A 144,179-nucleotide genomic window follows, 5' to 3' on the forward strand; every position below is an offset into this window, starting at 1 on the left:
ATCAAACTCCATTGTTGCACTTAGATTATTTCTGTATGTTCATAAACTCATAAAAAGTGTTCCTTTATAGGTTAGCTCATTCTTTCAATTAATATTTGATCCTGACTATCAATGTATTAATTTTCAAGTCAATTTACTGTACAGTTTCAGAGAAAATTAAAGGTTCCTTTATAGGTTAGCTCATTCTTTCAATTGATATATATTCAGAGTGACCCTGACTATCACTGTATTAATTTTCTAGGCATTTTACTGTATAGTTTTGGAGAAAACTAAAAGCAAACTCACCACACACAACAAAATGCGTCATAGCACTTGCACTGTGTCCCATTTTCCAACACTCATAAAAAGTGTTCCTTAATAGGTTAGCTCATTCTTTCAATTGATATATATTCAAGTCATTTTACTGTATAGTTTCACAGAAAATTAAAGGCAAATTCACCCCATACATTCTTGCACTTGGATCATTTCCTTATATTCAAACACTCATCAAAATATTTTCTTCATAGCTTAGCTCATTCTTCCTATTGATATTCATTTAGAGGGACCCTGACTATCACTATCTTAATTTTCAAGGCATTTTACTGTATAGTTTTGGAAAATAATAAAAGGAAAATCACACCAAACATCAAAATCCATTGTTACATGCATTATCTCCGCATATTCCAACACTTATAAAATAGTATTTGAGTCATGGCAAATTCACCCCTAACATCAAAGTCCATTCTTGCACTTACACCATTCCTCATTTTCAAGCACTCAGAAAAATCTTTCCTTTTAGAGGTTTGTTCTTTCTGTCAATTGATATTTATTCAGAATGACCCTGACTGTCTTCATTTTCAAGCCATTTTACTGTATAGCTTTGATGAAAATGTAAGACAAACTCACCCCAAAAAACAAAGTCCATTCAAGCACATACACCATGCCTCATTTTCAAGCACTATACACACAATGACTTCTTACATTTTACGTTTTACTGTCATTTAATGTAGTGAATACCTTTTTTTTAACCATAAGAACTGATTATGTTCATAATCCATTTGAGAAGTAGTTATTTGTGTCCATGGTTACTAATTCCTCACCTTCAGTTGAATTTCTTATATCTACGTTTTTATTGCCCTGTCAGTTTCGTTTTTGGTTTGAAACGCCACATTGGATGGAACACCGAAAGAGTGCAATAAGAAGAAAGCTTTATTTATTTTATTTATTTTTTATTTTTTATGTTAGAATAATTGTAAATTATTTGAATATTCAATTGAAACGACATTGCTGTATTTGAAACTTTCATTTGATTAGTTTTAAATTTTTTTAATATAAAAAGTCAATTGTGTAAATATTAAAGTACAGTGTCAACAGTGAAATGAAATGTCTATTTATTTATGTTCTCTCAAAAAAGAAAGACATTTTTTTTTTGTAACCATGCAACATTATGCAAATTATCTGCTTTTTCATGAAAAAAATACAGTGTAAGAATGCACTTTTTGGGGTGAGTTTGCCTTTAATTTTCTCCAAAACTGAATACAGTGATAGTCAGGGTCACTCTGAATATAGAGTGAATATATAATATATGAAAATGGGACATAGTCCAAGTGCCAGGATGCATTTTGATGTTTTGGGTGAATTTGCTTTTAGTTTTCTCCAAAACTATACAGTAAAATGACTTGACCACAGTGATAGTTAGGCTCACTCTGAATATATATCAATTGCAAGAATGAGCTAACCTATAAAGGAACATTTTTTATGATTTTATGAACATACAGAAATAATCTCAGTGCAACAATGGAGTTTGATGTTTGTGGTGAGTTTGCTTTTAGTTTTCTCCAACACTGTTCAGTAAAATGACTTAAAAATGACCACAGTGATAGTCAGGGTCACTCTGAATATATATCAATTGAAAGAATGAGCTAACCTATAAAGGAACACTTTTTATGAGTGTTTGAAAATGGGACATAGTCCAAGTGCCAGGATGCATTTTGATGTTTTGGGTGAATTTGCTTTTAGTTTTCTCCAAAACTATACAGTAAAATGCCTAGAAAATTAATACAGTAATAGTCAGGGTCACTCTGAATATATATCAACTGAAAGAATGAACTAACCTATAAAGGAACACTTTTTATGAGTGTTTGAAAATGGGACATAGTCCAAGTGCCAGGATGCATTTTGATGTTTTGGGTGAATTTGCTTTTAGTTTTCTCCAAAACTATACAGTAAAATGACTTGAAAATGACCACAGTGATAGTCAGGGTCACTCTGAATATATATCAATTGAAAGAATGAGCTAACCTATAAAGGAACCTTTAATTTTCTCTGAAACTGTACAGTAAATTGACTTGAAAATTAATACATTGATAGTCAGGATCAAATATTAATTGAAAGAATGAGCTAACCTATTAAGAAAAGCTTTTTATGAGTGTTTGAAAATGATATATATATACATATACACATAATACATATATACTGTACATACACACTCACAAACATTAAAATTAAAAAATAATGAATAAACAACATTAATATTAACGTTTATTAACATTAATATGATAATTAATGTACAATACAAACGTTTATGTACAAAAATAATGTATTTGCAAACATTAAAATAAAATATAGCTGCAAGCAGCGATTACCGGGGTTCGAGCCTTAAGGCGGTACAATTGCAGGGTCTAGGTCAACCTGGACGCATAGCCGACAGTTAAACACATTGAAAATGGACAATAGGCTCACAGACACACACACACACACACACACACACATAGAAATGAAACTGTTAAACTATCATATGAATAATCAATAAGCATTCTTACACACACTCACACACACAAGGACATACATGCACACACATTTTGTTGCAGACATAGATATTTGCAATATATGATAGCTGACAAAACTCATTGCAAGTCTTCTCTTTTAAGAGTTTGTCATTTTCAGGTTTCATTATAATCATAATCTGTCATAATTGTAAAACTGATATGTCTGTATGAACAAAATGGTAAACTTTGATTTAATGTGATTTTAAATGTTATAACAGTGATTTTATAATATCTCCATGAGAAAAGCTATGAACAGTTCTGTTTGAGACCATTTGTAGTCTTCCGCTGCCATCTAGTGGTTATAAATAGCCATTTCTCATACAACACTGTTTTGAACCTTTATAACTATTATAGTGGTATTTTTTGCCAAATAACACATACTCACAAACATGAAAAGGTTAAACTGTTACATTAATCCTCAATAAGCATGCTTACAGAAACATACACACACATACAAAGACATACATGCACACACATTTTGTTGCAGATATAGATATTTGCAATAAATGATAGGTCTATGTTTGATGATAGGTATATATTGGTCTATAAATTAAGAATGTATATTTCACACATACAAAGACATGCATGCACACACATTTTGTTGCAAATATAGATATCTGAAATAAATGATAGCTGACAACAGTTTTTGCAAGTCTTCTTTTTTAAGAGTCTATATTTCTCTGATCATAATATGGCAAAATTGTAAAAACTGACATGACAAAATGGTAAACTTGAATTAAATTTGATTTTAAATGTTATAACAGTGATTTTATGATAACTCCATGAGAAAAGCTTTAAACAGTTCTGTTTGAGAGCTTAATAAGCCCATTAGTGGTCTTCCGCTGCCATCTAGTGGTTATAAATAGCAATTTCTCATACAACACTGTGTTTTCGGGTATTCTGGGTATCTTTGGCTACACCCTTTTATTAACGACCCCGTTACAGCTAACCAAATGACAAAATTCAACATTTTTTCGATAATTATTGATCTAGAGTCTCCAGAGAACATTACTATAGTGGTTTGATCAAGATCGAGCAAGAAACCAGGGACTAGTTCACAAAAGTAGGTTTCTAACATAATTGTGAATAATTAATGAACGATTTAATTTACAGCATTAGTCCAAGAGGCAAAGTTGTTCAGAATGAGGAGATCTATCATATTATATGAATATTTAGTGTTTGTGTGAAAATTTGAAATATGTTCTACAGTTTGAGGTAATTTTACATCGAAATCTTGTGTTTTTGAGGCCTTTTTAACTGTTATAGCGCTACCTATGGTCCAATCTCCATGAAACTTTGCATGGTTGTTAAGAGTCATGTGCCACATGTTTTCAACAAGTTTCGTAAAGTTTTGAGTTTTCGTTTAGGTTTTATAGGCTTTGGGGTATACTTGGCCAGGCCCCTTTAATAAATGTCCTCGTTAAAGCTAACCGAAGGACAAAATTCAACATTTTTTCGATAATTATTTATCTAGAGAGTCCAGAGAATATTACTGCAGTGGTTTGGTTCTGATCGGGCGAAAAACCAGGGACTAGTTCGGAAAAGTAGGTTTTTAACATATTTCTGAATAATTAATGAACGATTTGATTGACAGCAATGGTTCTTGAGGCAAAGTTGTTATTTATCAGGAGATCTATCATATGATATGAAGATCTAATGTATATGTGTATATATAAACAATTTCTAAAATTTGAGATCATTTTCTATACAAATAGTGTTTTTGATGTCTTTTAAACTGTTATAGCGCCACCTATGGTCCGAGCTCTATGAAACTTAGCATGATTGTTAAGTGTCACCTGACACATGTTATCACCAAGTTTGGTAAAGTTTTGAGTTTTCGTTTAGGTTTTATAGGATTTGGGGTATATTTGGCTACGCCCCTTTCCTAAATGACCCCGTTATAGGTAACCAAAGGACAAAATTCAAGATTTTTTTGATAATTATTGATCTAGAGTGTCCAGAGAATTGCGCTGCAGTGGTTTGATTGAGATTGAGCGAAAAACCTAGGACTAGTTCGCAAAAGTAGGTATTTAACATAATTGAGATTATTTAATGAACTATTTGATTGACAGCAATAGTACCGGGGGTAAAGTTGCTCATTATGAGGAGATCTATCGAATGATATATATATTGTGTGGATTTTTGAAACACCACGTGATTACAGAGCCAAAAAACCTCGTTAGCGCCAACTAGTGGCCGATTTCTTTCAAAATTCTTACAGACCTTTAGGGCCTTGAGTCGAACATGTCCATCGAGTTTCGTTCCAATCGACTTCAGTTAACCTTGTCAAATAGGTGCTTAAATTTCATTTGCAGGTGGCGGCCATATTTTTTGAGATACGCGAATGTCCTCATAGATATTTGAGCCACTTCGGACAAAGACACTGCGTACCAAATTTCAAGTCGATCGGGCTAACGAAAAAACGGTGCGTCGTAGAGAAAATCCGTTGGAAACCAGTTTTTTTCGGGCAAAGCCAAGGATCGCAACGAAGTTAAAAGTTTGAGACTACGACAAACGGTGTACGAGCTACGGCCAAACATGTCTGAAATTTTAGTTTTTTGCGCTGTAGCGCCCCCGTTTGGCCGATTGGGCTGAAACTTTGATACGTTCTCCCCAAATTGAGCTCTACGATCTGGCCGAATTTCAAGTCTCTAGGCCTTACGGTTTGGGCTGCACGATTCGTTTTACGGCGGAATAATAATAATAATAATATAGCTGCAAGCAGCGATTACCGGGGTTCGAGCCTTAAGGCGGTACAATTGCAGGGTCTAGGTCAACCTGGACGCATAGCCGACAGTTAAACACATTGAAAATGGACAATAGGCTCACAGACACACACACACACACACACACACACACATAGAAATGAAACTGTTAAACTATCATATGAATAATCAATAAGCATTCCTACACACACTCACACACACAAGGACATACATGCACACACATTTTGTTGCAGACATAGATATTTGCAATATATGATAGCTGACAAAACACATTGCAAGTCTTCTCTTTTTAAGAGTTTGTCATTTTCAGGTTTCATTATAATCATAATCTGTCATAATTGTAAAAACTGATATGTCTGTATGAACAAAATGGTAAACTTTGATTTAATGTGATTTTAAATGTTATAACAGTGATTTTATAATATCTCCATGAGAAAAGCTATGAACAGTTCTGTTTGAGACCATTTGTAGTCTGTATAAATAGCAATTTCTCATACAACACTGTGTTTTCTGGGTATTTTTGGCTACACCCTTTTATTAATGACCCCGTTACAGCTAACCAACTGACAAAATTCAACATTTTTTCGATAATTATTGATCTAGAGAGTCCAGAGAACATTACTATAGTGGTTTGATCAAGATCGAGCAAGAAACCAGGGACTAGTTCACAAAAGTAGGTTTCTAACATAATTGTGAATAATTAATGAACGATTTAATTTACAGCATTAGTCCAAGAGGCAAAGTTGTTCAGAATGAGGAGATCTATCATATGATATGAAGATCTACTGTTTGTGTGAATATATGAACAAGTTCTACAGATTGAGGTCATTTTCCATAGAAATGTTGTGTTTTTGAGGCCTCTTTAACTGTTATAGCGCCACCTACGGTCCGATCTCCATGAAACTTTGCATGGTTGTTGAGAGGCATGTGCAACATGTTTTCACCAAGTTTCGTAAAGTTTTGAGTTTTCGTTTAGGTTTTATAGGCTTTTGGGTATATGTGGCCACGTCTCTTTAATAAATGTCCTCGTTAAAGCTAACCGAAGGACAAAATTCAACATTTTTTCGATAATTATTGATCTAGAGAGTCCAGAGAATATTACTGCAGTGGTTTGGTTCCGATCGGGCAAAAAACCAGGGACTAGTTCGCAAAAGTAGGTTTTTAACATATTTCTGAATAATTAATGAATGATTTGATTGACAGCAATGGTTCTTGTGGCAAAGTTGCTCATCATGAGGAGATCTATCAAATGATATGCATATTGTGTGGATATATTAAACGCCACGTGATTACAGAGCCAAAAAACTCGTTAGCGCCAACTAGTGGCCGATTTCTTTCAAAATTCTTACAGACCTTTAGGGCCGTGAGTCGAACATGCCCAATGAGTTTCGTTCCGATCGACCTCCGTTAAGCTTGTCAAATAGGTGCTTAAATTTGTTTGGGCAATGGCGGCCATGTTTTTTGAGATACGCGAATGACCTCATATACACTCGTGCCCCTTCGGACCAAGAGGCTGCATACCAAATTTCAAGTCGATCGTACTAACGGTCGCGTAGTTATAACTGTTTTTATGTTTTTTCAGTCTTACAGCGCCAACAAGTGGCAGAGCTTCGCAATTTTTTTTATTTGACCAAAGATTGAGCTCATAAACACGTGTACCGAGTTTGGTGCAGATATCTCATTCCGTTCCAGAGTTATGCTTCAAATAACATTTGGCTAACGTTAGCATAGAAGCTAATCGACGTACCGTTTCGTGTGAAAAACAAAATTTCAACTTTTTTTTGATAATTATTGATAGTCAGTGTCCAGACAATATTTCTGCCGTGGATTGGTTCCGATTGGATGAAAAACCTAGGACTAGTTCGCAAAAGTAGGTTTTGGATATAGGTCAATTTTGCGGAAAAACGGTGCGTCGTAGAGCGAAAAATTCGCATATACACTTTTGTTTGTGCTGACCCAAGGATTGCAACGATGTAAAGTTTTTGAGTCTACGACAAACAGCGTACGAGCTACGGCCAAAAATGTCTGAAATTTTTGGTTTTTGCGCTGTAGCGCCCCCGTTTGGCCGATTGGGCTGAGACTTTGATACGTTCTCCCCAAATTGAGCTCTACGATCTGGCCAAGTTTCAAGTTTCTACGACTTACGGTTTGGGCTGCACGATTCGTTTTACGGCGGAATAATAATAATAATAATAAATATAGCTGCAAGCAGCGATTACCGGGGTTCGAGCCTTAAGGCGGTACAATTGCAGGGTCTAGGTCAACCTGGACGCATAGCCGACAGTTAAACACATTGAAAATGGACAATAGGCTCACAGACACAGACATACACACACACACACACACACACACACACACACACATAGAAATGAAACTGTTAAACTATCATATGAATAATCAATAAGCATTCTTACACACACTCACACACACAAGGACATACATGCACACACATTTTGTTGCAGACATAGATATTTGCAATATATGATAGCTGACAAAACACATTGCAAGTCTTCTCTTTTTAAGAGTTTGTCATTTTCAGGTTTCATTATAATCATAATCTGTCATAATTGTAAAAACTGATATGTCTGTATGAACAAAATGGTAAACTTTGATTTAATGTGATTTTAAATGTTATAACAGTGATTTTATAATATCTCCATGAGAAAAGCTATGAACAGTTCTGTTTGAGACCATTTGTAGTCTTCCGCTGCCATCTAGTGGTTATAAATAGCTATTTCTCATACAACACTGTTTTGAACCTTTATAACTATTATAGTGGTATTTTTTTGCCAAATAACACATACTCACAAACATGAAAAGGTTAAACTGTTACATTAATCCTCAATAAGCATGCTTACAGAAACAGACACACAAATACAAAGACATACATGCACACACATTTTGTTGCAGATATAGATATCTGAAATAAATGATAGATGACAACAGTTTTTGCAAGTCTTCTTTTTTAAGAGTCTATATTTCTCTGATCATAATATGGCAAAATTGTAAAACTGACATGACAAAATGGTAAACTTGAATTAAATTTGATTTTAAATGTTATAACAGTGATTTTATGATAACTCCATGAGAAAAGCTTTAAACAGTTCTGTTTGAGAGCTTAATAAGCCCATTAGTGGTCTTCCGCTGCCATCTAGTGGTTATAAATAGCAATTTCTCATACAACACTGTGTTTTCGGGTATTCTGGGTATATTTTGCTACACCCTTTTATTAATGACCCCGTTACAGCTAACCAAGTGACAAAATTCAATTTTTTTTCGATAATTATTGATCTAGAGACTCCAGAGAACATTACTATAGTGGTTTGATCAAGATCGAGCAAGAAACCAGGGACTAGTTCACAAAAGTAGGTTTCTAACATAATTGTGAATAATTAATGAACGATTTAATTTACAGCATTAGTCCAAGAGGCAAAGTTGTTCAGAATGAGGAGATCTATCATATTATATGAATATTTAGTGTTTGTCTGAAAATATGAAATATGTTCTACAGTTTGAGTTCATTTTCCATCGAAATCTTGTGTTTTTGAGGCCTTTTTAACTGTTATAGCGCTACCTATGGTCCAATCTCCATGAAACTTTGCATGGTTGTTAAGAGTCATGTGCCACATGTTTTCAACAAGTTTCGTAAAGTTTTGAGTTTTCGTTTAGGTTTTATAGGCTTTGGGGTATAGTTGGCCAGGCCCCTTTACTAAATGTCCTCGTTAAAGCTAACCGAAGGACAAAATTCAACATTTTTTCGATAATTATTGATCTAGAGAGTCCAGAGAATACTACTGCAGTGGTTTGGTTCCGATCGGGCGAAAAACCAGGGACTAGTTCGCAAAAGTAGGTTTTTAACATATTTCTGAATAATTAATGAACAATTTGATTGACAGCAATGGTTCTTGAGGCAAAGTTGCTCATCATGAGGAGATCTATCAAATGATATGCATATTGTGTGGATATATTAAACGCCACGTGATTACAGAGCCAAAAAACTCGTTAGCGCCAACTAGTGGCCGATTTCTTTCAAAATTCTTACAGACCTTTAGGGCCTTGAGTCGAACATGCCCAATGAGTTTCGTTCCGATCGACCTCCGTTAAGCTTGTCAAATAGGTGCTTAAAATTGTTTGGGCAATGGCGGCCATGTTTTTTGAGATACGCGAATGACCTCATATACACTCGTGCCCCTTCGGACCAAGAGGCTGCATACCAAATTTCAAGTCGATCGGACTAACGGTCGCTTAGTTATAACTGTTTTTATGTTTTTCAGTCTTACAGCGCCACCAAGTGGCAGAGCATCGCAATTTTTTTTATTTGTACAAAGATTGAGCTCATAAACATGTGTACCAAGTTTGGTGTAGATATCTCATTCCGTTCCAGAGTTATGCTTCAAATAACATTTGGCTAACGTTAGCATAGACGCTAATCGACGTACCGTTTCGTGTGAAAAACAAAATTTCAACTTTTTTTTGATAATTATTGATATTCAGTGTCCAGACAATATTTCTGCAGTGGATTGGTTCCGATCGGATGAAAAACCTAGGACTAGTTCGCAAAAGTAGGTTTCGGATATAGGTCAATTTTGCGGAAAAACGGTGCGTCGTAGAGCGAAAAACTCGCATATATACACTTTTGTTTGTGCTGACCCAAGGATTGCAACGATGTAAAGTTTTTGAGTCTACGACAAACAGTGTACGAGCTACGGCCAAAAATGTCTAAACTTTTGTTTTTGCGCTGTAGCGCCTGCTTACCGATTGGGCTGAGACTTTGATACGATCTTCACTGACTGAGCTCTACAATCTGACCAAGTTTCAAGTTTCTACGACTTACGGTTTGGGCTGCACGATTCGTTTTAGGGCAGAATAATAATAATAATAATAATAATAATAATAATAATAAAAATCCTAACAATTACAATAGGGTTTCTAGCACTTCGTGCTCGAACCCCTAATAAAAATTCTAACAATTACAATAGGGTTTCTAGCACTTCGTGCTCGAACCCCTAAAAATAAACGTAAAAAGGAAACGCCGGTATGACAGCCTCTTTACATCTATTTAGACCGTGTTCCTGTGGCTCAGTGGTAGAGCATTGCGTTAGCAGCGCAAAAGGTGGTGGGTTCAATTCCCAGGGAACACACATACTGATAAAACAAAATGTATAGCCTGAATGCACTGTAAGTCGCTTTGGATAAAAGCGTCTGCTAAATGCATGAATGTAAATGTAAATGTAGACCGCTTTCAGCACCCGTACCGTAAGTGCACGATTAGACGCGCACGCCAAAAAAAAAGTGTGGCTGGTTTGACCGTCCATTTCAAAGCGTGGCTGGCTTGACCACAGTTAATTTTCGCACTGATCTGAAAGCACCTGACTTGCTGAATAAAAATGCAAATTCAAAATGCGATTTCTGACTATCTGCTAGTAATTTCTGATTTGGGAGTGATTTGTTTGTTAGAAAAAAGTTAGGCTGCCATATTAAAAGTATTGCTTTCTCGGATCAAGCCCTGATCAAGGCGCGCCGCTTCTGGCTCGCGGTTCTATAGTTTATTAAAAGTTTATTAATTCTGAACATGTGGCGTGTCCATATTGCACCAAATGCTACACTGCACTCCCTTGGGTCTGCAGCAACACACCCACCACGCGTGAAGTCGATTGGATGAACGGTTCTCAACATAATAAAAATGCAAACAGGCAGACAGACACACAGAGATTCCTGCCTTTATTAGAGAGAAGAATATGTCCAGCCCCCTCCCTCCGAAGCTTCGAATATTCGGTGCTGATTACTACCGAAGCTTCGAAGCTCAAAAAAAAAAAACAGTATTCGAACCAGCCCTACTATTTCAATACTCATTGGGACTAAATTGGCCTACTTTCTAGTATATAAAATTATACTTTTAAGTATAATGGTAATCAACTTTGAGTACACAACTAGTTTACATCAATGTTTTTAGCTTGTACTGCAACTATAGTACTAAAAGTGAATTTATAGGTATACTGATAGTTTACTAACTAAATACTTGTAGTAGCATTTTTAGTACACTTTGAAGTATAGTCTCAGTAAACTACTAGTTTAGTAGTTTTATACTGAAAGTATACTCGTAAGTTGTTGTTTTTTTTTTTTTTTTAAAAGGTGCCATAGAAAGGAAAACTATTTACCTTGGCATAGTTGAATGATAAGTGTTCTGTACATGAAAATGACATACAGTGAGCCTCAAACACTGTTGTTTCCTCCTTCTTATGTAAATCTTGTGAATAGAAAAGACCACTGAAAAATAGGCGAATCAGAACATAATATCGATGGGACGTTACAGTCGGGATCACTAATAGTTACTCCCCTAGCGTTTGCATAAACCCACCCATGTTCTAGGCCAGCTGCCAGCCGAACCATCAGAAGTTCTGCAGGTATTGTGAAGAAACAAGCGAGGACAACAGCGAAAATGGCAGATCATGGAAACAAATGTTATGTTGCAGGCTGTGCAGGGGATGTGAAGTGCAGGGATGGGTTGGTGTCTGTATTCAGAAAGGCACGGAAAGCAAAATGCGTTCTAATAAAATAACGCGAGCCACTAAAGGGACATGGTTTAGCTGCTTGCTATCGGTAGCCTGTTACATTACAGTACATAAGATTTCACTTACCACATAAACAGAGTAAGGAGAGATGACTGAGGATGATGGCGAATGATTTACAGATCCTGAGCACCACTGACAAGCATGATCTTGTAAAATCTGTGGTAAGTACTGCCGCTCCATAGTATAAACAGAGTTTGTACGATCGTGAATCTCGAAAGTGAAAGTAAAAAGCGATCGTGCATTTGAAAGCAGTTTTAGTACATATTAATAGCGGCTTCCTGATGCCCGCAGAGCTCAACATTGAGCCGCACTGTGAAACAGCCAATCAGAGCTCAACATTATTATTCATGACCCTTCCAAATAAGCCAATAACAGACCATTTCATTCTAGGGAGACATCCTAGGGTTGTAAATGCACATGTAAAACCGTTTCTGGAGAATTTTTGCCCTTACCCAAGCCACATACATTCTATGTAGATATCAGAGAACAATTTAAAATATTGTATCAATGCATTCTATGGCACCTTTAAGAGTCAGAACTATGAAATGAGGAGAATTGGCTATTGAAAATTTAATACACATGTATGGAAAAATATATTAAAAATAAATCAGTAATTCTGATAGTGTTTAGGCCAGCACTGACAGCAGTCCACAAGTCTTTTGTCAGTTTAAGAAAATCATTGATGGTGCTGGGCTTATAACGTCTGAAGATCTTTATTATACTGTATGCTTTTTGAGAAACTCACTACAGCCAATACCCACTGGTGCCATCAGAGTTTTTCCATGCCACAATCCAGGGATGTAGTGGTCACCTCTCAGTGTCATAATTCATCACATCTGTACATTTCCTGAACTCCAATTTGTTCTCCATTTTGGCTGCAGCTTGTGTCTCTCTGTGGTCATTAAAAATCCCATGACACTCATCGTAAAGAGTAGGGGTGTAACCCCGGTGTCCTGGCCAAATTCCCGCCACTGGCCCTTGTCAATCATGGCCTCCTAATAATTCCCATCCACTTGATTGGCTCTATCTCTCTCTCCTCTCCACCTGTAGCTGGTGTGTGGTGAGCGCACTGGCGCCGTTGTCCTGTGGCTGCCGTCGCATCATCCAAGTGGATGCTGCACATTGGTGGTGGTTGAGGAGAGACCCCCTACATGATTGTAAAGCGCTTTGGGTGTATAGCAATACACAATAAAAGCGCTATATAAATGCTTCATTCCTTCCTTCCTTCCTTCATTTCATCCAGTTGTTCCAACACAAATGTATGGTCTATCATGTTTGAATCATGAGCTGAAACATCAGCAATATTCTGGTGTACAAACAAACACACGTGTTTCTAACACCTTCATCCCGAGGAAGGCATGAACAATGTAATCTGTAAAATGTCTTTCATCTCTGTGAGTTCTGAGTTATCCATAGCAATATTGACAACATCAGTCCAACCACAAGAGTTGCCAACTCAATGTCATGTTCATAGCTGTTGTCCAGTTGTGCGAGCTCAGGGGATTTCAGTCCTTCAGTGTCAATTATCACTATATAATCACAACTGAGTTTTGTGCCACACTCTTCTGTTACTTTAATGAGCTGCATAAAGGCTCTGAGTTCTGCTTTACAGCTATCTGTTACTTGAAATTACTATTTTGAATGTGGATGGCTAATAATTGCATAGGAAGCAGAACAAATATATAATAGGGCAGCCTTGATGCATGCCTGTATTTTAAACCTATGGGCATGTTGTAATTTGATTGACGCATTGCCATTATAATACAAAGTTTGATTTGCATCAATAAAATTGAGGCCAAAAAAAAAAAAAATATCGAAAGACTTGAAAATAAAAGGAAACTCAATGGAAAAATTGACAAAAATCAAGAAAAAGCAGGAAACTGTCTGTGATCACTTCTAAACAAATTTGTTCAGCATCAACAGACACCGGAAACAGCTGACGGACCGATCCACTATCATTATAGGGGTGACTCTGAGAACGATTGGTATTAGTTAATTCAGTCATAAAATAAATATCCGTGAAACAACTTTGTGATAGGAAAATGTTTACAGAGAAACTTATCCTTCTGATATTTTTCATTTTCTATTTGACAGCTTGAGCGTGACCAACAGAAGTGTGTGAAGTTCACGCCGATGTGTCATCAGATGGTTCAGTCCGAGGATGGCCGCTGCTGTCGGTGTAAATAAACAGGCGAGCGCAGCGTCGATGGAGCCGTGTGTGAGACACGGTCGCGGTACAGCCGCTAATGCGGTGAAGGTATGACACATATCACATAAATAACCACTACACTACAGGTTTAGCTCATAAAAGTCATGTGGTGGGTGTTATTTTTGTCCTGCCGGAGTTCAATGAGCTGCTGCAGCGCGTTAGCACGCTAATGATAGCAACGTTCAACACTCACTGCGTTCTGTATCTGAAACACTGTTACACACGCATTTATAAATTCATCATCACACTTTAAACATCAGTTTGTTATGAAATATTGTGTTGTATCGATAAATCGATACAGCTTTGACAGCAATGGCACTGAGTTAGCTGGTTAGCTAAATGGTCAACTGGTCAGAGCACTAGAAGGGAGGCTGTGTCTCAAAACCTAAGGTGCCAATTTAGGCTCAAATTAAACTTATTTGAGAAATTGTAAAGCTGTTGTTATGAAATTATGGATGAATAAGTTGTGCTCAAGGCGTATTCATTTATAACAGACATGTATGTTGCTGCCTAATAACATTGGACTGGATATGATTTACTGAAGTATATATATCACTCTTCATATCAAACGATAGCGGGGTGTTTAATTACTGCTAATTTGTAAACATTAATTATTTAAAATATCTATTCAATATTTATTAAATTCATATTTTGTTTAATTCCCAAGGCACATGTAAATATATGTAAATATTATTTCATCAGACAACAAATATCAAAAGACAGCAGGAGCACACACTTTTCAAGCAAAACATTTTATCAAAAGCTTTTATTTGCATATATGTGTGCTGTTCTCAAGGTGCTGGAGTGCGGTGTTTGCGAGGATGTGTTCTCACTGCAAGGCGACAAGGTGCCGCGGCTGCTGCTGTGTGGACACACGGTGTGTCACGACTGCTTGACCCGTCTGCCTCTTCACGGCAGGGCAGTTCGCTGCCCCTTTGACAGACAGGCCACGGAGCTGGGTGAGTTTAACATTGCCTTTTTATTCTTTATTTTAACAGTATAATTCTAAATTTAGGATTTATGTACGTCGTGGAAAGAAATGTCTCACTCTGTCTCATTTTACTCTCCAGGAGACTCGGGTGTGTGGGGCCTGAAGAAGAACTTTGCTCTGCTAGAATTGCTTGAACGGCTGCAGAATGGGGCCAGCAATCAGTCAGGCATGTCGGAGGATGTGCTTCGTGAGATGGGCGAGGTTAGAGATGTGCATTTTCTATTCTAAAATGGGTATTTAAATTAATAATAATAACAATTATGATGATGATAATAATAATAACATTAATAATAATAATATATTATAAATCAGTATAACGCAAAAGGATTATACCAATTTTTACTCTTATAATATCTTATTACTATATTTAATTATACAGTACTTTTATTTTTTTTAAACTGTTATCGTATTGCTGTGGCTCCTTTTATAAACTGTATGTGAACTATATTATATATATATATATATGTAGCACACACTTTTGTGGGTTCTTTTATGACACCAATGATATCATTGGTATGTGTATATCATTGTTGTATCATATTGCTTCATGGTTAAGGATTTTTTTCCATGTCTCCATTAGTGCATAATCCGCTGTGATGAGGACGAGACTCACACTGCTTCCGTGTACTGCACGGTTTGTGCCACACACCTGTGTGCCGAGTGCTCCCAGCTCACCCACTCCACCCGAACGCTGGCCAAACACAGGCGTGTGCCGCTGGCAGACAAGCCCCATGAGAAGATGCTCTGTCCACAGCACCAGGTGCACGCCATTGAGTTTGTCTGCCTGGAAGACGGCTGCCAGCCGGGGCCGCTCATGTGCTGCGTGTGCAAGGAGTACGGGAAGCACCAAGGACATAAGGTGCAGAACTTTAATGCAGCATAATTCAAAAACACTTGTTATTCTTTAGACTTAGATTATTGGCTTGGATTTCTTGATTCAGTTTACTTCTCATTCACAAAGTTTTTTTCAGTTTCAATCCTTTATTGATTCCTATGGTAAAGTTTCTGATTGAATTCAAATTTAAGGAATGTAACAATGCAGTTGGTTTTTAGATGCATTGTTTAAAGTTGCTTTGCAAGTGCATTGAAGTATTTAAGAAAGATCCTGAAATATTGCTTAAGCAATCATTTGCATTGGTGTTTTTATCTGTTGCAATAGCACTGAAGTATTATTATTATTATTATTATTATTATTATTATTATTATAGGATTATTATTGTTAAATAAACTGAAACCATAAAACATTTTACTTAAAATAAACCTTACTTATAATACAGTTTTTTGTTTTACTTGAAATAAAAATAAACATTAACTAAAATATATTAAAAAAATTATTTCAGCTACTTGTCAAGGCAATAGGCTATTTCTTATTTTCATTTAGATAAACCTGAAGTAATAAAATAACCAAAACTGAAATAAAGATTGATAAAAGCTGTGTATATATATATATATATATCAAACACAACAAAATGACTACACTTTAACTAAAATTAAAATGCGGAAACTCTATATAAAAAATTAATTCAAAGCAGTGTTATTTTAGTATCATTGAAATACTATTGTAGTTTTTATTAATATTTTATACATTAGTTTGTATTTTTATATTTTCTGTTTTTATTTTAATTTTAGTTTAAGTTTTGTATACGTGTATGTATGCATATATATATATATATATATATATATGTATGTATGTGTGTGTGTATATATATGACATATGTGTGTGTATATATAAATGACAAAAACACAACAAAAAAACAAATCATATACAATGCCGGTGAATCTAGAAGCAGATCAGTTCATTGTCAATCAAACAATTCAATCAGACATTCACATATTTCTGTTTTATTGCAAATAGGACATTTTGTACCCAGCCCGATTCACATTTTCATTCTTTTTTCATGAAAACATTTCACCAGCATACTGTACTAGAGGCTGAAGCCAACCAGATCCGAGCATCCATCCTGGATATGGCCCACTGCATCCGTACATTCACAGAGGAAGTGTCCGAGTACTCCAGGAAACTAGTGGGCATCGTGCAGCAGATTGAAGGAGGAGAGCAGATCGTGGAGGACAGCATGGGCATGGCTCACACTGAACATGTATGAGTGTGTTTTGGGTTTTCACGATAGCCTATTGCATTTGCATCTGAATAAGTTTCCACTGATCTCCTTTTTTTTCCACTCAGGTACCAGGAACCGCCGAGAGCGCCCGGTCTTGCGTGCGTGCCTATTTTGCGGATCTACACGAGACGCTGTGCCGTCAGGAGGAGATGGCTCTGAGCGTGGTGGACGCACACGTGCGAGAGAGGCTGATCTGGCTTCGACAGCAGCAGGAGGACATGACCATACTGCTGTCACAGGTGTCCACTGCCTGTCTGCACTGCGAGAAAACACTGCAGCAGGTACAGACTCGATCACCTGACACAATCAGTGGGATCATAAGCAGTTCAGGCATTTGAGTTGGTTTGTTGTTGTGTTTTCTGCTAGGATGATTGCAGGGTGGTTTTGGCGAAACAGGAGATCAACCGGTTACTAGAGACGCTGCAGAAACAGCAGCAGCAGTTTACAGAGCTGGCCGACCACATTCAACTGGATGCAGGCATCCCTGTTACTTTCACAAAGGTAATTTGACCTTTTTGTGTCATAGCAAGGTTAGTTCAGCTTGTAAAATGTTATGCGGTGCAGTAATTCATGATATTTAAAAAAAAAAAAAAAAAATTTTTTTCCTTGTATTTCAAACTATATATTGAACCAAGGTGACTATATATCCTGACAGGCATTTCTAAATTGCCTAAATGCCTGTTTTTTTGGCTTGTTTTCCTATTATTTTCATAATAGGAGGTAATGACTGAAAAGTAGTTTGATGAATGCATGCCAGTAGAAAAACTGCCATTTCAGGCAATTTAGGAATCACAGTCTGGAAAAAAAAAAAACAGGACGTGTGGTCATCCTGATTAAATTGATAAGTCGCATCTTTTCCCCAGGACAACCGTGTTCACATTGGTCCAAAAATGGAGATCCGGGTTGTGACTTTGGGCTTAGATGGAGCTGGCAAAACTACTATTCTCTTCAAACTGAAGCAAGATGAGTTTATGCAGCCCATACCAACCATAGGTATCTATATGAAACCGCAATACGTGTGATGTATACAAATCCAAACATGCATCTTTGTTTAGTTAATCAGAGGTTTTCTTTCTGTTTTAGGTTTTAATGTAGAAACTGTTGAGTACAAAAACCTGAAATTCACCATTTGGGATGTGGGTGGAAAACACAAACTCCGTCCACTATGGAAGCACTACTATCTGAACACACAAGGTAACAATTTACTTAAGTGTGACTTTGTTCATGATGAAATACACACAGTCACAGTCAGCATAATGAGTGTGTATGACTGAAACCGGTCATCTGTTGTCTCCCAGCGGTGGTGTTTGTGATTGACAGCTGTCACAGAGACCGGCTGATGGAGTCTCACAGTGAACTGGCCAAACTGCTGACAGAGAAAGAGCTCAGAGATGCTCTGCTGCTCATCTTTGCCAACAAACAGGTGAGAGATTTGACAAATCTTTATTTTAATTAGAAATTCTGAGTGGAGGGACGTTCATGCGAACACATCTCATTAATGTGCCTTATATGCATATGTATAGAAAAACTATTGAAAAAAAAATTATTGTTGTTTTGGTTGTGATCATTGTTTTTGATGCTGATATGGCATTACATTCTTTTTTTTCCTTCCATTTTAAGGTGTCCTTGTTACACGTTACGTGTACTTACTATTATAAAAACAATAAATTAAGCATAATTACATTCTAGTAACCCTAAGACAAACCCTAATCCTTACCATATAGTAAGTACATGTAGTTAATTAATATTACTCAGTACTTAAATGTATAATTACACTGTAACAAAGACACCTTTTTATGTATTATGTATTTGGCAGATTATTGCATTTTGCCAATATGCGTGTTCTTTGTGAATCAAGTCCTTGAACTTGAAGTCGTAAACAAGATTTGTCTTTCTGTAGGATGTTCCCGGCGCGGTGTCTGTGGAGGAGATGACGGAGCTCCTGAGCTTACACAAACTGTGCTGCGGCCGCAGCTGGCACATCCAGGGCTGTGACGCCCGCAGCGGCATGGGTCTACACGAGGGGTTAGACTGGCTCTCACGTCAGCTGGTGGCCGCAGGAGTTCTGGATGTGGCCTGAGGGACGCTTAACCACACCTAATAGACTTACGACTTAAAACTCAAGCCGGTCCATGCCATTTGCACCCTGTCACCCTGCTCATGTTTACCCACAGTACCACGTCATACCATCATACATTAGTAGACTTGCTGCTGTGTGCGCTCGTGGCTCAATGGTGTACATAAGTGGAGCTTAAATAGGAGTGATTTAAGCGAGGACTCCAGGTTAAATACAAGGCAACATGCAGCCGGTTACCACCAAACATCATTTCAACTCGGCTGTGACAGTTGCTTTGGTTGCCCCGTAGACTTCCATTGTACATGCTTTACTGTAAAAATGATTTTTGTTGGTTTTTACATAGTCCCTACTTGGGTCCGTTTCACAGAGAGTGGTAATCAAAAACATTTGCAGATGCTGTTCATTAATGTGTATTTAACCTGGACTATTCCTTTAAAAACAAGTTGATGGACATTACTAACTAAACTTGCTGTCCCTTCTGTTAAAACAGTCAAATTTGCTGAAAATGTACTCACTCTCAGGCCATCAGAGATGTAGACGTGTTTGTTTATTCATGGAAACAGAAATGTAGCATTACATCACTTGCTCACCAAAAGATCCTCTGCAGTGAATGGGTGCGATCTGAATGAGAGTCCAAACAGCTGATAAAAACATCACCGTAATCCACACCACTCCAGTCCATCAATTAATGTGTTTGTAGTCAAAATCCACTGACATATCCGTTTAGAGCTGTTATGGCTTGTAAACGTTTTTTTCATCTGTGCATATTTCTCTCCTGATTCAGACAAGACCTCAATATTATGTATTGTGGACTCGTATTTTAGCTCGTTTTGATAAATTAGTTTCTTGCAAAAAATTTTCACTTCATGTGATGTTAATTGAAGGACTGGAGTGGTGTGGATTACTGTGATGTTTTTATCAGCTGTTTGGCACCCATTCACTCCACTGGTAAGCAAGTGATGTAATGCTACATTTCTCCAATTCTGTTCAGATAAAGAAACAAACTCATCTACATCTTGAGTACATTTTCAGCTATTTGTTTTTTCTTTTCACTTTTGGCTGAACTATTCCTTTAACATGTAGCTTATGATACTCATCTTTTCATGGTCACTTTACTCATTTTGGTCATTTGTGTAATAGTAACTAATGCCTGGAGATATTTTGCGCATATATAGTAGATGTGCTTAAGCAAAATATACTGGTTATTTCTGTACAGACACCCTCATGAAATCCCACTAGTGTTGTGTGCAAACAGCACAAGGTTTAAATAGATCTATTAAATGTTTTAATCGTAGGCAAATCCCCTTAGGTAAGGAGAAAACTAGGCATCAATCACCAGATTCATGGTTTCTGCAATGTGAAGTGCCTGTTAATGTGTCAGATTAGCTACTGAAATAGTAAGAAAGGACATGTGATCAAATCCATTGCCATTGTTTAAAAGTTACATGCAAGTAATGGGGTGAATTTCACAAAACCTGTCAATAACATGAATAGGTCATGCTTTCCTTTAATATCAAAGAAACAAATATATATTTTGCATTCATTACAATCAAGCACATTTTAGCCTCATATTGTCATATACCCTCTAATGTAAAAAAAAAAATCTAAATCTCAATGTGAAATGCTACACATGGTAGTATTGCCTTTGTGGATTTGTATTAAAATAAATCATAGTACAGTAATGAAAATTATAACAGGGAATAAGAATTTCAACACATTTGTATGGAGCATAATGTGCTTAATTGTTATGAAAATTACAAAGCTAAAAAAAAAATTTTTCCGGTTATGCAAAATTAAATTGATTTTTGGAGTAAAATGTGACCCACTTGCATTTTTGTGAGATTCACCCAAAGGCATACCATTATTCTTGTTTTTTTTATGGCTATTGTGAATTTTTGGCTTTAAATGAGCCTATAAAAAATATTTATTGAAATGTACATTGTGGTCTTAAGACTGGTGCATGGGTGTAGGTGTATTTTCACCATGTTTGGAGAGATGGATATGTCTGTGGCAAAAAATAATGTTACTGATATTTATATTTTAAAGGAGGATTGTAGTTGTCATAAAATGTATAAATTCGCTCCCAGTCCATCGGTCCACTGCTTATTAATATCTGGCTATCTCATTTGTTAGAACAAGTATTTCTTAGCATCTTAACTAAAGCAAACACTGTTACATTATATGAATATTGGTTCATCGGTGTACTTCAGCTATAACACAAATGTGGCTGTATGTAAACGCTCCATTATTTGACAGATTATCCGCATTAGTCGGTTTTAGGAACCATCCTTTGGTTTGAAACATTGATCCTCATTGCTATGTAATGTTGACTAACTGTACTTAGGTGAAACGCATGTGTGAAGCCTTTCCTCGTCCCCTATCGCAGGAGGATCTGAAGTTGTGAAAGGCTTTGTCGTTAATGTGAGTTTTGGAAGCCTCTCAAGAAGCACAGTTCACATCCACGTTTGTTGTTGATTTGATGATGGCTTTTTGTATAACCATTCATAATGTTATGCTATTAAAAACAAAGCTGAAAACACACTTTGAATGATGCATCACTAATGAAACTCAGTATTAAAAAAAAAAAAACTTTATTTTACAAAATCAGCAGCGAACAGTTCAGACGGCACATCTATTTGACGGTGATATTTATGATGCTGATGTCTTCGTACGGTTTGTCGGTTTTGGGGTTGACTTTTAAGTTGGAGATCCTCTGGACCACCTCCATACCTTTAGTGGTCCTCCCAAAGACTGTGTGCTTGTTGTCCAGCCAGGGCTAATTGGAGATAAAATGATAAAAAAGTTAATTGAATTGACTCTGCTCAACTGTTGCTGTCAGCCCAAAATGAGTAACTTCAATTAAAAAGTGTTTATAAACATAGAAGTACATGATAAGTTTCTTGAGTTTAATTCTGTAATAATTTTACACAGTTACAACAGTTAACATTATTCTTAGTTGATTCTTGTGTCTGTTAAATACTGTATATAGAAACAGAATGGCATAGTTTCATAATTTTAGTATAGTTTACAGCAATAACAGAATGAATATGAATTTTTCAAAAGCAAAATGGACACTGTAGCTGAAATACACAAATGATTTAAATAAAAACAAACATAAAATCAAATGAATTGAGGAAATGTGCACTGATATCAATCCCTATTAACGAAAGAAAAAGGAATGACCTAAAATATTCACATTCTCTCATACATATACAATTCAAAAGTTTGAGGTCAGAATGATTTTTATTTATTTATTAAAGAAATTTTAAGCAGGGATGCATTAAATTGATCAAAAGTGATGAAAATATTTGTTAATGTTAAAAAAATAAAATAATAATTCGCACAACTATTTTCAACAACGATACAATTTTGAAAAGTTTCTTAAGTGTCAAATCAGCATATTAAAACGATAAAATATTAGAATGATTTCTGAAGGAATCATGTGACACTGAAGACTGGAGTAATGATGCTGAAAATTAAGCTTTGCATCAAAGAAATAAATCACATTTTTTAAATAAATTCAGCCTTGGTGATGAGACCTTTCAAAAACATAAAATAAATTAATTAATTAAACTTACTGATCACAAACAAAAAACCAAAGCAGTTTGGACGACTTACAGTTGGGACGACGGTGATGAAAAACTGTGAGCCGTTGGTTCCTGGGCCTGCGTTGGCCATGCTGAGGGTGTAGGGTCTGTCGTGCCTCAGTGTGGCATGAAACTCGTCCTCAAACTCTCCCCCCCAGATGCTTTCTCCACCCATCCCTGTGCCCGTGGGGTCTCCGGTCTGGATCATGAAGCCCTACACATGAGAAGTCACCTGTTCAACTCACATCCACATTCATCGACAAATCCGGAGGTACCCATCTAAACACTCGACAGGAGCTCATACCTTGATGACACGATGAAATATGTGGCTGTTGTAATAACCGTTCCTACTGTGGACGCAGAAGTTCTCCACAGTTTTGGGGCATCTAAGCAGAAAATTAAATAAATAAACAAACAAACAAACATACTGGCTTCTCAAGCCAAACTGCTATAAAATGATGAAACAACATACTCCACAGGAAAGAGTTTGATATGGATGTCGCCCATTGTGGTGTGAATGATGGCGCTGTCTGACACTCTTTTCGGGCCTTCTGCTTGTGTGGCTGCCATCACTTCCTCTTTAGATGGCTTCTCATTAAAGATGTCACGGTCAGAATCGGCACTCTTAGTGTCCTCTGGCTCTCTTTTTGTGAACTTTTCAAAATAAACATATTATTAAGGTCCGTTCACAGCATGAACAATAACTGTAAAATTTAAGTAGATGTGCTTGTTTCTTCATCTGAACAGATTTGTAGAAATGTAGCATTACATCACTTGCTCACCAATGGATCCTCTGCAGTGAATGGGTGCCATCAGAATCAGAGTCCAAACAGCTGATAAAAACATTATAATCCACACCACTCCAATGAATTAACGCCTTGTGAAGTGAAAAGCTGTGTGTTTGTAAGAAATCCATCAAGACATTTGAACTTAAAACTGTTGCTTTGCACAGATCAAGCACCCTTTATTAGACAAAATATTTCTGAACAAATAGGCCTAAGTTGATTCTGATGTGTGAGGACAGCGGGATGGATTTCCACTTGAGGAAGTGCTATTATGGATTCAAATTTTAGCTAGAAATGATGGTTTAAAACAACTTAAATGATGGATTTGTTTCTTACAAAAACGTGAATTATTGTGCTGTTTGGGCTCTCATTCTGACGGCACCCATTCACTGCAGAGGACCCATTGATGAGCAAGTGATGGAACGCTAAATTTCCTCAAATCTGTTCCCATGAAGAAACAAACTTATCTACATCTTTGATGGCCTAAAGCTGAGTACGTTTTTAGCAAATCATTGTTTTTGAGTGATCTGCAACTTTAAAAATAAAACATTAACAGGAAAAAAAATATATATATATCAAGGTTTCAATTTAAAGGGGTCATATGATGTGATTTCAAGTTTTCCTTTGTCTTTGGAGTGTTACAAGCTGTTCGTGAATATATAAAGATCCATAAAGTTGCCGCAAAGCCGTAAAGAAGATCTGCATAACACCACCCAATGTTTACGCAAAGAAAGGCGGAGTAACTTTTATTCTCGCTGTAGTATTGCTACCGCTGTCGCCATGTCGTGGAGATGCTGCGTGTTTCCAAATATGGTAAGGGTCGTAACATTTCCATCACATGCTTGAGGTAGTTGGCCAATCAGAGCACACCGTGCTTTTCAGAACGATGAGCTTTGTAAAAAAAAGTCACATTTCTGAAAGGTGGGGCAGGAGCAACAATAATGTACAGTATGTGAAAAATAATGTGTTTTTTGAACCTTAAACCACGTAAACACATTGCATTAGATCAAATACACAAAACGATGTTCTTTTTAGCAATTTGATATGACCCCTTTAACACTGGAAATGCTGCGAGTTTGAATCTCACCATGTAGAAGCGATTCTTCTTGAAGGCGGTGCAGAAGATGGTGGGGTCTGGATCTGAGCTCTGCAGCGCTGGGTTGTCAGAGGCCTTCATCTCAATGGTTGGTGCGGCCTGCATGGCCTTGGCTACTCCCTGAAACAGACTCAGCTGCACCACACGGATGTTCTCTTGCTTGCCCAGGATCCGCACACACCTTTACAGCAAAAACAGTTCAGACACACAGTAAAAAAAAAAACAGACACTTTTAGAACGGCTGAAAAGACTCAATGTAATGACTCATGTGGTGTAACCATAAACTATAAAGTAATAACATTTTCCCTACACTTTAGCTCTTAACAATAAAGGTTCTTTATTTGCAATCTGATTTTCCACGAAGAACCATTAAATGTTCTTTACACTGAGAAAAAAATGGCGTGAAAACTTTTGAATGCATGAAAGTAGACATTTTTAATATAATATTTACAAAAAGTGTAAAAAAAGGTACTTTTACAAATATCAAAAATAACGTATTCAAATATTGCGTTTTTGAGGAGTTGTACCACATGACAATTCACAACCTGAACTGATTTTGCCATGTTGTTCAAGTCATCTGATAAGAGATTGAGCCTATTGACCTAGACACAATGTTGGCAGAGGTCCTCTCTACGATATTTAATTTTACGTATTAATAATCATTGATGTTGCATTTATTAATAGTAATGCCAACCAAACTAAGCTTCTTGTCTAGAACTTCATTCTTTTAAATGAGGCTTTACTTTATTATGATATTGCGAGAGATGTGCCACCTTGACAGATTTTACATTATGCTCCCTACAAAAAAATAAGGTAACACTTTATTTCGATAGTCCACTTTAGACATTCTACTAACAGTAAGTAACTTTGCAACTACACGTCAACTAGCAGTCATTAGAGTATCAGTAGACTGTCTGCTTAATAACTTCTAACACTTTATTTTGATGGGTCCACAACATACAACATACTGACTATGAGAAACTTTGCAAGTATGTGTCAACTTATTCTACTAACCCTAAACCTACCCTTACAGTAGAGGTCTGCATTCCCACGGCTGATCAGATTTCTTGCGACGCGGGATTAAATTCCCGAATAAAACGCAGTTGCGGTCGGTAACTCTGGTGCAGTTTGAACGGGAGCGGGCGGTCTAACAATATCCCGTTCCCGACGTCTTTTCAGAACAGCATATCTGCACTTTATTCAAGCACCGGTACAGCCTGCACTAGACTGTTATGCACGCACTGCACGCATGAACCAGTGCTTTGTTTTATTTGCGAGGTCTGTGCGCAGGATGTGCATAACAATGCCTACCAGTGGTGAATATACGGCCCGCAGACAGAACAGGCAGGTTGTCGATGAGTGACAGAGCAGAATAAAGATGGAGCAAAGTGTGGATGCGCTGTCCTTGAAGAACGCTCAACTCGGTTTTGTTTATATTTTGCTTAGCCTATAATTTTAAATGACAGATGTCGAATTTATTTATTTATTTATCTTCCGCGACACTTTTCCTACTGTGTTTACAGCAAGATGTTAAACGAACTTAGTATTTTGGCAAGACGAATAAAATTATAATAGGCCATTTTTGTACAACCTACATTTTTTCCCCCCTCTGCGACACTTGTTCCTATTGTGTTGTAAAGGTTAAACGAATTGTATCCTGACAAGACGATTAAAAATAAGGAATACAATTTTTGTTCATTTTTATTTTCCCTACTGTGTTGGCAGCAAAATTCGTTTAACATTTTGCTGTCAATAAAAGACTCTTGACAAGACGAATAAAACAACAAATACAATTTTGTGCATACTACACTTTTATTTGTTAGCCTATCTGTCTTTCTTTCAGTAGAGGAAATTTAAATGTGTGATTCTGGAAACGAGATCTAAATTTAGCGGGAACGGTCGGGTCGGGAAGAAAATTATTCAAAGCGGACAGCGGGTGAACAAAGAGTGAATATATCGCGGGAGCGGGTGGGTGCGGGATATAAAAAAACAGTCCCGCGCAGACCTCTACCTTACAGTCTACTCTGAGAGTTAGTAGACATGTAGTTGCAAATTAATGAGAATTAGTTGACATGTAGTTACAAAGTTACTTATAGTTAGTAGAATGTCTAAAGTGGACTATCAAAATAAAGTGTAACCAAAAATAATTTCGGAATGACAAACATGTTCATCATAGAAGAGGTGTATTTATTGTGTGCTGTGTATTCTCTACCTGTTAGTCTCCAAGTTTATAACTTTAATGCCCAGCATGGTGCCGTAAAGCACAAAGTGCCCTGTCTCATCGAAGATGATGCTGGTCAGTCGGATGCCGTCCACCTTCTCCAGCTCTCGCTCCACCGCCATTCTGCGGCCAAACTCCATATCAGGCAACTGCTGCCTCATCTGCTGGAGCTCCGTGAACATCTGCCATTGATTGCATAGAGACGACAAATTACTTGAAGTTCTTCCAATGTGCATTTGTTAACCTTTAAAATAAGTAAATATATAATTATTAAAATGATAAGACACTAACTTACGGTTAATGATTCATCAAACACTCTCATCAGCTTCCCAGTGAGGAAACGGAAAATCCTGACTTTGCGGTCAGTGGCGATGGTGGCCATTCTCTTGCCGTCTTGGGAGAACGCCAGGCTGGTGGGATACGTTTTGCATTTGGCAAACTCATACAAGTCTGTGTCGGTCTTGAACTCCCACTCCACCTGCCGTGGAAATCTGAATTCGCTCGGGAGCCCTGTCCAGTATTCCAACATCCCCGCTTTATCAGCCGACACTATGACGCGATACTTCGGGTTCAGGCGGATCTGAGACAGTGGCACGGTGTGCATCTTTTCAAACTTGTGCAGAGGCTGATTACTTCCCCGTCCATCGTATACAAAAATCTTCCCAGTCGATTTCTCCGAACAGGCTACGGTGGAGATGGCGTCTCCCGGATTATAGATCCATTCACACTGGCCTGGATGAAAGCTGGGAAAAAAGAAACTTGCTTAATCCTCAGACGGTCTTTGGTCACTTTAAACTGAAAAATGTTATGTTTTGAATTTTTTACGTTATCAGAATAGCATAAAACTTTGTGACTTTTGTGGCACTTGCTATATGAACACACACAAAAATAATGGACAGGATTATAAAAAGCGGAACGGTCTTAAAAAAAAGTCACAATTAAAATACACATATTTCTTTATTTCTCCAACCAGATGACACCAAACCGCCTTCAATCAATACATTGCATTTTAAATACCTTTGCTATATTTTTGCTTAAAAACTGTATTAAGGGTTTATATATATATATATATATATATATATATATATATATATATATATATATATATATATATATATATATATATATATATATATATATATAAATTTTATTTGATTATTTTATATTGAAATAAATGGTGTATCATTTAGAAGTATTGTCTATGACCAAGAAATATTTAATACAGAATATATTTTATAAAAAAAAAAAAAAAAAAAGTAAAAAAAAAAAAAGGGTACATTCAATTTTCATTAAAAAATTAGGAATATCACAGGGTTAAAATAAAGCAAAACATAGATGAAAAAAAAACAGTAAATTTACACACAGAAGAGCAAGATTTTACCCGAGTTTGAGCATGTTGATCATGTCGAAGTTAACGACGTCAAAAACTTTCATGGCCTGATCATCACCCACAGAGCAGAAAAGCGCTCCCTCCGCACTGACGGAGATGCACTCGATCACACCTACATGCCAGAAGCAAAGAGACAAATTATTTACAAATTCTATTTTTAGATATTTTCTGAAGGAAAAACCCACTACCAGAGTGCTAGGCTTGTTGCAAGTTGCTGAGAAGTGGTTGGTATGGTGTTGCTCTCTTGTTCTAGATGTTTCACCAAGCGTTTGCTAGGGTTTTGCTCAGCAGATGTAATAACAGGACACCTACCCAAATGGCAGCGGAAGTGCTTGACAAACTCTACTCCTTCATCCTCTTTCTTCTTCCAGAATTTCACATGCCCATCTTGACTCGCTGTTATAATAAAATCTGTTCTGGGATGGTAAAAAAATACAATCAAGTCAAACAAATGCACTTGCCTTAGGGCTGTAAAATCAATGAATCGCTTCCAAAATAAAAGTTTGTGTTAGAATGTATGCATATGTACGGTTTATATTTATACGTATATACAAATACACACACATATACATGTATAAATTTAAGAAATATATGTAATATATATTAATATTTATATATTTGCAAACATTTGCATTCATTTTTCTGTTACATAAGGTTGTAAACTCTGCTTGTGAAATTTTCAAACTTATCAATCAGGTAAAATTATCTAGCTGATGATTTTTGGGTTTTGGAGTCTCCCGCTGAATTACAAAAACTGTAGAATTTCAAGCTATAATAATGTAATGCGTTACAACATAAATAATCATATATGTATATAGACCGAGAAAGGGTTTTTTTGTGGTGGGGTTAACAAAACTACTGGCCTGACCAGGCGTGCAATAAAAACAATATTAATATATTATTAATATTATGAGGTGACAAATTGGAGGAAACTTACTTGGAACAAACAATGTGTGTTATAACATCCCTGTGCATGTAACTTCTCTCATACATGGAGGCAGAGGGTAAATTGTCCAGGTACAATCTTTCATACGCAAGAACTGCAGAAGAAGACAGATATGATCCATTAATAAAACACACCTCAGTCTAAACGAGTCACAATGAGCTCATTTATTTGCTATGAAGACAGAAGGCATGCAATATTTTATAGAAACGGCTATCTGTGTCTCGAAACTTCATTGGCTTACAATCTAAGCATATTACAAGTGACTATAATGCCCACAAACGTTGTCTAGGGTTCTAGTTAGGCAGCTCACTAGGTTTAGAGACACAGCCTGCGTCCCAATGTGCATACTATCCATCCTAAATTCTATGTGATATTAGTACTTTTCAATACTATTTAGGGCAGATAGTGTGGATGGTATGCACATTGGGACGCAGGGAGTCATAGACTCTTCCGGGTTTTGCAGCATAAATCAAGTTAACTTACCTTTCTTCTTTTTTGTTTGTGTGGCCTCACTGGGCAGCGGTCCGACCCATCCGCCTTCATCTTCATCTTCATCTTCATCTAGTTTGCGTTTATTTTCAGAACCATCGCGGCTCACGTCGGACGCCATTTTCAAATTAAAGTTTATGTTTCTTCTTCGTTGGTGGTTTTGTAACGAACGGCTCTCGGACCACACGCCGCCGACTACAGGATGGAGGATGAACTTCAGTCAGCGGGCACTCGCCCGAAATAAAGAGCACACACCTAACATTATTACCTTCAGTTACGGTGATAATGGTAAATTATTGTCATACTGTACAGCAGAAAGTGCTATGGTTATAATTAGCTCTGCTCATTTGTTGAGTGGTAAATTTATGTTGTTCCATAGGACAAGTGGTCAAATGCAAAGACCGTCCCTAGAAAATAATACTACATTATAAATTTAATTTTAATAATAATTTGTATTATTAACTTTAATTTTAAATGCATACTACATTATACACTTACTTGATTACCCAATGGCTGTATGCTTTTTTTTCTTTCTTTTTCTGTGTTTATATTATTGCTTATTAATTTTAAATTTCTTACATTTCAAATTACTACAACATATTTAGACGGATCTACAATCATTTCCGGACTCATAACCCTCAACAACTTTCCATGTGAGGGTTCACAATTTATTAGTTCTAAACGTTAGTTATTGAGATAGCATACAGCTGTTCTGCAACTAGCCTCACACAACACATCGATTCTTGAATTATATTCACACCTGGCATGTGAAATTGCTTTATTTTGCATTTGCAAAGTACTAATTTCATTATTATTATTATTTGTGTGATATGATTATTAACTTATTAACATATAAACTATCAACATACAAATGATGATTATGAGAATATATATATATATATATATATATATATATATATATATATATATATCAGAATCAGAAAGAGCTTTGTTGCCAAGTATGCGTGCACATACAAGGAATTTGTTTTAGTGACATAAGCTTCCAGTACACAGAGACAAGAACACACAGACAATAAAAATAAGATGAGAATAAATAATACACATATGTAAATATAAATAGACAAAAATTGAAAAGTAAATACATTTATTTTTAAAAATTTATATAATTTTATATATATATATATATATATATATATATATATATATACAGGTGCTGGTCATATAATTAGAATATCATCAAAAGTTGATTTATTTCACTAATTCCATTCAAAAGTGAAACTTGTATATTATATTCATTCATTACACACAGACTGATATATTTCAAATGTTTATTTCTTTTAATTTTGATGATTAGAGCTTACAGCTCATGAAAGTCAAAAATCAGTATCTCAAAATATTAGAATATTTACATTTGAGTTTCAATAAATGACCATCCCTACAGTATAAATTCTGGGTATCTCTTGTTCTTTGAAACCACAATAATGGGGAAGACTGCTGACTTGGCAATGATCCAGAAGACAAACATTGACACCCTCCACAAAGAGGGTAAGTCACAGAAGGTCATTACTGAAAGGTGTGGCTGTTTACAGAGTGCTGTATCAAAGCATATTAAATGCAAAGTTGACTGGAAGGAAGAATTTGGGTAGGAAAAGGTGCACAAGCAACAGGGATGACCGCAAGCTTGAGAATACAGTCAAGCAAAGCCGATTCAAACACTTGTGAGAGCTTCACAAGGAGAGAACTGAAGCTGGAGTCAGTGCATCAAGAGTCACCACGCTCAGACGCCTTCAGGAAAAGGGCTACCAAGCCACTTCTGAACCAGAGACAACGCCAGAAGCATCTTACCTGGGCTGTGGAGAAAAGAACTGGACTGTTGCTCAGTGGTCCAAAGTCCTCTTTTCAGATGAAAGTAAATTTTACACTTAATTTGGAAATCAAGGTCCCAGAGTCTGAAGGAAGAGTGGAGAGGCACAGAATCCATGTTTCCACAGTCTGTGATGATTTGGGCTGCCATGTCATCTGCTGGTGTTGGTCCACTGTGTTTTCTGATGTCCACAGTCAACACAGCCATCTACCAGGAAATTTTAGAGCACTTCATGCTTCCTTCTGTTGACAAGCTTTATGGAGATGCTGATTTCATTTTCCAGCAGGACTTGGCACCTGCCCACACTGCCAAAGGTACCAAAAGCTGGTTCAATGACCATAGTGTTACTGTGCTTGATTGGCCAGAAAACTCGCCTGACCTGAACCCCAGAGAGAATCTATGGAGTATTGTCAAGAGGAAGATGAGAGACACCAAACCCAACAATGCAGATGAGCTGAAGGCCACTATCAGAGCAACCTGGGCTCTCATAACACCTGAGCAGTGCCACAGACTGATCGACTCCATGCCACGCCGCATTGCTGCAGTAATTCAGGCAAAAGGAGCCCCAACTAAGTATTGAGTGCTGTACATGCTCATACTTTTCATTTTCATACTTTTCAGTTGGCCAAGATTTCTAAAAATCCTTTCTTTGTATTGGTCTTAAGTAATATTCTAATATTTTGAGATACTGATTTTTGACTTTCATGAGCTGTAAGCTCTAATCATCAAAATTAAAAGAAATAAACATTTGAAATATATCAGTCTGTGTGTAATGAATGAATATAATATACAAGTTTCACTTTTTGAATGGAATTAGTGAAATAAATCAACTTTTTGATGATATTCTAATTATATGACCAGCACCTGTATATATATGGGGGTTACACTCTATTTTAAGGTGTCCTTGTTACAGTGTAATTATACATTTAAGTACTGACTAATATTAATTAACTACATGTACTTACTCTATGGTTAGGGTTAGGATTAGGGTTTGGCTTAGGGTTACTTGCAAGTAATTATGCATAATTTATTATTATAATAAGTAGCGTACATGTAACTTATAACAAGGACACCTTAAAATAAGGTGTTTTCCAGTTTTGTATGACTGATCTGTCGCAGTAAATCAGTGCACTGTCACACAGTCACCTCAGGGTGTCGCTGCAAACTAAGCCTCAATCAGAGTACAAACATCTAGCGGACCTCAGTGCATATGAAATACCACTTTCATAACACTAGACGGTATTTATCTTTATATTACATTCTATTTTTATTTGATAAATTTATTTGATGACATTTACAAACTTTTGTTTTCTATTCTGTTGTTGATTTACTGTCTGTGCCACTGTTGTATTACATATCTGGAAAAAGAAAACACCTGCGCTTCAGTTAACCATATAAAAATATGGTTAAAAAATAAACCATAATATATGTCGATGGTCAAAAAAATTGATCAAACTTGACTTTACAAAATTTACACTCGGCTATATTATCTAATTTTATTGTGGGGGTTTTGGGAGGGGGATTATTGACATCTATTGTGAAAGTAATGTCAAAATAAATTTATTTTTAATCACTTGTGACTCTAAATAGGATTTTAACTTGTTGCATGCCTAGGACAATCTGAATGTTACGCACAAAGATGTTTATTGAAGGTCTGCGTCGAGCTGCTTCACCTGACGATCAGACGCGCGCGCAGCGGCACATCTGCAGTGACGTCACGCCGCACCTCCCCGGCGGTGTTTGAGTTTGAGTGCTGCCTCAAATCCGGCTTCAGTATTAAAGGCTGCAAGCCTCTGATCAGCTCTGCTGTCCTGCGAGCGCACCGGGCCAGTGTGCGTTACTGTTATTACTCCTCTCTGGTGAATCAAAGAGCACGAGACCAAACAATAAGCCATCACACACGCTGGAAACTTAAACAGTTAAACATGAGCTGAGTTACACAAACTTATTCAACAACTTTTTCATATTTTGGAGTTTTTTCCCCTGCATTGCTGATGAAGTGAGTCCATGAAGAGCTTTTTTGGTTCCTGTACAAGGACACAACTACATTTGTTGGCATGAGAATGGCTTGAAGCGAAACGAGAGATTTGCTGAAGAATGCACTGAAGTGGAATCAAATGAAGATTTCTACTGTCTGCATGTGTTCTACAATAAAAGATGAAGACGGTAACTATCATTTCTTACGGTCTTTCAGACAGAATGGATAGTGTTGGCATTCCCAGTGGAGTTTGCACAGAAGATATCAATGCATGTCAATATAACGGAGTCTGTTTTTAATAGCAGCTAATCCTTTGTGGGGGCTTTATCTCAGACGACAACATTAATGAAAGATACTAAATAAAATAAAATTAAAAAGAGTCTCTTGGTGCACATTTGTAGTCTTCTCATTGGTCTTGTGTGTTTTTATTTCAGCGGTCAGTGTAATAGTGTTGGGCAGTTGCCAGCTGTCTGGGTCAGACACGTTTTAGACTCGAGCTGCTGTCTGGAAGAAGCCGTTTTATTAAACTCATGAATGTTCGTCTGCACAGTTACCGCTTCAGCTTCTGCTGCGATAGTAAGAAACACATGCAAAAGGAGCTGACATATAGGATATATCTGTTGGAACTGGACGACTCTTCTGCTGGCGGTCCTAGAGAAAAGCCGGCATTTGATTTGATGTTCATCCGGTGAGTTACTTCTGGAGTTGCTTTTACTGTGACATAGAGCTGTGTATTTGAGCAACGGTACTGTAACACAGTCCAGATAGATAGATGGATAGATAGACAGACAAAAGTTTGTAAGTGATCAGAATGAAGACTGTCCATTGTATTGATTTTTGCTTTTGAATTGATACAGTCTTGCTTGCACTTATTATTGTGGCACTATGCATTCAAGATAGATAGATAGACAGATAAGCCTCATGTTGCTTCAAAACAGTATGACTTTCTTATTCTGTGGAAGATAAAAGATGAAGTTTTGGAAAATGTATCATTGTTTTTTTTTGTCCATGCAATTTTTGTAAGTTGTCACCAAAACTGTTTGGTTACCAGTTTTCTTCTTTTGTGAAATGCATACAGGTGGGTTAGTAAACGATGACAGAAGTGTTGTTTTTGCGTGAACTATTAACTTAATAATGTTTGAATGCATTGCAGCATTTAATATCAACCCAAGTGTCATTTTGTGTTTTTATATAACAAATCAATTAAAATATAGTGTTCAAAATGAAGACAGAAATATTTTGATGTTAAACGTTAGTGGATTAAGTTCTGCACCTGTGTTACTCTGATAGGACACCTGTGTGAATTTGAGGAGAACTGACTTCACACATCCACCAAAAACCATCTAGAGACCAGCTGGTAGTGCTGCAAAACTGCAAATGCAAAGCTGTAACTACAAAAAAAAAAAAATGGCTCGGAGAAGTCACGTTTGTTCTGAGAGGAGCTGCAGTATATCATTTGAATGCAAACGACACTTGATTTCATGCTTTGTACATGAAATAAATGCTTGTTGATTCCATTCACACACCAAGAATCTGGAAAAGTTGTAATTTGCTGGTGAAGCTTCAGTCTGATCAGCCACCAGTCAAGTTATTTGCAACAGGTTTTTGCAGCATGGTTTCATGCCTCGAGTCGGAAACAGGCAGGGCAGCTAATAGTCAAGTGCAGGTGTGAAAATGATAACCTGAAGTTACGGCATCCCACTCAACACCTATGAGCTCACCGTTATGTGTGTGCGTGTGTGATCAAACCTGTTCGAGTCCAGATGTTACAGCTAAGGAATTGCAATCTGCTCCTGATGTTTGATAAGACAAAGCATGCTTAGTATTTGCAGTTAAAGAGCTATGTTCAGTCAAAATCCATTTTAAGATCTGGCAATTTCCCACTGACAGGTTTTTTCCCCTACTTTCATTCATTTCCAGGCAAACAAATGGATCGTTTGGGACAAGCTCCTAATATAGATCTGCTGTTTTGGAATAACATGAAGAGAATTCATATGGATTCTTGCCCTGCTCATGGCTGACAAAGGTGCAGGATCAAGTCACCTTTAGGAAGAGCTTTAAACCTGGGATTAAGTGTGGACTGAGATTCAAATGTGTCGAGGATGCTTGTCACAGATATGTTATGGTGCGAAGCTGGATTGATCATATCGCTTTAATCCACTTGTAGCCTCCCCCAACCCCCCTACCCCACCCCATGTCAGATCTTCCCTAAATTATGGAAATTTTTTGGAAGACGTTGACTTGGATATTTAGCCTGGTCTTGGCCGCTGCTGAAGCTCAGATCCTTTCATACAACTCTCAAGGTAGGTTTAATAATGTGTGGACAAGAACATATAGTGATGACTGTAGCTAACAGCTGATGTGATAGCAGCTCTGAATATTCACCAGCAGCAAGCCATAACTCATTTCTGCTTACAATGATGTCATTAAGACGCTTTCAGCTCAGCCCAGAGGAAACTTTTTATTGCTCAGTTATGTTTCATGTAAGTGCAAAGCTCATCTCAGATGCTTCTTCTTAGAAGAAATAAACAGATGAACAAATGAGACAATTATTGACATACAATAAGAGTACAGAGCTATAAAATAAATGTGGGTAGCATAACGCAGATGATTTGATCTTGGAAAAAACGTTTGAAACGCTTGAGTTCATTTTGAGATCTCTGGCTTTTCTCTGGCAGACTTGAGCACAGTGTGAGATGTTTTTGAGATCTCCGCTGAAACACTGTAGGAGAAAAATCAGAGCAGCAGACTTACTGATGTCTACGCCTAGGAGAAACAATTGAGACATTAAACAGATCTTGGAAAAATGTATTGCTTTTGCAGAAGATGGTGATCTCAATTATGCTTCCTTTTAAGTATCACCATTGTTGCTCCTGAAAATCCTTAAGAGAAACCTTAAGACTTCTGACTTTATCAAATTGAGACATTGTCTCTGAAACATCAAGAGGAGACAAATTTGAAATTACCGTTTCAAATGAAGTGTAGTGTAACACGGAAGTCTCTATGTGCTCCCTTTAAATGTCAGTGCTGTGAAGGAGAAACAACGGAGACTTTAAAGAGATAGCAATAAGATTTCTCATCAGATTCGTCCAAGAGCAAATTATTTTAGCTGTACTCTCCACATTAATTTGTGTTTATTTTTATTTCTCCAAAGGATTTTTAGGACAAATATCAGAAACAAAGTTTCTACAGGATTAAACGTAACTGAAACTCTTCTAAGCTGTGAAAGAGCAATCTCTGAGCAATTGATCTTTCCTCTGAGCACACCTGCCACGTACATTGCTGATTTTTGGTTTCCCATGATTACCCTCTCCTTTGTTTTGCTCACTGTTATCTGCTTCACTTTATTCCCCAAAACACAAAGCGGAATTCCTGTCCACGCTGGAGCACTATCAGCTAACAGTACCAGTGCGGGTGAATGAGAGGGGCCAGTTCATGAGTTACACTGTGAAGCATTACAGGCCCGGTCGGCGGCGACGTGGACTGGACCAGGCTGAGCTGGACCACACTGAGACCAGGCTTTTTTACAAACTCTCAGCCTACGGCAAGCACTTTCACCTGAACCTGACACTCAACCCCATCCTGGTTTCTAAACATTTCATGGTAGAGTACTGGGGCAAAGACGGACTAGACTGGCAGCATTCAGTGGTCGATAACTGCCACTATGTTGGATACCTACTGGATCAATATAGCACTACAAAAGTGGCATTGAGCAACTGCAAAGGCTTGGTGAGTACATCCATCTTTGAAAATCTTCATGCTTTTGGGTGTGTGAGAGGGTAAGTAACATTTGCTATCTTTAGATGAACCAAAAGAGCCTTCTGATTTGTCCGGAATTTGTAATATTTGTAGCAAGCTGTTTTTCTCCAAAATACCTCAGGAAAAAGCACACTGTTTTCTGCATAAAAGAACAGATTGGAAATTGCACATTCAGGCAGGGATATGAAAGCATGCTGGCCAAAGACATGTGGAATATGCATTGCATTTTATTGCCCACATATCTAAAGATCTTCAGCTGAAGTGTTTACTTCCTCAAAGGGCCACATACTTGCTGACTTAGCCTTCTTGATGTGACTGATACGCTGTCTTTGCTGTTGGAGGATTATTTCTAAACCACGTGCATTGTTGCGGAGATGTGCTATTACTTTTAGCGATCAAACTTTTAATCTTCACCTGGCAAAGAAATAGGTGAATAAGGGACCCAAGCAGTGTCTATGGACTAGAATATCATAGAGACTTGGGTGGGCTCTTTTGAATTGGGCTACTGAGCAATCAGCTGGCAACCACCTAGAACACACAGTTTAGAATTAGTGCTCTCAATCGATTACAACAACTAATTAATCACACTTTTTTTTAATTAATCGCGATTAATCCCACCCAACATTAAAGTTTTTAAATATACTTTTATATTGCAATAATTTCACATTCAGTCTTTCAAATTATCGTAGAAACAACATAAAGACAATATTTGTTTAATGGCATCTTTTTTATGACTAAAGGCGAGTATCACTGAGACCAATGCTACTGATGTTAATAGGAAATTGTTCTTTTTTTAACTATTGACTATACATTGACTATACACATTAGATATTGGCTATTAATTTGAACATTTATTAGTTACAAAATAACAACTTCTAATTATCTAAACTTAAAACAATCCTCACATAAACCTATTGTAATAAATGTCATATTTGCCTGTGCCCTTCAGCAAGTAGGAAATACATAGAAATTGAATAAAGTTATCAAACTCTAAATTCTAAAGTAAATGTATGAATCCTTAAAGCTACAAAAGTTATTGATTTCCTCTTTTTTCTTTTGTTCTTTGATTAACAGACATCACAGCAGCTGGGTTATTAGGTTATTTGGCTGCTATTACTTTAAGAGCTGCCGCTGCTGAATGTGACATGAATCTGACACACATGCTCGTAGTTTCATTCGCACTTTAATATGAATTGATACAGGCTACAGTGTGCGCCATCGTATTTGTGCATGCAATTGAAAAGCACGTGCTACTAGCACAGTATAACGGTTGACCGGACAGGAAGATTCATTTTTACTGATATATGGCCTGACAAAATCTCATCTGACTGCAGTTCACTGTTGTTCTACTGAAGCTCCTCTTCACCTGTACAATTTCTGCATGCGTTTGACTAGTGCCTGGCGCTGAGGGGAAGTGGAGTGCAAGTCTGAATCTAAATAAACACAATTCTTCAAGAAAAAAGAGACAGAAGCAGCAGTTGTGAGTGTGGTGGCCAACCCTTGCTCCGCCCCTGCGTTAAATGCATTAAATATTTTTAATGCCGTTAAACTGGAAAAAGAATCACCTACATCAACATGCTAATTTTCACAGCACTATTTAGAATACATAGCAAAATACCTCAATAAATGCATAGCAAAAATCTAGTTAAAGCTGAAGTGTGTAAGTTCTGCACCAAATTGAATTCCAAAAGTTCAGGTGTCCCTGTCCCCAACTCACGCTATTGGTTGAATCAGTGTTGCTATGCTGGGAAGCTCAAACAAGCAGAGCAATGTTTTGATAACACCAAATTGTTTACACTTTTTGGGAAAATCAACCAAATGTTGGCGTCCTTACAGTTGTCGGTGCATTTTAAGCTCAGATCGTTGAAAGGATTTTAACAATGTCAATATCAATGTCTTGCTCAGCAGTTTAACAGCAGAGCTTCAGGCCAGCGTCCAGAATGAGTCAGCATGTCTACATCACTTTAATAAACTAAGCTTAGGCAGCTTCAAGAAACTTATGCCTCATGTGTGACTAACACGAGAGAGAGAGAGAGAGAGGGAGAGAGAGCTTAAAGCGCCTCGTCTGTGTTGCTGCCAGAGTTCTTATCTATGTCCCTGTCTCTGTGTACACGGCTGCTTCTGCTCACTGTTAAAGTGACTGCTGAGTGACAGCAAAATATTAGCTTAGCTGTCTCTCCGCATCGGGCTTGAATCCCTCCTGCACCTGCAAGCCCTTTGCCAGCTGATTCCTATCTCATGCTGAGCATTTCATCTGGTGGGGACTTTGATGTTGCTTAACTAAACCGCACTCCACACGGTTGCTGTGAAACGTGGCTTCCTGTGATGCAATGCGATTATCGAAATGTTAGATCACGGCTCTGGCTAATATAAACTAGTGTGACCTTGCAAATTGCCTTGACGACTCACTTCTGTAACTTTACTGCAGAAACAATTCATTGTTTTGAGGTTTTGCATGACATATAGCATATTTATTTGTGAACAATTCGGTTGAATGCTGCAATGTATTTTATATATATATAAAATACATATAGCATATTTATATAAATACATATTGCATGACATATAGCATATTTATTTGTGAACAATTCGGTTGAATGCTGCAATTATATATATATATATATATATATATATATACACACACACACACACACACACACACACACACACATAAACGTTGTTTATATATATATATATATATATATATATAAACAACGTTTATACATTTGGAACAACGTGACTAAATTGTGAACTATTACCTTGAAATAGCTTTAGCGTAGTGACATTTAACTACTTTGCCAAATGTTTGACTGTCATTTAAAAACTTTAAAGTATGAGTAGCTTGTATCTTGGCAAGCTTCAGTTCTAAAGTAGCATCCCCATCACTGGAAGCTAGACTGCAGTCGTGCATGTTGTGTCTTTAACTTGACGAGAGACTGAGAGGAAAATTCCCAAGAGATCTGGCCCTGTGCAATTACCTTAAACTGGGGTGTTCATGTGGGAGGACAGGCCTCGATATTGGATTCCACCCTGGTATCAGCAGCACCCTCGCATAAATCTATGAGAATTTAGAGTGGCTCTGCTGGTCCTGAGGCATTTCCTGCAGCCACTGTGTCTGCGTGCAAACACAAAACCTTCCCTCTAAACCGCCATGCAGACCTATAGTTTCAGGAGCTCAGTAAACAGCAAGCCTGTAGAGATCTTTACCTGACTCCTCGGTTGGATATTGCAAGAGATGACAGAATGATGATTTAAAGAAGTGTAGACACAAGAAGCTTTTGAATTTTGCCAGTTTTCAGAATGTGGAGAACGTAATTTATATGACAATATAATAAACAACAAGGTTATTTACACACCGCTCTTTCGTCTCGTATAATAAATCTTTTTAATTACTTCAAAAATTCAGTTGTGATTCGTGCTCAAAAATCTGAAATTTTAATTTGATTTTACACATGTTGATTTGTGCTTATAGGTGAAAGTGCAGTAATTATTATGAAATTTATCAAATGATGTAATTGCGGGTAGAATTTTTGAGGATAAATAATTGCGATTATTAGTAACTATTATGCAGTTACATGTACATGTAACTGTTTTCAACCAAAATCATAAAACTTTATGCATTTTGCCCATTTTACATGACAACAGTCATGTTTCAGGTTAGTGGCCTGAAAATGCAAATTAAAAAAAAGGGTTTAAAAGTGCAAGTTTTTGTAAATAATAAGTTATCGTTAGGGTAAACTAAACACTCAATTACACTCAGTTCGCAAGAAATCAATATTAAAAAGAAAAAAAAAACATTTTCTATGTTTCACTATTGGTGTAGTTACTGCATTTTGGATTTATAGTTTTGTATAATATAATATAATGAAAACAATATTTTGTTGGAATGTACAGCTACATTAAAGTTGCCAATGGAGAAGGAGGCTCTTTGCCTAAAAGCATCTACCAGTAGGCTAAGCAAAAAATTGTATTTACAGTATTGGATTTACTATGGAAATTTTCTAATTCTTTGTCATTTTATTGTGGTGGTCTTTTCCTTTTGTCTGTAAAGGTCAAAAACTTCTACACAAATCTTATGTTAACACTAAGTAACTGTAAACATAATGTTGAGGTTTTACAAACTAAGGGATGTGAAGCATGAATTCTTTTCTGCCACAAATGCTGTCCAAAAAGCTTACTTGAGATTGCTTTAAGACCTCAGATAAGGCTAAGGATAAGGATAAGATCTTCACATGTTTTATGGCACAATGTGTTTTAAATTTTTTTTTTTTTTTGCCATATTGATTACGTTTGTATAACCACAGTTTTACTACAAATACTAGTTAAACTATGGTTAGTTTAGAAAAAACCATGTGGTTACCATGGTTTAACTAATAGTAATCATGGTTTTCGTAGGGTCTGTTATCTGATACCATCTAAGTTTGATCTGACCCAATGGCTGGGCTCAAATGAAAGTAAAAGCAATGCTTTTTACAAATAAATTCCACCCTGCTGCCATTAAACCAACCAGATAACCAACACAAAAGCTTTAGGCTGTAGTCCACAAGAAATTTCAAACAGCTCTGCTTTATCAGGTCTGTAATATTAGGCCTTTCTCCACAATCATCCTTTAGTCAGAATAAAGAACGAGACAGTTGTAATGATGCTAAAATGTTATATTATGATTGTTGCGGCCAAAGGTACTGGCTCACCATACTTCATAAATTGAGATCTCTGCGTTGCTTCAGTCATTTTATTGAAACCAAAAATGGAAAAACAATCCTTTGAATGCCTCAGCACTTTTCGCCATGCATCACACAGCATACGGCTTATATCAACTGCGCTTTTGTTTTGCGTGTGCAGCGTTGGCTATTTCTTTGTAAAGATTTAATTGGTCTCATTGTGGAGTTTTACAGACTTGGAGAACATGCCAGCGTTTTTTCTTCTTCTTCTTTTTCTATAAACACATTTCTGAGGCTTTTTTAGAATTTATGTTAAATTGGGGGTGTTCAAGGGCGCAGGTCTGTGTGCTTTGGTTCCCGTCCCAGTAATTACAGTGTTGTTCTTTATGTAATTGGTGGTTTTTGAGTGATTTATCTCATTGATTTGTATTGTGGTGTGTTTTTGCATTTGCTTGCAATGCTGAATGATATGAATTACTTGAAATAATATGAGTAATAGTTATCTGCATTCTGGTATGTATTTTAACAGCATGGATATATTTGTAGAGATGATAAGCATGTGATACGGCCATTAAAATGCATGAATTTACAACCTTGTCCTTGACATTGCAGATGGAATATTTCAAACCTTGTCAATGAACATATTTTCTTGTTTTTCTTATGTGCTTTTTAAATAACCTATCATTTTCTCTTTTCTTATCAAGCATGGTGTCATAACCACAGAGGACGAGCAATATTTAATAGAGCCATTAAAAAATATATCCAGAAATTTCAGTGATGTCAACCACGAAGGACAACCACATGTTATTTATAAAAAGACTTCCATTCCTTCTCTGCAAGAGCCAAGCGAGGAGTTCAGCTGTGGTGTTTCAGGTTGGTAAACCTCCATTTGGCCACATTGTGACATAAACAGCTATAGATAGCAGTTTAGGAAATGATGGTCAGTGGTTCAGGTTTGGCTGGAAGTCTCTGCAAACAGCTTCGGCATAAACATTGAGTTAAGATCTACTTCAGCTAAACCTCATTTTACTATCAATTGAACTGCTAATGAATCACTTTTTGATGAAAATGTGAACCATTTTTGTTTTCCCCAGACCTCACAATAAACAGGACACCCAGCTACGATACCAATCCTGAAGCAAACACACCTTACCCAGCCACGGATGGCGACAGCTCGATGGGTGGCCACCGCCAGCGGCGTTCTGTCAGCTCTGAACGCTTTGTGGAGACCCTGGTGGTGGCGGACAAAATGATGGTTGGCTACCACGGTCGCAAAGACATTGAGCACTACATCCTGTCCGTAATGAATATTGTAAGTTTGGTCCTGCTTTTCTCATGCGTGTTTGTCTCCAATGTGTGTTTTATTCCTTTTTAAGGGTACATGAGAAGAACTCGAACAGCATTTGGCTGACTTTGTGTCTTTTCTTCTTTTCTGGAGGTCAGGTTGCCAAACTTTACCGTGATGCCAGTCTTGGAAACGTTGTGAACATTATTGTAACCCGACTGATTGTTCTGACAGAAGATCAGGTGAGTGTTGCAGAAGTCGACCGTTGGCCCAAAAATGACAATTCTGTCATTGCTTACTCAACCTCATGTCGATCCAAACCTGTATGACTTACTCTCTTCTTTGAAACACAAAATAATATGTTTTGAAGAATGTTGATGTTCTCTTGTAAGGACGAAAAACAATGATGAGACTTTTCATTTTTGTGTTCCACAGAAAAAAGAAAGTCATATACATTTAGAATGGCATGAGGATTAGTAAATATTGAAGAGTTTTCATTTTTGGGTGAACTATCCCTTTAATGGTGTAATGCTTCAAGAATAAACAGTTTATAGTGTACAGCTGCATTTTGGTTTTTCTAAAGGTCATTGTATTTCAGTAGTACTTCTTAAGACTAGACTGGTGTGATATTTTTCCCTCGTCTCACGCACATGCACGCTATTCATCGTTCTTGTCTTTCGTCTGCATTAGCATTAAATGAGCGTGAGCTCAGGGTATTTTTAGAAGCTTAGAAACACACCTCACAGTAGTCTGCTGTTTTATTGCCCTGAAAAAGACAGATGGAATCATGAATCGTCTGACCACTTTTAAAGATAAAAGTTATTCGAACAGATATGCCTAGACATTGTCCCTGAGGGAAACTTTGTAAAAGATTTTACATTAATGTCTTTAATGAGAGAGCCAGGGCGTTTGTCTATGTTTTTTTTGTTCTTGGAAGAGTCAAATAACTCGTCCCAGACTGGGAAACCAACCAAAAGATCCAACTAGCTCTAAGATGATGTCATAAGAGCTACAATTCACATTGTACCAGCCAAATAATATAATATATTAAATAAAATATATACACTTAACACGTTGAAGCGTCCTTTGTCAACTTGCTGTGGATCAGATTTTGTTGCATTGATACGTTGCATTGGTTTTTTATGTTGCAGCCCAACTTGGAGATAAACCACCATGCAGACAAATCTCTAGACAGCTTCTGTAAATGGCAGAAATCCATTCTTTCTCATCAGGGAGATGGAAACAGTATCCCAGAGAATGGGATCGCCCATCACGACAATGCTGTTCTCATTACAAGGTCGGTTACTATTATTTCCATCTGATTTCTGGAGTACTTCGTAGTTAAGGTTGGGGATATGGTTAGGATTGGGTTTGTTTGAAAGGAATGTTGTTTCAGGGCCAAGATGTTGATTCAGGAACACATCCCACTTGGTCACCAACACTTCATTTGTTCAAAATCATGATTGACGACAACTAAACTTTACTTTAAAGACCAATTCTCACTATCTTAACTAGCATGCATATCACTAGCACACCGGGTTTTCATTAGTACTTATAAAGCACATATTAAAGGTGCAATAGGTGATTGTCTTCAGACAATTATGTTGGTTGAAAGTCTCTTCACATCCCGACAGAAATCATTAAGTTAAGTGTTCTTAATGTATTTATCTGTATTTATATTCTGTGGAAGGCGTAGGACCAAGAAAAGTTCATCCAATCAAAACGCTCGGTGCGAGCGTTTTAATTGGCTTTCCTACCTGCCTGTCAACGTATGTATTAGCATACCTCTGCGCACCCAGTTCGCGCAGACAGGATACGTCATCAGCGTGTTCACGTATGCTATTGCAGACAGAGCGAGAATGGCAGACAAACATCAACAACCCAATCTTCTTTCCTGGTATTGTAGTACTTTACAGCGGTTCCCAAATCCAGTCCTCGCGCCCCCCACTCTGCATATTTTGCATGCCTTGCTTAGTTAACACACCTGATTCAGATAACCAGCTCGTTAGAAGTGAGCTCCGTGCATGAACTGTGTTCAGATTGACATGCTCCCTACACAGTGTTCTTTGCTCCCTAATCCCTGAGCAGGGAAATCCGTTGAAGTTTAGCGAGGACTGGAATTGGGAACCGCTGATGTAGTAATGAGCGTATGTGTTCAGGGGCAACTGCTGCGAGGGCTGGACGTTCGCTTTCAGTGCTATCAGGCTAAAGTTAGCATTTTCCAAGATCTCCTACTGCACCTTTAATGTCTTATTCTGCATGACCATATTTTATATTAACTAGATAGTAGTTAATAGTGATAACGGAACCTTAAAATATAGTGTATACACAATGCTTAGTAGTTTGTATAGTTACCATTCCACAACCTAAAGAATGTTACATGTTAGCTGTCTGCAAATACTTCATTATCACACCTCACTTGATAAAATTGTCACATTTCCTATTCAGTCTGACTCTAGCATTAGTTAACTACGTAGTTAAGAACCTCTGTTTAAACTACCAGCATCACCTTGAATTGTTACAGTTGCTTTGATTTTGACTGCGTAACCCAGCAAACTAAACATGTCTTGTTGAAAATTGTTTTTATTGACTTGAGGTCATCTTTTTTATTTGAGTCAGTCCGTGTTTGTTAAATACATACCCTTCTGGGATCCCTACCTTAATTCATTATATTTATCCAGGAGCTCAAAACGTCTTATAGTAGTTGTTTCAGTGATTAGATTGTGGGCGATCAATCAGCTAAACTGCGGACAGCTCTGTGATTTTACATTTTTTACTAACTTCCTCAGTTTAGCTCGAATTAGAGAAGAAAGGCTTGTTTTAAGGTTGGTTGACATTTTGGCATTTAAGTTTGACAGTTTGTCCTGGAAGCATATATTGGGTGGGTCGTTTACAACTGAGACTAAACTGGTTATTAATGTCATTGTTAATTGGTGTTCACTGATGCATGACTGTGTGGTTTGGACAGGTGCGAGCCTTGACACCGTCAGCCGATACTGTAGACGTCACTCCTTGAGCAGAGGTTATTGGATATTTCTGTTTATGCACATATAATTTGTTTAACTTCTTAGTGTTTTTGCTAAACATGTGGAGCCCAAACAACTTTTCGAATTGACTGAAATGGGCGGTGCGTCTGATGCTAGTCTACAGAAAGTTTCAGTTTAGGTTTATTTCTTCAGAACAGACACAAATCTGCCAAAGTAAGCCAGGCGGTAAACAACTAGCCGTTGTCCTGCTAATTTCTGGCAGACTGATTTTGAGTCTGGCAAACAAACCCCGCTAGTTTACCGCTATAAATGGATTTCATTCTGAATTAAGTGCAGCTTTAAACTTTAGTCAGAGAATTTTCCTTTCAGAAAGAGAGGAAAACCTTTGTGTAATGCTAAATTTGCTGGAGGAATTGACATTTCATATTTCAGTTATATTTCAGATATAAATGACTCCAAAGCTCATATTGTATTCTTTGGATCCACAGCTGTTGTTTTAAGAGATCCGTTCTGATTGTTTGAGGTTTTAATCTAGAAACGAACAATAGTGAAACGGTGGATAGCTATTATATCCCAAGCCAGAAATGTTCATTGGATCTTAAGGCAGTGTGTGGAACCTGCAGACATGCAGATTTTTTGGCGTCTCCAAATCAAATGTATTTAGGGTTTTTTTTTTTTGGAGTCCGAACAGAAAAAACACGTTTAAAAACTTGCAGTAAGTTTGAAAAGTTCATATTGAATTTCTTTAAAGAAAGAAATAATTAAATGTATTTATTCATTTATTTTAACTAAAGTATTTCTCATCACTCTGGACTCATTCTTCATACAGTCGACTATGTGACATTTACTTTTATGACATTTATGTGACATTTACTTACACTATTTACATACTGAATGAGTCACTGAGGCAGTTATTTTGGACAAAGGAGTATAGTATATTCATGCTTCTGAGCGAAATGTCATGATAGACACGAGCAAAGGCAATATTTCAGTTTTCTGTCCTCTCTTTCCACATTGTGAGAAAGTCATTTTACATACATCAGCTACACTGTATTAAAGAACAGATCAGATTTCATCAGTTGTAAAATGACAGTGTAGTCAGTCAGTTCTGGATTCGATTTGAAAATCAAATTTGATTCATGTGCAGCATGAACAAAGCCTTATTTACATGAAGGCTAATATGCTGATTAGCTTTGTGTGGTTAGCGTATTGTTGAGTACTCCAGGAGGAAGGTGCCCCTGCAGCGCTGCGATTTTATGACCATTTATACTAGCAGTGCTTAATTTGGAGACATTTATGTGAGGTGATTTCATATATGACTAATGATAGCCTGAAGGAGAGCTTAACAATCAGAGGGATGTTTCCTTGAAAGCCTGTTCAAGTTAACTCGCCAGCATGCCATACAACGTAATGTCTTTACTTATTAGCTCTCTAGCCGATTATGATTATTTGCTTATTTTGGTGAAAATCAGTGCTAATTAGTCATGCTTTCAATTGTTTTTGGTTTTTGATTGTTGTTTGACATCATACATTGACTTTTACTAAAATCGGTAACACTTTATTTTATAGTCTCCTTGTTTCACGTTACAAAAGTTATGTTATGTACATATACATACACTGAAATAAATTATAAACGCAACACTTTTGTTTTTGCCCCCATTTTTCATGAGCTGAACTCAAAGATCTAAGACTTTTTCTATGTACATAAAAGGCCTATTTCTCTCAAATATTGTTCACAAATCTGTCTAAATCTGTGTTAGTGAACACTTCTCCTTTGCCGAGATACTCCATCCACCTCACAGGTGTGGCATATCAAGATGCCGATTAGACAGCATGATTATTGCACAGGTGTGCCTTAGGCTGGCCACAATAAAAGGCCACTCTAAAATGTGCAGTTTTATCACACAGCACAATGCCACAGATGTCGCAGGTTTTGAGGGAGCGTGCAATTGGCATGCTGACTGCAGGAATGTCCACCAGAGCTGTTGCCCGTGAATTGAATGTTCATTTCTCTACCATAAGCCGTCTCCAAAGGCGTTTCAGAGAATTTGGCAGTACATCCAACCGGCCTCACAACTGCAGACCACGTGAAACCACACCAGCCCAGGACCTACACATCCAGCATCTTCATCTCCAAGATCGCCTGAGACCAGCCACCCGGACAGCTGCTGCAACAATCGGTTTGCATAACCAAAGAATTTCTGCACAAACTGTCAGAAACCGTCTCAGGGAAGCTCATCTGCATGCTCATCGTCCTCATCGGGGTCTCGACCTGACTGCAGTTCATCATCGTAACCGACTTGAGTGGGCAAATGCTCACATTCAATGGCGTCTGGCACTTTGGAGAGGTGTTCTCTTCACGGATGAATCCCTGTTTTCACTGTACAGGGCAGATGGCAGACAGCGTGTATGGCGTCGTGTGGGTGAGTGGTTTGCTGATGTCAACGTTGTGGATCGAGTGGCCCATGGTGGCCGTGGGGTTATGGTATGGGCAGGCGTATGTTATGGACAACGAACACATTTTAATGATGGCATTTTGGATGCACAGAGATACCGTGATGAGATCCTGAGGCCCATTGTTGTGCCATTCATCCACGACCATCACCTCATATTGCAGCATGATAATGCACAGCCCCATGTTGCAAGGATCTGTACACAATTCCTGGAAGCTGAAAACATCCCAGTTCTTGCATGGTCAGCATACTCACCGGACATGTCACCCATTGAGCATGTTTGGGATGCTCTGGATCGGGGTATACGACAGCGTGTTCCAGTCCCCCCGGACCCCCCCAATACAGTAAAATTGCACATTTTAGAGTGGCCTTTTATTGTGGCCAGCCTAAGGCACACCTGTGCAATAATCATGCTGTCTTCAGCATCTTGATATGCCACACCTGTGAGGTGGATGGAGTATCTCGGCAAAGGAGAAGTGCTAACTAACACAGATTTAGACAGATTTGTGAACAATATTTTAGATAAATAGGCCTTTTGTGTACATATAAAAAGTCTTATATCTTTGAGTTCAGTTCATGAAAAATGTTTATAATTTTGTTCAGTGTAATTTAAAATGCAACTAACCCTAATCTTTACCCTAACCCTATAGTAATTACATGCTGTTAATTAATATTACTCACTACATGTAATTACACTGTAACAAGGACACTAACATAAAATATAAGCTAAAATTGTCATAGTGACGGTAATTTACTGCAAAGTAAATAAAGTTTTTTATAGTAAATATAGAATTTTAGTGAACTTATTATAGCTGCAATTTACTGTACAGTGTTTAATACAATATCAAACGTTGCAATATTTTACAATGTTACTAAAATTGTGACAGTTGCTGTAGTTTACAATGCTTTTTATTAAGTTTACTATGTATTTAAATAAAATGTAATTATGAAAACAACCACAATCATCGCAATTTAAGTAAATTTTGCAACTATTGCAATTTTAGTAACTGTACATTGTTAAAATGATCGGTCACACTTTATATTAGGTGGCCTTAACTACTATGTACTTACATCTAAAATAAGTACAATGTTCTTATTGTATTGCAAAACACTTTTACTGCTATTGAGGTGGGATATGGGTAAGGTTAGGGACAGGTTTGGTGGTATGAGTAGGTTTAAGGGTGGGTTAAGGTGTAAGGGATGGGCCAACAGCGTAATTATAAATTTAATTACAGAAATTAATTACAGATGTAACTACATATAGGTATTTTTAAAAATATAAGTACAATGTAAAAACATGTATGTACACAATAAGTGCATTGTATCAAATGATTAATTTAAATGTAAGTACATAGTAGTTAAGGCCACCTAATATAAAGTGGGACCAAATGATCTCAGTTTCAGTAAACTACTATAACTTTTACACTTTTAGTAAATTTTAATGAATGCACAAAGCTTACAGTAAATTTCAAAAACTGTAACTATGAGAATAAAAAAATGTTGCAAACTATTCCAACTTTTGAAATTGTAGTAAAATTTGTGACTATTGCAACGATTTTAATCAATTTTGTAAACTACTGCAACTTTCACAATTGTTGCAGCATACAGCATTACTCAGATTTTCTTTTAAAAGTTTTCTGAAAGTGTCAGTTTTGTACATTTTTGAAATTTACAAGTTTTGGTGGTTTACTTAAATGACCAAAAGTTTTCATTTTAATAATTTATAATATGTATGAAGTTTATTGAAATTGCAATAATTGCAGTAATTTACAAAATGTAGTAAAATTGTGATCTTTGTACTTGTTGTAGTTTATTAAGTCTACTAAAATAGATATAGTTGTGTGATTTTAAATTTAACAGTGTAACAGAAAAAGGACATCACTCTCACAGTAGAAATGATTATATATCCATATATCGGTCGTTAAAATTGCTTTCACTTCAGCAGAGGTCACATGGACAGTTTTCTGAGGTCAGCTGTCCCTCTCATTGGGTGGCTCAGAGATGTAAACATTTAGACAGAAGCTCTCGGGTGATGGCATTTGCTGCAGTACCTCTGCTGGTACAAGAGAAAGAAACATTAGTGGGATAAAGACTGCGTGATGCAGACATATCATCCTGACGGACGGTCCATTCTGACCTCTTCAGCAATGTTTTCACAGCCCTAGACTTTTGGCCGGAGCATGACGGGGGGATGCAATATTGCTTGTTTGGAACACGATCCATTGTGAGAGCTGAGGGAAATTAAAGTAACTAAATCAAAATAAATCGATGTCCAAATGAGGTCAGCTTCTCGACACAAGTTCATGAGACAGTACCTAATGCTGGTGGGTTTGCTCTGCTTGGGGAGTCGTGAGACGAGGAGGGAGCGACTGAAATTGAATTTGCATTGTCCTTGCTTTTCTAATACATTAAAAGCCTGTCCTCAAGGCAGAGACCTTGTTCATCATTCCGCGTGTATGCCTTTCTTTTTTTATTATTATTTAATTACTAGTGCAGTATATACATCAATTAGACATCAAGTGAAACAGTGGGTCAATGGCACACACACACACACATGTATATTGGATCTTCCATCTAATTTACTCCAAAGTTTAATATGTCATTTTGTTATACATACAGATTTAGCAATTTGATGAAATGCTAATGTTTTGTAGTTATTATTAGTTGTAGTTGCTTAAGGCACTATTAATAATATTTTTCAAAGCTCTTAAACTAATTTCTCTTCAACTAATGATTTAAAAAATATTCCAGTTTGGTACAAACTTGGTCAACGGAATTTGTGGCATAATGTTGGTTACCACTGAAATGAATTTCAACGTATCCCCCGTTTTCTTTCTTTTCTTTTCAAAAATTGAGAATTAATTTTACAGTGAGGCACTTACAACGGAAGTAAAGGGGGTTTAAATTTATAGAGGGTTTAAATGTAAAGCTTATTATTGTATAAATTCATTTACATTAATTATTTTGTTAAAACTTGTCTATTATTTATGCTGTAAAGTTTATCATTTACTCACCTTCATGTTGCTCCAAATCTTCAAACTTTTTTCTTTTTGGAATGTAAGAAGATCATTTGAGAAATGTCTCAGTGGTATTTATTTCCATTCAATAAAAGTCGAGGGTAACCAAAATGACTTGAAGCATTCTTAAAAGTATTTTTTTTTGTGATCTACAGAAGAAAGAAAGGCATACAGGTCATCAACATGACAGTGAGCAAGTGATAACAGAATTTTAATTTTTGGGTGAACTATCTCTTTAAGGTTTTAGGTATTACATTACAGCGGCAACATTGTGGATATAATTTGGATATAAAATCTAAATGTTAATAAGAGATTTAAAGGGGTCCTATTACACTTTTTCACCTTTCCTCTTGTTTGTAAACATTCTCAGGGTCTTAATTGGGCAAAATTGACACCATCGTTAATATTAATAGCTGAGCAGATGAAGCCGAACTCAAATCATAAATATCGAACATGTTTGATATTTAGGACTCTTCATCGGTCTGCCTCTGACGTGATACCCGCGATAGCCAATGAGAGCGAGCAAGCATCACCTACCAGATGTTGCGTGCTTCTACAGCTGAAACTTGGCAGCCACAATCATGACATGAAAGTGATCACCCATATTCTCTTCTATACTTTGTTTTTCACTGTGAAACAGAACACATGCCAGCAGAGCCAGCTGACAACATTGATTGTCCTCTATTTGTTTTTCTTCTCTAGTCACGTTTGGTCTCGCAAGTCTCCGTGAGATCACGTGTCACTGTGAAATCGTTCCTACAATCATCATGTGTGTGGTCTCGCGGTCTGGTTGAATCGTCTAGTGTGCGCGTTCAGAGGATTATAAGTCTTCATGTCTGTGGTCTCCCATGGTTTTAAAATCGGTTAAGATTTGAAAATCGTCTAGTGTGCAACTTTACCAGCTGGCTCCATTCACTTCCTTTGTCAGTGCCTCACAAATTTTTGCATTTAAAAAAATAAATAAATAATAATAATATTAATAATTTTTATCTATATTTTAAAATATTATTTTAAAATTTGACCGAAAACTTGTGCTACGGACATAAATACCTCAAATCACATGCCTTGTTAAATAACTTATGATGATAAATTAAAAAAATTCCATAGAAACTGCTGTTTTGACTAACCACCTAGCAACACCCTAGCAACTGCACAGCTACACAAAACGCCCTACTAATTGCATATCAACTCATTTGCATGGGCAGGCACTGCTCACATTGGCTTAAGAATGTTTTACTTGAGCGCAATTTCAATATGAGTTTACATTTTTTCACATTTGTATAAATTGTATAAGCAGCGTCTTACGGTGCTTATAAACTCTGCAAAGGAGCACAAAGAGACCCTTGTTTTGATTATTTATTTTTTGGCTGCAATATTCCAGTATGATTTTCCAGATTCAAAGATCTTTTGGCTCTTTTGACCCTTTTCAGCTGCCACAGTAAACAGAGCGCATGGATATCTTCAAATCGACACCAAAATAGAAGGCCGATAGGAACTTTCCAACTACCAGTCTGACTGAATACATGCATAACGTCTGCGCCGTTCCCCTCAAGCCCCTAACGCAAAACACAAAGCTTCTGAGAGAGTTTAATATGATTCAGATCAGGCACTGTGTCTTTCCTCTGCGCTGAAGACAATGTCAAACAAAGCCTGGCTGCGTGCCGTTGGCCAGACTCAGCAGCCCAAACTGCTTGTGATATTTTTCAGGAGGTGTTAAATGCCCCATTTGGGGAATAAGAAAATATTTGGCATTCTTTCATATAGGCCTGCCGTCGAAAATGTCCGCTGACTGACGACAAGTCCCAGTGGGGAAAAAGAAAGAGTTTGGGTTACAAAATAAACAACAACAAAAAAAGAAAACTGAGGCGAGTAGCACAAACTGACAGTAGGTTATAGTGGATGCTGTCAGTAAAATGTGGGTCATAGATTTTGATTACATTGCATTAGTTTGACGTTATGCTTAAAAGAAGTAAAAGTAGTAGTCTAATAATTATTAAACTTCAAGACGTAACTTTCTTGCAGCTCAAACATGGCAAAAGCAAGAACAGATCAAATGTAAATGTGGGCCTTGTTAATGTTAATGTAAGATTATCTGTTACGGACATGATAATCGCATACTAATGCTAATACTGTGCTAACACTTACGGTTTGATAAAAATGGGTAAAAAAAAAAATGAGTGGACTTGCATAAAAGGAAGAACGTGAGCCATACTGTATCATAGGTGGATCCTTTTGGTTACACTATATTTCAATAGTCCACTTTAGACATTTTACTAACTACTAAGTAGCCTAACTTTGCAACTGCATGTCAGCTAACTCTCATAGCATTAGTAGATTGTTAGGTTAGGGTTATTAGAATAAGTTCACATGTACTTGCAAACTTACTTGCAGTCATTACAGTATCTGTTGGGGGACTATCAAAATAAAGTGTTAGCAGATATTAAGCTGACAGTCTACAAATATTCTAATGACTGCTTGTTGACATGTAGTTGTGAAGTTAGCAGAATGTCTAAAGTGGACTATCAAACTAAAGTGTTACCCTTTTTTTAACTCCAGACATTAAGCAGCCACCCAGAACACATTAGTAACCACATTCGAACGAGTTTTGCACAGGCAAAGGCATTCACGTTTTATTTATAAGTAACGCATAGAGTTCTGATGAATTTCTGTCATACAAAGACCTCACTTTCGATTGCTTTTCTCTTTTAGGTATGACATCTGCACCTATAAGAACAAACCCTGCGGTACTCTCGGTAAGTACCTGAAATGTATCCTAAGACGAAATATACTTTGATTTAAAGGGTTAGTCCCAAAATGAAAATTCTGTTGTCACTTATTTAACCTCATGTTGGTCCATAGGAAATTTGTTCATCTTCGGAACACTAATGAAGATATTAATCAAAATCTGAGAAGTTTCTGTACCTCCATTGAAAGTCTATTAACCCAAAATGTTGACGCTTCAAAAAGTGGTTTAATCCAAGTTTTCTGAAAAGTCACAATCACTTTATATGATGAATAGATTTATTTTAGGCTTTTAGTCACATGTAAACCCTTGTGAAAAATAAATATAGGCCTACTAAAATGTATACTACAAATACATTTACATATTTATGTACTTTAAAAAAAAACTGTAATTGTACTTTTGGTATACTAAACAGGTATACTTAAAATCTACTAAATTGGAACAACTAATTTTGTACTTAATGCACTTTAATTGTGTGGAAGTAATGCTGAAGTCCAACTAAAGATATACTGATGTATATTTAATTGTGCTAAAATGGAACTATTGCAAGTATACTTCAGGTACACTTTAAATATCTTGCATTTAAAGATCGATATTATTCAACGATCATTCAATCCTCGTCAATAGTGACATTAAAACACATTTTAGGCTTAATATTAAGAAATGTGCATTGTGCAGAAGTAGTACTTGAGCAATATGTCAGTAAATAGTCTTGAGCAATATTTTTTTCAAGATTTGAACTTTACTTAGAATGAAATAAATGTATTTTAAATATATAGTGTTTTTACTAGGGATTATTGATCAGAAAACAGAAGTTCAACCATACTTGCTTGACACTCAAGAAAAAACATCATTGGTTCTTGTGGAAGCTCAAACTGCTGGTGTGACACACAAGAATGAACCTCATTGGCTCTTGCGCATCAAGCGAGTATTGGATTTGATTAAAAATAGCTTCATTTGTCTTCCGGAGATGAACAAATTTCTGGAACTTCTGGAACGGCATGAGGGTGAGTGAATGATGACAGAATTTTCCTTTTGGAGTGAACTAACCTTTCAGACATATGTCACTGAAAGGCAAATGCTACATGCTTCGTTGAACAAATAATTTGGTAAGATTATTGAGAAAGACTTCACTGCTCTGTCTTTATAGAGCTGTTTGGCTCACGTTGAGCTCAAACATGGCTCAAAGCCTGCCTGCCTCTACAGCCGCCGCTGTCTCTTGTTTCATTTCCAAACATTCCCACTCCTGTCTGCTACGGGACGGAGGTGTTTACCCCTCCCCTGGGCAAGCCAAAAAAGAAAATGAGTGAGGAAAATTAGACTATACAATATATAACAGAGAACAACAGATAAAAGAAGAATTAATATGTTTAAAGAAGTCGGGATAACTGAGGAGAAAGCAAACACTGGTGTTTCCCCCCCTTAAATGGTCTGCAGGCAGTGTCAAAGCCTCGTCTTATCTGAACCAGCCCCCTCCAGGGCTGAACCGTATATCTTAGAAGTAATATTGTGACTCCAGGGGTGGTTTGACAGATTGACCGCATTCGTCACATTCCCCGGGTCCCTTTAATTGCCCTGGCATCTGCTCTGCTTCCTTGCTGCCCCCCTCCTCTTTCTCCACCTCCATCTCCACTTTAACACCCCCCACTCACCCAGAGGCATCATCGTGATCTCGGGTCAACGTGTTGCCCTCTGGGGGTCACTGGGTAATCGCAGAGTGGGGATAATACCAACGCGACCCTTGGCTTAGGAAAACGAGCCCCACAAATGAGCTTTCAAATCAGCCTGGGCCCACTAGCCCTTTTCCATCCTGTATCTCTTTCCTTTTTTACCCTTCTTGCCTCCAGTCGGTGTCTTATTAGCCTTTGATTTGCATGTCTGCTCTTGTTTGGGCCTCTGGATAAGGAAGATAAAGAGACCAGAAGTGCTTTGTTGGAGCAATGGGTCCTAAGCAGACACAAGTTTCTCTCGGTATTCCATATTCTTTTGCAATATCTTTAATATTATTTTGCCCACAGGGAGGTCAGGTTTATACCTTTCCAATACTCTTTTGTTATATTATCAACTTTAAAGCAGTAGTTCAGCCTCGTAGCTTTCCAAATCTGTATTACTGTGTTTTCCATGGATCACGGGTCAGTGACATGGTTATGTTTATTTTTTGTTTGTTTATTTGTTCTGTCTATTATTTTTTTACGAAATGCAATTAATATATCTCTTTAAAAATGAGTAGGATTTCAATTTCTGAATTAAAATTATTTTTATATTTCTGAAGAGGCATAAAGTTGAAAATGTCAAGGTGATTATTCTTATAATAAAATGAAGGGGAAAAGCCTCATTAAAAGAATTAAATTCTTAAGTAGTCTGAAATAATCTTTTATTATTGTTATATTTATTATATTTGGAAAAACACAGTGTGGTGTGACCAACTATGTCATGTGGTGCAACCAACATGCAGAAAACAATAACATAAAAAAACATCCCATGCAGACTCTTAAAATTTCAGACAGTTTTACCTTTTTTATAATGCATTATTTAAGGTTAGTTCAGGTTTTAAAATATCAGATGGTGCAACTCCACAAAATTAATGATATTTATGAATAAATATTTCATTGATTGAAGATATTTCCAAAAATCACCAAGTTGCTATTTTCCATATACAATGAAAACAAAGTCTTAAAATTTAGGACACAAAAAGGACCATAAGAGTATAATGAACTGAGGCCATAAAACGTATGTTAGTTATACCGAGTCATATATGAGGAAAGCTCTCAAATTCTATAAGCGGCAAGTGCATTTTCAACCTTGTGTGAAGACACGTTACACTAAGTTTAATGTTGATGAAACCAACTCTCCATTAGATCTTATATGTCTTGTAATTAAATGTAACACACCAGTGAATGCCCCCAACAGGTAATTTATCCAAGACTGTTGAATTGTTGAATTATGGACATTAAATTAAAGGCTAAGGTTTCCTTTGTGCATTTGAGTTTGCAAAGATAAACTACCCACCATGTGTCTGATCCAACCAGAAACCAGAGCAGGCTTCTTGGATCTTGAATGGTCCTCCATGCATCTAGCTTTAAGGTTTTGTGTTTTGCTCCCACCAATCACCAACAGATGTAATCTGGTGAGAATTGTTCTGCTCTCCCAGGCTGGATAGATGGGAAAAAAGAACTGAGACACCTGGATTTTGCAAAAGCCCTTTTCCCCACTTCATAGCTTCAAGGGAACCCCCTCCCCTTAACAGAAGCAGCTGGCTTTGAGACTGTGAAGACTCAATCTTTGCTCCATCTTCTTCTTTGTCAAGAAGAAACATCTGATATTTTTGTAAGACATGAAATTAATCATTTTTTAGGAGAATTAAAAGCATAGTTTTACAGTACAAGTGTACTGTAAAACAAAAAACCCTGTAAAATAGGGCACAATGTACTGTATTAAAATGAAGGGATTTCTGTATATATATTTTTTACAGGTGTTTAACCTGTATTATGAATTTTGCACTTCATTACGTTGTGTTTGATGGTTAACAAAAATGTCCATAAAATGAATAGTTAATTATCAGTACATTTTCCTTTTTATTTATTTATTTATTTTACAGTGTATGGACTACTCTTCTAATACTTTTGTGCTCCTTTTGCACCCTTTTTGATGCTTAAAAGACCCATTTATTGTAATTGCAAAGAAAATAGTAACCAATTCCTTTTTTTTTTCCTCCACAGAAGAAAGTTTAATGTATCAAATCATTAATGTAACAAAAATGCGAAGGCAATCCCAGAAAAACATTTTTTTTGTATTTTTTTAAATAGTAGCTCTTATGATTTTTTTATTTTAAATAACTTAAATTCATTCAAATTTATATAGCTTAAATTTTATCCATAAAATTTGGAGTAACATGTTGTCAAGAGGTTGTCAACCTATAGCCAAACCTCAATTGAGCGGTTGGCGCCGATAGCCTCGTGGTTAATGTGCCGACATATAGCACAGTTGTGCTCACAGCGACACAGTGACGATTCCCATCTCGAGGTCCTTTGCTGATCCAACTCCCCTTTCTCTTCCCAATGCTTTCCTGTCATCTCTCTGCTGTTCTGTCCATTAAAGGCATAAAAGCCCAAAAACATAACTTAAAAAAAACTCTCAGTTGTGAGTACTTTACATAATGTTGAGTGTTGTTCGCTTGACTTTGTTGCTGTTGATGAATGTGTTGTTCTAAATTAGTCAGTTCTCATGTTATATTCCAGTCATCAAGCTGCCTATGTAGGCAGTGTGCAGAAAGATTTGTGAAAGTTTTGTGAGATCCAAGTGCTCTATGTCAGTGCTGCCACACTGAGGTGGCTTGCTACAAAAGTTGCTACATAAAAACAGAGAGTAGATTTAATGTTTCCTTCATTCCATACCAATTAAATAACAGGCCTGTTTATTTATGTCAAGGAAAATGACAGTGCAACATAAAGCTTAAAAAAGTACAAACCTCTCAGAAAGCCAAGTCCCTGTAGGCTGGGGACCAAAACACTGTCAGTAGTAAATTTCAGCTTATGTTAATACCCAAAAATTGTCAACTAAATCTTATTTGGAAGAAAACAAACATAACAGGATTAAGAAAACAATGATTTCTTTCACTCTTTTTGAAACTCTGAAACCTTGAATAATAAAAACATCTATATTTTAGGGGCACAAAGTGATGTGTTTTCTTGAATTCCAAGCTCTGGCTTGAATTACTAGGTGGTCCCTTGTTACCAGATGTAGAATTTATAAATCTAACCCCCTTGTCTAGACATTTTCCAGCTACAACATCAGTTGTTTTTTTTATTTAATCGTCTAGCCGTCAGTGTTGACCCACCCCCTGGTGATTTAAAAAAACTTTAGCATAAACTTTTCACCAGCTTCAAATTCAGTGGTGTCGAGGTTAATGTGAAGAATCTCATTTTATGGTGGTGACTCAGTGCAGCACTTCTACACCTTGACCTGACCTTATGTGTGTGTGTGTGTGTGTGTGTGCTTTTTTTTTGTGTGTGTGTGTGTGTGTGTATGTGTGTCAGGTTTGGCGTCCGTAGCTGGAATGTGTGAGCCAGAGAGGAGCTGTAGTATTAATGAAGATATAGGCCTTGGTTCGGCCTTCACTATTGCACATGAAATCGGACACAAGTAAGTATATTTTCTCTCTCTATTTGTCTTTGTGTTTCTGTCTGAATGAATGAATGTGAACAGTCAAATGGATTGTAATATGTTAATTGCAGTTAATTAGTGGTGTTTGCTAAGGCAGGCATCTCCATTTAACTTAACTTAAAGGGAGAGTTCACCCAAAAATGAATATTGCGTCATTGTTTACCAACCCTCATGTTATTCCAACCTGATGTGTTTCTTTCTTCTGCTGAACACAAAAGAAGATTCTGAAGAATGTGCGTTACCAAACAGTTGACGGTAGCCATTGATGTCCATAGTATGTAAAGAAAAAATAATGCTATGGAAGTCAATGGCTATGTCAATGAAGCCTCAAGTAAATGATGACGAAATTGTTTTTCGAACATTTTTTGGAGAATTGTCCCTTTAAATCGTCTTGTTTATAGTGAGTTTATACACTTTCTGGCACTTTTATAGGAAAATATTTGGGAGAAAAGAAAACAAGAATGTTGCAAGCCAGATTTGAACTAATTTTTCTTGTATGAGCACCATAACTCAATGTTTTGAAATAATGAAGAAAAAATCCTCTTTTGTTATTATTGCTCAAGAAAATCTTATTTTAACAAAACTGTAAATTTGAAACACCTTTATCTGCCAAATGCTGTGTTATGTGCTGCAACCAACTCAAATCGTTAAAATATCAGAAAATTCAATGTTATAATAACAAGACAAGTTTAGTTCAGTTTTAGTCGTAACTCAAAACCTTTTTCTTTTTAAATAACCGAACGAACGAACGACATTTCTTTTTGCAGAACTTTTCAAGTTTTAAACTACATTTTCAATGAAAATTTTCCAGATTTTTTTTCTTTTCTTGATTTTACTTGACACCTGTTTTAGAGCATTTAGTATCTAATTAAACTGGATTGTGGGTAGCAAGTGAAATACAGCGCACAAAAGTAATGCAACTGTTCAGTGAATTCACCCCTGAATGTGTAATTAGATGGTCAGGACTTTATTAAAGTCCTTGTGGTTGAAAAATTGCTCAGTATTCTACATGTGACGCTTTCACGTCTCATAATGTATTTGTGTCTGGATTGGTTTTATTGTGGTCATTACTATGTATAATCCTCCAGCCAAAATGCAAAGCGTGAACTGCCTGCACACACATCTTTATGCAAATGACAGTCTGGACAAATGAACCCTATCCCAGAAAGCTTAGAAAAATAACCATGATCTATTGGTCTATGTAGCTTTTCGGCTAAGTTCAGCGAGATGGTAATTTCCTCTATTATGTCTTGCGTCTGCTTCAGTTGTGGAGCTGTTGTAAAAATAGCCCCTGCTTCTTGTGGGGAAGGTTTCTCCCGCACTGATTTATATTGAGAGTAGAGTGAAATGTCATAAATGTGCGCCTTAAAAAAACACAGAGGAATTGTGTGATGTGGTGGGGGGTATGTTATATGCATTAGAGGCTGATTTCTGCTTTTGGATAGACCCCGGCCGACAACGAAAGCTTCGAGGTCTCGCCGTAAGGTGATCTGATTTTTTCATACAATATCCAGACAGATATGTAAGGGAGCAAAATTTGCACGGCTCAAATGATGTATTTGTGGAGTTGCCGGCAAGGAATGTGGCTGAATGCTTCAGCAGTCTTGTACACCGATGGCCCGTGAGCAGATGAAAGCAGCTTGGAGGAAGGGGGAAAGGCAGGCCAGGTTCATTAAGAGATGACTGCCCGATTGAGGTCTGCTCAAACGTGTAATTATTGATTGACAGGCCTGGATCAGGGTGGTGATTACAACTTTCACGTTCCTTCAGAGCTCCAGACAGCCTCTGGCCTTTGACCCATCAGTCCCCTTCTCACAGCTGTTACCGAGCCAGAGAGATCCTCTCTTTACAGCTTAGCTGAAGGAGATGTCCTCCGCTCCTGAGCTTTCAGAGCTGCCCGAGCTTGTTTGCTTGTGTGCGGGGTGGGCGACGTGCTTGACGTGATCCATCAAAATTCATGATCTGCTGCTTGTCTCACAGTTTCGGTATGAACCACGATGGGATTGGGAACTCCTGCGGGACCAAAGGTCACGAGACAGCCAAGCTGATGGCGGCCCATATCACAGCCAACACCAACCCCTTCTCCTGGTCAGCCTGCAGCAAGGACTATATCACCAGCTTTTTGGAGTAAGTGAAAAGAGCATTTGAAGAATGCTTGCCTTAAATCTAATCTTTAATATAATCCATTATTCCATCTCATTTGCTGGTCTAAAGCCCAGCTCACATTGTGCGATTTTGGCCACAATTTGGTCGTCTGTGACAATTTTTGACAATCCTAAAAGATTCCTATATTCCTAGGCTAAAATCTGTAGTCTTTGATTGCTGGTTTTACATGTTCACCAACAGCTGATTAATGGCCGTTTCAATCAAATCTTACCTCCGACGAAATTCTGGCAGTGTCAGAAGATTGTCTTGCAGTGTGACTTCTACGACGAACTAAATACTAAATACGAAATACGAAATACGTCTTCGTATTTCAAGACAAGCCATGATCAGAATTAATGCTAGAGATTTCTCCCGTCCCCCGCTCACGGAAGTAATTTGATATGTTGTCTTTGCTATGATAAACACCGGTTGCACCGCTGTTGTCATTTGATTTTGTAGTGCTGCTAACACTTATTCTTCACCATTCATATACTTTTCATGATAGCCACCATTTCAGCCCCGCGTGTAATGCAGCTCGCAGTGAACGTGTATGGGTTGATAATGTAAAACTCCGGACAAGTTTTCTTGCTCGCATCCATTTTTAACGCGTCTTGACTGTTGTACAGTTTGACATTAATGACAACTGAGATCCCACAGTGTGACCTGATAATCATATTCGTACAGTCTGATAAGTAACGATCGTAAAGGACTATTAAAAAATCACTACTTTTCTACCAGACATAGGCAGCTTTTGACTATTAGCATCTAGTCTGAAAACATCATGTAATAGTAACTCTCATTCTGCGAAAAGCGTTGCATACACTGCATACAATTAAACCCACTCGCAATATTGGTAGAACCGAATACAAATCTTACAAAAGTTTTGCAGAACAAGTTTTAACAACTAGATGCAACCTGTAAAATAACACCATGGGTAACACTTTTACTTTAGACATTCTACTGACTATAAGTCAATTTTCAAGTCCATGTCAACTTATTCTACTAACCCTAACCCTATCTCTAGCCATAACCAGTTTATTAATAATCTAATGAGAGTGAAGCCCAAAAGTATACTTTGTTTTTATACAGGTACGCTATGAGTACACTCGAATGCATAGCCTTTCAGAGTCTCCATTTGATAGCATGCGTGAACGCAGGCAGTCGACACATGCTCTAGAAAGTTTAATCTTTGTCCAGTGTCTGCTCTATTTTTCTATTTATCTTTGCAATCTCTCAAAATAAAGTTGCGGCTATCTCATAACCCTCTCAAAAAAGTGCTCTTCAGTATACTGTAGGCATTTATTGTTGCAGTCTCAGGTATCTTGCTGTTGTTGTTCCGTCAATTTAGTTTCATTTTCTACTGTCAAGCAACGGCCCAGGCCAGTGTTGCCACCTTGTGGAACAACTGATTAGTGCAAAACAAATTCATGTGCAACCTGCATGAACAAACTGGCTGGTGCGTGTACAGTACGCGCATACTATTCTGGTGAAGAAATCAGCGTCACGCTCACAGTAAATAGACAGTCGCATAAAAAGTGAAGTATACTTTGGGCTTTAGTTGACATGTAGTTGCAAAGTTACTTAAAGTAAGTAAAATGTCTAAAGTGGACTGTCAAAATAAAGTGTAACCAAAACTTTCTTAAATTTATTAAACATTTCTGGGCAATCGGACATTCTTCTATTTAAGTTAGCAAATTTACAGGCGCTTTAAACGGTTTACTTAGGTTGGAATAAAACTCGTCTTTGTAAATTATTTTGTTTGTCTGAAATCATATCAGTTTTTTTTTATTCTTTTTGCAAAGTCACTTTAAAACCCCTTAATAAGGAATGCAGATCAGATTCGTCTAGCATGCATACATGGTAATTAGACTACAACTGGACACAGAGTTTTGTGAATGCTCTGAAAGATAGAGGTGAGGCATGACAAATATTTGATCACAGCTGTGTCACATTTACCTTTATTTGGCGAATTTTTGCAGGCAACATTTAGTTATTTTAGGAATCTATACAATTTGAAATTTTGCAGCTGGGCGAAAAATTTTCCAATGCAGATTTCGCAACTGAAGACTACAACTCAACTACACAAAAACCTGCTGCAGCTTGATTATAACTGTCCATTAACTGTCCACTCTTTCGAAATCTTTCGAAGATTCAAAGATTATCAAAACATTGGCAAATATAGTGGCTAATTTTTCCTCAAAAGTACTCATTGCAGCATCCCAGCACATTGTAAATATGACATTTCTTCCAAATGGATTGATAAACTGTGCACCACGACTCAAAAATGTTGGCCTTGTCCCAAATGAGGCTCTTAGCACTTTGAGAAAGAGGGCATCTGTGAGCATCCTTCTAAAACCTAAATTGCCAAATGTAACATTTTAACTAAATTGATTAAATTTCTAGTGTGCAGTTAGAGGATTACTTTTATGGTTTTACTCTCTATTTTACTACCGATACATAATGCCGCTTAACAATTGGCTTAATTTTTTTATAACCACACAAATGTGCTGGATTTGAAAAAGAGTCTGTTCATGGCTAGATGAGAGTGTGGAAGTTGATCTGTAGTAGGCAGTCATAGGCAAGTCTGTGAATTGTTAGCCTAACGTAAGACGAAAGAAAATAATAGCGGTTGCCATGGCTGTCAAAAAGTTTTCCTGGTGAATGACCTCATGGAAGAAGATTAACATCACAGCCATCGCTGGCATCAGAAGCTTTATCATCGTGTGCCAACTTCCCACACAAACACAAAGAAACGCTGCTCTGTTGGTTTGGGATGAACTCCCTGTTGTATAATCACACCGTGTCATCTGTGACCATTTCGGATTGAGGCTGAATACAAACCTTCCTTTTTTGGATTTGCTTAGTGCCGGGCAATTCATCAATAATGGACTTTCTCTGAAATCTCAGGTTGATGTAATCTTTGGCAGTAAAACAGCTCTGCTATGATAATGCTAGTCTATTACCGCAACATCCCCATCTAGATTCTGGACGTGTGGATGGATCTTTCCTCACCAGAAACCGGTGTTTGGCTGTAGATTTTGACTTATTTTAGCGTGCTTGTTTGTACATGTACAGTAGGAACCTTCAGTAAAGAAAGTGGCTTTTGTAAAAATGGCTAAAAGCAATTTAGGCTTCTGTTTACAGCAGTCATTATTACAGTGAAACTCATTGGACAGGCTAATTAATTGGCAGATATACATGCAAATTTTGAGATTGACATTGGCCATTAAATGTTAATTGTGTCAGTTTCAAAATGTATAATAACCATACACATAGTGGGTGATAAAAAGGTGTCAAATAAGTGTTTAATTAGATATCTGCAGTTTCGTGTATCTAAAACATTGTTTTGTTGTTATGTCAACCAACTGCCCCCTTGTTTTGGGACAAGTTAATATCGCTTAACTTACATTATAGACACAACATGGATGGTTATTTTGCAATGATTCCAAATGAAGCAAAGCAGCATCAACCGTTGCATGTCGTTGAACCAGAAAGTCTGACACAAACACAGTCAAACTGAGCAACACAAGCATCTCTGTGTTTTATACTAAATACCAGCACATGGCTTGTCTAATTAGATTTGAAAATAAAAACTCTTATAAAAAATGAAAAATTGCTATCGATCGAACACAAGGTTAGACTATTTCCATGGACAAACTGTAATTTTTTGCAATTTCCTATTTAGCTATTTGTTTTCGTGCTGAAATATTATAAAAAGTTACTAAGTTTCCTTTCATTGCTGACATATCTGCTCGCTGTAATGAGTTTACCCAAGGAAGTTTTGTTGACATGTCAAATAAACATGTCCATTTTTAAAGTGACCATTTTTGTCTTTCTCTAAAGAAATAAACAGTCTTTGTTTGTGTATTCCAATACAAGGGCACATATTCAGATTCGTCTTTCTCCTCTGCGAGGGGATTATTCTACCAAAACACATGGGAAAAAATAGAAAACTAAATGGATGAAACCAAATACAACATTGGTTACCCCCCAGGCTAGAGCTTATGTGTTTCTTTCCTTTCCAATGTATTTGGTTTAGTTTTTAATTAGATTAGACTTCCAGTATTGTGGTGGGAAGCCAGAGATCCCTGTTTCACCTAATACTTCCTTTTGAATGCACTGCAGAAACCAGATCCATAGGATGCTTTTTTTTTAGATATCTAAATATATTTTTGAATACCCTTTTGTTAATTAATGTAAGATTTTATCAACCGCATTTAGCTAATTTAGGAGAAACCAGGGCTGATTATCAAACTGTTTACACTAGTGAATATTACATTTATTAATTTTTTTTTTTCTCAGGACAGTATTTTATGTGTACATGTTAAATATTTTACAATATTAAATATAGTATATAAAATCATATATATTTATATATATTAAATTTTTTAATGCAAATTATGATGTTGGAACTTTAGTTTGAAGGCTAAAACAAATGATTTAGTATTATAAAACTACAAATTATTCTAACGTAAGAACTATTTGATTTCAACAAGTTCCAGTGATAACTATATCCGGCTTCCAATATATATAAACAAATAGTTGTCATTTAAGTTTTAAAGTCACGCCTTCCCATTTTTCCATCTTCAGACCAATAAATGTGCGAGTTAGACACATATTCCTTGTAGAAAGTGTCTGAAACTGTAATGGCATACCGTCAGAGGGTTAGTGTGTCTTGGCTGATGCAATGTAAACTCACTCTCTTTAGAGGCACTGTTGCTTTTAGCAGCGCACGGTGGGGTGGTTGGTTAACATGCTTTAGGTTGCGCGTTCAATTGCAGCAATCATGTGAATGCCAGACAGAACCTAGAATAGAGCCGCCTGCTCTCCAGCAGTATGAAATGTTAGCGTTTATGTTGTTAGCGAGCCCACTATTCCCTCAGAGAGAAGGAGAGCGTATTCCGCGACATGCTGCTGGAAAAGCCAGCGGGATAATAATTGGCTGTTTTATTCCGGCGGACAGCAGCGGCGTGGGGCGGACACGTCTCTCAGCCGCTTGCGCACGCCAGGGAGGGGGGAAAAGCATCCGTAACGGGGACGCCGAGAATAAAACAAGATCCACTTCTGAACCCAGAATAAACACAGTCCAACAAAACATGCCCTGCCTGGCCTCTGCTTTGGCTCTATTTTTTCTCTTTGTTCACTGCAGACAGAGCTGTGGCCCTTTTTTGAGGGTTTCTTGGGAGCATTCATATTTCTAGCTGACTAAACAGACTAAACACAACTTTGACTGGACACGTGACCTCCGGTACCTTCTATGTTTTTTTGCTCGTTCAGTCTCTTTCGTCATTTTATTGGCTCTTCAAAGGATTCCATAGGCGCACCGCAGTACCATATAAGTCCAAATCTCAGCGTTTTATGGCCACTGTTTGTCATTCACGCTTCCCTCATTTTGCCTTCTGTATTTTCCAGGTTTCTCGCTTGCTAATTCCCATTAACAATATGCCTTTCCTTTGCCTTTCATGTGAGATTTTGTCACAAGACTTTTTTCTCTTGTTGGACACAGATGAAGCCTCTGTAGAGAAGCCAATCCCATTGAAGGTTTGTTTTTTTGACAGCTCAGGTCGGGGAACATGTCTGGACAATGAGCCTCTGAAACGAGACTTCCTGTACCCCACTGTGGCTCCAGGGCAGGTGTACGATGCAGATGAGCAGTGTCGTTTCCAGTACGGTGCCTCCTCCCGTCAGTGCAAATATGGGGTAAGAAGGCTGCAACACACTATCATGCTCTGGGAATGTCATGCTCACATAGTGACATTTGTTGGCTCAGACACCAAACATTTTTGGCATTTTTGTGTGAGAGAATGGGACAGTTCTGCTTCAACCATGATCTTTTTTAAAAAGCAGTATCATAAAGTGGTCATTAAAAGTTAAAATTACAAGCTTGAAAAGTTAATTGTGTAATATCTTTGCTACTATTGTCAGCAAACAGTATAGCAAAAATAATACCTGTTTTCAAACAGGTTTCCCGAACTCATGCCATTGGTTGAGCCACTGTTGCTGTGTCAGACTCACACAGCAACCTCACACAAACTAAGAAGCAAAAATAAACTTCCATCACAACAAGCACAACTATTCTGTGGTTGCTTAAAAGTCATGAGAAAGTTGATAAAGTAAAACATAACAATGGTAGATGTTGATTTTTAAACATTGCAGAAATGTTGTTACAATCACTGTTGCCAGCTACTTTCAATGGAAAATAGCTAAAGTCTGCTCGCTGAATGACACTAGATGACAATATACTGTACCATCGAGTCTCGGAAACTAGGATAAACCATATCTAGTTTTATAGATGCGATGGTATATAGATATATCATTTTTATCGGTATATATTGGTCCAAAAGAGGTTTTAAAAGTCACTAAATCAAGCGACAAAGTTGCCAAGTTGCCAATGCTGGTTACAATGGGCCAATTCAGTGGCTGTCGTTTAAATGTGTCATTCAAGTGGACAAATTACGTTATTTTAAAAGCTGGTTTTGGTCTGGTTTTGTTTTTGTTGTAAAAACATATTATATTGACATTTTGAGTCTACTTAAGGAAAACCATTTTAAAAATGTTACAGAGATGTTACCTTACTACAACCAATGCAGTGAAGCAAAAACCACTAAATCTATGAATTTTGGTCCTAGTCAATCATGCTTTGCAAGAAAATGCCAGAAACTTCATGAACACATCAAGTGTGATCAGATATTTGCTACATTCTTGATACCTGTGACGATAAAACCTGCTGTATATGTACTAAAATCCAAGAGCTGATTTTGATTCAGAAGGCGGTTTGGACATAGAGAGCAAGACCGCTACTTAAAGAACTTTGAGGAGACATGATGCCGGAGGTCAAGCAGTTATTTTTACCACTGACCCAGAGGAGACTAGCCAAAGGACATGATTTGTTCAGCAGGCAACATTACAAGAAGAGCTTTCTGATGTACAGAGCAATGAGGGGAAAAAACATGCTGTGAGTGAGTGCTGTGGTGTCTCATTTGGACTTGTAAAGAATATATCGAGTTTAAGTTTTTGTAACACTTGCCCTGATTGTGGAGAACTTTTGGACGCTTTGAGAAACGCAGGTGATAGCAATCAGCTGAGATTATTTTCACTTCCTTTGAGGGCTAGAAGTGAGGCTGCCAAGTCGATACTCTCTTGTAGTAGGTCACATGATGCCATAAATGTTGTCGAAATTAAAGATTGTTGTTTTATCAGCACCTGAAACGAGCTTCGTCGAGCATGTTTGAAGTCGGGCCACATATCTTTCAGAGAAAGCCCATACTTGAGGTTTGTTTCTTTTCCTGTCGAATCCCCAGACTTTTGGAAATGATAATGATTTTACCCAAAGAATAACAAACTTAAGCAAATAAACTGACACAGGGAAGAAAAAAAGGCTTGAATGAAGCCAGGAAAATTAATGATCAATAAGAGATGGTGCTCTGCTTAGTACAAATATGCGGCTTTGCTTTCTACACCAGAAAAGAATTAAATTACCCGAGATTACAGAGTTCTTTTGTTTCATTGAGAGATATATCCGACAGTGGATGAACGCATGCCAAAAAGAGAACCCTGTAATTTCTCTCTTAAGCTCATAACTGTGGTATAGATCAGCATGGAAGACGGTCATGTAAAGAAAAAAGTCTTGCATTCCCTTGGCTCAAGTTTAATACAGCGTGTAGTGTTAGTGGATTCTGACAATCTTATTTTTTTCTGCCAACCATCTGTTTAATACATGCCTTTGGAGAATTATAACCACACCAGCAGACCAGAGGTTTGAATTTGGTTTGGAAAAACTGTTACGAGAGATAAACACATCCGGGGGGTGGACAAAAAAATTTGAAACCTAAAAATATATTAATATCAAAGACCTAATAAGGAGTACGACCACCTTTTGCCTTTGATTCTTCCTGGAATGCTGTCATACATTTCCTGAAGGCTGTGGGGTGGAATTTACCCCATTCTTCAAGAAAACTTGAGCCTGGGGGTCTTTAGGACAAAGCCAGTGGAAATCTATTTCTAAATCTATTCTGCTTCAGATCAGTGGTGTTTAGATCTAGTGACTAGAGAGGATGTGGGAGGCATTACACTTTATCCTGCTGTTTATTAAACCACCAATTAATTAGCTGTGTATATGAGGAGATTATCACCATGGAACATGGGAACATCATAAAGGAAAATATTTAGTGGCATTGGAGAGCGCCTAGTATGGTAAGGTGGTCTCAACAATTTCACTGTGACTGGGTCATTTTGAGGCTGGACTTTTCAGATATTAAGGTATTATTCTGTGCGAGTTATCTGTATGAGTGAACTTGTGACATCTTATGCAAAACATGGACAAACTCAGCTTAGAAGTCAAGTTTGTCAATGTTTTGCATATGTTGTCTTAAGACTCACTCGAAGACTTAATAATTGTTCAATTTTTTGTAGTTAATTCATTCAATTGTTTATTTATCTATAAAACTGTAGCTTGGGTCATTAATGAACATGTAAATATAAGATTAATTAAATATATACACAACATAAACATTTTACATTTTCTTGCATCTGCACAAAATTATTTAATTAATGAAAATAAGAATTTATTTGACAAAAGTGCAAAACCAAATAATTCAATAGAGACAGAACGATAGATAGGACGATAAACAGATCTATCTATCTATCTATCTATCTATCTATCTATCTATCTATCTATCTATCTATCTATCTATCTTTTAACCATGGTTTTCAGAGTTCGGTTCTGATGGTTTTGAGTGTTTTTGCTTAGGTGACAAGAAAAGTAGGAGGTTAAGGAGAAAGAAGTAATGTTTTTATTGCAATACTCTTTATTTTACTTGAAAGCTAGATAGTCATGTTTAGGTCAAAGCATGAAGGCAGATGAAGTAATTCAAAAGAAATATAGTTTAAGTGATTCAGGTAATCCAATAGAGAAGAATCACAAATGAAACCATGTGTAAAACACAACATGACAATACCAGACAAAGGACTAAATGATCTGAAGGGCTTAAATACACGGCCGCTAATGAGATAATTAACTAAATTACAGGTGAGCATAAGGAGTAATTAAAAAAAATGAGAAAGTAGGTGAAATGACAAAACAAGGAAGATACAACCAAAACACAATGAAAATGTGATAAAAACTGAACATAAGCGTGGCATTAGTCTGCTTTGCGCTGTAAATTGGCAGAGAAGGTGGAACTGAGAATAGACAAGGGGCAGATGAAAAACAGAAAACAAAAGAGTCCAAGGAGGCGACAGAAGGAGCTATGGAGGGATGAGCTATGGATGGTCAACAAGATCCTAGCGCAGTCCAGGAGATGGCCATGAGGTAGGCGATCCCTGGCGGAACCGATGGAGGGAGGAGCCAAGGTGGAAACTTGAGCCTGACTGACTGAAGTGATGCTGTGCAATGAGAAGGCCCAGGCAACGATGAAGGACCAGGAGGCCGAGGGAGAGTCCCAGCGACAAGCGGCCAAGGAGGAGCCAGGGCACCAGAGAACTGCTGTGACAACGGAGCAAGTGGGGACCGTGGTGTAACCTGAGGGAAGGAGGAGCCAGACGGAGCCATAGGGATGCAGGGATAGAGCACAACAGAGATCCTGGAAGTCCGTGGCGATGGTAGAGAGGGCAGAGGCAGTGGGACAAGGGAGCCCGGAGAAGCCAACAGGGCGACGGCCCATGGTGGAGCCAAGGGAGCGAGAAGCTGGGATGAGCCAATTGGTCGATGGGCAGAGGTAGAACTAGGGGCTCCGAAAGATGAGGCGGAGCCTGGGACTCCTCAAGCCAGGACATAACTGGGTACTAGAATCCCCAAGGTGGATCAGGGCTGCATGGCAGGGCTGATGGTGGAGCTGAGGGGCACTAGCGGAAAAATGTGGCAGCTGGCTCCATCTCAGTCTAGATCTCTATGCAGGGATGAGTAGGGTCTCTCTGCGGTGGGCTCTGGCTCTTTGTCCACTGTGGACGTGGGCGCTCCTCTACATCGCCCACAGTAAAACAAGATCCGACGACCCACAGGGTGAAGTTGATGTAAAAATACTTTTTATACTTTTAATTTTTACTTTTAATAAATACGTTTACCCCGTTGGGCTCAAAGGGGTTCCCCATCGGGCCAAAGTTAATCGAGACAAACTTCCTCTTTATTAATAGGTCCTTTATTCAGTCACGTTTAGATCAAAGAATGACAAAGGTAGACAAAATAATTCAAAAGAAGTGTATTAGATTAATCAAAGTGACTGGGGTAATCCAATAGAGAAGAAACACTAACGAAACAGTGTGTAAAACACAACACAACAATACCAGGCAAAGGATTAAAGAAACTGGAACTAATGAAATAATTAACTAAATGACAGGTGAAGAAAGAAAGAAAGTTGAGCGGGTGAGTAATTAAACAGACAGAGAAACTAGGTCAGATGACAAAACGAAAGACATAACCAAAACTCAATGAAAACATGATAAAAACTAAACAAAAGTGTTACATAGATTGAAAGAATAGATAGATTTCCATCAGAAGACCAAAGCTATGACTGAAATGGGACACTTTGTAAAAATTAGCACAGATAGCCACAAATCTAAAGATCCTTTATGTGCATATTTCATATTGAAATTCTTATTCCAGCCACTTAGTGCCTCATAACTTTAAAACTAACATTTTAAAACTGTTCGATAGCAATATTTACTTTGGTCTTAGTGAATTTGGCCCATTTTTAACCTGCACTCCCAGCTTAAAGCCGTCAGTGCTGGGGTCTCGCTGGTCAAGCCTACCCCTCTGACCTTCTCAGCATGGGCATCTTGAATGGGCCAGCAGGAAACCTTATTAAAACCAGCCGCAGAGGTGGAGCTTTTGCAACCTGAGAGTGGTAGTTTGCCGCTTTATTTAATCTGGATGGGCTGGGCAGCTGAGTCTTATTTACTGACCTGGGGTCAGTGGCGGTGCTCCCTATCGTAAGTCTTTTTCATGGGGGCACTTCTCTGTCCTGTAAATCCTGTGAAGTTCAGGCTTTAAAGGGAGCTGGCGCACTTTAATGGGAAATCTAATGCAGGGTTCTACAAAGCTACACTTGTAATGTATGGAAAGCCTTATGTCTTCCTATGCTAAAACTTCAGACCCCAGCATGGTTCCTAGCGCAGTCCAGGAGATGGCCATGAGGTGGCGATCCTGGCGGAACCGATGGAGGGAGGAGCCAAGGTGGAAACTTGAGCCTGACTGACTGAAGTGATGCTGTGCAATGAGAAGGCCCAGGCAACGATGAAGGACCAGGAGGCCGAGGGAGAGTCCCAGCGACAAGCGGCCAAGGAGGAGCCAGGGCACCAGAGAACTGCTGTGACAACGGAGCAAGTGGGGACCGTGGTGTAACCTGAGGGAAGGAGGAGCCAGACGGAGCCATAGGGATGCAGGGATAGAGCACAACAGAGATCCTGGAAGTCCGTGGCGATGGTAGAGAGGGCAGAGGCAGTGGGACAAGGGAGCCCGGAGAAGCCAACAGGGCGACGGCCCATGGTGGAGCCAAGGGAGCGAGAAGCTGGGATGAGCCAATTGGTCGATGGGCAGAGGTAGAACTAGGGGCTCCGAAAGATGAGGCGGAGCCTGGGACTCCTCAAGCCAGGACATAACTGGGTACTAGAATCCCCAAGGTGGATCAGGGCTGCATGGCAGGGCTGATGGTGGAGCTGAGGGGCACTAGCGGAAAAATGTGGCAGCTGGCTCCATCTCAGTCTAGATCTCTATGCAGGGATGAGTAGGGTCTCTCTGCGGTGGGCTCTGGCTCTTTGTCCACTGTGGACGTGGGCGCTCCTCTACATCGCCCACAGTAAAACAAGATCCGACGACCCACAGGGTGAAGTTGATGTAAAAATACTTTTTATACTTTTAATTTTTACTTTTAATAAATACGTTTACCCCGTTGGGCTCAAAGGGGTTCCCCATCGGGCCAAAGTTAATCGAGACAAACTTCCTCTTTATTAATAGGTCCTTTATTCAGTCACGTTTAGATCAAAGAATGACAAAGGTAGACAAAATAATTCAAAAGAAGTGTATTAGATTAATCAAAGTGACTGGGGTAATCCAATAGAGAAGAAACACTAACGAAACAGTGTGTAAAACACAACACAACAATACCAGGCAAAGGATTAAAGAAACTGGAACTAATGAAATAATTAACTAAATGACAGGTGAAGAAAGAAAGAAAGTTGAGCGGGTGAGTAATTAAACAGACAGAGAAACTAGGTCAGATGACAAAACGAAAGACATAACCAAAACTCAATGAAAACATGATAAAAACTAAACAAAAGTGTTACATAGATTGAAAGAATAGATAGATTTCCATCAGAAGACCAAAGCTATGACTGAAATGGGACACTTTGTAAAAATTAGCACAGATAGCCACAAATCTAAAGATCCTTTATGTGCATATTTCATATTGAAATTCTTATTCCAGCCACTTAGTGCCTCATAACTTTAAAACTAACATTTTAAAACTGTTCGATAGCAATATTTACTTTGGTCTTAGTGAATTTGGCCCATTTTTAACCTGCACTCCCAGCTTAAAGCCGTCAGTGCTGGGGTCTCGCTGGTCAAGCCTACCCCTCTGACCTTCTCAGCATGGGCATCTTGAATGGGCCAGCAGGAAACCTTATTAAAACCAGCCGCAGAGGTGGAGCTTTTGCAACCTGAGAGTGGTAGTTTGCCGCTTTATTTAATCTGGATGGGCTGGGCAGCTGAGTCTTATTTACTGACCTGGGGTCAGTGGCGGTGCTCCCTATCGTAAGTCTTTTTCATGGGGGCACTTCTCTGTCCTGTAAATCCTGTGAAGTTCAGGCTTTAAAGGGAGCTGGCGCACTTTAATGGGAAATCTAATGCAGGGTTCTACAAAGCTACACTTGTAATGTATGGAAAGCCTTATGTCTTCCTATGCTAAAACTTCAGACCCCAGCATGGTTCCTTTTAGAGCATATGGAAGTTAGTTCTTCGGTGCATTTGTCAAATACTTATAAGGCAGTTCTAAAAAATGTAAACTGACAATTTCTTTCAACTTCTAAAAATTTTACATTTTAGGGAATTAGCAACAAAATGTCATGTAATAAAGCTTAGATACTTAAGGTGTGGTCACACTAGCGAAAAAGTAATTTCTGACTGTATAGTGCAAATTTTGTAAAATAGTAGGTTGTCTGGTCAATATGTTAGTTCAGCAATTTTTGATGAATTGGTGAAGTCTTTTAAGGAGTTTTGTGATGATTAGCATACTAGCATAAAAAACTGGTTTACCAAGAAAGCCTTGCTGGTTAACTAGTCAAAACAATGATTAAATAAAATTTCAAGTTTGAGTTTACGGCATTTTAATTCATGTGTGATACTCCTGAAATAGCGTACACAAGCACTTTTAGTACAACTTTTAGCTACACTCTAAAAATTGCTGGGTTAAAAACAACCCAACTTGGGTTATTTGGCAACCCAGCGCTGGGTAAATATTGGACAGAACACATGCTGGATTATTTTGACCCAGCTGGTTGGGTTAAATGTTTTTACCCAACATGCTGGTTTGTTTTTTTTAAGTCAACTGTTGTTTAAAAATGATTATATTGCTGGCTTAAAATGTACTGGAAATTAAAAATCACACACATAATTACTATAGGCAACAGCAAAAATCAGAAGATGAACATTTATTATTAAGAAAGAACACATGGACAAAAGACAAATTGAATTTATTTGGGTGAATACAGCATAGTTTACAATATTTAATAATAATTACATATATTTAAACTTGTTTAACAAGCATTTTAGACATAAAAAATGTAATATTTAAAAGTAACATTTTAATTTAAGTGTAATCAACCGTTCTCTGTAATTGCTTTTTACCGAAATAGTGCTAATTCTCGTACCGGTGTGTCGCCAAAATCTGAGCCAGTGAAGGGCTGCTGTTCGCGGGGGAACTATGAACTTCAGACCACTGCCTCCCGTTTCACTCGTAGCTGAGAGATGCCACGACTGACTCCATAACCAAGTCAAAAGGCGTTTCCATCATGCGAAGCGACCGCTGCTGACACAGCTGACTCACATCTCGTCCCAGCAATTGGGTTAAAAAAATAAGCCAGCATTTTTTAGAGAGTAGCTTTTTGAAAAATTACATTTCAAATTGAATAAGCTTGAAAATTTAACTAATAGATATCACCATACTTCACCGGTTGATGCATTATGAATTTAAAAAATAAAATTCTGAAATGTTCAATCAAATATGCCACCGACCAGCAAGTCGCATATTAGCAATGGTGTAACTACAGCCTATTGGCTATTAAAAAGGGGGTGGGTCCTTTCAATATGCCCCGCCCAAACAGCTTTTTTCAATGCAGAAACGAAGCAAAAAAAGTCTCGTAAAAAGTCTGGTGGGGAAACCAGTCCACCACAGTATGCTGATCTTGAGTTTATTTTTTCTGCCCCTTGAGAATTGATATATTCTGACCAACTTGCTTTTGCCTTCTTTCCTAGGAAGTGTGTAGAGAGCTCTGGTGCCTTAGCAAAAGTAACCGCTGTGTCACCAACAGTATCCCTGCTGCAGAAGGAACCCTGTGCCAGACCAGCACAATTGAAAAGGGGGTAAGTCAGCATGCCATGACGGAAAGATTTATGCAATGGGAATGGTTATGAAATGGCAGGTAGTGGGAAACGGACTCCTGACAGATTAGAGAAGAGAATGGCTCAGGGTGTGGCGTTTGTCCCTGCTCTCATTGTACCAGATATGGGAATAAGAAAGCCTATTCCCAGTGTTCACTCATGCACACAGCGTTTGGGTCATCAGTTCACATTTCTGCCGGTCCAGGTTAGAGAGACAGTTTTAACAAAGATTAGAGTGGCCATTGTCCTCATTCGTAGGATGGCTCAAGAGGAAGAATGGACGAGGACCATGAGCTGTCGGTCTTTGTTACCATTCGCTCACTGGATCTATTTACTGCCAAGCTCTTGTGCGTTGTCTTGGACAAGCAGCGAGCCCCAGGTTGAGCCGCTGTTTTTTTTTAGCGGGTGGCGTACTTATGTCTGCCCCTGGCTGGGTCGGCATCAAAGGAATACGAATGTCAGCCATTTCTCACCCAGCGTGTAATGGAGTGGAGGCCCTGCCAGCTCCAGAAAGACGAGAAATGGAAAGACAGAGAAAATGGGGTGACCACACATGCTACTGAATATGCTTTCCACCAATGCCACTGATAATGAATTTGTCACGTCGTAAAGAATGACTGTCGAACACTCCAGGAAGCACAATGCCAGAAGTCTGTCTCTGAAGACATTCTTCCACTCTTTGTTTAAATGTGATGTGACAACATGAAATCAAAACTGACTCTATGTACTTTCTCAATAAAGTCACTGATTTATCAGTGTTTTATAATAATAGTGACAGTAATAGTGATACAACCCAAATTCCGGAAAAGTTGGGACGTTTTTTTAAAATTTGAATAAAATGAAAACTAAAAGACTTTCAAATCACATGAGCCAATATTTTATTCACAATAGAACATAGATAACATAACAAATGTTTAAACTGAGAAATTTTAGAAATTTTATGCACAAAATGAGCTCATTTCAAATTTGATGCCTGCTACAGGTCTCAAAAGAGTTTGGACGGGGGCATGTTTACCATGGTGTAGTATCTCCTCTTCTTTTCAAAACAGTTTGAAGACGTCTGGGAATCGAGGTTATGAGTTTCTGGAGTTTTGGTTTCGTTTAATAATGCGCCAAATGTTCTCTATAGGTGAAAGATCTGGACTGCAGGCAGGCCAATTCAGCACCCGGACTCTTCTACTACGAAGCCATGCTGTTGTAATAGCTGCAGTATGTGGTTTTGCATTGTCCTGCTGAAATACACGCCGTCTGGAGGGGAGCATATGTTGCTCTAAAACCTTAATATACCTTTCAGCATTCATAGTGTCTTCCAAAACATGCAAGCTGCCCATACCCTCCGCACTTATGCACCCCCATACCATCAGAGATGCTGGCTTTTGAACTGAATGCTGATAACACTGTGGAAGGTCTCTCTCCTCTTTAGCCCGGAGGACACGGCGTCCGTGATTTCCAACAAGAATGTCAAATTTGGACTCGTCTGAGCATAGAACACTTTTCTACTTTGAAACAGTCCATTTTAAATGAGCCTTGGCCCACAGGACACGACGCTGCTTCTGGACCATGTTCACATATGGCTTCCTTTTTGCATGATAGAGCTTTAGTTGGCATCTGCAGGTAGCACGGCAGATTGTGTTTACCAGCAGTAGTTTCTGCAAGTATTCCTGGGCCCATTTAGTAATGTCAATGACAGAATCATGCTGATGAGTGATGCAGTGTCGTCTGAAGGCCCGACAAAGGTCTTCGGCCTTGTCCCTTACTCACAGAGATTTCTCCTATGTTATGCACTGTAGATGATGAGATTTACAAAGCCTTTGCAATTTGACGTGAGGAACGTTGTTTTTAAAGTATTCCACAATCTTTTTATGCACTCTTTCACAGAATGGGGAGCCTCTGCCCTTCTTTACTTCTGAGAGACTCTGCCTCTCTAAGACATCCCTTTTATAGCTAGACCTGATGTCAATTAACTTAATTAGTTGCTAGATGTTCTCCCAGCTGAATCTTTTCAAAATTTCTTGCTTTTTCAGCCCTTTGTTGCCCCCGTGCCAACTTTTTTGAGACCTGTAGCAGGTATCAAATTTGAAATGAGCTCATTTACTGGATAAAAGTGTAAAAATTCTCTGTTTAAATATTTGTTATGTTATCTATGTTCTATTGTGAATAAAATATTGGCTCATGTGATTTGAAAGTCTTTTAGTTTTCATTTTATTCAAATTTTTAAAAAAGTCCCAACATTTCCGGAATTTGGGTTGTATATAATATACTTTTAGTGATATACTAGCCAATAAACTAGCCAATTTACTGTATCTGCATTATCCAACACCGAGCAAATTAACAAAAAATATTTGTTGCCTCTTATATCACTTCCATAATCTGCTGACACTCTTGTCAAATGGTAATCAACTATTTATGTATTCAAAATTTTAATGAATTTTAAATACTTATAAAATCAAATTTAAGATTAAAAAGATTATTGAGTTGTTATTATTATTATTAAGGTGATTAATTATTATTGTTATTTATAAGATTAATAAAAATATAAAATGCAAAAAGATTTTCAGTATATTTTAAAAGTCCATAATCTGCTGAAAGTCTTGTAAAATGATAATTTCTATATTACTTTTTAAAATGAATTTAAAAAAATGTAATTAAATTAAAATTAAAATAGTGAATATGAATAAAAAAGCTAAAATACTTTTATGTATTTGTTAATGTAATTTTTTAATTATATGTTTGATGTATTTAAATTAAGTGTTTATTTAAGCTTAAGAGTATGTATATTATATTACATTTATATTATATGCATTATAAACTGTTTGTGTGTATCAACATTATATCAGGCACTTATAGCTATTATATATCTATTGGTTATCAGCAATGGAATTATCCTCTGAAAAAAACAAAAAAACATCTGTTGACCACTGTAATATATCAACAAAGTATCAAAAAGTAAAAAAAAATTGACCTTTCTTTAAAGCAACCACAAATCTCTTTCTCATTTATAAACTATATAATACATAATGAGTTATTACATTATTTATATTATATTATATTACATTTAAATGTATATTACATTATTTATGTTACTTGCATCTATATTATTTATTCAAAAATCCTAAAAAAAAAAATTTGGTTTTACTTTCATTGTCAAGCTTTCACTGAGTATGTTGCAATGCAGTATGCGATACTGCCTTTGAGTTTTGTTAAAAAACAAAGTACAGTTTGTTAGGGAGCAGCATAATCATGCTGCCTACTTTTTAAACAGCCTTCAAAGCATGTATATGATACACTACCTTAAAATGATGCTGACGGAGGCCGCTCACTAGGCTTTACAACAGTGCGTCTGTTAGATAAGACATTCTTTAAGAGGTTATTTTGGACCTGCCTGCTAGTGTCTTAGCACACTACCCTGATTTCAGACACTGGTAGCTGAGGACACAGCCTTTGCCTTGCCAAGTTCTCTGTCTGTGGACGAGAGAAAGAAACAGAGTCTGAGAACACGAACAACCCATCCAGATCCCTCCAGACAGAGGGAGAGAGTGAGAAAGAGCCAGAACTTAACCTACTGACACAGTTGCACAGTGACGACAGTTTCCAGCGTCTCCAATCCCTGTCCTCGTGTCCCCTGGGCTGGATGGATTATGAGATCTTGCCTTGAGAAGATTCCATGTGGTCCTGAGGCATTGCAAAGCCTTGAGTCTGTTTTTATTCTGGAGTGGATTCAGATTAGGGACAGCAGGTGTAGACGCTGTTTACACAAAACAAGATTTAGCCTAGAGACATCTGTCAAATGAGAGCTGCGCTTTACTTTGGCGGACATACCGATTACAATAAGGTTCAGCAATTGTAACTGTAATAATGAGCAAGGGAATGTTCAGTAACACTTTACTTGAAGCCTGTGTGGTTACACTTTATTTAAAGGTGTCCTTGTTACAGTGTAATTATACATTTCAGTACTGAGTAATATTAATTAACTACATGTACTTACTATTTGGTTAGGTTTAGGATTAGGGTTTGGTTTTGGGTTGCTTGCATGCAATTATGCATAATTAATTGTTATTATATTAGTAAGTACATGTAACGTGTAACAAGGACACCTTCAAATAAAGTGTTACCGCCTGTGTATATAATGCATTATAAAAGTATTTTATTCATCAACTGTCTTGCAATGCACCTCACAAACCACAGTTATAAAACATTAAAACTTACCTGTAGAAAGCATAATGTATGAACAACCAACTTCACATGTAACATGGAATCAACAAAATTGAAAAGTTAAGATGCAAAAGCCTCTAAGTGCCATTTGAAATTTCCCATAGCATTCATAGCATTCATGATGTACCAGTTTTAATATAGAAACGCAAATGAAATCCTACAGCAGAAATTATGATTTTATCAGAACATTTTCTTTACCAATGATTTTTCTATATCTGTGTATCAGTGGTGCTATCAGGGTGAATGTGTGGCGTTTGGGACGTGGCCGCAGAGCGTGGATGGAAGCTGGGGACCTTGGACCACATGGGGCGAGTGCAGTCGTACCTGCGGCGGCGGCGTCTCCTCTTCCATGCGACACTGTGACAGCCCACCGTAAGTAGGCAAAGTAAGCCAGAACAAAACTGAATGGGTCCCTATTTAGTCCATCTCACTACAGCTCATACTCACACTTCTCATTTCTATGCACAAATCAAGACTGGACTGATAACACAACATCAGTTAGGACATACTATTAAGGTACGGTCACGTTTACTGGTGTTCAGCGATTTTGTTTGTCAACTTCTTTTTTGTGGGCAAAATCCAGTCATTTCAATAGGAATTCATGCAATCTGGAATTTGCTGTTAGGGTGAAATATTTCCCAATTTAGCAATGTCTTGTGAATTTGCTGTTGGCCAACAGAAACCTGCTTGGTTTGAAAGTGAATTCTGTGTGAATTGCTTCCTACATCACTACATTATTGTCAGTAGACAATGAGCCTTTTTTTACCCACAAACCTTTGCAAATGTGTCCTCATTGTTAGGGTTCACTTGAAAATTAATATGCATCAACCTAAGTGTTGCAGTTTGAAATAATTATGATCTTTATTGTTTCTGAAAGAAGTCTCTTATGCTTTGCCTTCACAGAAATAAATTATATTAAAACAAAATATTAAAATACAAAACAATTATTTTAAATTGTAATAATATTTGAAAATATTACTAAATAAACACAGCCTTGGTAAACATAAGAGACTTATTTCAAAAACCAAAAAAAAAAAATACACATTAAATCCAAAATGGGCAAATTCCTGTTTGGTGGACTTTTATCTTGAAAGAATTTTGAAAGATTATAAGGCCCGTTTACTAATAGTGCGTTTTCATTTAAAACGGCAGAGTTTTTAGCCAAACAGATGTTGTTCTACAATATACAAGAATGTATTTACTCACGTTTCAAATAATTTGACAAATCAAAATTCTTTTGGTAAATTTTTGTGAGATGAGTCTCTAGATGATGCATAATTTAATAATGCCAAATTTCGTGTGAATTGAATAACCTAGGGGTAGACAAACATGTTTGAAAAATTCCATATGGTAATTAATTATAATTGCCATATTGTAATTAATAATCCAATTAAATTACAGTGGCAATTTATGACCTTTTATTGAATTATTGTTTACAAACAGGTTTCCGGAAAACTTCTACCGACCCTGCCCTTTTGAGTTTGTCTCGCTATTCTGACTTTTTTCTCAGAATTACTAGAAAAAAAGACAGAATTGTGAGATATAATCCCAGAATTGCAAGAAAAAAGTCAGAAGGGTGACAATTAAATGTTCATATTTCAGATGGCCAAATCATCTCACGTCATTGGTTCAGACAGTGTTGGGAAAATTTTGGGGTATTTTTTAAAGTTTCATTTATTTATTTATTTTTAACACACATTAGCTTTAAACTGATCTGAGATCAGCACAGAAGAGCAAAGTCAACCCAGATCTGAAAGATGGCTATATTTGTGTGATCTGATCTGATCTTTTGAATTTGAACACTAAACTTCTGCAGATGACCTGGAAGTGTGTGTTTGTGTGTGAGAGATAGGCGTGTTGAGATTGAGTATACCGGACCATTTGAAGTGAAAAGTGAAAGTGAAAGTGACAGTGACGTGACATGTGGCCAAGTATGGTGACCCATACTCGGAATTTGTGCTCTGCATTTATCCCATCCTAAGTTGCACACACACACCGTGAACACACACCCGGAGCAGTGGGCAGCCATTTATGCTGTGGTGCCCAGGGAGCAGTTGGGGGTCCGGTGCCTTGCTCAAGGGTCTCACCTCAGTCGTGGTATTGAAGGTGGAGAGAGCACTGTACATTCACTCCCCCCACCTACAATTCCTGCCGGACCTGAGACTCGAACTCGCAACCTTTGGGTTAAGAGTCCGACTCTCTAACTCTCTAACTCTCTAACCCCTGCTAAAGCAAATGCAATACAGATGTTGTCCGGTGTTGACTGGAATGGCGTGTTGATGCATTTTTACTTTGATTCCCTCTCTCTCATGATGGTACCTCATGAGTGTTTTTTATTCCTGCTCTTTCAGGCCAACAGGCGGAGGGAAGTACTGCCTCGGAGAGAGGAAGCGCTACAGATCGTGTAACACTGACGTGAGTTACAGCTCTTAGTTTTTCTTTATCTGTCAGCAGAATTATTTTGATTTATTGTTTAACATTTAAAAGCACCTAGTATTGTTTATATGATTACACTTTAAAATAACTGTTTTCTATACAATATATATTCTATACAATACAATTCTATGCAATAAAACAGTTATTTTAAATGTATTTTAAAATGTAATTTACTCCAGTCTTCAGTGTCGCATGACTTCCTGTTTCAAAGGAAATACATCAGCACAGGACTTTATGGGGTCTGCAAGGTGAAAATTTAGCTTGTTAGGCAGCCTTTCTACCACAAATCTTGAAAATAACAGTTAAGCACAAGCAGTGAATGTGTACTTTGGAAAACAAACAGCACTCCCAAGCACAGAAAATGAACGCGTGTTGTCCAACACAAACGTGTTGTGGATATGCACCATTGGTGACATCCGATCAGATTCTGGGGGCTTTTGACAGCAGCCCGGCTCTGGTTCGGTGCTTATTAAACAACGACCCCATCACAGATATAATGCAATTACTTCTTTGACCTCCTGGAATCCAAACGAAGCTTTTGAAGGGGACAACCAGGGGTTGAGGACCACTCTCTGGTGTGTTTATGTGGGGCATTCCAACGTCTGGATTTATTATGGCTGTGGCTTTGAAATTATTAAGTCATTGAGGATACGGCCCCCCTGTGGCTCTGGTTCCAGCCACAGCCATTGTTCAGTACCAAGCAAAGGTCTGCTATCATTTGTTTTACTTCTCAAAACAATGAGCTAATCCGCACCCCTTCGCTCACTGCTGACTCCATGATCCGCCAGTTTACATGGTGACTAGGGTTAATAACAATGCTGCCATGGAAAGAGGCCAAGTCGAGTCGCATATTAAAGTTTAATTGGATTTAGCGCAATAATGTTTAAATAACATTGAGAGTTCATTACATAATGCACATCATGTTTTACACCAATTTTTCAGAGAAGGGATATATATATTTTTTTTTTCATTTTGTAATTACAAGAGGCAAAAGTGACAATTTATATTCACAAATGAGTCAATTCTGTCAATATATATATATATACTGTATATATATTTTTAAATTAATATTTTTACTTTTATTACCCATTCCCTAGTAAGGTTTTTTCTTTATCTTCTTTAAATAAAATCTAAATATAGATTTAGATATATTTTTTTACGAGTTTTTACAGATTTAACTTTTAAAAAAAGAAATTAATTTTTGTTTAATCAAATATATATTTTTAATTTTAATTTTTAAATATTTATTATATTTTTAAATAAAATATTAAATATATGTAAAAACTTGTTATCCAAGTGTAAGCAATATCCAAGTGTTTGAATGCCTCGGTGAGCACAGTTGGTTTCTATTATCACAAAGAGTAAACAACATCAAAAAAAATTCTGAAACTGCCATGAATATATTGTTCATTAAAACCTGTGAGAGACATCATGCAGAAGACAATGAGAAGTTTGAAGGAGTTGAGTAGTTGAAAATGGAGTAGAGGTGCACCAGTCAACCATATCAAGAGCTCTGCACAACATCGACCTGTGTGGGATTGTGGTACAAAAATAACCATTACTTAAAATGAACCCTGTGCAACCATCTCTGGAGTTTGCCAGAGAGTATTATAACAACCAATGGAGAAAAAGATCATGGTGAAATGAGACCATCAGAGTTTTTAGCCAAAATTAAATGTAATATGTCTGACTCTAGTGCCCAAATAAGACCTCCTACACTAACTACACTCTTAAAAATAAAGACTCCTAATCGGCAACCTTTAACATCCATGGAATCTTTAAATTCTACAAAAGGTTCTTTAGAGTAGAAAAATGGTTTTTAAAGAACTGTTCACTGAAAGGTTCTTTGTGGAACCCAAAATGTTTTATCTGACGGCTGGGAATCTGTGACACTATTTAATATTGTTCAGTGTAGGATAAAATGAAAGTATTATAAATACTCTATAAGTTAATATAATATAAATGAGAGTACCATCTGAATGTTTTTACAAGGCCTCAACGGTTCATTCGCCGCCAATTATTTTATTGTTTGATCGCAGGCTTGTCCAGCAGGATCACGTGACTTTAGGGAGAAGCAGTGCGCCGATTTTGACAACATGCCTTTCCGTGGGAAGTACTACAACTGGAAGCCGTACACTGGAGGTAGGTTCCCAGCCCAGCACCCAGAGCGATGGGCTACAGAGGGAGCCGCTCTCTCCCACAGCCTTCCCAAAGTCTGGGCTTCAGTGACAGTATACATACTGGCTTGCTTTGTGTACCCTGCTAACACCAACACTGTGAAAGTCTCTTTGATGGGCTGAAAATTCTTCAGATTCCAGCTAGAACACCATGTATCGCTAGTCTGTGTGTGTATGACTGTGTATGACTGTGTATGTACACGGGTTTCTCAGAGAGGTCAGATCTGCAAATTAAAGTGTGACAATTAGGCCTGTCAATGTAATGCAATAGTCCACCCCAAAAATGACAATTCTGTCATCATTTACTCACTGTCATGTCACTCCAAACAAACCTGTATGACTTTCTTCTGTGGAACATAAACGTAGTTATGTGGGGTGTTATTTGGTACTTACTTGCTTACTTACTTATGTATGTATGTATGTATGAATTTATTTATTTATTTATGGCAATACAGCGAAATTCAGTGGAGTCTAATGTTGTTTTGGACCGCACTGACTTCACTGTATGGACCAAAACAGAAAAGAAGAAAGAAAGTCAAGCTAGTTTGTGTGAATGATCATTTATTGCAACTTATCACTTGATACGTTATATTAGTAATTTAACACAAACAAGAGAGTAATATTGTTTTAATATCATATATATATATATGATATAACAGCATAATTGATATAAATGTATATATTTATATATTTATTATATGTATATACTTATATATAGGTGTATGTATAATATGTATAATAATATATAAATATATATATATATATATATATTTACTATTTATTGTTATTATTATTTGAATGTTTAGTATTTGCATTTTATACTTATTATTTAATTTCATATAAATAGTAATAGTAAGTTAATAGTAAAATAAAACAAGCAATAAATGGATGACTTCTTTTAATTGTTCATTCAGTGCTTTCATCTGCTCTATGTAATTTTTACAGATGATCTTCACTTGGGAACTCTTCTCAGAAAATAACTGTGATTAATTTACTTTATCAGCATATAATTTAATTAAATTAATAAGAGTGAAAATCAAAAACTACCACTACCTCCCAACATTTTACCCCCTTGTGGTTTCATTGAGTCTTTTTCTGATCCGTTTTCAGACTGATTTAACAAAAAAGTGCAGCCGGAAAGCCCGAGGGAAGGGTGCATTTCTTGTTTACAACAAAATGGCCCAAATCCAATAAACAAAGAAAAACTGCAAGAGATCGAGAGGCATTTCCAAAACATTCTGACAGGAAGTTCATAGTCGACTCAATCATCTCCTTATCTCGCTGCCCTGTAATAAGCATGATCATTACCAATTGTTTGGCTCTTAAAACTCATTTTGGAGGTGAACTTCGCTTGTAAAGTCTGCGATAACCTTTGTGGATGTCTCCATGATTTTTGTTGGCAGCTCTGTTAATCTCTCCCCGTGTCTTTGCAGTAATGATGTCAGGCAAAACGTTCAGATTCCACTATGAGTAATGCCTCTCTTGTGCTCGAGTGCTTTGACTGGATTGTTAATATCAACAAAGGCATAAAAGAAAACTGTGGGCCCCGTCTGAGAGCCCTGGCTTGAGACAGTTGCAAGAAAAGCAGTCTGTGAATCACTTATCAATGCACTGGTGAGGCGAGAGATTGACTCTGTTATTCCGTATAGATTTTCGGTTTATCGAATGACATAAATCGTGGCCGCCTCTTTGACACTGCTGGGCCGTGAAGGAGTTCTTGAGGACCTTGGGACCCATCAATAACCTGATAAAAGGTCCCAGTGGTGTTCGAGAGAGTGACATCAGCTGTTTGACGATAAACTCGCTGTGTTTGTCAGGTGGAGTGAAACCGTGTGCGTTGAACTGTCTTGCTGAGGGCTACAACTTCTACACCGAACGTTCGCCCGCCGTCATCGACGGCACGCGCTGCCAGGCCGACTCGCTGGACATATGCATCAATGGAGAGTGCAAGGTGAGTCTACAGCTCAAATCTCACTTGCAATGCCTTATGAAAAAAAAGTACTGTAGTAAGTGCCATGCCATTTTATAGTGCTTAAAAGCCACATCCCAATTCCCAAATGCATTCAACTCACTCAAGACACGAGTGAAGTACAGTAGTTTTGAGACATTAATTTCGTCTTGATGTCCTAAACACCCTTGTTATATACTGTTTGGCATGTTAGCATTAGCATCTCGCTAAAGTTCTTGCATATCATTACCTAAAAACCTGAAAATGAAATTTGTGGTAGGTATGGCCTTTTGTACCTCAGCATTTTTTTAACAACTGAAAAAATCAAAGGAGAATGGAGACAAAAGCATGCAAGATCTGCCACAAGTATTATATTATCAGGCCACCTTTTGCATACTATTTTCAACACACATACTGTGCATTATACACTAAATACTACTATTTAAGGCAGGATACTACAAGCAAAAACATTGTTTTATCATGCACAGGTCTATTTTGAGAATTTTTTTAATTTTTTTTTGCTTCCATAACGTGGGAAGAAATATGCTTTTAAGCATTTATTGTATTACAATGTATTTGTATAATAAAATCATCTGTGTAATTTTCTTAAAATGAGTATTTTCTTGTGCACTGAGCCAGAAACTTCCACTTCAGCAGCACTTACAAGCACCAAACTTAATCGATATTCTGAAGGGCTTTTTAGGGGGTTTTGTTCATTTTTCTTTTGCCTGATTTATAACATTTTATGCCTAAAAATATGGTGAAAATGTATTTTTTTCTGGCTGTTCACAGTATTTTCTTTGTGCTAAAAAGCAAAATCAAAAATCTCATCCAAAATAAACATTTTAACTCTAATATGACAACAGAATGAAAGAAGAATTTTGGCTTTTTCCAATATTCAGATTTCCATTCTGGAAATGTATGTAAATTAGTGCATCTTTAGATATTAGTTAAGGTCTGATTTGAATATTTAAACTTTGTAATACAAAACAGTTGTCTTTATGTACTGTGGTTAATTAACTGGGAAAAGTATGGTGACATCTCTTAGTTAAAATAAATTTCACCATGTTCACCTATAGTGCCTTAAAATAGAATGTGAAATAGTACACGTGTTGCCAAGAGAAATATTTCAAGAAATAGTACTCTAGATTGTCGTCACATGACATTTTTTGTGAATACTTGCTTAAGTGGAAAGAAAAACGTACTTTTGACAGTTCGATCAAATAGTTGGTTGTTAGAAACTCAAAATAAGCATTTTTGTGACTCAAACAGTAGAGCATGGCACATGATTCCCAGTAAGTTGTTTGGTATAAAAGCATCTGCCAAATGTAATGTAAAAATGTGCAGAGTGGCTTGTTTCTACTATATTTCATAGATTTCTGTTTTATGTGGCCCTTGTGGTTTAAAATGTTGTATTATCTTTGTTTATCAGACACTAACAGTCTCAGACGGACAGTCTACAGAACGTAGCCAATCACTAACACAGAACAATGAAGCCTAAATAAAGGCTGGTGTTGAAGGGGCTGAACCTCTTATCAGGACAGTACAGTTTGGAATCGAATTGTGTTTTCCCAAGTTAGTTAGAAAGGCGGGTTAGCCGCTGGAGAGTGATATTTAATTCACTTACAATATCATTTGTATAACAAATCAAATTGACATAATAGTGCTACGCTTTGTTTATTTTAGGGTTAAAATGGATTTTGAACTCTGTGTAGAAAGTATTTGTTAGTCTCACACATTGTTGTCCGCATCCTTGATTTATGTGGTTTAAGATACTATTTTAATTGATCCCTAAGGTTTCCTCTTTGATCTGATCTGGAGCGATAAAATGCACACAATGTTCTTTTAAACTCAAAGGAATCGATCTGTGCTGCACCCAACAACCTCTCGTTGCATTTTGGATGAGACTCACGGTTTAATAATAATGCAAGTAAAGGCATGCACAGGGGTTGCAGAGGGAATATCCAAAACAGTAATCAATCTTATGTCTAGTCCAGTGATTCACAGCTGGTCAGTCAAAACCCCAAAATGGGTCACCTGTTTTTTTCTGAGCAGGGAGAAAACAATGTTAAATTCAGTTAATAAAATGCAACTAACCACCTTAGTGAAAAATAAATGTAGTAAAATGTATTTGAAATACATTTATTTCATGCTAAGTATACTACAACTATATTTACATATTTTTGTACTTATTAAAAATACCCTGCATTTGTACCTTTAGTATATTAAACTATACTAAAACTTTACTAAAATTAATTTTGTACTTAATGCACTTTAATTGTGCGGAAGTGGTGCTGAAGTCCAACTAAAGATATACTGAAGTATATTTGATTGTGCTAAAGTGGAACTATTGCAAGTATACTTCATGTACACATTAAATATCTTGCATTTAAAGATCGATATTATTCAAAGATCATACAATCCTCATCAATAGTGACATTAAAACACATTTTAGGCTTAATATTAAGAAATGTGCATTGTGCTCATTGATACTCCACATAAGGTTTAATTAGAATTTATCAGTAAGTCTTGAGCGATATGTCAGTAAACATGATAATAGATTACTATAGAACTATATAATATAATAGAGCTATACTTAGTATGAAATAAATGTATTTTAAATATATTCGTTTTTACTAGGGCATATGATTGTGCATAAATGGAAAAGAAAAAATTGGTGTAGGAGTTAGGGTTAGGGTTAGGGTTAGGGTTAGTTTCTAAATTTCAAAAATAATTACAAAAACACATTGAAGAATTTCAGCATGAACACTAAAATTTGAATTAAAGAATTAAGGCATCACAACATTATAATGTGCAATGTGAAAAATCTTCAAAAATTATTTAAAAAATTCATAGTTCAAAAATAATCATATTGATATTTGCTAAAGATGGCATTTAACAGTCTTAAATGATCCCATATCAGCTGATACTAATAATTAAGATATAGATATCCACAATATCGGCGGTAAACCAGTATGGTACTAATTTAGTGCATATTGCCATTTTTGTACATCAAAGGTTGTGTGTCCAGTCAGGCTCAATGGTATTTTGGCACAAATTCACCTGTAATTTGGTAGAAGCCAGTCAAGTTAGACAAATGCCAACATGGACAGGTTGCGTGACATGCCCTCATGAACAAAACCATGCTAGATGAAAGAAAAATTGACACAACATTAATAAACATGGTTTGTACCGACCACAATGTGTTTTGTGTGGTGAATTATTGGCTGCCGAGAGCATAAAACCAACAAAATTCAATTGACATTTAGAAACAAAACACTAGAAATATAAATACTGTTACTCATGCTTCTGCTATTGTTTATGCACTTACAAAAATGTCAATTTTCATAATCAGCCTGTCATATCAACAAATTTCAATGTTTGATTTAAAGGACATTTTTATTTAATTTTGTACAATGCTGTAAATAATTTTGTTACTGTGTTGATGTACAGTGTAAAATCACAGTCCTGAAGCAAAACCAGAACCATTCATCTTTTCATGTCATATTCTGACTCAATACAGCTGTGTGAATGACATGTTTTTCTTTGAATCAGATAGTCACGGTCTGAGAACGCCTCGACTGTGTTCCCCTGCACTGAAACACCCTGCCTGTGTGTCTTTCCAGCATGTTGGCTGTGATAACATCCTGGGCTCGGATGCCAAGGAGGACAGATGCCGTGTGTGCGGAGGGGACGGCAGTACGTGTGAGGTCACCGAAGGACTGTTCAATGATTCGCTGCCCAGAGGAGGTCAGGAGGTCACTGATTATACACTCATCGTCAATAACACATATTCAATATCTTACCATTTCACCACTTCGTATGAGCTATTACGCATTGCCATGAGAATGTGTTAGACAACCTACTAGGTAAGTACTGTAGTGCAACGTAAATATTAGAAGGTTTGGCCACATCACAGGCCGCACTGAACCATGAACTGGAGAGTTACTAAAGTCCCCCATATACCTCAGGCGAAATCGAAGAACGAATTGGTGTGATGTCATTAGAGCAAAATCAGGCCAAAATGAAGTTTGTTTGGAGTGTGTTTCTGTACTTGGAAGCAGCTTGCCAAAGCAAACTTTCCAAAAAAGTTCGCTCCGGTTAGTAAACATGTTTGAACTACCATTGATCCGTAGCAATTACGTAATAGGTAGGTGTGATCCACCTTGACGTGGAATGCCAGGTTTTCAGCTACTGTCCTTAAACGTTGTATGTACATGTAATTGCATTGGTATGACAATTCTCTGTAGATCCCACATTCTTGCATGCCACGATTGATCGATTATATACAATGCCTGCACACGCTATCAGTCAGACTGCTTTTCAGCAAGTATGAAAACATTTGAAAACCCTGGACATTTCAGGTAATTTACAAATCCCGCCAGGGCATGTCTGGGGAAAAAACGACATATGGTCATGCTGCTTAAAAGCAATGTATTGTATAATGTGCTATATAAATAAATGTGACGTGACTTGGTGCAAACCTCCACATCACAATGATCAGATGCTTTCTTAACTGCTGTTTCTCACCGCTGTGTTTTTTGTTGTGTGTTTATTTTGTGATTGAGAACAAGGTGCACAGAACAGACTTGCATAAGTAACTTTTTTTTCAAGTAACTAGTGAAGTAACATATGTGAGCCTGGACCACAAAACCAGTCTGAAGTCGCTGAGGTATATTTGTAGCTATTGCCCAAAATACATTGTATGGGTCAAAATGATAGATTTTTCTTTTATGCCAAAAATCATTAGTATATTAAGTATAGATCATATTCCATGAAGATATTTTGAAAATTTACTACTGTAAATATATCAAAACGTCGTTTTTTATTAGTAATATGCACTGCTAAGAATTCATTTGGAAAATTTAAAGGCAATTTTCTCAATATTTAGATTTTTTCGCACCCTCAGATTCCGAAAAATTCGAAAAATTGACACTTAGTTTTGTGGTCCAGGGTCACATATTACTTTTAAATTTACAACTAGATAACTGAGATACTTTTTCAAATAAGTAGTGCAAGTTACTTTGTTTCCCATTTTTTGTAGAGAGAAATTGGGAGTTAGGTGTAGAGCCACTTCCTTTGGCCTGAAGCTAATTAATTTCACTTTTGGTGTGAAATGGCTTTTGGATTATTTAAAAACAAATAAGCGAGGCCAGCCCAGTTGACAAAAAGTAACGTAATGCATTATTTTCTATAAAGAGTAATTAATGCATTTAGTTACTTTTTATGGAGTTTTGTATATTGTAATGCATTACTTTTAAAAGTAACTTTCCCAGTAACACTTTAGTATAGGGACCAATTCTCACCATTTACTAGTTGCTTATTAGCATGCCTATTATTAACATATTACATCTTAAGTATATCAGGGTCTTAAGATATCCTGTCACCACTGGGCTTCGAGCGTATATCTAGGGCAATTGTCCCTACAGTCAGTGTCCATATTGCGTTGAAATTTGACATTTCTGAAGCTGTTCAAAAACATAAAATACAATGTGGCGAAATCCACAAGCCACTGCTGAGCTGTATGAAAGAAGAGGAGCACCACGACCGATCTCTCCCTTCAGAATCCCATTCCAGAGAGCACGCCGCACGCTTGCCAAACGCGACAAGTTTTTAATCGCTTTCCACTAGAGAAATCCCACTTGAAGAAAGCACAGCACAAGCGAGCAGAGGAACGCATTGTCTTTTTGGCAGTGGCTCTTGTCAGGGGGCCAACGGGTGCTTTGGCCAAGTTTGACATTTTTCATGGAAATGCAGTTTTTTTTTTTTTTTTCATCAGACAACCAATGATAAAGCATTTGTTTTTGGGTCAAGAAATAAGTTGTCAAAATAGAAGTGGTAATACAATATACGACTATTAATTGCATCATCCAGTGAGAGAATCAATAAAACTTGTAATATTGCACACGTTGTCGGGCCGCATCCAAAAGTATTCTCTGTAGTAAGGGACTGTTTTCTCCTTTTAAGGTATAGCTGGTAAATCATCTGAAACTTTAAGGGGGAGTTAAGGGTACGGTGTAGATTCTTCTCTTGTAATGAATTTGCTGTTGCTAAGTTAGTTAGATTTTCTTTGAACATGCTGGGATTCGGTTCAAATTCTCCTCGTCTGAATAGTTTACAAGAAACACTAGATGCAACTAATAAGAATTAGCCATTAAGGTTTAAAGACGGGTTACAAATGTTCTCGGAATTAAAAATGCATGAAAAAGTTTCAAACAAAACTCTTGATTTTCTTTTTGGAATTGCAGAGTTATGATTAGGAAACTATACAACGTAAATAAAAAAATGTTTTCAAAATCTCCGTCTGAATGTGCATGCTGTACTATTGGTGCTTTACTCTCACAGAATGCTAATGCTAATTGAAGCACAGCATGCTAATTTAAGTGACACTAAAAATATAACAACTAAATAAATACATATCTTGGGCGGACTAGTTGATTAGGCGACCATCATGACATAAATATAATGGCATTGTGGTTTGTGGCACCCATGATGCTAAAACAAGACGTACGTGTATGTACATTTACAGACAACTACAAATTGTGCTGTTATATGAGCGAAATTCAACTTTTGCTTCATTTTCTAAACCAAATTGTGCATTTTGTAGGTTATATGGAGGTTGTCCAGATACCAAAAGGATCGGTTCATATTGAAATCAGGGAAGTGGCCGTGTCAAAAAACTACATCGGTGAGTGTTTGTATTTATCTTCTTGAAGCTTTGTTCATGAAGCCATACTGGGTACTAAAGTGGTGAAATGGTTTGTTTTAGGCTTTGTTGTGGGTTTAAATCTGGATCAGTCTGACAGCCATCCTCACTCTCATGTTTTATATTTGTTCATTGTCTTGATTTTGCCTTTTGTCTTTTCCCAACCGCAAGCTGAGTAAAACCATCATGGTTCTCAGCTATGTAACTAATTAAAACAATCAAACAAGCGGGACCAATTAAGTTGTTTTGAGTGCAAACATAAATATAGCTAGTGTGTATGACAGCTTGTTGGGTTTTGTTGTCTATCATGTTGATGTAGAGGTTTTTCCCGCCGTTTGAAAGGAAGATAAGTTGTCAGATGTTCTAGCACAGCGGTGGCCAACATTAGCGCCAAAGGGATTGTGAGCAACGTATTTAAGAAAATTGTAAAACACATTTTGTCTCCTTCAGACGTTCACATGCGTGCCACATTTGTCAAATATAAACACATGGCCCTGTTTAAAGTGAGAATCTTTTGAAATGGCTTTGAGATCCTTAATGTCTGACAAATATTTGGCTAATAATGAAAGCAAGCTTGCAGAATTGGTTCATTTGATGTTTAACATCAGTCAGTTCTTTTCATTTCTACCTGAAACAACTGTCTTCTTATCTTTGGTTGGTTTTGCCCAATGTGTCATATAACTGATAGTTTAAGGGCATACAGTTCTATTATTTTCCGTTCAAAGAAGAGGTTTTGAAGAACTCTTTCACGTATTGGTGAATGCTTATGCATTCATATCAAAACATGCCATGTCACTTTTAGTTATATTGGCATTTGGTATCATCGATATCTTACCCTCTTATGACACATCTTGACACGCTATGTTTAAAAATGTTAATCTTTTTAGGTATTAATGACTTATATTTGTCTTTTCAGTCACTCATGTACAGATCATACTATTTTTATGTTGCTTTTTAGAGCTAGTCACTTCTTTCATGCATGGAAAAGATCAGTTTAAACATTCTGCCAAATTTCTTCTTTATTGTTCCATGGGAAACAGCAATTCTTACTCGTCATTTTCGTTTTATGTAATTCACAAATGATAGTGTGCTATAATTTGGCTATTTGGTACCAAGATAATATTTGGCTATTTGGAGCTGCCCAATGTGTAATAAAACATCCTAATCTTCAATGTAAGTGTTTCCATTTGAAAGATTTATTAAAAGTACCATTCGTTTCTTTGTTTGAAAAATATTGGTGTATAACTTTAAGAAAAATAAATGGTGTCTTTTTGAGCTGGAGTGAGTAAAAAACATCTGGATTGTTCTTCTACAATTTGGCCCCATCTGAATCAAGACAAGAGTGAATATTTTGAGGTGTGTTATGCTTTGAGATGAGATCTTTGTTTTGACAACTGAGCAGTTACGGTATTTGTAAGGAAAGCAGACTTTCACCTGAACTTGGTATGCTAGATCTACAAGCTGCACAGCGTCTGAAAGCAAGAGTGAAAATTGTCCATGGCATCAGGAAGCCTGAGCTCCTCTGTAAGATGATGCTCATCATGTTGATGAATGACAGCGATGACATCACTCTCTCTGCTTGGCAGCATCTCGCTCGTGTCGGGTTATTAACTGGAGCTCTCGCTTGTCACAGCTTTGAAATCGGAGGGGGATGACTATTACATCAACGGAGCCTGGACCATTGACTGGCCCCGCAAATTTGACATTGCAGGAACAGCCTTCCACTACAAGAGGCCGACTGATGAACCCGAGTCGCTTGAAGCTTTAGGGGCCACCACTGAAAATTTGGTGGTTATGGTGAGTCAAACTTTATTTACTATGAAGGATACAGTAGTGTTTTTAGTGCTAGTGTTTTAGAAGTATATGTTGGATATGTGGCCTGGCAGTGTTCGCATGCTCAACACTATGTAGGAAACCTGAGTTTGCATCTTAAGCCTGGAATACACTACACGATTTTTGCCCCGATTTTTCAGTCTGAACAAGTTGACGCTAGTTGAGGAAAGTCATAGCCAGGCTGATTTTTTAGCTAAAATTTTAGCTTGATATTTTCAGCCGATTTTAGAACACGTTGTTTTCATTTGTCATGCGTCTCCTAGCAACAAGGTGCACGTTTCTGCATGAGTTTGTCGTGATCGGAACAACTTTAAAGTCTGGTAGTGTATGATCTACAGTCATGTGTATGATGGCCAGTTTTTCTTTGTCACTATTTACAAAGTCGGTAAGTGTATAATGCCTGGTGTTTTGTCATGTAGTGTATTCCAGCCTTTACTAGTGTATGTCCACTTTCTCTCTTCTACCTGTTGTTTTCCTGTCACTTCTCCACTTTAGTTTCAGTAAAAGTAACAAAAGTGATTAGTGACCTAATTCAATTTTTATGTAAAATACATTTTATGTCATGGCTAGTGTTTTAAAGTTACTGCACAGTTACTGAATTTGTATGACAATTTTGCTTGTTTGTTAAAAAGCTAGTTTAAAAGGCTTACGAAATTGTTTATTTTATAAAACATATAATGGCTAGTGTTTTAAAACATGTAAAGTTGTTTGAAAGTATATACTGTAGCAGTTATTTGACTGTTTTAGTACTTATTAGTTATCTACAGTTTTAATGTTGTAGTAAAATTTTATTTTTTACATTACGGCTGGTGTTACAACACAAAGGTATTTGAAAGTACATTACGTAAATATCCAGCAATGTTTGATTAATCAGTTATTAGTTGTTAAAACATGCAAAGTTGTTAGAAAGTACATAATACATTTATATGTGTGACACTGTTTAATTACTGTAGTTATTAGTTATCTAAAGTTTTTTTTGTAAAATATATTTTTACGTAATGGTTGTTTACATAAAACACATTTTATGAGTTGTGTTTCATGTGCAGTATTCAAACATGTAACATGACAACATTTGTATGTTTAATTATCTAGATTAATGTGTCTCTGTAAAGTTTATATAAAGCATATTTCATGCTATGGAAATTTTTAAAATACATAACATCATTTACAAGTACAGAATGCAATGATATGTGTGACAGTTTTTTTAATTATATTAAAAGTTTTTTTTATTTAATTTAATTAAAAGTTTTACATAATTGGACTCAATTTACATTCTAGCTGCAACATAAAAGTATATTTGTTTATTAAGTCTATAGTTAAATACAATTTCAAATTGGAGTAGGCTTTTACACAATAATTCAGGCCTTACATTTGAATTATTGTCCGACTTTAAAATCTCATATAGTCAAGTTGTCTTATAGAAAAATCACAGTAGTGATACTGTAGAGGCTTGTGTTCTGAATGTGCAGTTTGAAATTGCTTGGCTTATTCTAAATAAAGTCCACATCTGTGTACAAACCTCACATGAACTCTGGGTAGCGGTTTCGGAGTTAACCGTTATATATGTTTGCACTAAAAACCTCTGTCTGGCCAAATGAGAGTGCTCATGTGCACATGTTTTAGCACGCGTGTGTGTGTTCATTCTGAAAAGCCCCGTCTCGGCAACCACAATGGCTTTCGCCTGGACAAAAGTGCTGGAAATACCAGGCCTGGTCGTAGCGCCGCTGGAAAACATACAAGTGGCCAGTGCACCGCAAGCCATTCCATTGTGGCCCACACTGGTTAACATGGCTTTCCAATTTATAACACACACACAATTACAGCTCTCTGACTAAGTAATTCAGGAGTAAAGCTGATGTGATATGCTAAATATGTGCTCGTTCAAGCTGAACTGAGGTTGGGCTCATCCAAAAAAATCTCTCCTCCTTAATGATTTGATTGCTCTGTTTCATGCATTTTTAAGACCTCAGCATTTGTCTTTCTGTCACCGATCCAAGACCAACTTCCTTTGCCAAAATGCTTGGGGCAAAAGACCATGGAGGTCTGTAATACCTGGAGAAATTCCCATTCATCTCAATGACAGTTGCTTGGTTGGCGCATCCAGCCTCGGACATACGCAACTTGCATCCATCTTTGCTCATGGACACATTACATTTTTCTTCTTTGAGCCAGTCAGGCAGGGAAATAACATCACCACAACACTGATTGGCTGATGCAACCAAAGAATGTGCAGCGTCCCGATATGAACAACTCTAAAATTCCACCTACTGTAATATACTGTAATTTTTTTGTCCTTCAGTGTGCTAATTGCCACAATTTGGGAACAAAACTAACCAGGTAGACCACGAATTCTTCGTTAAGACAGTATACTAGCAACAGAAAAGTAACCACAATCAATTTTTAATGTTTCAGGTGCTACTACAGGAACAGAACTTAGGCATCCACTACAAGTTCAATGTGCCGATCCAGCGCACAGGAAGTGGGGACAATGAAGTGGGCTTCTCCTGGCACCATCTGCCCTGGTCTGAGTGCTCAGCAACATGCGCAGGAGGTAAAACAATCAATCATTCACATCCTTACTAAGAAAATGTGTTGTACCTTTTGGTCATTAGCTATGTTTCCATCCAAAGTTGCGAAATTAACTTGTGTGCAAAGTTTCCATCCCATGTGTTCAAGAGAACAAAATTGTCACTTCCTTGGATAGAAGTGCAAAGTATTGATAATAAAACTGAAAGTTGCTGCATCCTGTGGCTCTTTTACACTACATAATAAATCAGGATGCCTGATGTTTGGGAATGCAGTCTTGTGAGACTTATTATGGGAGTTGATTATACCAAATAATTTTGATGACAGACTTTGGCTCAGGCGTTTAAAAATGATTAATGACATAACATTTGAGATGGTGTTTGATTAGTTATCCAGTTAACCAATCACATAATCTGTTGAGGCAAAGTCACATGACTTTTTTGATGCACATCAATGATTATATTTAGTAAATGTGTTCCCATCGTAGTTTAATCGCATGATAACCTATGATCAGACTCAATTGAGCACAAGTTCTTTATGCACATTTTTTTACTTTATGTGCATCCTGGGGTTCCATTAAGTGTTTTTATGTGATATCCCAACATTTACATAAAAATAGATGAAAATGTGAAAAATAAGTGGACAGACAAAAGTATGTTCTTGATAGTGTCCCTGCCAGGCTTCATAACTAGCTAAAAGGGATAGTTCACCAAAAATGAAAATTCTGTCAACAGTGACTCCAACACAAAAGTGTACATTTTGAATAATTTACTGGTCGTTCTTTTCTGTTCAATTACAGTGAAGCTTGAATTATTTTGAGCTTGAAAAAGGAGAGTTCATGAGAGAAACAGCAAAGTCTGATTCTTGAATTATTGATCTTTTAAAAGAATCGGTTCATCCAGACAATTCACAAAACCATTTTGAATTGATTATTCATTATGAATTGACCTGATCTGCTTCATAATTATCAGCGAATACCAACTGAAATTTTGGTTTGGCCTACTTTAATACTTTCATGGTACTTTTATGTTCTTTGTGAATCAAGCTCCATTTTGCTTTGCTATGTCTTTCTTGTGAACCGTATTGGACTGGAAATTCATTCTGGTGTTTTCAGCCGAGTCATCTTTTTTTATTAGTAATAAAATCCAACAGAATGATAAAATGTGTATTTTATCGGACATATGACTATATGGTCCATCAATTTGTACTGCTAATGTACGAGTTATGCAGTGAACAGAAAGGCTGCCTCTTATTTCAACATCTGAATGTCGTAACCACATGTAAATGTGAGCCCTCACCTCAAATATGACCAGACTGTTCAGGCTGCCCCGAAATAAATGGCTTTCTTACAACAATAAATAGTTTTCCTCTCTGCTTTTTTAAAGTGTGGCCATTGAAAACATTCAAAATACTTGTTATATTTCACCAAAATATGCAAACATCGCAGGCTAGTCCACGGAGGGTTTTCTCCAGGCTCAGTGAACTCGACCTCATTTGTTGCTCAATTCATTTGAACACATTTTAGTTTATATGGAAATACCCCAGAGCAACACTTATGTCATTTGTGAAATTTTGCGTTATTAATACAACTCACGGCTGTTCTGTTGGCAAGCCACACAGGGAGCGTTTAAACACAGAGTGAACTGCCATAAAAATTCTGCAATATTCTTTTAAAAATGATTCGTGATTCACACCGCTACAGATGCTTGGACTTGATTCCTGCTTTTCTACAAACTCCCATTAAATTTCAATGTTGCCGTCTTATTATTTTGATCGTTATGTGCAACAACACTGATAACGGTCTTACATCATGAACTGATGTCATGAGATTTTACATTTACCCCCTAGTTTGCTTTCAGCGAATCAAATCTCTTTTCTTGAAAGGGGTCATCGCACTCCCATTGGAGTATTTCATTATTTTGGTTACCCAGTCAAGAATGCCGTATTGGCAGCTATTAGATCCACCTCACAAGGTGGCCTTGCACATTAGCCAAGCTTGGCATAAACCGGCTTAACTGGAGGCTAATGTCTTTCCTTATGGGCCCCAAAGAGCCCCTGCAGCAATGGCTCCTAGCGCTGAGTATATAGCGTAGCGCACTATTCTGCCATTACTGTGGTAATGCTCACTTTTCACAACCAAGAGCCAAAGAAAAGATTGGCTTCTCTGTAAAAGTCATTCACTAAGACACTCACTTCAACCGAGGCATTTACACACCTAGATATAATACTGAGGGAAAAATAATATCGCCTCCGTGCCTCCATCCACACAGAGTGCTCTGTCAGCAAGTGGACCCCTAGAGAAGAGACAGAGAAGTAGTTTTACCTCAGGGATCGACGCCGACCACACAGCGCCTTGCGCACGAGCTGCCGAAGTGTCGAAAACGATCTCCCAGCTGAGAGAGCGAGGCAGATGAATGAAGTGATGCTTTATTGTCTTTTTGCAGGCTCGCAGAAGCAGGAGGTGGTGTGTAAAAGACTGGACGACGGTTCTGTGGTCCAAAACAGCTACTGCGACCCGGACGGCAAACCGCCAGGGAACCAGCGACCTTGCAACACTGAGCCGTGTCCTCCGGAGTGAGTACAGCAAATTTGAGGTGTAATCTGAATCTTAATCTGAAAATTTGTGATTCATATCAGGAAAAAGGCAAAAATTATATATTAAATTAATTTAAGTACAGCCTATTTATAACTATTTCCACTACTGAAAAACAAAGCGAAAATATGATTCAAATTAGAAAATAATGATTTATTGTTTGCAGTGGGACATTTTTTATGTCAGTTTTCACATTTTCTACTAAACTTCCCTTCTAAATTACTGTAATTTGAAAAAAAAAAAATTCTGTCATTCTCATTTCGGTAATGACGTATGAAAAATAATCTGGATGATGATCATTTTTATTATTATTCTAGTATCAATTAAATTCAGTATAATGAAAACTATCATCATACTTTCTTAATTATTGTACTTTAATAGTTCAATAGTTCAATAATAGTTCACCCAAAAATGAAAATTCTGTCATTAGTTACTCACCCTCATGTCGTTCCAAACCAGAAAGACCTTTGTTCATCTTCAGAACACGAATTAAGATATTTCTGATGAAATCCAAGAGCTTTCTGACCTTCCATAGACAGCAATGAAACTGAAATGTTCCCAGAACCAGAAACATAGCAGGAACATCTTTAAAATAGTCCATGTGACATCAGTGGTTCAACCATGATTTTTCGAAGCTACAAGAATACTTTTTGTGTGCAAAGAAAACACAAATAATGACTTTATTTAACAATTCTTCTCTTCCGCGTCACTGTCCTCCACCATTACCGAGAGTACCACAACGCATGCGCGTGCAGCTGCTGATGTAGAATACGCATGCGTTGTGCCTTGCAAAAAATTCTGCACTACATGAAACAATTTCAACCAATCAGAAGATATTTGATGTACAGTTAGGAGTAGTGTAATTACAAACAAATGATATTTCACAAGAAGCAGGGCTACCCAGCGTGACGCCAAAGTAAAATAAATCAAATTACTATCAAAATGTCCTGTCTCTTGTCACTTGTCATGGTCACAGCTGGTTGCGAGACTTTGACTTTAATGAAAAGATTTAGTGCATCACATCACGAGACTGTGTTAAAGTATGCTACTGAGAAATAGGGTTTAACTGTCAAGAAATTAATGTCACAGTGTAGAAAAAAAATCATAATGGTTATAAAAACAAGCTTTATTTATTTATTTCATACAAAATCAACTTATATATATAATTTTGAATTACTTGAATACTGAGGTGAAATATATCCAATTTCCTAAACATGTGGCTTATACTCGAGGTTCGAGGTTTTGCTCTCTTTGCCAGCCTAGGATGAAAAAAATAGCGAAATTTTATTCTGTTTTGATGAGCCTTATCAAAATAGCACATAGCTGCCCGGCAATAAAAAGCGCAAAGGGCCACAACCCGTAATGTTTAATTTGTCTTCATAGCACCCCAGCCATAAAGAGCCTCTTTGAAGACAACTTAAAAACTAAGCAACATGATTTATTTCTTCATATGTTGCCTATTTTCATTTGGACTTTGGTGCCAAAATACTAAAGGCGTCCAAAAAAAGTATGAGTGATCACCTGCGTTTAATTGTATTGGCTAGCAGAGTTTATGAACCCTCAAGGGACAATATCCATAAACGTGTGGAGTATGCGTGTGTGCGGCGGCCAGACGCACTTAGCGCTCATTTTCAATGGGGCGAGCAGCTGAGCAAAGTTCACTTGTGTCTGCAAATTTTAAATTGGAAGGAGGAATTAAATGGTTTTGGCCTCTGCGCTCCTGCATCTTGCCAGTGGAGGGTTTAGTGAACCTGAACCCCAAGATGGGCATCGCTAATAACATCATCTAAAATCTATTTCCATCTCCACCTGATGTCAGAGGAATGCAGTCTCTGGCCCAGAAAGGGTCATGATGGTCATTCGAGAACACCCTGTTGTTTTTGGGGAGGTAATTTCTCTCTAATGATCTTGCAGATAATGACAGATTTTATTTCATTAATAATTTATGTCCAACTTTAATTTTATTTTACTTGTAGTGTTTCATAAGACACATCGTCCGTTGCTTTATCAGAGCATCGCCAAGAGAATGCAAACAAACCGCACGAAACTTAATTCAGCCGTAACAAATGATAAAAAGTCAAGACATTTATATAAAAATGCCTGTATTCCACGGCCCAGCTAAAAGTGTAGAACTCATTTTGCCAAACTGAAGACAAATTGAACGCAAATTTGGATTTGTTGTTGCCATTGTGTGGAGTTCACCACCCGTTGAACATTAACAATGTGTATTTGCAGGGTCCAAAAACTAAATGAGAGTGCAAATATGGTTTTGGCGAGTAAATAAAATGGTGTTTCAGGCCATTTATGCCAGAAGTTTGTTTTCCCGGTAATTCCAGACTACCATGTGGCAAGACATTATTTGTGTTAAGCCCCTAAAAATAATATATGAAAATCTCATCAAGATCTTGATGGTTTTATTCAAGGTTTGTATATGATGCTGGAAGTGACACAACAGTCACTGCTAAGGAGAATCTATTTATTTATTACTATTTATAATAAGGACACCAAAAATATATTTTAATGAAATAATGCATATACAGTTCTGTGGTTGGTAATAAATATTTGTGGATGGAGAATTTCCTTTTTGTAAAAAAAGTCAGAAAGATGTTTTAATGTTTTTGTCTCTCACGCTCATCAACGCTTAATTTATTTGATAAAAAAATACAGTAAAATTGTAATATTGTGAAATAGTATTACAATAACTGTTTTCTATTGTAATATATTTTAAAATGTAATTTATTCCTGTGATGAAAGCTGAATTTTCAGCATCATTACTCCAGTCTTCAGTGTCACATAATCCTTCAGAAATCACTCTAATATGCTAATTTATAGTATTTTTCATATTTTTGTGTAAACCATGAAATTTTTTTTAGGATTCTTTAATGAAAAGAAATATCAAAATAACAATTTACTTGAAATTTCTTAAAAAAAAAAAAAAGAGGCCTAAAATCTTATTGACCCCAAACTTTTTTTATATGCTATGCATATTTCACCAAATATATATTTTATAATGCAGAATTTCAATTTTTTTTGCATCAAAAATTCAATTTATTTGTTTCAGGTGGTTTATCGGTGACTGGTCAGAATGTGGGAAGACCTGCGACGGAGGCGTCCGAACACGCACTGTTTTGTGTATCCGTAAAATCGGACCCGCCGAGGAGGAGACCCTGGAGGACAGCCACTGTCTGACCCATCGGCCAATAGAACAAGAGTCCTGCAACAATCAGTCCTGTCCGCCCCAATGGGTGACGCTGGACTGGTCTGAGGTGACTCGATGTGTTCTTCATGTATCTGTATTTCCTCTAAAATGCCTGGTAATCTTCTTGTTTTAATATTGTTGTGTTTTTGTTTATAGTGTACCCCAAAGTGTGGCCCTGGCTTCAAGCACCGTATAGTTCTATGTAAAAGTAGTGACCTGACCAAAACCTTCCCACCAGCCCTCTGTTCTGACCACAACAAACCTCCAGTCCGTATTCGCTGCAGCCTTGGTCGCTGTCCCCCGCCACGCTGGATCCCTGGAGAATGGGGACAGGTAATACAAGTTTACTCATCCACAGTTTTATTCATCCTGATGAGGACAGTTTAATAGAACCAGAACTTGCAGGCGGCCTAAAAGGTTCCAGGTTGCTTTTGGTCTGTTTCTGTTAACTTTGAGTTCATCTGTATGCTAGGAGCCTTATCTATATACAGTCTTGCTTTTCTGGGAAACTGGATCAAAAACATTGAGTCATTCATTTACTCATGGACATACAAAATCTCCCTCAGTTGAAATTGTGGTCCAGGGGCACCGAGATTGGACCGAAAGGGCACTTTAGCATCAGCGATTAACTTTTTTCTCTGATTGAATATCGCTTCATTTAAAATTGGTTGTGAATACAGTTTCAAATTGACTGCAAAATGCAATCAAATTCAGGCTTGAATATACGTGTTTCAGGTGTCATTAAGATTTAGAACAAATAAAGAAAACCGTTTTGTCTTTACAGCAATTCCTGGTCCAAAAATGCAAAGGCTGAGTAAAGACCGTTTTAATACAGAGTGAAAAAGACCATGTGTTTAGTTGACGTCAACAGAATTTACACTCGCATGATAAACTAGTGTCTCTGGAAAGCCAGTGACGTGTGTTTCCGTGAGTGACAGCGAGTATAATAGCCCAAGAGTGTGTAAGTGGTAGTAATATCGTCCAGATTGTTTGAAGTTTATCTCTGCAGTAGACAAGGTTCTCTCTCAATGCCAAGAATATGTTTTAAAAAAGACAAAACACATCACTTTCAGACAGATCCTGTGGTTTCTCTTTTTAAAATTGTTACGAACAGAATAACTGTGGTGGCTTATAGTAAATCCTTTAAAAAAATGCCACAAACAAAAAAATGGACAGGTAGTATTCAATAAGGGAAAAAATGTAGGGCAGAATATGACCTTATCCTTCAGGAATTGATTTCTGCAATGTATTTTTGCATTTTTCTTTGGTTCCCTCGACAAAAAAAACAACAAAAAAAACACTACGATTTTTTTGTTGGCTTTTGGATTCATTGCAGAAAATAAACAAATGTTTATGACACATTTTAGTCATTGTGATGATCTTCAACAACTACATTTTAAAGTTTAAATACTATCAGCAAACGTAATTGTCCCCAGCAACCAATAAACCTTTAAACAAATCACAAGGGGGTATTAGAGATACGTTTTTTCATGCCGCACAATAAAAAGTGAAAATATCTTGAGATTGTATTCACCACAGACCTTATTGCAGGCATTTAATCCAAAACCCATTCAAAAAACCAATGGACTTAAGCTCATATATATGTAGCCATGTGATATTGCTCTATGTCAGCATGACTGTGATTCCGCAGGCAATTACAGCTATGCTGATATAGAGCTCATATAGATCTAATGGCGTAACATGTTACTAAAATCACTAACACACACAAGCACACAAATTAGCTCACATCTCCAAAAACATTGAAGCAAATTTTCAATAGACATTATATTTATTAACAAACTGCATATTTGAAATCTAAACAAGTACATTCTCAACCAAAAAAAAAAAAAACTTAAAATTACATTCCGTGACACAAAAACAGTATTATTAATGAAATTATACTGGATTTGGGTATCCGCCATGGCACTCACTGTGAGAAATACAGCTAGCGGAGCGATGCAAACAGTGAAACGGTTGGAGTTCTGTTATCACTAGAATATCACACTCCTCTCAGCCAATCAGATTCGAGGACCAGAAAGAACTGTTGTATATAACAGGGGTTCCCAAACTTTTCCATTCCACGACCCACCTAGACAAGTATAATCTATTTCACGACCCACCAAAATATTGGAGAAAAAAAAAAAAATTGACATTACTTTAAGCTTAATCTCAATTAAAAGTTTAATATGGCAGAAATGAAGTATTTAAGAAAAATAACCATTTTATTTTATAGTAGGCTACAACTGTAAAATTTCACTAATATTGAAGTTTTAATTTCTTTGTTTACAGACGTTAAAATATGAAACTCGAAACAGCTCACTCTGGTGAACTGTAATCCACTGCGAGTGTTGTTAAACTCATCGCGGGGTTCAGCTCAGAAAATGCAGCCCGACCTCACGGCAATTCGTACACGTTCGAGTGAGGTCATATGAATTAGACACCTCGTAAAATATGTACGAACTGGTCGTGAGATAGCGTTGGAAAATACATTCATGATCCGTGTGTGTGTAGGGGAGAGCGGAGCACAACCCAACACTTTTTTTTTAGCAAAGCATAAGAAATGAAGCAGATCTAAAACAGTTTGGAGAATAAAATAATTGTGAAATAGGTAAAAATAAACACGTGTCTCATTTTAAATAAATACTAAAAACCAAGATGACAAATTTACTTCAGTCAGAAATGTACTTTTGTAACGGTTAAATAAATGTTCAGCAATATCCTCAAAAGATTTTTGAACTTCGGCACATTTTTTTTTCTCTATATAGAGATGATTAAGGAAATAATACGAAATTTCGTAAATGTTAATATGTGGAAATGTTTAAATCTTGTAGTGTTACAACCTGTACATGTGAAATGCTTTTTACAGACCGTTTCCTTACTGGTAGGTAGCCAAATGCATATGAAGGAACGAAAACAGCGGCGTGTTCAAACAGACGATAGAAATGATTGAACATAGCCTACATGAAACAGATTTCGTAACATTTGAATTTTCCTGTGTATGCAATCTCATGCAGAATACAGCACATTGAAGTGAGCGAGTTTCTTCTCATGTGGACCGATCAAGCCTTTTAATAACTGACCCTCACTGTTATTACAACTCATGTTTTAAATCGCGGATTCAAAAAGCGCACTAAGAATATTGCAATTCCTAATAAATGTTGGTAGGCTATATCGTGCAGCCCTAAACTGAACTGTGTGAGTGTGTGTGTCATTGAAACGCAAATTTAGCTGCAGCCAAGTGACTTTGTGCGACCCACCTTGTCCCACTCGACCCACACTTTAAAAACCCCTGGTATATAATATAATATATTATTCCATGGTCTGTCTGAATACTGGATTCTGATTGGCTGGCAGGTATGCAGTATAACCGTTTAATGCACAGGTAGTTCCAAGTCAGTTTAATCACAGCTCCATGTTAATGCGCTGCTTTAATTGATGCATACTAACCCACACACATCACTTGCTCGCACATACACACACACACACACATGGAGAGAGAGAGATCACAGATTGTGCTGCACACACACATTTATAAACTTCCAACGCTTCCCCGCGATTTTTATTAATAAAATAAAAGATAGATACTAGATCACTACATTATATTCCCCAGCAACAAGGTGATAAAATCGAAGTAATTTTTTTGTAGAGAGAGACACAGCAAGCAGGTACACACAACTGTCCTCTCTCTCTCTCTCTCTCACGATTGATAATTAATTGAAATACATGCTATAATTCATTCAAATAAATGTGGTCTTAGCGCACTATTTCATCTCTGTGTCTGAATTGAAGCTGGCAGAATGCTAGCGCTAACTGACGAAAATAACTGTCATTTTTACCCATTCGTTCAAATATTGTGCTGCAAAGAGCAAGTCAAGTTTTAACTTGTCTATTGATTGGCAAATGACCATGGAATAAACAGGATAATCAACAGCTAGCCATGCATTAAAGGATTTGGTCCCACTTTATATTAGGTGGCCTTAACTACTATGTACTTACATTTAAATTAATAATTTGGTACAATGCACTTATTGTGTACATACATGTTTTTACATTGTACTTATATTTTTAAAAATACCTATATATAGTTACATCTTTAATTAATTTCTGTAATTACATTTATAATTACACTGTTGGCCCATCCCTTACACCTTAACCCACCCTTAAACCGACCCATACCACCAAACCTGTCCCTAACCTTACCCATATCCCACCTCAATAGCAGCAGAAGTGTTTTGCAATACAATATGAACACAATAAGTACATTGTACTTATTTTTTGATGCAAGTACATAGTAGTTAAGGCCACCTAATATAAAGTGTGACCAAGGATTTTAATGCACTTCGCGGAGGCAACCACCCGACGCGAAAAAATCCTACTCCACTTTTAAGCAACAGTGGTTAAGATAAACAATAACTGTATGATCTGAAAATATATCAAACTAACAAAAGTCCAGATTTATCCTTCTACCTGAATGAAGCTACAACTACTGTAGTGCAAGTTTTGCCATCCCATGATTCCTGCAGTGAACTGGGACTCTCATAATGGAGAGGCTGTTGAAGGGAGCCGTGGGCCAAAAGGTCACTGGTTCAAATCCCACTTAAGGCCCTCACTGACATATCCCGTCTGTCAGGGGCTTGCGCTCTAATAAAGTCTGTTTAATTTAAAGGGGATGAAATGGGAAGGCTGCTGGAAACTCATCTGAGACGTCTGCACTCCCAGTCCCGTGAGGGGTCCTTCACTGTGGGTCTTACACGTGTTTATGACTAAATCCACATCAGATCCTTGTCTTGGCATGCAACGTCAGTGTTTCTGTGGCATTCACGCTAGGCGCTACAGCAGAGTGACTAATGAGCGAAATTTGTGTATTGTATTGAGTTGCTAGGCAACTCTTTGGTTTTTCCATTGAATCACTGAGCTACATCATGGTAGGAGACTACTGGAATACATCTCGGTTTCACTTCAGACAGTCGCAATTTACTCCCCTCCAGCAACGTCGAGACCTCTAATGTAGAACAGCTGACAGTAGTCAGAGATTCAATTAAACTATTACAATGACATTCCGCGAGTAGCTCTCACTCCTTAGTTTTGAAGCACTGAGTTTGGACCAGAATTCACAAGCGTGCCATAGACCGCCTGAAGCACGCTGCACACAAACATGCCAAGTGCAGACTAAAATCACTTATACCAGTCTGATTGACTTGGCTTCTACACAATGGACTCTATGCACACTACAATCTCAGGGCTGAACGTGTTTCCGATATAATATTCTCCCATAGCAAACTGTGGTAGTAGCAAACTCTTTCTGTCATACTTCTTATAACTGTTGATCATAACTGATTATATTATTTCGTCTATTATATATGTTGAATATTATATCTATATATTAGCAACTATAGTATGCATAACATTTTAGTTATGAGTTCTAAAAGCTTTAAATATGTTTAGTGTGAAGGTGGATCGTCAATATTTAAGATTTAATTTTGTGCATATTTTTCCTCAATTTCCATACACTGCACTGCACCGGAAGTTGCAGTGACCACTGAGTGCCGCTAAATGCGGAAGCAATCATCTTTAGAGTACATTTATAGAAGGCAACATGTTTTTATGATTATAAGAAATAACCAGTTGCTAAATTTCCCTGTGGTTCTGGCATTGAGAGTTCAAGAGAGAGTTTTGTTTGCAATACTTGGTAGAAAGTAAAAGATATAATATTCCACTTTGTTTCAGAATTGCATTTTATTTCAGATTTGCTTGCCTATGTAAATCAAATTAACCATTGTTGGTTGTGTTATATATACATATAGATGAACCTCTTCCTGTTTAAGTCAATGGTTCCTGGCTAGAATAGGTTGCAAAGTGGACAAGACTTCATGCTTGTAGACAAATGGGTTGAATATACTGTATATATAATTTTGGGCCAGTTACTGAAGTCTAACTTAGTTGACTCATTGGCAAGTGGCTTGAAAGATATTAACCTGGTTTTGCTTTTTATTCATACATGTTGTCTCATATTTAATTTCAAACATGCTCTACACTAGTAGTTGTCTTTAAGATAACCTAGTACACTAACGTTTGGGGGAAAAGATGTTTGTTGTGGTGGAAGTGACATGAGAACTGTGGTTTGATTATTTTTGAAAAATATTAACTATTTTCATAAAATAATTATAAAAATGTTTTATTTCAGTCTTTCTATTGTCATGGTCTTAACTATGTAACAATTCATATTCTTCTAATAGACAGATAGGTTTCACAAGAGAAAATGTTAATATCAGTATCTGTTGTAATATCTCTGCATCCCCAGTTATGACGTATGTACTGTATTAAAGGCTGTACTAAAGGCTCGCCGTGTGTTTTTGCAGTGCTCTGCTCAGTGTGGACTAGGGCAGCAGATGCGGACGGTTCAGTGTCTGTCATATACGGGACAGCCCTCCACCGAATGTCCAGAGTCACTACGGCCAAACACCATGCAGCAGTGTGAAAGCAAATGTGACGCTACACCCATCTCTGGTGGCGACGGTAAGTCAATCACCCTTCCGCTAATCCCGTGGCTTATGAGCTACATCTGGCTTTGATCACAGTGTTGACATTTACAAAGTTTGTGGCCTCTGCGTTCAATTTTGAATTAACAAAGGATTATATTGTTCTGTTCTTGCCTGTTATTAACTACCTCAGTTTGGAGTCGAGACAGGACACTATTTAGGTGATCCTGGATTCAATAAAACTTCCATGACCCTCGCGAGATGGATCCCTATTCAGATTCCTTCACTGGGGAAGCAGCGTTAGATTATCTCTCCTAATGGACCCTAATAGGATTAGTTGTATCCTAATCAGCAGCAGTGACAGAATGTCTACTTTCATTGTCGTCAGCCATGGCAGTTTAAAGAGTCTAATAAGCAAGACATATTAATTGAGGTAGGGCCAGTTAGCAGCATCAGCACACTGCCACACTAATGCAGATGGCCGTCTGCCCGCGCCGTGAATCAGGTCGCTCTCTTTTTACGCTTAGATGCTGTAATTACCATAAGAGGCTTGTGTCCAGGCCCTGAGCCATGGCCTCTTTTGAAAGAGAACTCAGAGTTTTGGCTTTGACACAAAGGAAGTCTATTAGCTTTCCAGTGCTGCAGGGTCATGCAAGATTTTGTCCCTGTCCTACAGAATCCCCCTTGGACCCGAAAAAATTACTTTTAATTGGTACTCTATTCAGTGCCTGTTTAGAAATCCCACAGAATCACCTTTTCATCTAAATGTAAATTCGACATTTAATATCGTTTTGACTGTTTGACAGATACAGGCATGTATTTGTGATGATTTTCCCGGCAGCATAGTGTCACATTTGAGATTTTAGAACAATTAGTGGAGTGACTATCAAGCTGCTAGATTCAATTCAGATTTCACATCTAACCACAGAAATACCCTGGCTAACAGACTGTCCTTCATATTCACTCAAATGTAGGGCCCTATGATTATTGCGATATGGAAAACATGGACGGAATCTTGGAATCCAGTCATAAAAATGGAATTTACTGTATAACGTGGAATGTCATGGAATTTGCCAAATTTTGGATGAACCAAAAGTAGGTCAGTACACTTAAATTAAAACGCGATATGGACTAGTGTCTGTGAATACTAAGATGCAAAAATACAATTTAAATACGAATCCTGCATGTTCTGCGTGTCTCTGTGTGAATGAATGGCACTGACGCGCAGTTTCATTTACTACACACATACTGAAGCGTGTGTGACCCTCATGGTGTTTTTAGTCTCTGCCACCTCAATATATGAATACATGAACACGTGAATATAATCTCTAAAACTGCTCTGAGAGTCACTTCATGAGCATTTTACAATTTTTTTTTTGAGTAGACAGAAACTTAAAGGGTTAATTCACCCAAAAATGAAAATTCTGTCATTAATTACTCACCCTCATGTCGTTCCAAACCCGTAAGACCTTCGTTTATCTTCGGAACACAGATTAAGATATTTTTGGAATCTGACAGCTCTCTGACCCTCCATAGACAACAAGGGTCCTTACAAGATCAAGGTCCAGAAACGTAGCAAGGACATGATAAAATAGTCCATGTGACAATCAGGGGTTCAAGCGTAATTTTACGAAGCTACAAGAATACTTTTTGTGCTCAAAGAAATCAATAATAACATAAATTAATCAGCAATTCTTCTCCCCGAGTTACCGTCTTCCGCCGTTTTGGAGAGTACCCCAGAACGTAATCAACGTAATCAGCGTTGTTTATGTTCAGTAGACAGTGTGCGCTGATTACGTTGATTATGTTCTGGGGTACTCTCCAAAAGCTCTCCAGCTTGCCTATCTATATTCCCTCACAAAATTGGTTTGTTTTACTACAAATATCATGGTTAAACTATTGTTAGTGTAGCAAAACCATGGCTAATTTGTGGTTACCATTATCTAACTATATTAACCATGTTTTTTTTTTTTTTGTAGTAAAACCGTGGTTAACTTCCGTAAGGATTAGCATATTTATCATTCTAATTATCCTTCTAGCTTAGCGTGTCTGCAATTTACTACACTACCACTACTTATTTGTGATATTTACTATTTGTAGCTACCTCTGCTATAAACGGATTACTGGAAAGGCTAATAACTGGATTAACAAAAAGAAGATACTGTAATAGGGATAGAATCTTACAAAAATTATTAATGGAAATTTGTCATGTTGCATCTGATTAGGACAACATGTAACGAGGTTGGCACAGACAGGAAATAAACATTAGCACAGGCCAGGTTGTAAAACATCCACCTGACACTGTACCAACATTCAGTGTCATTACAAGCATGACAGGACAGTGAGATTTATATGGGCTGTTAATTATCATCCATGCAATGAAGATGACATATTTTAAGTCTTTCCATTGCCGCTCCCTTTCACTAGTATATGAAAACTTGAGCCGCTCACCCCTGCACTGACTACCATCTAGATTCACACAGACATCTGAAATATGACTCGCATTCTAAGAACCCAAAAGACGGTCCTCCAAACATGCTTTAATTAACAGAGATGAGGGATATGAGTAAAACTTTCTTCAATGTAGTCACTATAGAAACTCAAAAGACTAGTTTCAAAAGGCTAGTTTAATTACTTTAAGCTTGTTTGGTTTCAAAGTAGCTGGTGTTTATTCCAATGAAGAGCTCATGAGAGATTTAAGAGAGAGAGCTGGGCCCAGTTGTTGATCCAGCAGTCTCTGGGTTCTGATCAAAGTCCTGAGTCACTGTTCCACACAGACTTGCCTATCATATAATTGGATAGTTCAACCAAAATTAAAAGTCTGTCATGATTTACTTGCCTTCATGTCATTCTAAACTCATCTGACTCATTTTTCTTTAATTATACCTTTATTCTGATTTCGGAGCTTGACAGTCCCAACGCAAATTAATCTTTTGTTCCACTTGAGCAAAAAAAAGTCATATGAGGGTGAATGACTGATGGCAGACTTTTCATTTCAGGGTGAACTATCTCTTTAACAAACTTTCAAGTTTCCCCTTTGTGGTTCCCCAGTATCAACCACTTACTCACTCCTTCACGTATCCTTTCTCATTCCACCTTTTTTTCTCTTCCCCTAGAGTGCAAAGACGTAAATAAGGTGGCATATTGCCCATTGGTGCTGAAGTTCAAGTTCTGCAGCCGTGCGTACTTCAGACAGATGTGCTGCAAGACGTGCCAAGGACACTGACCCCGTGGAGAGAAGCAGAGACAGATGCTGCAACGAGCAAAGAGAGAGAAAACTGGCAGAGAGGAAAGTCAATGCTGGGCACAGAAGAAGGAAGCCTCTCTCGCTAATCAACACACACACAACTGCTTTTAGCCCTGTGGAACCCAAACCACTGCTCAGCACTGCGCTGACACCTGTTTTATTTTCACTTCTGTGAAGTGGGAATGTATAAAATGATCATTATTGTTGTTATTTTTATAATAATAATAATAATAATTGGTATTGGTTATTATTATTATCAATGTCTTTCTGTTGTTATAATCCAAAGTGCTGGACACACACAGAAGTAGCACGGCAGAGGTATACTTCAAAGCGCCCACATAAGGGAATTCAGGACATTGGTATAACCCTGGGTCTTGCATACACACTCCTAACATGGTTCTGTTGGCAACACTGCATTCAGGAGCATTCAAACCGACAATGATTGCTCACACGGGCAGCATCGGATCGATTGGAAGTCATTTGTTTTCAATAAGAGTTGCCGATTTGAGTGTCAGAGACTGTTGATGGTGTGACAAAGTACTGTAACCAACAACCGGAGTGCAGACACTGTCGTTCATGTGATCCGGCATCCGATACAGCAGTCTGATAGGAACATTTCCAAGCATGGATAGTACTGAAACTTGGTGACTGCAACATGCATTAGGTTTAAGGTAAAAATAACAATCCAAATTTTCCACCCAAATGATATTTTTCACTCCTAAAATCAAAGAAGCATAGATCAGGGGTAACCAATCCTGCTCCTGGAGAACTGCAGACTTCAGTTCCAACCTGCTTCAACACACCTGCCTGTTATTTTAACTAAACTCTGCAGGATGGTAGCCCTCCATGAGCAGGGTTGGTATAGATTCAATTGACTTTTAGTTTTTGATTAAAAGTACAGACCAGGGCTGCGTTTCCTAAAAGCATCGTAAGCCTAAGTTGATCGTAGGTCCATTGGTGGCAATGGGTCTATGATGTACTTAGGCTTATGATGCTTTTGGGAAACACAACCCTGGAGTGTCCAATCCTACTCCTGTAAGGGTCAATAGCCTACAGGGTTAGCGCCTACCTGCCCCAACACACGTCTGGAAGTTTCGAGTCATCCTGAAGATCCTGATTAGCTGGTTCAGATGGGTTTAATTGGCACTTCACTTTTAGTCAAACACTTTTAGTCAAACTTCCCTTAGCACTTCCCCTCAGGCGAATCCCCGCTGCCATTTTAAGTCGACAAGGGACATTTATAGAGAGCCTCGATTTTGACTAAGGGTGCTTGGCGCTTAGCTCCATGTACCAGAATGCAACACGATTGTGACGTCACCTCAGATCGTGTTTAATTTACCCCCACAACTCTGATATAATAATTATTTTCTAAATATTAAAAACAGTCCAAGCATACCTATACACATATGCTGCATGAAACTAATTTGTAAGGGGGAAAAATTTTAAATAAATCAATAGCAGATTCCAATTGATCAAGGGTTTAGGACGTTCCATTTTAGTCCACTGCGAGGATTCTGCCAGTAGTGGGCACTCGTGCAACATAATCAATGACGTACAGTACATCTGAATCAATGAGACTGATGGAGGTTAGCAAGTGAAGGGCATAAAACGAAGTGGAACACAGCCAGTGTAGGACAGCAGGATTGGACACCCCTAGATGGTTAGTCAATGTTGTTCAGATGGAGATCGTACTAGATATGCATGTGGTTTAATTGAAATCCGTAACTTGGAACTTCTATGTATATTTATTCACTTGGCAAATGCTTTTTTCCAGAGCAACTTCCATTGCATTCGTAGTTTACAACCCTTGACCTTGACATGGCTAGAGTCAGGCTCTACCAATTGAGGAACTTCTACAAACTAAAGTTGTTTTGACAATAACTTTCGAAAGTAAGATAGAGACCCAAGGGCCAAAGACAAACAGGGTAGTGTGATTGGGTGCTTTGGTGCTGAATTTGTGCAGAAGAAATCTCAATTAGAGCTTCAGAGTCCAGATGTTCAGTTTAGTTAGCCACCTGTTTTACTGAGCTGAATCACATGACCACAGGCCAAAGAATTCCACCATTGTCTGACACTTGAACAAGGCCTGAAAATCAGATCAGTTCCAAAGGGATGTTTCTACTATTGTGTCTCTAGAATTATTGTGGACACCAGAGAGACATTAATTGCGATTCTGACGTGATTCTGGTTTATGGATCCATATTCTGCTTTAAATTCTAGGGTTCTGACATCTATGCGTCTGTTCCGGGGACCGGCGTGTTCCAGATGCAATAATTTTCACATAAAATGCGTGCTGCAGCCACACTCCGCCACATTATCAGCAGAATACACAGACAATCCATCAGCACAGGGTTTACTTGCTTGGAGATCTCCAGGTCTGTGATGCTGATGCATTAGTAAAGTTAAGTGAAGGGCCAGTGCCTGGGTAACCTGCCAGACCCCGCAGATCCGGTCTGCCATCGACTACCTCCAAAACACCCCCTTCTTCCTCCTTCCCTGAGATCACAGTGCTTCCAGCCCACACTTTTAAACCCTCCACACTCAATGGTGCTTTTCTTTCCTCAGTGGAGGTCTGTTTGTTCCACTGCCCTTCTTTCGCTCATCTTTTGAGTGGGCGGCTCTTCTGGCCCCATGGTGCTATAAGACCTTGATGCATTCTGGGTATGCGGTCTGACAGAAAACCAAGAATACTTTAGCTCTGTTCCAAATCCTAGTGAGCTCCCTACCTAGACCATATTTTTAAGGCATCATAGGCGTTTCTGGTGCAACGGTCACTCCAAAAAGTTGGCTGTTCCTTTTACCTTTTTTTGAAACAAATTTAAAGGCAGAATCACATTTCTTTTGTAAAGGCAATTCCAGAATGCATTGCTCAGTGTCAGACAAAGTGAAAAATATGTGCTATGCATTGGCATGCTTGTTGGATTATTGTGTCATTAGTTTAGCTACTGGAATCAATTGTGCGTCATGTTTACTGTGCACTTTACAAATGCTATTTGTGTGGCATGTGGGGTTGTTGCCTACATAGTGTTGCAAGTCAGTCAGTCAACAGGTCCTATTCCCGTTACGATGCTGCTTTAGGCCTGAAATATACTCTACAACCATACAAATGCAAATTCTAGCTAAGCTCCGTTTTACATGTTGCGCTCGAAACGTGTTTGACCACGTCGGCCACAAGTGGTGCTATACTGTTACTGCTAGAACAAATCGAGTGCACATTCTAAGTATGTTCAACAGGACCGCATGTTAGCATACTTCCATAAGTTATGTTTCTTGACATGGAAAGCAGCCGACTAAGCCACACAAAGAAAAGCAGCTTGCTAGGTTTTGGAACAAAGCTTTTGTCTGTCTGTCTTTCTGTCTTTTTACTTCACATTGATTTATGTTTGTAAACTTTCCATCAACTCCATGTTGCATTTTTCCATCATCCATGTCTGAGTGACTTAACCCTGCTCTCTTTTAGCCGAGGGAACATCAAATGATAGAGCATCAATTTTAGATCTCACCTTTGTTACAGAACACAATAGATTAATGAAATTGAGGAGTTATGGAACATTTTTATGTTTTTTAATCATACAACCATTCTACTTTTGCTGCTGCTACTCGTTTGTAGCCACAAACACAATATTAATCGATTATGTATTATGAAATGTTTATACTGGGATTATTCAACAGTGAACATTGATCAGCAGAACTGTAGGCCCAACATGCTGAGCATCCTGTAAAATCCTAAGGCTTGAAGTACAAGTTTACTGGCTTTGGGACACGGACTCTCAATAAGACACTCAATGAAACTGGTACTGATCGCTGTGAACTTGTGTCTTTGAATGTCACATTGTTTAACCTGTACCTATAGAAGAGAGTTTTGCATTTTTTGTGAATAGTTGCTTACATTTTATATTCAGTATTATTAATGTTGGTACACTGTTACTAATTTTTTTTTTTTTTTTCATTTGTAAATTATATGCTAATTTATTGCCATGTGTCACTTGTCTTATGTATGTTTCACTGCATGCAAACTGAAATCTAGTCTAGTGAAATCGATGCAGTGGAATAACACCCTTCACGATCTTGTTTTAGTCTTGGTAAAATGTGAGTTTGAATGTGTCTTATTTGCTACTAGAGCACTCTTAAAACTACGTCAGAATGCTTTTGTGTGAGTCGGTGCGTTTGAGTGTGTGTATGTTGATATGGTATTACTGCACTGTTTCTCGAGGGCCAGTGCTCACAAAAATAATAATAAATAATTGTAAATGGTGTCAAAGGGTAAGGACAAAAATATTCCCATAGTAACTTTAACATTCTCAGTCCTTTGGCTTGTACCCTTGGTGAATCCAACAGTATGTAATGGATCCTGAATAAAATGACTTTAAAAGGGTTGTGTTTGCTTAGATGTTCTTTCCTGTGGTCTCCCACAAATGGCTTAAGTATATCTAAATGAGTTTACTGCTTGAGAACAACGGGTTCTTTCATTAAAGGGATAGTTCACCCAAAAAGAAAAATTATGTCATCATTTACTCACTCTTGTGTCAGTCCAAACCCGAAAGACTTGCTTTCTTGCGTCAAATACACAAGAACATATTGCTGAATGTACAGAGTGTTCTGAATCTTTATTTAAAGGAAATGTCTAGCAGAGTATAAAGATGCCTTTGTCCACATAGTGTGTAATTACGACAAGTATTGGCTAAGAGGGCCATGCTCACGAGCCAAATCTTGACCCCCTGACAGAGATGGACATGATTATGTTCTTCACAATGCTTCATGGAATTTTCCCTATGCCAGGAGTTTGATTGACAGGCGATCTGACCAATCATAATGCAGAATCGGCCATTTTGTCCAACAAACAAACCAGACAACAGAGTAGATAAACATCATGGACTTAAATTTGAAAAATGGTGTGTATTGTACTAAAGGTCCAAATTGCAGTTTCAATGCAGCTTCAAAGGGCTCTACAGGATCCCAGCCGAGGAATACGGGTCTTATATAGCGAAACGATCTGTCATTTTCTACAATTTTTTTTTTTTACTTTTTAAACACAAATACTCATTTTGCACTAGCTCTGCGATTCGATAGGGTAGGGCAAAAAACTAATTTTCTCCTCCAACTTCAGAAGTTAAGGTTTAGGTAAGTTTATATGTAACTAAAATTTCACTATAGACCTTAGTTAGGTTAGACAACATATTGAATTTTCACCATACCACAGGTGAAAATAAGGTTGTGAGGGATAGACTTACAGTCTTTATAATTGCAAAACTGTTTTATGGAGTTTATGACTACTGATTTTTTTATTTATTTTTTTGGTAAAGATGTTTTGTCAACTGAACATTCGCCATGTTGTTAAACAATAATAAAATCAGTTTGTACAAAGCATGTACTTCTATCCCTCACAACCTCGTTTCCATTCTTGTCAAAATTTGCTTCCCTAATTAAGGTCTGTGGCCAAAATGAATGAACTTTACGTTTCAAAAACCCACCAGTTGTGCTATTTGAACACCTATGCCCTACTTGGCGTGATGCTAATGCTAATGAATTACAGAGTACAGGTACTAGCTGCTCTGTTTTGTCTAAAGCAACTGCTTATGAATACCTGAAAGACTGCTTGGGCTTCCGTCTTGTTTACTTGGAATGAGAGAGAGAGCGATTGAAACGGAGACCGAGAGAAGATTAAGAACGTCTTAGCAGCTGGCTGCAACTGTCAGCTACAATTCGGCTGTTTACATGTCGACTCTCAGCATAGCCACAACAAAGACGAAGCAAGACAGCAGAGACACTTGCCAAAAAACAATTCCATTCTTTATCTCTTTGTAAACTAAAGAGACAGACTGAGATGTCAAACGAAATAATGATATAGCATAACAAGGCAGCCCTATGTATGCATGGAAGCCAAAAAATGGCTAGTTTGAAGCCGTTATGTTACAACTGCGTAAATGAACGTCAACACATTTCTGTCGATGGCAACATGTTGTGAACAGCATTTGGTTTTGCGCCCCCAAGAGCCAAGCATTCTCATTGTTAGCGTAAGGGGGATGTGCATAAGCCAATGGTGATCAAAGACATGCTGATGGCAAGATTGCACTTGCATTTTGTACTTACCCAAAACAGATGTTTATCTTTGAAGGTTCTCAGAGAGGAACAAAGGCTTTGTTTACTTGGGAGTATGTGGCTGAGCGTTTTGCCTAAAAGTTCCTGACCTCAGGGGGTCTGGTTTAATGCTGTCCCTATGTGGTCTTACCCTAATGTAGACTAGCCGGTGATGTGGTCTTCTTCACTAAAGAGTGCTAAGGATGACAGTTTCGAGCTCAAACACAAAACCAGCCTTCTGTATCACACTTAAAATATTTGCACATTGGGTTTATAACAGATTAGGCAGAATAAACAAGCTTTCGAGACAAACTTTCAGTTCTGGCTCATGTGCGGAAAACTATAACAATGACAAATAACAATAGCTCTGTTCCAAAACTTAGTGAGCTCCCTACCTAAAGAGCATTTAAGTTGTGTTCTCGGCTGGTCAAAAAAGTAAATACTAAGATACCTTGTTTTACCAAAGATAAGAAAATCCCAGAATGAATTGCAATTGGATTATAGTGGGAAAAAACAAGATGGCAGACATACTGGTTTTATACTGTATGTGTTGTTCAAAACCAAAAGGTATTGATAAAATAGTTCAATTTTATTATAAATTAAGGTGACCAGACGTGCCACTTCCTGGGGACACGTTCTGCCCAGGATTTCTAAATTGCCTAAAATAACCAGGTGTTGGCTGTTTAAGTTGCACCGATTGGTCGTTGTATGACATCAAAGTACTGCGAGAGCAATTCGAAAGCATAAGGAGCCATCTGCTCTGCTCCTGGGCAGAACATTTCCAAGGAAGTGGCACGTATGGTCACCATATTATAAATGGATTATTTTACCAAATATTTATGTGCTGGGAATTTTTGTGTAGGTTAAAGTGTTGTTAACTAAGCAAAATGTTAATTCTCTTGAAATCACTTGACACCCAAGTCGCTACCAATGTCATTTATGAAGTTTCATTTCACTTACGTTGCTACCATAGAGGCTGTTTACACTGTGCATTGTTGCGTTCCTGAACAGCATGTTAAGTTAAAAGTCAGGTTTAAGTCGTGATACACCAAGCCAAAGAGCCATCTCGGCAGAGAGGCCAATCACCTTCGAGTGTTAACAAAACAAGCCAATGACAGTTGGCGTGCGTGCTTTGCATCACGCACCCCGCCCCCTTGCCCCGCAGCGCAGGTATAAAAGGAGAATGCGTGCAGACGCACATCAGTTTTTCGCCACACAGCGGTGGTACAGCAACTGTGGCGACTGCACGTAATGTCTCCGCTCCCTCCTTCAGGGAACGAGGGTTACATACATAACCGAGATGTTCCCTATCAGTCAGTCATGTTCGACGTTACATCAGAGTGACTGACGCAATTGGGATCCCTACGAAAACACCACTATTGCTGAACCCCTCCAGTGTCTTGCGGAACCCGGCAAGTCCCCCCACACCAGTTGGGACAGAAGATAGGACAGGGCTTAGGTAGAGATGCAGCCACTGCTGTTCCGTACAGTGGATGCTGGATAACATTGGGAAGCGTCTTCCAAGTAGGGGAACGCTACGGAAGCCACATCCTGCGTAACGGAGGTACACATATGGACTGGCCAAGGGCAGTACTACATATGGAAGTCCCTGCGGTAGACTCAGCCACCCTAGGGGTGAGATGCTACACAGCAGAGACAGCAGAAGGTCTCTGCCAGGGAAAGACACGGGCTCACCGTGAGGGGAGCCGTACCGTGGAAGAATACACATGTGGGATCACCCGAAGGGGAATCACTACACACGGGCACCTAGCCCAGCACAAGGGCTGACCTTGGGCAGACACACGAGTGCTGAACCTGGCGCCTAGTGTTACGCCACGCCTGGCCGCTGATGGTGCGGGAGGAACTTCAACAGGGTACGCCAAGAAAGGGAACTAAACTGAGAAGCAGAGAAGCGCACGTATCCAGTCCGAAGAGGGGAGTGGCGCAGCATGCTTGATTTGCAAGGTGTTTGCATAACTGCCCTTGAGACTGGGCCAGTATGAGCCAGTCGTCGAGGTAGTTGAAAATGCGAATACCTCTTTCCCTCAATGGAACAAGGGCTGCCTCCACGACCTTGGTGAAGACACGAGATGAGAGGGACAGCTCGAAGGGGAGGACCTTGTGCTGGTATGCTCGCCCTTCGAACGCAAAGCGGAGAAACGGCCTGTGTCAAGGGAGGATGGAAACATGAAGCCAGTGAGCCAGTGAGACGGTCTGGGGAGTGCTAACCAGGCCCCCAGAGACCGAACGAGGTGAAGCACAGGGACCCGACCCGGAAGGCAGCTGTCCCGGAGTGGGGTCTGAGTGCGTGGTGTGACAATTGCCTGGCTCCATGATTGGGCAGGGGGTGCGTGAGGAGGCATAGCATCCACGAGCCGGGCCCTGCTGCCTGCTGGCGAATGGAGAGGGGGACGGGGGTGTCGAGGCTGCGCCTCGTGCACCGCCATCCTCGCCCTCTTGGGACCCGGAGAAAAAGGAAACTGCTCTTTTTTTTGAGGTTTTGGGTACCACTGACTGGGGAGCCAGTGGCGGAACAAAACAAAAAAGGAAACAAAAGATTCTTCGCCCAGCCCTCCTCCGGGGGAAGGAGTGGTGTGGTCACCATCTCCTGAAGAGCAGAATCCTGTATTCGTCATTAAAAGAATAAGAAACCAAAACTAATGCCAAAGGTGTGGAACACACTGCCAAAACTGGTCTGACAGACAGAGATGGAAACTCGAGTCTGCGACTTGGACTTGAGTCACACTTAAGTCGCATCTTAAGACTCGAGACTTGACTTGGACTCGTGACTCGTGAGACTCGTAAAAAAACGCAAGTCATTTGGTATGGGAGTTTATATGAATGTATCTCTGAGGGGAACTGGCTGTCTTTAGAAAAGTTTAGATGGTATTTTCTTTTCACCTTGCCTCTGTATAATGCATATTAAAGTAGTGTTCATAACTGCTTTGTTTACAGCGGCAACCAAGGAAACGATGTTTAATTGATGTTCAAGCACCACCTGCTGGCAGAGAGTGAATCAGGGTTATATTCGTAAACGAAAACTAAAACTAAAACTAAGACTAAAACTATTGATGAAAAAACAATTTCGTAAACTGAAATAAAACAAAAATTTCAAAATATTTGAAAAACTAAAACGAAACAAAACTAACAACAGTTATTGAAAAACTAACTGAAATAAAATAATAATTAACAAAAATAAATAATCGTTTTCGTAATCATTACCTTGGCGGAAAAATATATAAGTGACAGTTTAGGGAAATACCTGTCAATGGTGCATCACGCACATGGGGTTATCAGGCGGAGGCGCATAAAGCAGTTTAAAACAGTCCTGCATGGGTCCTGTTTGGTAAACGTGCACCAGCAGTACTTAACAGAACACCCGATCCGTTATCCTACAGCAGCACTAATTTATTTCTGTACCAGACCAGAATTGTTTGACATAAAGGCTATTCAAATATGAGCCTTTACTGCTAAATTCGATTGCCGTTATTATTGAATTTTATTAGTCCCAGTTATGATTTCTGCGCGGCTGTTCACGGAAAAGTGAGCAAGACACGACGGTTACAATATCATGATTATGGTTAAATAAGAAATAAGACATAGGCCTATAACCAAATTAGGCTACATTTATTTTAAATATCTCAACACCATTAGATATGACATTAAGCGCAACTTGTGTAGATTTATTTAGTAAAAAGGCTTGACTGCTTCCTTTGATGTATATTTGTATAATTTTACCTTCTAATCAATCTCAGCATGCGTTAATTTTCTGTCGCTAGACTTTAAATTATGCCTACGTCTTTCTTTGGCCTTCGCTCTGGAATTGATCTGTTGATTCTGCTAAACTTTAATGAAAACTGAAACTAAAACTGAAACTAAACTATATAAAAACTAAATAAAAATGTGTTCACAAAATAAAAACTAAACTAAAACTAACAAAAATATTAATTCAACTAATAAAAACTAAACTGAATTTTATAGCAAATTTGAAAACGATATTAAAATAAAACGAATTTAAAAATTCAAAACTATAATAACCTTTGCTTGCTAGAATTTGCTTTCTAATTCAGTCCATCTGCTGTTTTGTTTTGTGCAGATGTTTTATGTAGAATAGTTTCACAAAACTAAAGTCAGACCATTTTGTTTTTGCTTCAAATTTCGAAATTATACAATCCAATTTAGATTAAAAACTGCTCATGCTGCATATATGCAGCCTCTTTGTTTGGATTGTGTTGTGTTTAAAATACAGTGGCTGCTTCTAATTTTAAATTGAAAAAGAGCACAGACAAAGCCTTAGTTTGTTTATATGAGATTTCTTTCATTTGTGTTATTCATTTGATTGATTGGGGTTTGTTTTAAAATTTAAATTTAGTTTTGTTGTTTGACACATTTCAATTTTACAAAGAAATGTGCAGCATTTTGTCTGACAATAAGTTCATTTATTGTCTGACACTTTTTCATTTCTAATTTGTCTTAAACTTTGTTAAAGTTTTTTTCTGAGAAAATCATATTGTGAAATCAGTATTTCAAAACAGATTTAGCCTCAATTACTAGCTGAAAGAACTGTTGCTAATAAATAGAACAAAGACTTGAGACGTGACTTAGACTCCAACTCAAAGACTTAAGACTTGACTTGGACTTGGACCTCAGAGACTTGTGAACATGTCTGCCGACAGATGCTCAGTGATGGCCTGAAATCGTCCGACTGTCGGTGTGGTGTGTCAAAACCTTTTCATTTCACTTGGAAGTATGTCACCATATGGAAGCAGCAGTTTTGGGCAGTAACTAGTTACTAGTAATTTAGTTACTGTAATAATATTACTTTTTGCAGTAACTAGTAGTGTAAATAATTACTAATAAGATTTCAGTAATAATATTAGTTACTTTCCATAAAACAGCTTAGTTACTTTTGATGCCTCAACCCCGCTGATTTAAAATCTAACAATCAAATAATTCCTAGATTTACTTTCATAATTTTCATGACTCGCACATGTGATGTCCCCAGTGCAGCAGGCAAGCTTGAAATATGGAAAAGCTTACATTCAGCAGATAGAAATATTGCATTATATTGATTTTGTCAGGAAATAAGATCTGTTGTGTAAGTTGTGGCTTTACTTTACTCTGGCATTACATCCCTCTGATCAGCATATGGTACATTATATTAATATAATTTAAAATATTTTTGGAAAATTAAACAGTTTCTTACAAACTCATGTGATTTGATAAAATACATAACGAAATTTAATCGCATATGGGTAACGGAAAAATTACTTCAAGCTATACATGACAATTAATGAGATGAATACAACACTTCTACTTGAATGTCACTATCATTAGTGTTTGTAATAACTTCTGACTGCGATCCAATGTGGATTTTGGTCAAACAATGAGGCAGAAATATGTTGTTAGTAACATTCTAGAAGAATTTTATCTGGAAGATACACAGTTACAGCTTCTGTGGGGCGTGAAGAAAAAGTAATGTAACTAGTAGTGTAACTAATTACTGTTGCCAGAAAGTAATAAGTAAAGTAACAATATTACTTTTGGAAGGAGTAACTAGTAATGAGTAATATATTACATTCTTTAAGTAACAAGCCCAACACTGGAAGTAAGTGGTTGCAACTTCTGTTAAATCACAACTTCAAAGTTATGAACTAATCTGATGGATTATGGCTTCTGTTCATTTCCATTGCGCTCCAATCTACATATCTATTTTTAATGCATTTCTATGTAGGAAGTAGCTAAGGCAGCTCCATCAGTTTTGGAACAATACACTTTAATTTTGTGATTCTACTAATCAGGCTTTGTAACCCATTAAAGGCAGAGGGAAAATATCAGCACAAGTGCTTTCCAAGAACAGGGGCTTCACTGGGGTGGGAACTCATTAGCACATCAGAGGTGGTTTTGATAAAAAGGTGTGAACAGGATGAGAACCAGAATGTACCAACTCAATGAGGATTCTTCTTTAAATAGACAGTTAATTATAGAGACCGATTACAGATGTTAGTTGTCTTCATAGCAGGGACATAAAATGCATCACTGCAAGATAGTTCACCCAAAAATGAAAATGGTGTCATCATTTACTCATGAGTTTACTCACCCTAAAGTCATTTCAAACCTCTATCATTTTCATTTGCAGAATACAAAAGAAGACATTTTATAAACTGTCCTTTTATCCATACCATTAATGAAAGTCAATTGGGTCCAAATATTTAGTTTTGGACCCCATACATTGTATGGACAAAAATAGTTAAAACAGTCTTTTGTGTGAGCAAATGACAGAGTTTTTAGGTGAACTATCCCTTTATATTCTCTTTTTACTTCAGCTCGACTGATGCCATCTGCATCATGCTGGTACTGTATCCCAGTGATGCCAATCAAGAAAGATAAATCTCTTCAAACACAGCTGTAACTTCCACAAATCCAGATCCACATGGGGTCACGTGCACTTGTAAGTACTAAATGGCACACAGGAACATGTCTGGGAACCTTTTAGAGAATTCAAGATGTGCTTCAAAGAATTTTGGCTCTACTTGAGCAACTGTTTTCTAGATAAATCACACAGGGCTGGTTTTGATCTGTGGCAACTGAAAAGCTCCAAGCTCCCATAGTCTGCTTCTGTAAAGATACAGGAGCAGATATGCAGCAGGAAAATCCCAGACTACAGCTTCATGATCTACAAGTCTTCAGCTGTTAATGAATCAGATGCACTAGAAGCCGATATGATGAGGTGTGAGAAATAAAGGCTAAATGAAAAACAGCTCTTCGCCAGGAACAAGAATCGCTACCCAGTTTTCCCAGCCCCGCTAAGAGCATCTCAAGTGTTCCGACAGAATTTGGTTTGAACAAACAAGCTTCCGCCAACAGCCCAGATGGTGTTGCTGGAGACACTGCACCCATGCTGGAGGAATGTTGCCCTGAGGTTGGAGGGTCATGTCATCATCAACTGCTATCTGCTGAGCTCCTTCCAGTGGCTCTCCCGGGTTCGGATCCCAGCTTCTTTCCCACAGCTGACTGCCATATTGCAGCACTTTAGAGAAGATCAAAGCCAAATGGCTACTGGGCCGACAAGCTGGACAGCATCAGTCTTGCTTCACATTAACATTAACCTTTAGGAAGAGTAAGCGGGTAGAGCTTTCTCAAAATACACTGGGAGACTCCATTTCACATGTGGGACAAAAAGCTCAGCACTGTGGTAAAGGGATAGCTCACCTAAAAATAAAAATTCAGTCATCATTTATTCATTCATGTTGTTTCAAACTTGTATGCTGTTTTTCTCTTAAACACATAAAGAGAATTCATTGTTACAGTTAAGCTCTGAAAAGAACAAAATGCACCATAAAATTAAGTCTATATGACATATAACGTAAATAATTATTCAATGATAAAGGCCCATTCACACCAAGAGCAAAGTAAGTCCACACCACAGTTATTCCAATATCGAAATCATTAGAATCACTTTCAGAATAACTTTTCCAACTGATAAATGATAAAAACATATTTTAAACATAACAGATTAAGATCTCAAGCATTTAACGCGGTAAATGCAGCGTGCTTATCATAAACAGAAAATTACCATGAATGCTACTATAGTTGTTGTTAAAGTTATCTTTTTACTTATTATTCTTGGTTTGAATGAGCCAGAGATCTCACACTAAATATTCCACTTTAAATGGTGCAAATATGGATGGATTAAAGGGTTTGAAACTAATTGAGGCTTGGGGCAAAAATGCATCTAAAATGAACAAAAATGACCCTCAGTTCAAGATATGTATTAGTCCTTGTTTTATATTCATCACATATGTGACCCTGGACCACAAAACCAGTCTTAAGTCGCTGGGGTATATTTGTAGCAATAGCCAAAAATACATTGTATGGGTCAAAATGATAGATTTTTCTTTTATGCCAGAAATCATTAGGATATTAAGTAAAGATCATGTTCCATGAAGATATTTTGTAAATTTCTTACCATAAATATATCAAAACTTCATTTTTGGTTAGTAATATGCATTGCTAAGAACTTCATTTGGACAACTTTAAAGGCGATTTTCTCAGTATTTCGATTTTTTTTGCACCCTCAGATTTCAAATAGTTGTATCTCGGCCAAATATTGTCCAATCATAACAAACCATACATCAATGGAAAGCTTATTTATTCAGATTCAGATGATGTATAAATCTCAATTTTGAAAAATTGACACTTAAGACTGGTTTTGTGGTCCAGGGAACATATGATATATCAAACAAAAAATAGCTTGATTGCAAATATGATTCTGATTTTACACAACCATTACAAAAAACATTTTAGACAAATATAGACAATATTGTACTCATTTTTGCTGTTTCGACAACAAAAATGGTTTCAAACAAAGCCAGAGCAGAAGAGCATGTCTCTGAACATTGGTGTTTTCTTGCTAAATCAATCTGAAAATCAGTTGAGTGAATGATTCAATGACGCATTCATGAAGGCACTCACTTGCTTTGTTCCTGAATCATTTCTATATTCAGAATGTTATATTGAAACATAAGCTGTAAATACAATGTAAATGCATTCATGCCACCTCTGAGCTGCATTAAACAGACTGTGTAAATATACTTAAATACTACTACTGCAGTGCAAAAATGAATATTGTCAGCACTAATTTCATTTGATTGGTAAGATGGTGAGATGATGACACAGCTATTCCTTTAACATGGCCAGATCAAAAATGAACATTGCTGTACAAGCAGTGTACAAGTCCAAGGTCACCTTGATGTCTCATTTTTGATGATATGTTATACTGACTTTGAGAAGAGTGCAGGTAAGTAGATTAACTGTACTCAAATCAATAACCAATCACTTAGGCTAAAAGACGGCGGTAAAAAAAGGAGAGGGTGAGGGAGTGTAATGTCTTCCACTCTAAGCACATGTTGCTAATGGAATAGATGGAGACAGTATGAAATGAAGAGGACCTGCTGTCCTGCACCCTCTAAATGCCTTTGCACTATTATTCTGACTCTTGAAAAGCAGACTCTGGTTTTCTGAGAAACATTTAGACTACCCTATGCCATTCTGTATGTCTTAATGTAAGGTTGATTTCAGGGGTCAGTAGAGAGGAAAAAGTAAAACAGATCTGGCATTATGGGAGCTAAAGCATGTTGGCAGGTACGGATTCTGGTCAACTGATCTGTATTGACACTGTCTGCTCTTCCATTATCCTGTCGATCTCATCTCCATATCACTTTTGTGGCTAGAAGTAAACCTCCTTTTGTAAAACTCTCACGTGTGACATTCCTACACTCTTTATTTTCAATCCTGCAGCAATGAAAAGAAGCATTTGCCACTCATTTCCTAACTCCAACCCTACAGCCAGAAACACATGCACGAAAGAACGCAAATGCAGATGGCCAGTGTTTTGCTGCTGCACAATCTCCTTGTCTTCATTGTATTACTGTGACAGTAACACACTCCAGTACTCAAGGGGGCGATAGAGTTTCCTGTAAAAAATCTGTATGCCTGTGCCAATGTTATAAGTGGGATGAGTTCTAAATTCTAGAAATGAGTTTGCATTTTTGCAATTTCCGTTCCATCATCTCAAAGTCAATTGGTTTTCTTGAATTGGTTTGTGGTTAAATATCTGAAATAAACTCTGTCGTTGACACAAGCTCAATATATTTTCACATTTTATTCCACAACGTAAAATACATCTGTAATTCACCACTCGTGACTTTTTTAAGATTTTATTTGTCTTAAAAAGGCAGTTGCTAACAAATGGCTAAATGCAATTACAGAGGTTTTCAGGGATATTTAACATCTTTACAACAAACTCGTAAACTAGTTATTTTCACAGCCTTGTTGTGTTTATAATATTGCTCTTGCAAACTCTAACTCAAACTTTAAATATTGTAGATTTTAAATGAAGTCTGAAATAGCTGTCAAAAGCTTAATGGTGGTGATATTGAAGTCTTGCTACTACCATGGTGTACTTCGTTTAGTTTAGAAACTTTAGTTTTTTTTTTGTTTTTACTTTTTCCGACTATATTTTTAGGATTTAAAATTACTAAAAGTTGTTAATTTGTGAAGATTATCTTGAGGAACAAAACATGTTCAAAGTTTTGTCATTCTATTTCTCTATTAAGGGAACCAGGGTAAGCACTGTTATTCAGGTCTCTAGCAACAAACATGTCAGCAGTTTTAACTACGGTGGTGAATCACCATAGCCTACTAATAATATCTTATTTAGAACCGGTTCTGTTTTTAAAATAACAACTAAAAGACGCCGTAGAACTGGAACTGCAACAGCGCAACAACTGCAAACAACCCTAATAATTCAGTTCTTTTTAATGAATCAAACACTGACAGCTTACAACAAACTGTAAGACTTGAACCAGTGTCAATACCTGCCTCTAAATATACTGTGAAAAGTCAATAAAGTCTGAACAAAAGAGACTCTAGCCCCAACCTTGGCCTCACATTTGACAAACCACATTTGTACTAGTACCAATATATAGTGTATTAGTTTGCAAAACAACAACAAAACTAATAGATTTTCCATTACTAATAAAAGTCACTGAGGAACTGAAATGCTGTTGAGAGATGGTGCCCATCCTTAGAGTAAACAATGAGGACGGACCGGAGAAGACAGCTGAGAAGCACTGCAGGGGGCTGGATGTGCCTGAGTGAATGGGAACAAAAATGTGTGGAGAGAAGCTGGAAGTGTACAAATTAAGGTGTTTCCTTGACAGCCAACAGCAGATAAGCAGTCAGTTGTTTCCTGGTCATCGGCCTTTTTGTATCCTTTGACCCAGGGCTCGGCCCTCTGCACACAGGCCATCCAGGTTACACACAGCTGGGGCTAATCTGCCTTAAAGAACCACAGAGGCACATGATTCAGAAAGGGGCTTGAAACCCTCTGACGGAGACCCTCACGATGACATTTCAGAAGTCAAATCCTATTCAATTTCTGTCAGTGTGATTTCAAATTTACTAGCTAAAAATTATATTCAATTATACTTTAAATTATGTTTACCCTGGAAATGTGTAACAGTGCAACAGACCTTAGTTTTGACTGCCAGCTCCCATAACATATATAGAGTATATTTTGCAATAACCTTCTAAAATAATGCTTTTTATACTTTATTGACAACTAAAAGAGTTTGTGATAATACTTATTTACATCATAATAAATGTAATGTGATTCACCTCAGAGCTGGTTAGTTTGGTTAGGACCGAAGTCTTAATGGAAGATAGTGGAAAAATACAGTACTTTTATTCTTAAATTCACTGTTATCCTCTATATAAAAAAACTTTTAAAAAGGAAAACCATGACATTTAGGTAACATGATGCGAGAGAAGATATTTTGCTGAAATTTGATTCCAATAAAGGATGCACACTTTTCAGCAGCCTCCAATCCAGACGCAGCAGTTTTGAGCTGTGTGTCCATGGCATCCTAGTGAAACATTTGTGTTGACCTCATCTCAACCTGATGACAATAACACAGCAAGAGAACAGCTGAAAAACAGCTCATGCACAGCATTACACAAAGGCAGTTCTGAATAAGCAAACAATATTCCATTGCTACCAAACTGCAGAACGGTGAAACAAAAAACAAAAAGGTTACAGTCCTATAAGAGGTATACTACTTGTTTTTAATGATTGACCCTAGCGCTCAATGGAAAGATGGCTTATGGAGACATCTAGAGTCCAGTACTTATACAAGCATCAGTGAGGGTGCAGATGTCCATCTTGGGTAATCTGGGCAACAGAGCGTCAATGCCAAGATTTTCTCAATGTATAACTTACTTTCTTCTGCGGACCACAAAACAAGATATGAACAATGTTTTAGCCGTTTATGTCCAGGCAATCAAAGTCAATGTGGTCCACAAAACACTGATTGAACCCCATTTAACCCCATTTCCTTAAATCCTTTTGCTAATTTGGTGGTCCCAGTCAAAAATGACCAGCCTTTAAAAAAACTGCATGTAAATCTCTCTTTATGCTATATTATCACCAAATCTTGGATTAATCTTCTAGTCATCTTTTTTTCTTTCAATTAACACAAATTTTGTATTTTTTTTTTTTTTTTTAGGTTTATTGGTTGTAGGACTCATTGATCAGAGCTTATGCACATGAATGAATGAATTAATTAATTAATTAACAAACAAAAAGCATTACTTGTAGACAAAACACTCAAAAACTGAGGTGCATAATAATCTCAGATCAATGAGATCTACAATCAATTAATTCCAAAAACAAATATGCAACCTGTGTTAATTTAAAGTTGATAAATACTTGAATCCAAAAACATAGGATTAACAGGAAATTTACAAGCAATTTTTGTAGCCCACAAGTACACCACAAGCCTAACAAGGTCCCTTATGAAAAATAACCATGGTTTTATTATAAAGTGTAGTAACCATGGTTTTTGGTGTATTGATTACCATTTGTATAACCACAGTTTTACTACAAATACCATGGTTAAAGTATGGCTAGTGTATCGAAACCACGGCTAATTTGTGGTTACCATGGTTTAACTATAGTAACCATATTTTTTGGTTTTATTTGTAGAAAAACCATGGTTAATTTTCAAATTGGGTGGGAAAATCCCAGAAAAGTGCATGAATTATCAAACAACTTGTGGGAAGTTGTTGCCCAAAGGCAGTAAGTTTTGTACAATGCTAGCATTTTTTTGAAAAAATAAAAAAATAAGAAAATCCTCTCCAGGTCAAAATAACCAGAACACAAAAGAAAAAAAATAAAATAAATTGTACTCTGCAGAAGAAAGTAAGTCATGCAGATTTGGAATGACATGAGGGTAAATAAATGATGACAGAACTTTTGATTTTTAGGTGAACTAACTTCTCCAGAAGCTCTCACTGGAAACTGGACAGTTAAACTAATTGCCTGCTGACTTTGGCTGAGAATCCAATGTTGGTGACACTGTCCCTCCAAACAACACCATTTCTATCTTTGGCGAAGCTATGAAGAAAATGTCAGCGTTCAAGATGTGGATTAATGTGACTGTACTTCAAACATCTCCTCTAAGGCAGCACACAGACATGTTTTTCAAAAAGGTATGAAAATAAGAAGCAGACCAGCCCGTTTCCTCCCCGGCAGTCTTGCATGCCGCCCAAACGTGGCCTCTTGAATGGTCTCAGACATCAGGAGCTTCATCATAACTCCAGAATATCCAACATTTGGGAGGTTTAATAATAGAAACTAATGAATAATCCATGAAAGCGACTCTGATGTTTATGTGTCAGGTGAGATGATGACAAAGTTCAGCCTATGTTGAAGAGTTCAGATTGCTTCATTGGTGAATCATTTGTTCAAGGTTTTTCCTCGCCCCCAAGTTTCGCTGGTCTCCCATAGTATACATTCAGGCAGGCCTTAAATGGAAATATTATTACAGTCGCAGACTGCAAGGTTAGATAACAACCATCCAGGGTGTAATTCAATGCAAAATGTCGTTCAGTCCGAGGTAAAATATTTTTGAGGTTTCCTTTTTAGAGTTTAACCTTGGTCTTGGTTGAAGACTTGGGCTTAATTTATTGTTTTGACTGGTTCCTTTCTATGCTTTAAAATTTTCGGGAAATAATATTCATTCCAGATCGGTCTCGTCAAATTCCTTCAGTACCAAGGTCTTCATGAGCAGTGCACCATGGATCCAGAGGTCTGGCGAGTACAGGAGGGAAAATGAATGTGTTTTTGTTGATGGTTCAATCATTACACACTATCAGATTTCACTCCCTGACGCTGCGGTTGGCACCACCACTGCTGCTACTGACAGATTTCATTCCAGTGACAGATTCTTAATGAGATGCCCACTGGATGTGTTTACCAGCGGCCATCTGAGGGCATTTCTGCAGTTTTGTCCATTCAGTGAAAGTCAATGGGGTCCAAATATATATATATATATATATATATATATATCAGTTATAATAAAACAGTCCCCTGCTGGATGTGCTCAACACTCAAAAAGTGTTTTAAAGTGTACGGAGCGGAAAAAGACGCACTCAGTTATGTCTTAAGTGAACATGAACAGCAGGGAAAATGCTAAAATATTAGACCTGTGCATTCAGTCTTAAAGTGGCAGCAGCTTAAAAATTGTTGCAGTCTCTGTCATTTAATGGTGGTTGGAGGGAATGGGTTGAAACGAAGAGGTCTTGGCATTGCCAGTCAAAAAGGAAAGTTGTTTCAGAAGAAGAACAAGACATTCAATTCTGATAAAATATTAGAAAGACAAACTCAGGGTCTAACTTGTATGTTGGGTCTAACAAAATTGTATGTTGTACAATTGTACATTGTTTTACGCTAAAAACACTGAATCTAAAAGAACAAAACTATAAAAGAGGAGGAACGAAACGTGAATTTAGCTAGGACAGTATAAATTTAATTATATTAAATGTTAACGTGGATTGTGGACTGCAAACACACCGGATTTGCCAAGGTAATGCTAAATAGCACATGACAGTTTACTTCACACTGTCTGAGGTTCAGTCAGAAACGTAGACCTCTTGACATCTACCTCTTGTGCTTGACAGATGAAATCATCTCTCTGAAGTCTCGGTTATGCTCTATAACACAATTAGCGGCCCTTCAGTTGATTGTTATCAGACTGTGTTGGATGGAGAGACACAGACTAGACTGTAGTCCTGTTTAGATGAACATAATTTCCGTCAGGAGCAAATGATTCATGGGTAATATCACTCAGGCTTCCAAGTGAATCCCTTCAGTGTTATGAGGCTGCTCAGTTAAAACTTTACTGAAAAACCTGTTGTTCACAATACACTACATGCTCCTGTCTTCTGATTGATAGTTTTTCCTTTTACAGCAAGTAAAAGGCCTTTTAGTATAATTGTAAAAATGTCCACCTTCAGGTCATTTGTACATGTGTCTTTTTGCTGTGAAATCTAAATCTTTTAATAAAGTAAATGCAAGAAAAACATTTTTTTATTGTTTGTAATATTTCAAGATGAACACTTACTTGGCTGAAGCAACTTATTTGATTATCCTTAGGGAATAAATAATGTGGCCATGATTGAACGCATTAAGTTATTGGAATGAATTACGAAAATAAAAATAAAACATTTCCAACAGATTAAGTCACCAAAACGAAATAAGAACACAACCCCATTTTCCATAACCAGGGTACCTAAAACAATTGTACCAAAAGTTTCAAATCAAACCAAACGTGTAATAAGATCACCTGACAAGTCATGTTCCTGCAGCAGAGAGGCCAAAGAACAGAAAGATCTTGGCTTCTGCAGAGCCTAAAGGCAGTGAGGATTCGTCTTGTTCTGGACCGGGGAAAATGGATTAAGTGATCTATTTATAGTGCTCATTCACAAGGGCAGAGGCAGATAGTGAGCAAGATAATGACATTACTGCTCCATTTAATCTCCCACAGTCATGTGACCAGCAGTAATGATGGGTATTTTGTATCTTGGCCAGTGACGAGTAAGAATGTTAAGTGTTTTTCAGTGTCGCGGTGCAAGTGACATTGTCTTGTCGTCTCTCACCTTAAAGTCCACCGTGTAAACCTTGTTTCTTCAACTACAAAAACTCATGCAAGTCATCAAGTTTTAAAAGCCTCTGGTTAAACATCAAGTAAACAGTATACCTATACGGCACAGTGCTTCTTACTAGCTTTCGTTCTAACCCCATGCCCATGAAATGCATTTTAAGAGTTCATAAAATCAAAATGTTGTTGCCTTTATCCCATGTTACTCTGCAGTAAACTAAAAATGTGTGTAAAACTAGACTACACATGGCATTCTTTAAGTACTGCTCAGTTGTGTGACTTCTGGGATCTCCACCCACCTGCAAAAGACCTGATGTGAATTAGCACTTTGAAGTTAAGCTGAAAATGACGACAAATATCAAATCAAATAAATTCAAATATAAAGTCAAATGCATGACCAAGACCCAGTCTCAGCACCAACACAGCACATCCTGGTTCTTTTTGAAAAGACATGCAAATAAAAATCATGAAATATTTGTAAAATACATCTTAAAATCCATCTGGGAAATTTTCAAAATACATGTATATAAAATATTAAATTAAATGACAGATTCCCACTTACGCATTAAGAATTTTGCCAATGACTTGATTATTATCTTTATTGTCGTGGCCACAATTGAATTGAGAAAGAGAGAACAAATTAGTATAACATGGCCATGATTTACCTAAAAGAAAATAAATTAACCAAACATGGCGATGATTTAATGAGCTATGTTATGTAAACAAATTACTAATTAGTTTTTTCCATTTTATATGCAGGGCTCTGTATAAAATAAAAATTTAAATAAAATAATTAAAAGAAATTAAGTTTTATCTACAATTGCCGTTTCAATGGCCAACACAAGAAATAAATTGTCACCAAATGGAAATTGCTCAGAGCACATATTTAATAAGTCACACATTAAATGTGTTACTGTATTGTAGACTATACATCATTATTTTTTGAAGCAGATTACTGGAGTACGTTGTACAAGAAAATGCCACTTCATTCTTTCTACGGTTTATTCATTGTGTTAACTTGCTGTTTCTTTGCAATTATTTATGAAGTGTACTAGCAATTTCTGAATGAAAATTGTTTCAAAGCCTTTTTCAGTGTAATATTTTAAATGATAAAATTTTGCTCATTCAGTCGTATGATCGTTTAATTTGCATAATATTTATTGACAACATTCTATCTTTTGCACTGAAAATCTAAATTATTATTTATTTATTATTATTATTATTATTATTACAGACAGCAACTCTCCTTCCATACATCCACCATAATTCATCAGCTCAGTCCCTGTTGTGTTTAGGAACTGCCCTGAACGTGTACGTGGTGTAATGATGTGTTGAAATCGCAGACCCAGTGGTTTTATAAAAGTCTCCATGTGACAGAGGCACAGTAGAGTGAGTCAGAGCGCTAGTAGCTGCACTGTCTTTGGTGCGTCTCACCTGGTTTAAATTTGCAGCGGCTTTGGCCACGCGGCTCTTATGGTGTAACATTAACTCTCCTTCCTGTTCCATATGAAAATTTAAGCGTGATCCCAGAGGAGCAGTAAAAGGTTGCACGCTGGCCAAACTGCGCTGCTGGTCTGCACACTCGTGGTAGATCATTTAGACCAAACCACAGTCAGCCGGCAACATCAAGAGCGCCAATGGACTCGGCTCTTTGGTAACAACATTTGAGACCGATAGGAACGACAGGAAAAACGATAGGCACAGTTTTAAACCAATGGGACGGTTTTGGTTGGAGAATCAAAATTGGCTGTGCAAACTATGATTCAGATTGTATTTTTTTGACGTACGGCTGCAGGTTGAGTCAAGCGTGACTCTGGTTTACTTCACGACGGACATGTGTGTCTTGCATTACTGCTGTTATTTAATGGACAGGTTGAACTCTGAGGTTCGGACTTGCTCAATTCAGGGCAGATGTGGAGTGTATCCAGCTTTCGCACATTTTCACGGCTTCTCTTTTACGATTGGCAGTCATGGCCGATGCTACGAAGTAGAGATATGAGAAGCTGCCATTGCATTGAAATGATTATTGAACCAAGTAAATGTAAAAAATAATAAAACAAACGTTACTTTATATGCGCAAATTATTTGAGTATCATGACAATATACCAAAACAATCATTTAATTATAAATGTCATTCAGAAGGGGTGGAAACTATTAGCTATTACATGATTAATGGCATATAACGTGTAATAAACACAATCAAGTAAAAACACATTTTTAAGTATATTCTCCAAATATTCCAACTGGGGCTGCTAACAACTTGATAACAAAAAAAACTTGAAAATACCAACTCAACTTTCTTCATTTAAAGTGTGCATTTCTTCAATCTTGCACATTCTGTGTCTGAGAGCATGCGTGGCTTCTGCAACATATTTGCTATTATTATTATTTTCATTACAGCTATGCAATGAATTTTGTTACAATATTGGATCAATGCATGCATTTTCACACCGTATAGTAACCAATCATGACCCAACAATCTTGTCTAACAAACTAATGCTCTCATATTATCAGCAATGGGAGTCCAGAAATAAGTCCTCATAAGTGCACATTTTAAATTTTAATACATTTTTGTGTCAAGTAATGGCCACCTTACCCTCTATCTGTATTGGCTTCAGTTGTGTTATGACTGATGTCTGTTTTAGGATTAGTTGGTCTGTGTAGTTGGACAGTGAATTTAATCAATTTATTAGTTAGGTCACAAAGTGGACAACAATGCTTAAATATCAGAAATAATACATTTTATTACCGTGATGAAAATGTACACTGTCATTTCAAGAGAATGATTAAACTGGTGCATGAAGAGGTTTGTTTTGCATAAAGATGCAAAACAAATTCACTGAGGAATAAGATGGCGGCATTGCCTTTCCTCTATGGGTTAAAAACAATAAATGCTTGCCATCATCATAAGCATCCTCAAAATTTGTAGACAGAAATGAATGTCTTTTCAATAAAGAGTTTGCAGATATCTCCCACACACAGTTAATACAATTCTTCTCAGCTAGAAATGCTTATCCGCCTTATGTTGCACCATTTCTAACGATAGGAGTCACTCCAGACGGGCATTTTGGGTGTAGCTGCAGTCTCACCTCCTGGCTTTCTTCTCTTTCATGAGTTTTTTGCTCTCCTCTCGTCTCCTCTTGTTGACGGGGTTGCGTGGATCATAGATCTCGAATGTGTCTTCGTCCTGCATGTTGGCATCTTTTACCTTTCTGGTTTGTTCATCAAAGTGCAGAACATGGGCCATCCTAAATCACAAGGGGAAACAGAGTTCAGTTCAAAAGAACAGCAAAGCACAGCTCACAGGCCACTAAATCATCAAAATCAGAGTTACAAGTGCTGGGAATTTCCCAGTGGAACAGATCGAATCAGAGCAGACTTCCGTCTATGATGAGTCCACAAAAAGCATGTTTCAAAGCATGTTTAAGGAAATAACTCATCCAAAAATGAAAAATCTGTCATTTATTCCCACTGCGATTGGTGCAATCAATCAATCAATCAATATATATATATATACACAGGTGCTGGTCATATAATTAGAATATCATCAAAAAGTTGATTTATTTCACTAATTCCATTCAAAAAGTGAAACTTGTATATTATATTCATTCATTACACACAGACTGATATATTTCAAATGTTTATTTCTTTTAATTTTGATGATTAGAGCTTACAGCTCATGAAAGTCAAAAATCAGTATCTCAAAATATTAGAATATTTACATTTGAGTTTGAATAAATGACCATCCCTACAGTATAAATTCTGGGTATCTCTTGTTCTTTGAAACCACAATAATGGGGAAGACTGCTGACTTGGCAATGATCCAGAAGACGAACATTGACACCCTCCACAAAGAGGGTAAGTCACAGAAGGTCATTACTGAAAGGTGTGGCTGTTTACAGAGTGCTGTATCAAAGCATATTAAATGCAAAGTTGACTGGAAGGAAGAATTTGGGTAGGAAAAGGTGCACAAGCAACAGGGATGACCGCAAGCTTGAGAATACAGTCAAGCAAAGCCGATTCAAACACTTGGGACAGCTTCACAAGGAAAGAACTGAAGCTGGAGTCAGTGCATCAAGAGTCACCACGCTCAGAGGTCTTCAGGAAAAGGGCTACCAAGCCACTTCTGAACCAGAGACAACGTCAGAAGCATCTTAACTGGGCTGTGGAGAAAAAGAACTGGACTGTTGCTCAGTGGTCCAAAGTCCTCTTTTCAGATGAAAGTAAATTTTACATTTCATTTGGAAATCAAGGTCCCAGAGTCTGGAGGAAGAGTGGAGAGGCACATAATCCGTGTTGCTTGAAATCCAGTGTGAAGTTTTCACAGTCTGTGATGATTTGGGCTGCCATGTCATCTGCTGGTGTTGGTCCACTGTGTTTTCTGATGTCCACAGTCAACGCAGCCATCTACCAGGACATTTTAGAGCACTTCATGCTTCCTTCTGCTGACAAGCTTTATGGAGATGCTGATTTCATTTTCCAGCAGGACTTGGCACCTGCCCACACTGCCAAAGGTACCAAAAGCTGGTTCAATGACCATAGTGTTACTGTGCTTGATTGGCCAGCAAACTCGCCTGACCTGAACCCCATAGAGAATCTGTGGGGTATTGTGAAGAGGAAGATGAGAGACACCAGACCCAACAATGCAGAAGAGCTGAAGGCCACTATCAGAGCAACCTGGGCTCTCATAACACCTGAGCAGTGCCACAGACTGATCGACTCCATGCGACGCCGCATTGCTGCAGTAATTCAGGCAAAAGGAGCCCCAACTAAGTATTGAGTGCTCATACTTTTCATTTTCATACTTTTCAGTTGGCCAAGATTTCTAAAAATCCTTTCTTTGTATTGGTCTTAAGTAATATTCTAATATTTTGAGATACTGATTTTTGACTTTCATGAGCTGTAAGCTCTAATCATCAAAATTAAAAGAAATAAACATTTGAAATATATCAGTCTGTGTGTAATGAATGAATATAATATACAAGTTTCACTTTTTGAATGGAATTAGTGAAATAAATCAACTTTTTGATGATATTCAAATTATATGACCAGCACCTGTATACACACACACACACACACACACACACACACACACACATTTACTTACTTATCCACCCATGATATTTCTAAAGCATGAACATTTCTTGACAGTTGACTGTGTGACGGATTGACCAGTTTGGCAGTAAAAATAAAATTACACACACATGCAATTGCATTGTAACCAGTTAATTGACTGAATGTCTCATTACATCATTTGCATGAGACAAACCTATTCAGCACAGCAGCAAACCTATGCATGGGACTAGGGTAGGGTTAACTGAAGGACTAATCTTCAGCTTAAGCCTCTATAGCGATGCAACATGTAAGAGGTCTCAATAATACAGCACAGATGCTCATCTACATTGCATTTCTTCAGCAATGCTCTTTCTCTCTCTCCTCACGGCAGGGCTGCAGGTGATTGGCAGGCAAAATAACATTCCACAGAGCATTCCTGAGTGCCAGCATCAGAAAGAAGAGCTCACAGCTGGCAAAAGTCGCTTCCTGAGGACTCCTGAAGACTGCAGCCCAATCCAAGACACAGTTTACACTACGCCAACAGGACACAGAACTACAGTTCTGTCATATCGGAGTGGTTCTACTAACAGCTTCTATGATTTCATATGTCCACGCTAAGATATTTAAAGAGAAATTACTAATGTTGTTCCAAACCCATCCATCTTTACAATCACAGTTAATGGGGTCCAATGTTGCTTTGCTCCCCATTAACTTTCACCGTCAGTGTTCTTCAAAATATCTTCTTTTGTGTTCTACAGAAGTAAGTCAGTCATACAAGTTTGGAACGACAGGAGTAAACGACGAATGGATTTTCATTCTGTTTGAGGTCATATTTAGGGCATTGTTTTTGGAGTAAGCCTAGGATGAGGTGCATATCCACACTTCTCACCTCTGCTCTGTTGACCTACATTTCATACTGAGATGATGGCTACAGAGGAACTGTCTAAATCAAGACACGGAGAGAACCTCAAAGAAATGTCAGGAAGGGTGAAACAGGTCATTGTTATACATCACGGACACGGCCTAATGGCTCTCTGGGGTCTCATCTAAACCAAAGAAAGATGCTAAAGGAACTGACATTCCACACCTGTTTGAGCTATTCTGGTGAAGGTCAGAATTTCTGGAAAGACTGTATCCTTCACAAATCCAAATCTGCGGTGCAGGTATCATACTAAACGCACTCGCCTCCAAAGCCCAAGGCTGGTTTGAAAGAACAAGACCTGACGGGACGTTTCAATAACTCATCGACTCCCAGCTGTCATTCAATACGGTGCAAGTTTTGGTGGTTTTGCAGAAGTGTGTCAGGAAGTAACTGTAGGAGCTGAAGGAAGATTTTTAAATTGAGCCGGTTGTCCGAGTCAAGACGAATGCATGAAGGAACCGAGAATGGAATCGGCCTGCTCTCTAAAATTATGAGCGCTCTCGTTGGTAAGTAATCCGCCACACTGCTATTTTTGAGCTATCGCAGAACCCCTGGATTCAGCCAAAAAGACGCATAAAGAGTCTGCGAGTGCGTGCGAGCCCATTTTTAAGTGTTCGGCCGAGTGTGTGCGTGTGTGCATGCTTGCGTCCATTTGAAGTCCGTAGGAGATGTGACAGCTCATCTAGAATGTCATGGCTATACTCTGGCAGACCCGCAGGACTCCCGTCGCGTAAAGCAGCCGGCTCTGATAATTTGTCTAGCAGTCTCGGTGATGACAGCCCGTCGGACTCCTCGCCTAGAGTTATGGCTCGCGCAAAAATCCCACCGTTTGATTGGGGCTCTTATCAGGGAGGGGCCCCCGCCATGATGCCGAGGCCCTCGGAAGCCACTTCCTGAATTTATTTTTCTTTCGCTTTTGCGAAAGAGGGGGAAGCGGGAGCGGAGGCCTGGGCTCCTGGGCGAAAAGGGGTTTTTGTAGACACAGACACAGATGGAATAGTTTACAATCTGGCCCAGACTTGACTTCCAGTGTCTGACCTGTTGTAACCCATGTTCCGTTCGTGGGGTGCAACAGGCGTTCAGAAAGTGGTACAGCCTTCCCACTGCTGTTTTTCTAGCACTGGGGGCCTCCCGTCCCTCCTCCTCTCCGGAGTCAGACCTAAAACGTCCCAGCATCGTGGGGGTCCTTAGACAGCAATGACAGTCCATCCTGAAGACGAAGTAACTGATAGGAAACATGGGCTCAGACGGCACCCCCTTTTGCGCTCACATGTGGTATTTGTTGGAGCATCTGAGTGCATATATTTAGATAAAGACTCCAGGTCTTTGATGAAAAGTGAATACGAGAGAAAAACACCGTGTCCATTCATTTCCCTGCGGTGGCTTGCGGCGTGAAGAGGGAGGACGACGGTCTGACAGATCTTCACTTTATCCTCAGCACGTCACCGCTGCGGCTGCGGCACGGACTCGCGCACCATTAAGACTGATAATTAATCAAGCATAAAGACATTACTCTCCGCAGAGGCATGCGCCCGACCGCATTCTTTATGTTTGATTGTGATTTACGGTTTTCCTGCAAAAGTGCGAATCGACTGCAGCGGACGTCTACCAAATGGTTAAGCGTAAACGCGCCACATCCAACCCGCAGAGTCACTTCAAACGCTTCCAATGGAAAACTACCCTGGGTTTTCAATGAACTGTATCAATGGATAGGGTATACGTTAGTGCGGGACCCAAAAAAGCAAACTGCTGAGGCTATACGTTTTAAGTGAGACCGAAAAAACAGAATGATTTACCAGTCTGCTTCCCATAATCCTCGGAAAAACTAGAAGTGCCGTGTGACGCATTGGTCATGGCAGGGCTTTAGAAATAAAGCATATCTATGAATCACAGTAATGTCCAATCAAGTTGAGCGTTCATTAAATAGAAAAACACATCTTTCAAACTGAAAGCCATAAATGTGGATGAGCAAAATCAGTTTTTAAGTACCTACTGCCATCTCAGAGGCCGTACTTACAAACACATGCATCTTCATCACATGTGGTAGGAAGATTATGGAGAAAACAGAATCTAACCGAAACATTTCTAATTGATACTCTATTTGTGTACTTAAGCACACAATCAGGGCTATAACTTTGTGCCTTGCATACAGCATTAAGATTGATGCTCCCTGGAGCCTGATTCATTTTGCAGCATCATAAATGTTATCCTGGCCAAAGAACTCAGCTGTCAATAACACCCTCGGCCTGACATGGAAATGGTCCCATCAGATGAGGACTGAAAAAAAAATAATCTAGAGGATGCCAAAAAGAAAATCTAAACTGTGTTTAGTCTTCATATTTAACAGAGAGCAAAAATAAAACCGAACAGACTTAATATTTGCTCAGTGAGTGGTGTGTGTGATTTAGTGATCTAGCACCGCTGTGACATGGTAATTATTTATTTTCTGTCTTCATAATCTCATAGTACGCTGTTGGATTGGAACGTCTCCAGTGACATACAGACAGACGAGGCAGTTGTTACAGCTCATGACATAAACAATGTCCGACACAACGCCTAGTAGTGAGTGATATCGTGAAAACGATCCACAGGGAAGAGTGGGGTAAGATGTGCCACTTTTTACTAATACCTGACCTGCCATTA

General features: G+C 37.7%; 4 protein-coding genes across 5 annotated transcripts in view; 2 read left to right on the forward strand and 2 right to left on the reverse strand.

Moving 5' to 3' along the window:
* Positions 1–14,204: 14,204 nt before the first annotated feature.
* On the forward strand, positions 14,205–22,043 carry trim23 (tripartite motif containing 23). Of its 2 annotated transcripts, XM_058788799.1 has the most exons (11): positions 14,205–14,362; positions 15,111–15,273; positions 15,385–15,506; positions 15,886–16,164; positions 17,222–17,404; positions 17,491–17,706; positions 17,792–17,926; positions 18,289–18,418; positions 18,509–18,619; positions 18,724–18,848; positions 19,326–22,043. In XM_058788799.1, the coding sequence occupies exons 1-11, from the start codon at positions 14,267–14,269 to the stop codon at positions 19,503–19,505; spliced, it is 1,740 nt and encodes a 579-aa protein (XP_058644782.1). In that variant the 5' UTR covers positions 14,205–14,266; the 3' UTR covers positions 19,506–22,043. The 2 variants fall into 2 exon arrangements, with proteins under 2 accessions (XP_058644782.1, XP_058644783.1); XM_058788800.1 differs by lacking the exons at positions 14,205–14,362; positions 15,111–15,273; positions 15,385–15,506 and having other exon boundaries at positions 15,902–16,012; positions 16,081–16,164.
* Positions 22,044–22,089: 46 nt separating this feature from the next.
* On the reverse strand, positions 22,090–30,173 carry ppwd1 (peptidylprolyl isomerase domain and WD repeat containing 1). The gene is made up of 11 exons (XM_058788797.1): positions 30,011–30,173; positions 29,519–29,621; positions 28,894–28,997; positions 28,573–28,693; positions 27,487–27,934; positions 27,183–27,373; positions 24,962–25,151; positions 23,562–23,743; positions 23,394–23,475; positions 23,121–23,303; positions 22,090–22,278 (listed from the first exon to the last, which is right to left on the reverse strand). The coding sequence occupies exons 1-11, from the start codon at positions 30,135–30,137 to the stop codon at positions 22,135–22,137; spliced, it is 1,875 nt and encodes a 624-aa protein (XP_058644780.1). The 5' UTR covers positions 30,138–30,173; the 3' UTR covers positions 22,090–22,134.
* Positions 30,174–33,516: 3,343 nt separating this feature from the next.
* Positions 33,517–118,647, forward strand: adamts6 (ADAM metallopeptidase with thrombospondin type 1 motif, 6). Its single transcript, XM_058788796.1, has 26 exons — positions 33,517–34,007; positions 34,254–34,507; positions 35,740–36,122; positions 37,184–37,548; positions 42,944–43,112; positions 43,334–43,551; positions 43,683–43,766; positions 44,676–44,821; positions 54,691–54,734; positions 59,761–59,866; positions 61,868–62,014; positions 67,591–67,732; positions 76,497–76,604; positions 81,061–81,206; positions 83,186–83,249; positions 85,310–85,412; positions 87,265–87,398; positions 91,022–91,145; positions 94,003–94,083; positions 95,735–95,898; positions 98,347–98,485; positions 100,905–101,034; positions 104,115–104,319; positions 104,409–104,585; positions 110,612–110,768; positions 113,848–118,647. The coding sequence occupies exons 3-26, from the start codon at positions 36,035–36,037 to the stop codon at positions 113,955–113,957; spliced, it is 3,351 nt and encodes a 1,116-aa protein (XP_058644779.1). The 5' UTR covers positions 33,517–34,007; positions 34,254–34,507; positions 35,740–36,034; the 3' UTR covers positions 113,958–118,647.
* A 19,636-nt stretch (positions 118,648–138,283) lies between these two features.
* cwc27 (CWC27 spliceosome associated cyclophilin) overlaps positions 138,284–144,179 on the reverse strand; it is a 52,991-nt gene continuing 47,095 nt past the window's right edge. Inside the window, exon 14 of the mRNA XM_058789680.1 lies at positions 138,284–138,807. Within this exon, the coding sequence (XP_058645663.1) occupies positions 138,645–138,807 (163 nt within the window). The 3' untranslated portion in view covers positions 138,284–138,644. The remainder of the gene's footprint in view (positions 138,808–144,179) is intronic.

Source organism: Onychostoma macrolepis, chromosome 10, assembly GCF_012432095.1.
Source record: "Onychostoma macrolepis isolate SWU-2019 chromosome 10, ASM1243209v1, whole genome shotgun sequence".
In the NCBI taxonomy this organism is placed as follows: Eukaryota; Metazoa; Chordata; class Actinopteri; order Cypriniformes; family Cyprinidae; genus Onychostoma; species Onychostoma macrolepis.

What these genes read in the sequence shown, in the direction of transcription:
- adamts6 (XM_058788796.1), top strand. Translation starts at nt 36,035, where the DNA reads ATGGAAATTTTTTGGAAGACGTTGACTTGGATATTTAGCCTGGTCTTG. An exon ending in CAAACCCTGCGGTACTCTCG is followed by an intron (nt 54,735 to 59,760) that starts GTAAGTACCTGA and finishes TATGTGTGTCAG; the next exon opens with GTTTGGCGTCCGTAGCTGGA. An exon ending in CTCAGCAACATGCGCAGGAG is followed by an intron (nt 98,486 to 100,904) that starts GTAAAACAATCA and finishes GTCTTTTTGCAG; the next exon opens with GCTCGCAGAAGCAGGAGGTG.
- trim23 (XM_058788799.1), top strand. Translation starts at nt 14,267, where the DNA reads ATGGCCGCTGCTGTCGGTGTAAATAAACAGGCGAGCGCAGCGTCGATG. An exon ending in CAGACAGGCCACGGAGCTGG is followed by an intron (nt 15,274 to 15,384) that starts GTGAGTTTAACA and finishes TTTACTCTCCAG; the next exon opens with GAGACTCGGGTGTGTGGGGC. An exon ending in TGCTTCGTGAGATGGGCGAG is followed by an intron (nt 15,507 to 15,885) that starts GTTAGAGATGTG and finishes TGTCTCCATTAG; the next exon opens with TGCATAATCCGCTGTGATGA.
- ppwd1 (XM_058788797.1), bottom strand. Translation starts at nt 30,137, where the DNA reads ATGGCGTCCGACGTGAGCCGCGATGGTTCTGAAAATAAACGCAAACTA. An exon ending in ACACACATTGTTTGTTCCAA is followed by an intron (nt 28,998 to 29,518) that starts GTAAGTTTCCTC and finishes TTACCATCCCAG; the next exon opens with AACAGATTTTATTATAACAG. An exon ending in GCACTTCCGCTGCCATTTGG is followed by an intron (nt 28,694 to 28,893) that starts GTAGGTGTCCTG and finishes TCTGGCATGTAG; the next exon opens with GTGTGATCGAGTGCATCTCC.